Raw genomic sequence first — 144179 nt, 5'->3', positions numbered from 1 at the left:
AAATGAATACTTGAGTTTATATGAACCACCCTTTCGTGATGGTCTGTGTGCTGCCTCAGAGATCACCTGAAAAGAAATACTGCAGCTCTAACTGTAACAGGAAGAAGTGGGAAATTTAAGTCTGTTAATTGGCTCATGTGACCTTACATCTATGGTTTGTTTGTGTGCACCATGAATCATATGATCATAGGGGGCTGGCCTTATTTTTTAAAATGCCATTTTTCTATTTATAATTGCCCAATGGCACATACTACAAAAAAGTATATTATTTACATATTTACACATGAGCTGTTTTATGCAATATCTTTTTATAGAGACCTACATTGTTTGAAGGGTATAGTTTTCCTTTAAGAATAAATACCAGTTTTGGAAATCTTGAGTAGAAGGAGCCAGGGAGACATGTAAACAGATTCAAATTTAGAGACTATATGACACCTCTGTGTCTCTGCTATATGAATTGGATGAAATTGTGCCAAAAGAGTTTGTGAACTTGTGATGAACGAGGGAAGAAAACTCCCATAAGCATGTTCCATTGCCAGTTGGAGGGGAGTCTAATCTAGGTCTTGATGAGGTGACAGCAAATACAGCTGAACCTTCTTCAACCCAAAACCAGAGGGGTAACATAACGCAAGCACACACACATATAAACATACACATATTCCCATTGCTGTGATTCTGCAAGGCCTAGTAAGAAGATAATTCCCTTCACATAAGGTTCTTCCAGTGGGGACTAGCCCCTAGACTTTATTATGCCAAATTAACACACAACATTTCAGGACATGTCCCTTCATCAGATGACACTCAATGATTGAAAATACCAATATTTACTTAAAGGAGAAGGAAAGGCTTCCTAATTGTATTGACTTACCTGAAACTCCAGCCTGTGCTCCTATCAGCAGAAAACTGCACTGGCCCAGGGTTTTACCAGTGAGCACCACGGAGCATTCCACTTCCGTCTTCAAATTTCCCGGGGCAAACGGATTCGCAGTGGAATGAAAAATAGCCGACTTTTAAGTTAAAGTTCGGCTTTACATTCTACTGTGCATGCACAGCCGCGCGAAGAAGGAGGAAGACGGAAGATCGATCCGTGGTGCTCACTGGTATAACCCCAGGTATAACCCCAGGGCCAGTGCAGTTTTCTGCTGATAGGAGCACCGGCCCGGGGGTTTCAGGTAAATCAATACAATCACTTGGGGGTGCCTAACATTTGGCACCCCCAAGTGCTGCAAGCGTTTATTTTTGCACTTGAGTTGAGTATCAACTGACGAAGGGGCATGCCCCAGAAATGTTGTGTGTTCATTTGGCATAATAAGGTCTAGTCCCCATTGGTAGAATGTTGTGTACCGGGAATAATGGAATTATAATAGAATTATTGATAGAATAGCACCAAGGTTAAAGCACTAAGGCCAGGGTCTGCACAGGGCAGTCTTTCTTCAATATCAGATAATTGCCAAGCCCAACAAAAATACTAAAACAGCATGTTGAAAAACCATAGAAAGCAGTAATATTGGCATTTGTGCCAAAAAAAGATACCAATGGGCAGATTTATAAATTTATATGTTCTAGTTAGCCAAAACTGTCAAATTCGACTAGGTAGTTATCCAATTTCGATAAGAGTTTTTTTTTTTAAAAAAAAATTGAATTCGATTTTCAATATTTATCATACTCTGGCCCTATAAAAACTCAAATTTGACTATTCGCCCACCTAAAACCTGCCGAATTGCTGTATAAGTCAATGGGAGAGGTCCAGGTATCAATTCGGTGATGTTTGCATCCATCCTGACATTCGAGTTTTAAAACTCGAATGGTATTCAATTCGAATTCGATTTGAGTTTTCGGGTCGATCCTATTGACCCGACTTTTAAAAATTCGATTTATTGATACATTTTGATTTTATGGAAGTTTTGAAAATACTCACATGAATTCGAAATTCGACCCTTGATAAATGTGCCTCCCCTCTTGCCCTGGAGCAGTAACCATAGCAACCAAACTGCAGATAGCATTTATTCCACCTGTTTAAAAACAAAAATGTTATTGGTCACTATGGGTTTCTGCACCTGAACAAACTAAATGCCTTTTATTACAAATGGGGGCATCTGTTTTGTTGCAATCCCTAAACATCTTGAATGGAAAAAAATGCAAAATGTATGAGTTAAGGAACTGCGTACTCCATACCTCCCAACTGTCCCGTTTTTAGAGGGACAGTCCCTCTTTTGATAGCTCAATCTGCAGTCCCTCATTTGTCCTGGAAAGTCCTGTTTTCTCTGCCAGAAAAAGAAATAAAGTATAGAACTTAATTGGCTTTTGGTAAAAAAAATTGAGACTAGCAATATAAGATAACAGGTCCCTTGGGAGAAGTTAGACTCACAGCTTAAAGGGCAATTCACCTTTATTCGCAAAACTGTAATAACTGAAAAAAAAACACATAAATATGTTCAAACTTTCATAACCTGCCAAATTGTGTAAAATTAACATGGTAATTAGGGGGAAAAGAAGAAATAAAGTTTCTAACGTAATTGGCTTTTGGTAGAGAGCCCAGAACAGCCACAGCAGCAGATAAGATACTTTTTTTAAAACAAATTGAGATAAGCAGATAGGTAATTGTAACAATATAAGATAACAGGTCCGTTGGGAGAAGTTAGACTCACAGCTTAAAGGGCAATTCACCTTTAGTAGCAAAACTGTAATAACTGGGGAAAAAAACACATAAATATGTTCAAACTTTCATAACCTGCCAAATTTTGTAAAATTAACATGGTAATTAGTGGTGTGGCCATAAAGATGGGCATGGCCAAAAAATTGCCGCACTATGCGAGCCAACTTTTTTGTCATTCTTTTTATTTCCAAAATGTTGGGAGGTATGCATACTCCACCGGCAAGAACTTTATCATCAGCTGCCTTTCTTGTGGTTGCTCCTCACTAAGACCCGTCCTCAAACACAGCAGCAAACAATAGCACAAAGGGGCATATACCTATTAAACATGCTTTGTCCTTTTAAAAAACATTTAATGGCAGATGAAAAATATTTGTATGCATTATTTACAAAAGTGCAGATTTTGTGTGATTTTAGAGTGATGCTGAAAACATAAAATTCCTCAAATCCAGAAGAAGAAGCAACAAAGGCATTTGTCTGTTTCCTTTGCAGGTTGTTATTATTTATGCCAGATTTGACCCTGAGGGGAGAGAGAAGGTTAGTGACGTCAGAGAATCGTTCTGCATTAGAGAAGGGATGAAGTGGCAGAGAATGAGGGCAGGTGAGGTTAAACAAATATTTTGCCTTAGAACAAACTGTATGGGTAATGATGGGCAAGCACAGGTATTTCAGGAAGACAAGCTGGTAAAGCCACAATATTGATAGTAAGTATAACTGTAGAAAGCCTGTGTGTTTTCAGACACATTTGTAAGCTAATTAAAACCGAAAAAATCAGACTCTGATCCATTCTGGAATAATGTCTTTGTCAGTGCTGGAAAAATCACTGGTTCAGCCCCATAAAAATGAAATTGTTCAATTTTACAAAAAGACCCTGCCTGGAAACTTCCTGAAAAGTCTTAGCAAACAGCAACATTATGTCTGCAATTTGGTTTAATCATAAAGCAGGCTCTCTTATAAAATGCCCATGTGCTTTTCATTTCTGTATTCCAGTACAAAGTAAATGATATCATTAAAAATCAGCGAGTCCTGCCAGAGATTTATAATGACGGCACAGAGACAAAAAAACTGTTCAGTAATAACATGTGCCCACCAAGCAGCTATATACTGCTGTACTTGTATATACTTATGTACTATATTCTGCTGCACATCTCTTGCACCCCTCTGCTTACAGTATGTCTCTCTCACTGACTCGTGTTTTCATTCAGTTGAATATATTTGGCACTGACATATTTCTGTGGTTTATATCTATGGGCTTATTTATCAAAAATCTCATTTTAGATGCTTCGTCTACTTCAAACAAAATCACAATTTAAAGAGATTCTGCCCCCCTTTAATTCTAAATTACACAGTTCACTCTACAATATAACATTTAATTCCTAACCCAACAAGTGTATTTTTTAAGGTGTAATATTGGTGTGTGGGCAGCCATTTCAAGTCATTTTGCCTGGTCATGTGCTGTCAGAAAGAGCCAGTGCTGCACTATGGAACTGCTTTCTGGCAGGCTGTTGTTTCTCCTACTCAATGTAACTGAATAGGGTCGCAGTGGGACATGGATTTTTACTATTGAGTGCTATTCTTATATCTATCAGGGAGCTGTTATCTGGTTACCCTCCCATTGTTCTTCTGATGGGCTGCTGGGGAGAAGAGAGGGGGTGATATCATTCCAACTTGCAGCGCAGCAGTAAAGAGTGACTAAAGTTTATCAGAGCACAAGTTGCATGACTTGGGGCAGCTGGGAAATTGACAATATATCTAGCCCCATGTCAGATTTCAAATTTAAATATATAAAAAAATCAGTTCTGAAAAATGGATTTCAGTGCAGAAGTCTGCTGGAGCAGCACTATTAACTGATGCGATTTGCAAAAAAACATGTTTTCCCTTTAAAAAAAAATGGAATGTTCGCTTATTTATTAAAAAATTCAAACATAATAAACTCCATTGAATTCCATTGTGGAAAAAATACTCAAATACCTCCAATTTGTGAGTTTTCAAGCTTGAATTTTGCCTTGGACAACTCCCGGTGCTCCTATCAGCAGAAAACTGCACCGACCCGGGGTTATTCCAGTGAGCATCATGGAGCGATCCTCTTCCAGATTCTTTCTTTAAATTTCCCGAGGGAAATGAATGCACAGTTGAATGAAATAGCCGGCTTTTTAGTTAAAGTTCAGCCTTTTGCTCTACTGCGCATGCGCAGCCACTCAAAGAAATAGGAAGACGATAGGAGATCCCTCCGCGGTGCTCACTGGAATAACCCGGGATTTCAGGTAAGTCAATACAATCACTTGGGGGTGCCTAACATGTGACACCCCCAAGTGCAAGAACACTTTCCTTCTCCCTTAAAGTCAATGGGCGTTTTTTTCTTGTGGTAACTATTTGTCCCGGCGACTATTTTGTCCAAATACATTAAAGCCGATGGGCATTTTTCTTATGGCGACTTTTTTTTCTAATTGCATTAAAGTCAAAGAGCATTTTTGTTTCTGCAACATTTTTGTGGAGACCAATTGAAAAGATGCTTAGAATAGACCATTCTATAACATACTAAAAGATAACTTCAAGGTGAACCTCCCCTTTAACCCAGTAGGAGTTCAGTATCCTACTTCTAGAGCCAACGTGTTTAAGGAGAATATTTCTATGTATAATAACTTAAGTCTCACAGCTGGAGTTGCACATCATGAAACTTCGTATAATGTAAATTAAGCTCGCCTTTGTATACTTTTTAGATTCGAAACCGAGCCTTGGCTCCATACATTTGGCATTATACATTTAATGATAACATTTTATAGCTGAGCCATTGGCAGGGTGACAGCAGCAGATGTACAGTTAGTAAGGTTCTCCAGAGAAGGGATTTGAAAATAAATATGTTAGGTCTCGGTTAGTGATGGACGAATTTATTCGTCAGGCGCGAATTCGTGGCGAATTTGTGCGATTCACAGCGGCGAATAAATTCACAAAATGGTCACAAAGATTCACTGGCGTAAAAAAAATGGACGCCGGCGCATTTTCGCCAAAAAACGGACGCTGGCGTAAAAAACGGACACCGATGTCAAAAACTAGACGGCGCGCCGTTTCGAGATTTTTTTTTGCAGTTTCGCGAATTTTCCGGTGAAGTGAAGTGAAAAGCCGCAAATTCACCCATCACTAGTCTCTGTTTCTGATGTTTCCTGAATTGTTTATTGTTGCATTTTTAAAGACAACTAGATAACATTAAAGCCAACCAATCTAGTATCACATGTAATAAATAATCACTCCAATAACATGTTGTTGTTGCTTTTCTTCCTTAGCCTATAGTCACTTAACAATATGCAGTGTATCATGGATAATATAATATTTTAGGAGGTCAGGCTTCAGCTTATAAGGCCATTAATGCATCTCATAAACCTGTTTATTCAATAAACAATTATTATTTGGACAATTCTCATAAAATGTATGCTCTATATTTATGCTACATTAATGGTTCTGTAACATCCCTTAAGATAATATATATATAATATAACCCTAGTATATATGTCCAGCAAAGATCCAGTACAGCATGGGATGGGTCTTCACTATGTGTAAGGAATGAAGGGGAGTGTAGAATCAAAAAAATTTGGACCCCGCGTCCGAAAAGTCGCATGCATTGACTTTAACAGGGCGACGCCCATTGACTTTAACACGGCGTCAAAATTTACGTGGGCATCAATTTTCACGTTTCGCTAATTTTTCGTGAATTTTTCGCCGTTTTCGTCAAAGCAAAACGGGAGAAATTTGCCCATCGCTACTATACATACATAGATTTATCAAGGTTAAAACAATTGGTTTGATATGCGCTTCCGTTTATCAAGGTTAAAACAATTGGTTTGATATGCGCTTCCGTTTATAGAATAAAGTACTTTGCGCATCCAGTGTTTTATTTTATTTTTGCGCAAGATCTATACTACTGTATATAGATTTATCAAGGGTCGAATTTCGAATAAAAATAAACTTCAAAATTCGAATAAAAAAAGATCAACCAAAATTTATTAAAAAAAAGTTTGGTTGAAGTCAAATTTTTAAAGAGACAGTATATAATAAATTCAGATGTTCGAATTTTCAAATTTTTTTCAAATTCGAATCGAATTTGGACTATTCCCTAGAAGAAGTGCACAAAAAATAGCTTGAAATTCTAATTTTTTAAATTCGAATTTTCACTTGATAAATTTGCCCCTAACTATAAATTTTAGTATCACAATATTTTCGGATATTATGTCTATCCAAGCCATTCTTAAAGGAATTAACAGAATCAGCCATCACAACAACACCCAGCAGTGCATTCCACAACCTCACTGACCTCACTGTGATGTACCACCTACACTGCTTCACCTCTGGTGCCGTGATCCATTTTATGGGAAAAAGGTCCCCCAAAAAGGTACCTTAGCAGACTTAAGGTATAGAGATCAAAATTACAGAAAGATCCCTTAGCCGGACAACCCCAGGTCCCAATCATTCTGGATAACAGGACATATACCTGTAGTACACTTTCTCATTTACTTACCTTAACACTGTAAGCAGGGGCGATCCGTGGGCTGCTGCCGTCTGAGGCAGCAACTCCGATGCCGGCTCTTAAAGTTACAGGAGGCGGCTTTTTGCCGCCCCTTGTAACTGGTCATTCCATGCCACCTGAGGCAAGGTGCTCACCTTGCCTCATGGCACGGCCCTGACTGTACGCACTCTATTTCTCTTTAAGGCTCTACATATGCTGTGGATAACTGTTATTAAACTGGTAGACATTACTTTGGATTACTATGCTACCACATGCACAGATCTAGATTTCCTCCCGCAGAGGAATACGTGGGCACAGGACAGGTCTGGTGACAGCTCAAAGGGATTATGTCTCGGGAAAACAATTTTTTTTTTTTTACAAAATGCATCAGTTAATACCTCTCCTGCATTGGAAGCTGTTTTTCAAAAGAGCAAACAGATTTTTTTACATTTAATTTTGAAATCTGGCTAGACATATTGTCAGTTTCCCAGGTGCCCCAGTCATGTGACTTTGCTCTGATAAACTGCAGTCACCTTTTACTGTTGCACTGCAAGTTGGAGTGATATCACCCCCTCCCTTCCCAGCCAGCAGAACAATGGGAAGGTAACCAGACAGCAGCTCCCTAACACCTGCATTGCCAAAAGTCTGCTCAAGTCTGACTTAAAGCAGTTCCATCATGAAGCGCTGGCTCTTTCTGAAAGCACATGACCAAGCAAAATGACCTGAGATGGCGCCTACACACCAATATTACAACTAAATACATTTATTGGTTCAAGAATAAAGTGTTAAATGGTAGAATGGATTATGAGCAATGCACACAGCGTAACTTAGTAATAAACCCTATACCATAAAAATCATGACATAATCCCTTGAAGCTTAATGTTCCCTTTCAGATGAATATTATCTATTCTTGGGGTTCCCTGTCCTTTAACGATAACCTTTCTTCCACTAGTTGCTGCATATTTTTGTATGTTAACAACCTTCTCCTCTTCCCACAATGTTACAGGCACAATTGCTAGAGTACTAAAAAGCATAATGAGACCTAATTTGTTCATTCCTGGGTGCACCTACATGCTCCCAACTCCCCAGTGCTGTCGAATGCAGCTGGTGCAAAGTACAAAAACCCATTGTGCTTCATAACATATTTAACACCGAACTCCTAAAAGCAAGAGGAAGGTCCATAATATGCCGGAAGTTATTGCACGAAGATGGTTTGACTAGCTGACTTGTTCTACAGGAAAGTCAGAGACCAACTGTAAATGCCAAGACCTCACTAGCATTGCCAATGGTGAACTCCAGTTGCGGCTCATTTAGTCCAGAGTTTCTGTCACAGAGCTGGAGCAGTTTCCGTCTAGTAAATAATATTTTGGAAATCAAACCTGGAAGCACTACTATTTATATCATGCTCGGTACAATGGGCTACATTTATGGCCAACATGATATCGCTGACGTTTTCTTTCTAATTACAGTGTAAGCAGCTAACGTAGCTGTTGGAGAGGCTGCTTTAAGGGGTACACATCCAGGGTTTAGCTTGACATTCCCTCTTTTCCTGCTGAAATATCAACAATGACATACGTAATAATTCAGCAACACCTCATCAAATGTCTCCACTTTGCATTCTAATGTATAATGTTTGGGTTTCAGAGCTGAAACACTGCACAGTGGGTTTATTCATATCCAATCACTGTATAAAGTTCTCCTAAGAAAATATATATGAGGTTTTTTTTCCCTTCGGCAGCTATTTATTATTTTATTTAGAATATCTTGTTTACTACACAGTTTATGGCCTGGACTCATTTTGAGATCATTCTCCCAACATGAGTATATAAATTTATGGCACTTTGGGAGCTGAATCTACTCTAACGGAACCAAACAAATGATTTCACACTGCTCTGCAACAACTCTTCGCTGCTCAGATATGGAAGGTGCCAGATGTGTATGGAAATGAACAGCTATCAGAACACACTGACTTTTATTTAATCGTTTTGTTGACTCACATTCAGCCTTTTGTATTTTCAAATGCCAAAAGAACTTCTAATATGCTATGAAACATTGGGTGATTGCCAATTATTAACAAATTACAAATGCTGATTAGATAAGTGCCTAGAGGTCTGATCCACATGTGTGATGCTTAGTACTTAATACATAAAAAGCTGAATTTTTCATTTTTTGCAGGTACAAAATAAAGGAAAGGGAAAATATGCCCTTTAATATTTGTATGATCAAGGCAAGAAGGAAAACATGCAGCCCAGTGGAGCTGGGATACATGTTTAGTTTTACCTAGGGATGCACCCAACGCGGTGCGAATCCCAAATCCCTCACAAAAGTTTCAGCTGCATACCATACCAAAATTAGGGGCAAAAGAGTACCGTGTGCTCAGCGACCAGTTAAAAAAAATGTCTTCCTTTTTTGTGTGCTGAAAAGTCACATGCTTTTTAGGAGTTGGATTTGGTTTGGACAGACACTTGGATTCACCAGAATCTGAATACTGCTGAAAAAGGCTGAATCCTGAACCAAATCCTGGATTTGGTGCATCCCTACTTTTACCTTTTACCTAAATATAGTAATGTTTCAAAAACCCCCACATTTTATTGTCTAACCTTGCAAATGTCAGCCCCACTGTACATAGGCACAGAAGGCAATGTTATATGTTATTAATATGCTTAATGTAATGCTCAATATAAGTTTACATTTCTCTAGAGTAGAATTCCTCATTCTCATATTTACTACCTGAAAATGGATAAGTGAAATATGACCTCCTAATGACATTCAGGCAAAGTAAGAGAGTGAAATTAGTAGTTGGAGAGGTTACCAACAGATGGCCTTCCTAAAATTTGTTTGGAGTGCCCGCACCTCTGACATTCAATAGTTGGAGGTGCTTGATCTATGGTAAATCATACAAGAATAAGGGATCCGCACACTCCTTATTTTCAAAAGTGTATGAATGCTTTTATTTTTGCATTATTATCCGACGTTTCGGATGATCTTTGAAAAAGGTACCCAGGTGGGACCGCATCGTCGGATAATAATGCAAAAATAAAAGCATTCATACACTTTTGAAAATAAGGAGTGTGCGGATCCCTTACTCTTATATGTATATAAGAGCCATGAATATTCCGTAAAATTATATTCTTATAATCGGAGTTTATTGAAATCATTATGTCACAAGACTCTCTGGAACTTGTGTATTATAATAAATAAAGTACCCCTGTTGCAAAATATGAGGATATTAGAAGTCACCTCGGAGCTCATGACCTGTATAAAATGGTCATGGAACTCCTTGGTTACTTATAATATCCTTCTTATATTTTATATTAGGGGGTAGTTTATTCACTATATATATATATATATATCTTCTTTTGGAGGAGGCTAACCCCCCATTAAACTTTATTATCCTCTACCTATGCCTGTAGGGGAAGGAAAATAGTAGATTATTTTTTTGCAGGAACAACTATGGAGGTAAGTAATGCCTTGTGGGAAGGAAGTATTTTCATTGGCCCAGGTGTATAAAGGGCATTTTCTAGTTTTCTAGTCTATAAAATAGAAGGGGGACAGGTAGATATTACTCTTTGGAATCCACATTAGCAGGAGGGTTGCTATGCTAGAGGGCCTGAGACAAGATGGGCCTTAGACAGCACCAGGTTTGTCATTAAAGGATAAGGAAAAAATCATTAGACTATTCGACCATTCGATAGTCGAAGTACTGTCTCTTTAAGGAAAAACTTCGCCCCCTAGTTCGACACCTACAAGCTACCGAACTCAATGTTAGCCTATGGGGAAGGTCCCCATAGGCTTGGCTAATTTTTTTTGGTTGAAGGATAATCCTTTGATCGTTGGATTAAAATCCTTCAAATCGTTCGATTCGAAGGATTTAATCGTTCGATCTAATGATTATTCCTTCAATCGTTCGATCGAAGTATTTGCCCAAGGATTTTCATTCCCCAGTCGAATATCGAGGGTTAATTAACCCTCGATATTCAACCCTTGATGCATTTGCCCCTCAGTGTCAGGTTAGTGATCTCCAGGTGACACCCACCTAGAGTAGGGGCCAGAATAGAAAGGGACCCAGGCTATTCACCCTGGAAAGCATAAACTGAGGGTGTCATACCCTTTGGTGAGACTGTACCTTCTGCTTGTCACCGCATATTACTGTCTACTGGATCTGCTTGCATCATTTGTTCAAGGGTACCACTTAAATAAATTCACTGTTCATAGTTAAGAATCACTGACACAGCACATGAGAGTAATAGTACAGCTAAATCACTCCAATACTTTTAGGGAGGATTAGTTAAGAGAAAAGGTCACATTTAGTGATGGGCGAATTTGCGCTGTTTCACTTCGCCGGAAAATTTGCAAATTTCACGCGAATTTTCGTGGGCGTTTCGCGAATTCACCCATCACTAGTCACATTTAATATATGTTCTACTTATGTGGCAAGAAGTGAAAGCATCTAAAGCCCTTCCATCCCCTTTTGAGACCATTAATTATACTGTAAGCAAGGAAATATGCCATGTTTTACAGGCACTAGCAAGGTAGGTAAGTACCATTAAGTGGAGGGTACAAAGAAAGAGGATTGAAGGAGAAATAATAAAATGAGAGCAGAAAGCCATTGCAGGTTACTAGTACTATTCTCTAAACTAGTTATCTATAAATTGTGTAATTTCCAACATTTTATTTCATTTTATCTCCTGCGCTTCCCTCAAACATTCATCATTTGTAGGAGTCATATTTACCCTTTGTAACTGCTGCTACAAGTCAGGGCAGTGAAAAATAAAAAAGGATAAATTTGCATATTTTAAGGTAACAGAAAATGACCTACAGTATAAGAACAAGCCTGAGGTCTTGGTTTGAGAATAGGCAGAAAGCAGCGTCTAATATGCCCCCTGGTGACCAAAGATAAGTGCTGCACAATCGTATTTAAATAAAAATGTAATTCTTAACATAAGGAGCCAATATTTAGCAGCATGAAACAATAAAAGGATGTATATATAAAGCATACTGTATGTAGCACACACTTAAGCGCACTTTTACTGTGTGAAGTGAGATGTGATAACAGGGCTACCCTACTTGTAAAGTGCCACTGATACACTCGTACCTGAGCAACTCCTGGTATCTTGTGTTCTTCTGTGTAGCAATGGATCCAGTTCCTTTGTAACCTCTCAGAAGCCTTGCAGTTGTCTTCATCTTTGCTGGTTAACCACTCCTGGGAATGGTAACAACGTTCCTGAATTTCCTCCATTTGTGCACAATCTGTCTGACTGTAGATCGTTGGAGTCCTGACTCTTTATAGATAATCTTGTTACCTTTTCCAGCTTTATGGGCATCAACATTCAACAACTCTTTTTCTGAGGTCCTCAGATACCTCCTCTTGTTTGAGCCATGATACACATCTACAAATGTATTGTATGTGTGATCAGGTTTGGATCCCCGTTCTTTAAATAAAACAGGTGCATTCACTCACATCTAGGGTTACCACCTTTTAAAAAAAAACTTACCGGCCAGCAGTGGGGCAGGAACTAAAGGGGCGGGTTGTTCCCGGGGAAAGGGGCAGGGCCGAGGAGTGTGCCATAAAAGGGGCGGAGCCTATGGATTGTGCCGCAAAAGAGGCGGAGCCGAGGGATCGTGCCCAGAAGATGCAGAAAAGGTAAGTTTCCACCGAAGGCCAAGGGCTTTTCTTAAGGGTATTACAAATTACCGGCAACGACATTGCCGGTAAATTTGTAATGCCGGCCTCGGCCTTAGCAGGTGTTTTACCAGCTAGGCCAGGGTAAATACCGTCTGGGTGGCAACCCTACTCAAATCTGATCCCATTGACTGAAAGCACCAAACTCTGATTTCCCCTTCAAATTATAGGATAATCCTTACTTTTTCCACATGCAGATATGTTATCGGATCAGTTTTTTCCCAATAAATACATGACCAAATATAATCATTTTTGTTTCATTTGTTCAACTAGGTTTTCTTCATCTACTTTTAGGACTCACATTCATATAAAAATATAGAAAACTTTCACGCACAACTGTTTATATATTATGATGGGCAGATATTTAAATAAATACATACAGTACATACATAGATTAAAATAGGCAAATCCATTTTAGATAGGCAGATTAAAATGACTGATACTAGAACATTAATTTTCAGTGGTATTTGGGGAATCTTTGTCATTATCAATGGCATACAGAGAGAATGGGACAGAAGAAAAGAGAGAGAAATAGAGAGAAAGGGAAACGTGGAAATACACAGAAGGAATTGCAGTTCTTGGAGTCTCGCTACACTACGGGGCCGATTCACTCACTTTGAGTGAAGGATTCGAAGTAAAAAAAGTTTTTTTTGGGCTACTTCGACCTTCGACTACGACTTCGAATCGAAGGATTCGAAGTAAAAATCGTTCGACTATTCGACCATTCGATAGTCGAAGTACTGTCTCTTTAAAAAAAACTTCGACCCCCTAGTTCGGCAGATAAAAGCTACCGAAGTCAATGTTAGCCTATGGGGAAGATCCCCATAGGCTTGCCTAACTTTTTTTGATCGAAGGATATTCCTTCGATCGTTGGATTTAAATCCTTCGAATCGTTCGATTCGAAGGATTTAATCGTTCGATCGAAGGAATTATCCTTCGATCGTTCGATCGTACTATCTGCGCTAAATCCTTCGACTTCGATATTCGAAGTCGAAGGATTTCAATTCCCAGTCGAATATCGAGGGTTAATTAACCCTCAATATTCGACCCTTAGTGAATCAGCCCCTACATCTCTGTCATTACATAAACTCAGAATTGAGCAGAATGTTCTGTATTATTATAGATGCAGCTTGACAAATTGCACGCTTCAGCAAATATGTGCTTTTCACAAACGTTCCTATAGCTGTTCTCTTGTAAGTTCCCATTTCCGTTTTTGTCATTTCTGCATTATCACAAAAAAAAGTAAAATGTTAAAAATGTAGTTTTAACTGGCACATCTTCAACAAGGAATACTGTTTCTTTCATTCTTTCAACCACAGCAGTTACCTCAAAATGCTTTTCTATTGAAAGGAGGCCATGAAGAAGTGGTCTAAACCGAGAGGGCAAGCTTTGCTTTGGAACAGATCAGGCAGCATCAGGTCATTTCAGAACACAATGTACTAAACAAGAACATTTTATTTTACCATCATTCACATGACAAGAGCTAAGTGGCTCTAACAGGCCAGGAAGCTGCCATGATATTGCTGTCTAACCAGTTTGCCATGACATATTACAATTGATTAGTTCAGTACAGTATATGAGTATGTTCATGAACACATTGTGCTGTAGATTCTGACTCAGCATAGAGCATTTAAGGACATTTGCTCTCACTGTTCTCAGACACGGTGCTACAGTATCAAAATACTATATTCAAAGAATTAATCTCCATCACCTTCATTGTCCTTAGTTGTCCTTATTTCTCCTTATTTCCATTCATCTAAGGGCAGAGGAGACACTCACTGGTAAAATCTTTGGGCCGTGATATGGCAAAGCCACATAAAATCCTCAGGTAAGTGCCTTGTTGTGTTTAGTTACAGTTGAGTTACTTGATCTTGGTGCTCTAGATTAGTGGCTGGAGACCCTATGATGCTCAGAACATGAACAGTCCATGATGCAACTACAAACACAAAAATGCAGGATATCTGCATCTCACTGCAGGAAAATTGTAACACATTTATAGCAGAAATATCAGTATCAGGTTTTATTGCCATCGCTGACAAGTATATACATATACAGAGACTAAGTGCCATCTGGTAGCAAATGCAGTAGGAAGGAAGTCCCTGTCCTGTAGATCTTACAACCAACAATCCATCTTGTATAGTGAAAAGATTGTTTAGGGTGTACCAACTCAATTCACAAAGGTTCATTTACTTTAGGTGGATAAGAATCTCTCTATAGCAGTGATTCCCAACCAGTGGTTCGTGAGCAACCCCTTGGATGCTCGTAGTGGCCTCAAAGCAGGTGCTTATTTTTGAATTACTGGCTTGATGGCAAATTTCGGTTGCACAAAAACCAGGTATACAGCCAATCCACATAGGAGCCACCAAAACTTAAATTTTTTTCATGCTTGTGTTATTCCCTGACACATTTTACATTTGTATATTACAATGCTCACAGGTAAAAATTGGGTTGGGATCCCTGCTCTATAGCTTAACAAATCGGAAGAGCAGGCAGACAGAGATCTCCTAGATTTGTAGGGGTGCCCCACCAAGAGATGCTTGGAACATTGGTGAGGAGATCAGGGTGAAAGCCACTTAGTGTAAGGCGATCCGGGAGACTGGCACGCGCCTTTACCTCTAGGCGCACCAGTTTCCAGATTTTAGCAATTATGTCTGGACGCATGCGCAAAAAGTTTACTGACATGCACAGGCGCATGCGCAATGCGTCATGGCGTTGGCAGATGTGCTGACGTCATATTTTGGGGCCAGATTTGAAAATAAAAGGAGTATTCTGGCACAAACTCACTGCTCAAACTTATTTTTAGTTTACTGGACTTACTAAGTGTATACTTTTGATTATCTTTACTGGTTTTGACCCTTGCCTGTTGTTTGACAACGATTCTTGCCGCCCACCATTGACCTCTGCCAGTTCTGACCAAGCCTATTGACTAACCCGATACCACGTTCCAAGACACTTCAATCGTGAATAGGATCCCTGCCTATTCCCGTAGCAGAAAGTTCTGGGCCCCAAAAGGGCGTTGGTGAAGTTGGGGTAGGCAGGGCTTTCTTGTTCATCTAGAAGTATCCCGGGCAGTACATGGGCTTCTGTATACAGGTCGTAACACTTAGGGTGAGAACTGGGGAGAGTGGCCTTTTGTCCTCTTAGATAAAGCTGAAATCCATTCTTGAAAGGTCAGTAAAGTCAATTAGGTAGATTTTTGTGGTGAATATGTGTTTGCTCTTCTAGATATACATGAAACTATGTCTGAATGACTGATGCACTGATATTGTCCTATAACTGTATTTGTTTGGAAAGCTGTGAAGGGCCCTGGCCAAAGATTGGACCTTTTGGGGGGCCTGGCCAAAGGTTGGAGTTTCAAGGCTTAAAATGAAAAAAGTGTGACAACCACAATTCTACAGTCTAACAACTATCAGTCTTTCCCTTGGTATAAAGAGCTGTATGGTCCTAAAAGTTAAGCTTAGATTGCACAGTTGACACTAAATGGCTGCCTATTTATCACACTATGTAAAACACTGGAGATAGCAACCAGTCAGCAACCAGTCAGCAATTAGATTTCAACAGTCGTCTATAAGTTACAAAAACAAAAGCAAAGATCTGATTTGTTAGTATGGGCAACATCACCGGTGATGTTTTTCTCCAATTACACAGCATGATAAATAGGCCCCTAAGTGCACTTATTTTTTTTCATTAGTTCACGATTTAAAAGGTGGTCATACACTGGCAGATTTTAGCTGCCGATTCAACCCCTTCAGTCCAAATCAGCAGTTTGTCCATGTATGCTGCAATCCAATGATATCTGGCCAATAATCAGGCAGATATTGATCAGTCTAATTTTAAAATCTCATTGGGGTGAGGATGTCATTGACTTGTTGATGTGTTCCTCTCCCCCGGCAACCTGTATTCCCATCACTGTGATCAGATAAACACGATATCGATGGTCATATTGGGGAAAGATCTACTCATTTTGGCAACCTCACCAAAAGACAGGATCTATGAATGTATGGTTAGCTTAAAGGACCAGTAACATAAATTTTTTCTATGAAAAAATTTGTTAGTGTAGAACGATAAAAACCACAAAGACATATTAAACTTCGCTAAGTCTTTATTAAGAAATAACTTACCGAAACTCAGAAAAGGCGATCCAGTGATCCATCATGCGGCACTTGATTTCTCCTCCTTGCTTTCCTTATAGGAGATAGCCAGGGAGGAGAAATCGAGTGCCACATGATGGATCTTCGCCACGTTGCCTTTTCTGAAGAGGAGCGCAAGTGGAGTTTCGGTAAGTTATTTCTTAATAAAGACTTAAAAGATTTAAATTTATATATATTTAGAAAAGGAAATTGGAAGTGCTCAAACTCTCTATCCTTTATTTCAAATGTGAAGCAGCATAAATCCACTTTTTCATACAATCGCTCACCCTGTTACTGGGTGGGTCCAGGTGCAAATGCCCCGGACCATTCCTTTACACAATTGCTTTCACAGGCATTAATTTCAGATTACTCACCGCTCGAAGTCCCTGGCCCGGGTGTAACGCCCTAAACCCGCAGCTTAGGGAGACCCGACAGACAATACACCTCCAACGTAGCGCGCGAATTCACAGACCAGTAATTACACGTTTCGTGTGGTGTCACACGTAGTCATAGACGTTTGGTAGGTGCTCATGTGGAAAGACTCTAAAAAGTAGCGATTTGCTGGAAGTACAGTATCCCCCCGGGTCATATGAACCAATAATTACTTTGTTCCTATGACCCAAACTTACTAGAGGGATAGAGTCCCCAATTCTTATCTGTACAAGTCTGCATGCAAATCATGATGAAACAATGCAAGGCACTGGAGAAGCACAAAATAGAACTGATTTATGCTCATTCCTTGGCCCTGTGTTTTACTAGTACATATGAGATATTTGGAAAAACATGGGTTTTTCAGTTACAAATTTTCGAGAATAAAATTTCTAAGCTGCCATACACACACCATGTTCTTAATTGTTCACCTCTGGTCTGGTTTTTTATACACTGCCAGCTCATTGTCTGGTTGCATTGTCTTGGAAAGAGTTTCTCCTGCCAGTGCATTGGTTTTATAGGCAGATTCTCTCCCACTGTGTTTTTTATATAAGATAGATCTCCAAGACATAAACTCCTTTTTAAGCCTTATTATTTAGTATGTTATAGAATGCTAATTCTAAGCAACTTTTCAGTTGGCCTTCATTATTTGTTTTTTTATAGGTTTTGAATTATGTGCCTTCTTCTTCTGACTCTTTCCAGCTTTCAAATGGGGTCAGTGACCCCATCTAAAAAAAAAAACCAAATACTCTGTAAGGCTACAAATGCAGCCTTACTCATGTTTCTATTCAGCCCCTCTTCTATTCATGTTCCAGTCTCTTATTCAAATCAATGCATGGTTTCTATGGTAATTTGAACCCGAGCAACCAGATTGCAAATTGTGAACTGGAAAGGTGCTAAATAAAAAGCTAAATAACTAAAAGAAACACAAATAATAATAAATGAAAACCAACTGCAAATTGTCTCAAACTGTCACTCTCTACATCCCACTAAAGGGTAGATTTATCAAAGAGTAAAGTTAGAGATCTCCACAGTCCGCAAAGAGAATTACCGCCTCTCTCCTCTCTATGGGATTTTTAATGGTGTATTTATCAAATGGTGAACTTTCACTATCACCCTTTGATAAATACGCCTTTAAAAATCCCATAGAAATGAATGGAGGTAATTCACTCTGCGGACTGTGGACATCTCTAACTTCACTCTTTGATAAATCTACCCCTAAAAGTTTATTTAAAGGTAAACAGCCCCTTTAAGACCACCAATGACCAGCAAAACAAATAAAGTAGAGCCAAAGCATACATTCCCCGATGTGATAGTGGCACCTACAGTATATTGAATGCCTAAAAGGAATAGTCAAATGGGAATATATTTAAAGTAAGTTTAGTTCAATCGAAACACTTATCTGTAAAATATATTTACACACAGCCTCTGATAAATTAGGGTATTTTTTCTGACCACCTAAAGCATACAAATAGATATTTCCCTTGCAGTTTTGCGCAGCTTAATTTCATTGCTGCCGCTCCCATTTACAATTGTACCATTGCTTGGGAAACGTGTGTTCTAGTAAGGAACTGTTAGGACATGCTGGCACGTTTACAATATCTTGTTTTATCACACTTGGCTCGTTCACTCTGGCAGGCTTCCACGGCTTTGTCTGGTTCTGATCACAGAAAACTGGCAAGTAATAAAAAGGTCTCAGCAATCTAAAGCCTTTCAGAATAGATACTGCTGCATTAGTAAACTGCGAACGTTCTGAAACTCAAGGGATTGTATTGTGCAGACTTTTACCTATTTGTTTTAATACAAATGAGAGATAAAATATATGAAACAATTGGGTAGGCTTTCACTATACAGAACTCCTGCAAAATGCATGTATATTTGTTTTGTTTTTTAATTCAAAGATTAATTAAAAGAAAACTTGTGGGCCTCTTTAGTATCAATGGCACTTTCCCTACATCGAGGCTCATTCATTTATGTATGTATAATAGGGATACGTCCTCTATTTTGTTTTTTATAATGCTTTACTGTAGAAGAAACATATTAGCGGTATATATGTGCAACATGTTTTACTGTTTGTATATTACCCACTAGAGTCTGTGACTGCACTTAAAGGGGTGGTTGACCTTTAAGTTAACTTTTAGTGTGCTATAGAATGGCCCATTCTAAGCAACTTTTCAATTGGTCTGCATTATTTCTTTTAATTATTTGCCTTCTTCTTCTGACTCTTTCCATCTTTCAAATGAGGGGGTCACTGACCCCCATCTAAAACATAAATGCTTTGTAGGGCTACACATGTATATAAAAGGAGAAGAGCACACCACTAATTCCATTAAACAGTTATTATACAGATATTGTGCAATGGGAAGAAAGTAAACTAGTACAAAACGCAAGAAGAAAGAACCCATAAGTCTGCACAAGTATCAAATATTAAAAGGCAATCTTTATTAATATAAATAGCATGCCAGTAATTTGTGATACAGACAACTAAAAACATTTAAAACGGAAAAAAACATCCGCTCTTCATCCTAACTTCTGAAAGTACATGACCCTCTATGATCATTGCCCCACTTATATATAAAGTTGTTAAAGGAGAGGCAAACCCTTATTAACAAAAACCCCTACCCCCCCTACACTACATAGACCCCCGCCTGCTCCCCCCAGCCTAGGTGTAATCCCCAGTAATTGCCCCTAAGTCTTTACTTACTTCTCTTTGCATATTCAGCGCAGCGAATGACCGCCATCTTCTTCTCTTCGGTCTTCTTTGTGACGTAAGCGCTGTATCGGCGCAGTTGCAGCAGCCTTCCGGTTTTTGGCAACTGCGCATTCGCCAAAAGTGACGGAGATTGCCAAATCGCCCGAAGAAGACACAAACATTACCAAAGAGCCAGAAGATGGCGCCCGTGAGCTCCGCTACGCTGAATCTGCAAAGAGAGGTAAGTAAAGACTATGGGTCAATTACCGGAGATTACACCTAGGCTGGGGGGGAGCAGAGGGAGTCAATGTAGGGTAGGGGTTTTTATTAATAAGAGTTTGGTTCTCCTTTAAGTTGTTAATGCCCAAGCAGTATCCATAGGGAGGAGGAGGAGATAGTGACATCACTCCACACCTATTTGATACTTGTGTAAAGTTATGGGGTCTCTCTTTTTTTGTGTTTTGTACAAATGAATTGTTATTGCTACTTGTTATTACTCTTCTTTCTTTTCAGGGCCTCTCCTATTCATATTCCAAGCAATGCATGGTTTCTAGGGTCATTTGCGGAAATTACAAACTGGAGAGTTGCTGAATAAAAAGCTAAATAACTAAAAAAAAACACCAATGATACAAAATGAAAACCAACTGCAAATGGTCTTAGAATATCTCTTTCTACATCATACTAAAAGTTAATTTAAAGGTGAACACCCCCTTTAAACCAATAATGAAAAGTGATGCGGACCACATCAGAGCTCACCCGGTAGCTGTGTCCATCCAGACGCTGCCTCATGCGAGACGCGAGACGCGAAACGCGGCACCTCCTCGCCGGTATAGTTCCTTAGCAATGGAGAATCCCGCTTGTAAAGGCGCTGTCCTGGGAATCCATTAAAGGACACGGACTCCTTCTTCCAAAAATCGGCTTTATTGTGCATACACAGTGGTACAATGTAAAGAGCGGTGGGTGTCCTGGACTTACGCGTTTCTTGCCACAGATCTTGGCACTTCCTCAGAGTCCCCCTTTAAACCAAGTTGCCAAGAGCCCAGTGATATGGTAAATGGCCACTCCACAGTGCTGCCCCACTGCTGTTCCCCTCCTGCTCTGTCTGCACCTGGAAGCATGGTTTCCGCTTGGGTGCAGGCAGATGCAGCAAATGTCAGAGCAGAAATGTGACGTTTTGCATGTTGTGCTGAAATCTGCCCGCTGTTGAAAAGGGCAAGGGGAGAAGCTGGGCACCAGATTCTCCATATGCGCAGAATCCACAGTATTAACATGGTTTGGCCCTAGTCTTAGAATCTGCCCTCCTAGCCCAAGTGACAGATCTTTTAGGAATACGGGGAGAGTCAGCTGAATTCTATATCAGCAATAGGGACCTAATAAGGGATATCTACACCACAGGCTTCAAATGTAGACTTTCCTCTTTGGGAAGAACAGGGATCATCAGAAGGGTCATAAAAGAAATAAGGATCGCCTCTGGACTTCAACTTTGGGTCATTAGAGGTATGCATGTGGTCCCCACCAGTATCTTCCTTTGATAGGGGTTCAGCCTTGTCACCCTTATGACTTCCTTGGAGTTTACCATAGTTGTGGCAGGCAGGGAGACACTCTCCAGCAGCCAAATAGAAACACAAGGCCAAGTACCCCAAACACTGTTTATGGATGATGTCCCTGCACAGAAAAGACCCAAGGGGTGGTTCACCTTTCAGTTAACTTCAATTTTTTGCAGAATGGTTAATTCTAAGCAATTTTTCAATTGCCATTCATATATTATTTTATTTTTTTCTTCTAACTCTTCCCTGCTTTCAAAAGGAGGTCACTGATCCTGTCTAAAAATGCTCTGTAAGGCTACAAATTTATAGTTATTGCTACTTTTAGTTATTTATTTTTCTATTCAGGACTCTACTATTCATATCCCAGTCTCTTATTCATATCAAGGCATGGTTACTAGGGTAATTTGGAACCTGCAACCAGGTTGCTGAAACTGCAAACTGGAGAGCTGTTGAATACAATCTAAATAACTCAAAAACCACAAATAATAAAAAATAAAAACCAATTGCAAATTATATTCAAATATCACACTCTACATCATACTTAAAAGTTAACTTAAAGGTGACCAACCCCTTTAAACTGGTTTATTAAGAAGGCCTGATTCCGCAGTAAATATGCCTTAAATACAAAGCTATACATAAATCTCATACCTAAAGTCTCGGTGAATCATTACAAAAAGGATCCATGAAGCACTGTGCTCTCCTTTGTTTTATCCCAAAATGCCTCTGTCAAGTAAAGTCAAGTGATTATTTATTGCCATTTGTACCAGGATAACAGAGGGAGTTTCTTATGCAGCATATTGCAGTAAGACACATCATTTTGCTGGGGGTCTCTGTATTTTTATCCCCATTTGGTCTTATGTTGAAGTGCCTGAAATAGTAAGGACAGAGACACACATGGAGATTTGGGGAGATTAGTCTCCTGGCGACAAATCACCTCTTCTTAGGGCAACTAATCTTCTCGCAATGGCTTCCCGATGGCTAGAATCTAAATCCCAGGAGGAATGGCATGAGATTAGTCGCCCGAAGAAGAGGCGATTTGTCGCCAGCCGACTAAATCTTCCCGAATCTCCAAGTGTGTCTCTGCCCTAAGTGAGTTCAGATAAAGCAATATTATGAACCTAAACATTTGTCACTACAATCCCAATATTGGTATTAGAGATTAGGTCAGTGAGATAATGCATGAATAGCCAAGGTTATTATTTGGATCAGATATGAATTAATACCCTCTATAGAACAGAGATTGGAAAACAGCAGTGGTTATTATCTACCCATTCCACTCGACCCTCGGATTCTATCCCATTGTAAACATTTGCCTAAAACTTCTTGTTTGCTTTCTGAAACAATATATGTCGGAGATGCCGGCTGAAACATGCTTAAAAGATTATTTCTGAGGAAATGGCAGCAGCTGGCGGGATATTAACTTTGGCTTCTGAGATCACAGCCTCACGGACTCGGTGGGTTTTCTGACACAGCTGTGGCTTTCTTTTTTTGATGAATATCTCATTAAGAACACCCTTCGTATTTGTTAAAATCAAGCCTAAATATGACTTGGGTCTTTTTCAATGCTTTCTTCTAGCTACGTCACTTGCTGACTACTAAAAGCAAATAGTCTTTTCTCTGTCCAGGTTCTTAACTGCCTTACCTATCACCCTGCCATTCCTCTGCTGCCCTTATAGAGTCTGACATTGCCCTTTTCACCATATGCAACAATATAATTTCTGGCTATTTTTGTCATTTTTAAGGATTGTGCAGCCATGACCCAGGGTATTGGGTAAATCATTACAATCTTTGGGCGCCCCCTTGGATTGGAGCTTTCCTTCTCCCTTAATACAGAAATAATACACATATATTTGTCCATACAATGGCAACCAATCTCAAAACTATAATATATATAATTGCAGAATATATAAATTGCGCAGAGGAGCTACCTTGCCCCACAGAACAAAAACTGCAGTATATAGTAGATATTTCTCAATTTCACATGCAGAAAATAAGGTATATGGTTCAAGTAAGTCCAGCATGGCCCCTTAGGGCAGAGACACACGCTGCTATTTCGGGAGATTAGTCGCCCATCGACAAATCGCTTTTCTTCAGTCTTCGTTTTCCGAACCCGCCCAAAGTTGCCTCACGAGAAAACTTTGAGCGACTTCGGAAAGCCGAACTGATCCGAGTGCCAGTTCGGGGAGATTAGTCGCCTGAAGAAGCAATTTGTCGCTGGGCAACTAATCTCCCAAAATAGCAGCGTGTGTCTCTGCTTTAAGTGATGAGAGACTGGCCATCAGCTGCTTTTGCGTAAGGTAATAAAAACCCTGACAAACAAGTAAAAATTTGAGTGTACCACTGCTATATAGATTTGTTTAAATTCAGAATGACACAATTAATCAAGAGCAAGAATCAAAATACTGTGGACTTCCTGTGTTGTCTAACAATATATTTCTTTTAAACCAGGTTTGGGCAATACTGTCTGTAGTTTTTCTACAACTCCCATGGAGATCTAGCAGCAGCATAATCATGTGTACTTTTACATATTATAGATCTTTACAAAGTTACATTTAAAATGTCATTTATTTTTAAGGATGAGTGCTGCAAATCAAATGCATTTAATAATAATCATAATAATAATAATAATATACGTTTATTATCCTAAGGTTGCAATTCTGTATGTTGAAAATATGTTTCTTTTTTTAATGGAGAAAATGGGACCATTAGGGCCCTGGCCACCCCAAGGAGCCCTGATAATGTTGTTGTTGTACAGGGCCCCAATAGCACAAACCTTTTTTTCCCATCAATAGCCATTATGTTCAAGATGATAACTCTTCTAAATCCACTGCCTGATGAGTTCAGCCTCCCTTCAAATAATGCAGCCAAGCATCTCCCGATGCCAACACCTTCACATGATTTGAATATAATTAAGCATTTGTGAAAGATTCCCCATCATTATTTCAGGAACTGGAAACTCTCCTGCTGGAAGAATGAAGCAATATTTTCCCCACAAGCTGCCCAGGATTTATGGCTATTCCACAGAGAATACAGGCTGTATTAAGTGTAAATGTTGGGCTAAAAACATACTTATAATAGTTATAAACACATGTTGATGCACACAAGTCACTGGTGCCTCCACCACCTCTAATGTCATAAACAACAAATTTTAGCCTATGAATATGATGACAGAACAGGGAACTGTTTATATCTATCTCTAATTGCCAGTTGTTGGCTAATTAACAGCATCCCTATTTTTAGGGACAAATAAAAATAACTTGCAGATATGGTTTAGGTGATCTGTGCATTCATTAAGGCCATATGTCATTCTACATGGCAATGAGTTTAGAGCAAATATGTCGTGATGGGCGAATCTGTGGTGTTTCGCTTTGCCGAATAATTTGCGAATTTCCAGCGAAACGGCGCTGGCGTCTCGTTTTTGATGCCAAAAAACAGACGCAGGCAAATTTTTGCGCCAGTTTCGCGATTCACGGGAATTCACCGGGAATTCGCCTGTCGAATAAATTCGCCCATCACTACAAATATGTCAAGATAGCATGGTTTGGCATTCTATAAAAATCTAGCACTGCATTTGGTGATGTTATTTAGGATTGCTGATGAGCATAATTCTAAATTTTGACTTTATCTAATCCAAACATAAATTCACTTTAGGGTGTAGTCTACAAAAGAACTCCATGAACCTAACCTAGACCCTCAATACAGTATTATATGTTAAAGGGAGCTTTTTTTTTATTGCAATTTTTTTTTGCACTGACTGTCACACAAATGACCACCTCTTTGAATCACAGTATTGGGATTTTATTGGCACATTAATAGGAATTAGCAGCCTAGTGTCACTGTATAAGACCAGCAAATGTTCTCCTGCCATAACCTAAAATAGGCTGATATCCAGGCCCAGATTTGTGTGAGGTCACAAAAATTCAGGGGCAGCATGCCACCAAGCCACATTCTAGGGAGCACGTGGGGGGGGGAATGGGTGAATAAATTGAGTAAATTGAGTAAATTGAGTGGCAGCATCTCTACTAAAAGCTTATTCTAATATTTATTTGTACTCCGAAGTTGCGCTAGTGTTGGCTAATTTGCATACGGCGGGAAGTTAAAGTTGAATGGACGTATCTGTTGCAGCAAATACATTACACTACACAAGCCCAGGGAAACCTTAATAAAATAAAATAAAGTTGTTATATTGCCCTACACATGAGCCCAGTGTATAGTTTATGTGCCATATGTTAGGAAATGTAGGAGGGAAGCCGGTTACCCCAAAAAAATGTTACACTCTTTTTCAGGCTATCACCCTGAAAAAGGAAGACGCTAGCTTTTTTTTGGGACCTAGAAAAATTTTCAACTATTTTATGAGGAAGTCCTATCTACTCTATTGCACTTCGCCTGGTCTGAGGTGGCGAAGGGAAGTCTGGTGCAAGAGGTAACGTTCAGTAAAATCTGCATCTTAATGAATTTGCGTATTTACGTCCATTCGCCAGAGGGCAAATTCGCCAGGCGTTAGGGAGCGATGTACCGCTAGAGTCTATCGCCTTCAATAGCGAAGGTACACCAGCAACCGTTAGTAAATCGGCGAAGTACCGAAATGACGTCATGCTGGCGAATTTTCGCCCGCGTTAGTGACTTTGCCCTTTAGTAAATTTGTGCCTTAGTCCCTACTTCTGAGCAATTAGTACCCGGGATCTTAATCCCTTTGACTCTACTCGTCAGAGCTTTAGGCTGCTCAACTAATTAACCTGTTGCTATGGTCAAAACTACCCTAGCAACCATGCATTGATTTGAATAAGAGACTGGAATAGGAGAGGCCTGAATAGAAAGATGAGTACTATAAAGTAGCAATAACCATAAATGTGTAGCCTTACAGAACATTTATTATTAGATGGGGTCAGTGATCCCCATTTAAATGCTAGGAGCAGTCAGAAGAAGAAGACAAAGAGTTCTAAAACAACAAAAAAAATAATGAAGACCAATTGAAAAGTTGCTTAGAATTTGTCAATCTATGACATATTAAAAGTTAACTTAAAGGTGAGCCACCCCTTTAAAAAAAGGCACTTTAGCCACCTATGTAAAAATGGAAACAAAAATGAAAATTTAATTTAGCTGCAGACTGATGCACTTTAGTCTGCTGAAAAGAACAGACAGAATTTGATTTTAAGACCTGTCCACACCCACTAGGCCCAATAATTGCACCAGCAAAGGCAGTCAGACCAGCTATAAAACTGCCTCTCCATAGTGATCCACACTAATTGTATCGTTTGTTATTTATATAATTAACAAATTAATCATTTACAGGTACATTAGTCATTACAGTAGTGGAGTTACATATTAATTTCCCTATCACAGTCACACAAAGACAGCCGGGGCCATTTCATTTGAAGCCAATTTACCTCTCCCTTTGCTACTTGACTGTTGAAGGAAACCATATAAAAACCCCATACAAACACACACACTGTTCTACACTATACTAATAAGCATGTAAGTGTGTCTATCATTTCCCTAGAATGGAAGAAGATGTTCGAGTAGAGTTAAGCACAGCTAGATTTACAGAAAAATAAAGTTTAATGATCTCCTGTGGTAGTCTGCTGGCATCTGCTGGTAGTTTAGGTGTGTTGCGAGTGATATGTTTTACTACTGATTTTTATGCAGACACAATGCTGAAATGTGATGGAAATACATAGCGTCATCTTCTCTTCAATAAATAATTTTTTTTCATATTCTCAGTACAATCCCCATTACTACATCTTTACATTTTCCGCTGTTGTATCTAGTTCATTACTTCTACACACCATCATTCATCTATAGTAATTGTCCCTTCTTGCTGCCCATGTCTATTGCCCATAGTCCCTTCTCTGTATATTGGATACATTCCCCACCCCTTATGGTGTATAACACATAAATGCAGTATAAGTATAAAGATATGATGCTCTCATTATTATCATTATATCTCATTATTACCTTAAACAGTAAGATATCCTGCCATATACGTACAAAATCTGCTTCTTTCCATGCTGTAATCAATTAACCTTAATTAGTTTTATCCATTTTGTCTTGCTGTGTATCTGGATTTTATCTCCGCGCCCAGGGGTCGGACAGGGTCAGTGGGAAACTGGGAGAAAACAACCTCAAAGTTAATGAGGAGGAAACAGGTAAACGCTTTACCATGGGTTTGCATGGGGGGTGGGCATCGGGAGGAGTGCCTTGGAGCAGTTACTGTTCTGCTGATAGACAAGGAATAGACAGGAGTTAGTAGGTGTCACACTGCGGAAGAATAAGTTATTTACAAATTAATATATAAATAACAATACTTTTCATGCATTACAAGATGTGTACCTTATGCTCAGATGGGCCCTCAATCATTTTCAGTCTTTTGACTTTTGTCATCTTGGAGGATCAATAGATCTGGAGACATCTCTTTCCTAAACAGTCTCTCTCTCTCTCAAGTGTGAATCTCTGATTCCACATACTATTCTCTTATATCATTAAATTCACAAGTAGATGCTAGTATTTTCAGTTCTGCAACATATGTGAAAAAATTTTCCCCAGGGTCCTGAAAGAATGTTCAGGTATATCTTTCCACAGTTTAATTCTTCTTTGGTTCATAGTATTTATGAAATTCCTGGATTATGTCTCTTAGAGTGGGATTATTATTTGCCAGGCATGGATTTGCGGCAAATTTCCACACTTCGCCACCCACGAATGTTTTCACTTAACTGTTGCAAAAATGCGCTGAAAAAATTTGCTGCGACAAAAATAAATTTGTTGCACGTCAGAATTGTCACGTGCAGAACGATTGGTGTTTGCTGGGTGGCCAGTGTCCGCTAGTGCCTACAAGCCCAGTCCGACCCTGGTGTTGAAGGTTCTTCATAATTACCATTATTATATATCATTATTATATTTTATATATATATATATATATATATATATATATATATATATATATATATATATATATATATATAGGCGACTAACCTACCCCCTAAGGCTGGGATGTGTTCCCATTGGCCCATGTATGGTGATTGTAGTGCCTGTTCCCTAGTCTAAGTGGATGGAGAGTATGGTTCTGTTTATTTGGACTCCACTCCAGGAGGGAATGGATGGGCTAAAGAACCTGACCAAGTAGGCATCAGAAGGAAGTGTAAGCCCTAAGGCAACTTAAGCTTTAGTGAAGTCAGGGACAAAGGATGAGATTCAGACAATGGCAGGTAGCTCCAGTTCTAGAGCACTCTAGATAGACAGGGTAGGCTAGTAAACAGTTTTATGCTCCACCGAGGAAGCTTAGTGGGGTGGTGGTTCCTCAGCTGACAATAGATAGAAGGGACTTCTCAGGGAAATCTTAGTGTAATCACTTGGAGCATCCTTTAAGGATTTTGAAAACACAGAGCAGAAACCTGTGGTGTGAGTAATACCCATTGTCAGCTTGTGTGTATGATGTGATATTGTGACACAAATATTGTTATACAAAGTACCTTAAAATTGTTCTACTGTTCCTGCATAGGAACCACTGAGACCCATGTGGGTTGCTTAAACCCTAAAGAGTCTGGAGACCTCTGCCCTAATGTATGTGTCTGCATGCTTATATCTTCATATAAACTGACTCTAATATCTTCTTTTGGATTTAAGATGTTTATAGAATTTCATTACTGGATTGAACCATAAGTAAGAAAATAATTACCTAAAATGGATTGAACATTAGGCTAGTGTCACATGTGGAATATTATTTTTTAGAAAAGTCAGAACAACAGACAAACCAGCTCTACTAACTGTATCCAAATGCATGAGAATTAACCTGAATATGGCCCAGATGTGCAAGTGTTGCCTGGAAATGCTGGCATATACTGGGGAAATATTAACACGTGCTATAGACATGTGCATATTCCCTTTAACTATAATGGGATGTGACTCACAACATTTTTTTCCATTGCTTTTGGGAAATGTAGTTAATGCCAACAGTTTGAAAAAAACTACCATATGCTTTGGAAAAGGCCTAATTTGTGCTGCGCTCATCATGATTATAATAATATAGACATGTTACAAATCAGATACACGTGCATATTTGTTTATTTTGATATTAAACTGAAAAGATTAAAATTTGGTGCAGAGCACATTCTATTTCTAAAATAAATCTATTTTCTGCATTCCTTGGCACCTGCTACATTGTGTCCATATTACTGTATATGTATTTTATACAGTGATTTTATACAGTGGCTTTGGTTAATAACAAAGCTGTAAATGGGTAGAATGAGCTCATATAAGCTATTTCAGCTGGAAAAAAAACGATTATTTGTTTTCTCTGAGCCGTTATGCTTCCTCTACCATCCCCATTAAAGTCAGCAAGTTGATTCAAACTTTTAAAAGTCCACGTGAAAAGGTGATAAAATTTAAAACATTTACCCATGTGACATTTTACAGTATTTGTACTCACTGCTATCTGGGAAGTACAGTGTTATTTGCCCTTACATAACACTGTATAACTGTAGCTTTTAAAATGGAATGTACATAGTCTGGTCATGTATGTTAGAAGCAAAAGATAGTTGTTATTTTCTCATAGCACTTTTAATAAGGTACTCATGCACACAGATACATACAGTGCTATTATACAGTTTGATGTTGTTGAATAGCCCATGACTTGACTTATTACAATGTAAAAGCAAGCACAATGGTAACTGCAATCCCTGCTCTGGGAAACAACAATGATCAATAGTGATGGGCTAATTTATTCGACAGGGGCGAATTCGGGTCAAATTCCCGCGATTCGCTGCTGGCGAATAAATTCGTGAAAACGCAGCAAAAATTCAGACACCGACGTCTAAAATGAGACGCCGGCGCCATTTTGCAAATTCTTTTTGCAAAACGCCCCAAATTCACCCATCACTAATGATCTACCCTTTGGGAATCACTTTGTGCCCACTACCCACTAGAGTGATTCTGAATTGTGCTGCCTATGGGAGCAAGTATGGAATGAATGCAGAGGCCCTAGTTCTCCAGCTACAGTATATAATATTAAAATTGGAAATAATTGCTAGAGGTACCTGGGGAGCTCTCTAAGAGACAAGAGCAGTGATTAAAAAGTGGGCCTGTACCAAATCAAATCTCACAATGTCTGTACCTTGCAGCTTTATCTGGAACCACAAAAAAAACTCTGGATGTGCTTTGCTGCATTATCAATATTATTTGCAAAAATATAATTAGTTAAATGCTAAAGCTCATTCTTGGTGCAAATGTATCACATTCTTAAAGGGATACTGTCATGGGAAAAAACATTTTTTTCAATATGAATCAGTTAATAGTGCTGCTCCAGTAGAATTCTGCACTGAAATCAATTTTTCAAAAGAGCAAACAGATTTTTTTATATTCAATTTTGAAATCTGACATGGGGCTAGACATATTTTCAATTTCATGTGACTTTGCTCTGATAAAATTCAATCACTCTTTACTGCTGTACTGCAAGTTGGAGTGATATCACCCCCCTCCCTCCCCCCCCCCAGCAGCCAAACAAAAGAACAATGGGAAGGTAACCAGATTACAGCTCCCTAACACAAGATAACAGCTGCCTGGTAGATCTAAGAACAGCACTCAATAGTTAAAAACCCATGTCCCACTGAGACACATTCAGTTACATTGAGAAGGAAAAACAGCAGCCTGTCAGAAAGCATTTCTCTCCTAAAGTGCAGGCACAAGTCACATGACCAGGGGCAGCTGGGAAATTGACAAAATGTCTAGCCCCATGTCAGATTTCAAAACTGAATATAAAAAAATCTGTTTGCTCTTTTGAGAAATGGATTTCAGTGCAGTATTCTGCTGGAGTAGCACTATTAACTGATGCATTTTGAAAAAAACATGTTTTCCGATGACAGGATCCCTTTAAAGGCAAAGTAAAACTCAACAAAGAATTAGGCTAGAAATGCTGCATCTAGGCAAATGTAGTAGCCCAATGATGCTGCTTCCACAGGTCTTTTGCAGTTAAGATCGACTCCTCTGAAAAACATCCCAGTAGCTCATTGTAATGTTGTATACAGCTGGGACTAATAACTTTTGTAGAAAAGGGTTGCTTTAGCGAACATTCTACCCGTATAGCAACTTGTAGTTGAATACTTAAGATTCAAATTCAAATTTTCGAGTTCGATTTTTTGGTCAAAACTCACAAATTGGAATAATCCAAACTCAACTTCTAATTAGAGATTTATCATACCTTGACCCTTCCCAAGTTCATGTAGAAGTCAATGGCAGAGGTCCCGTGACCAATTTGAAGATGTTAATAGCCTTCCTGACATTCTAGTTTTTTTCTGTGGAAAAACTTCCATCGTGTTTAGTCAAATTTGATTCGAATTCGATTCAAGTTTTCAGGTCGGTAATATTCGTTTGAGTTTTAGACGTTCGAGTTTTTTCTGAAATAAAATACTATTTGAGTTTTTGAGTTGATTCTAGGTATGAAAAACTCTATAATTCGACCTTTGATAAACTGAATAAACTGAAGGTTAACGGTATCTTACAGATGAACATAGTAACAGCTTTATTCACATTTAGTCACTAGCACAGCTTCTCCAGTCTCAGTTGTCACACAAGTCCCAATAATTATATCATCAAATACAGAACAATGATTCCCAGGCTGTTTGGCCCTCTCCTGCTGCCTACCGTTTTCTTCCTTTAGCTCAGTTGGCTCTACAACAAACAGGTTTTTGGCATAGGATACAGCTTGCAACAACATTACCTACCTTGTCTCAGCTTCCTATAGACAAGCCCCTTCTTACTCATTGTTGGAGCCTCTATCTCTCATGTTGAGCTCCACAAATCTGGCGTATCCCTAGCTAACCTAACTACTTGCTTCACCTTGGTACATCTATAAGATGACCAACCTCAAACTCCCTGGTGTCATCCACTTTATCTTTCATTAAGTCAGCCAAAGAGATAGTAGCCCACTAGACTCTCCCTTATGTAGCTTCCCTAAGGAAATCTCCTCTTCAATGTCACAGAGGAGAACCTGCTCTAGAATCTCCCTAGCATCGCCACCTGGAGACTGGAATAACAATAGCAAATATTCACATAAAATATAATGCTCTGGGCAATTGTTAGATACCTGAGCTTAGGAACCAACAGATAATATACACAATATTCTATTTATTGTATAAGGTAGATTAATTCATTCAGATTCACAATACATGGAAGCTTAGAATCCAGGGCTGCTGAACCTGCATGCTGGTACAGTACGTCCAGTATATATAATTTAGCATTTCTAGCCATATTCTTTTTTTCAGGTTTTCCTTCTACTTTAATGCCTGTATGGAAGAATGTATCACACTCAGCACATATATAATTGTGCTTCTGTAGAATTTTTAATGGTATCTTTCATTTGGGAATGGATATGTTTCTTTTGTGCAGGGCTGCTGATTCAGAAATTATATTTGGCCCGTTTATATTAATGCGTACCAAAACTAATAAAAGTTATCTAGAAAAAATATTTTGATTTTATAGATAGGAACACACTGAATAATCTTTTTCTAACACAGAGAAAGAAAAAGTATCCTGCACCTGCTAGTAATCCCACCATCACAGTGGAACCGAGAATAGTAGGGGCACGTTTTTTGGCGACACGGAAGGCAGTTGGCAGGACTGCTGAAATCAGTATGTTGTTGACATTCCCTAATACTCGGTTAAATGTCTTTCTTTGCAGGATACGTTCATAATATGCCTCTAAGTTAGGGCGTTTGCCATTGCCCCAGTTTCTTCTTGCAAATCCCAGGAACCTCAGCCGATGTAAAGTCACAGCTAACGAGACATCTGCCAGGCTAAAAAACTGTCCACAGAGCCAAGACTCACTGCCTTCTTCTGCAATGAAAATACACAAGAGCCATGAATATCCTGTAAAATATATCCTTATAATACACAAAAGCCATGAATATCCTATAAATTATACCCTGATGTCATCAGTTATAAACGGTGAGTTCTGATGTCATTTCTATCACATGATTCACTGAAACTTGTGTATTATAATAAATAAAGTACCCCCAGTTGCAAAATATGAGGATATTAGAAATTACCTCAGAGTTCCATGACCTGTATAAAAACACTCAGCCTTCGGCCTCGTGTTTTTATATGGTCATGAAACTTCTCGGTAATTTTATATTTTACAAGAGGGGGTACTTTATTCATTATATATAATACACAAAAGCCATGAATAGCTTGTAAATTATATCCTTATAAATGGTGAGTTCTGATGTCATCAGTTATAAATGGCCTCGTGTTTTTTTTATATGGTCATGAAACTCCTCAGTAATTTATAATATCTTTATATTTTACAAGAGGGGGTACTTTATTCATTATATATAATACACAAAAGCCATGAATATCCTGTAAATTATATCCTTATAAACGGTGAGTTCTGATGTCATCCGTTATAAACGGTGAGTCCTGATGACATTTCTGTCACATGACTCACTGTATTATAATAAACCAGTAAACCCCCGATTCTCTAAAGAATCGTTAATGAAAGAATGGTAACAACAGTGAGGCAGCAAAATGCGATGGGTGCTGATTCACTCGGCATCCCCAGGCAGCAACTGGCGACGCTAATTTGTGGGGATGTAGAGTGAATCTGTGCCTATTGCTTGTTATTACCTATCTGCTATTAGAATTCTTAAATTTTGAGTTTATTGGTAGTAAAGTGTTACTGAAAAATTTCTTTATAAACAACATTTTTTGTGAAAATGTTCTCCTGTCCTTGAATGAGTTCTCCCTGGTGAGCTGTACTTAAAATCTTGACTTTAACATCAGATGAACGCTGCACTCTTGAAAATGCAACATAAAGTTGACCATGACCAAACACAGGCTCAGATAGGTAAATGCCGACTTTATCCAATGTTTGTCCTTGTGATTTGTTGATTGTCATGGCAAATGCAGCCTTAATGGGGAATTGTCGTCGTTTAAGTTTAAAAGGTAATTCCTGGTCAGAACTGGTAAGGTCAATTCTGGGAATCAAAACAGTATCACCGCTATGGGATCCTGTAAGCACTTCTGCCTTGATAACATTTTGTCTCATGGTCTTCACAACCAACCGTGTACCGTTACATAAACCTTGCTTAGTGTTAGGGTAGGGGCACACGGCGCGATTTCGCCGCGATTCTGCGCTGGGCGAGTTGTCGCTGCGTTTTTTAAGCCGAAATAGCTTTGCTAACTTTGGCGCTGGCGTCAATGCAAATCGCGGCGAAATCGCTGCGCTAATTCACACGCGGCGATTCTTTTTCTACTGTCGCCCGGAAACGCTCAGCGAGGCAACTTCGGACGACAATAGAAAACGAATCGCCGCGTGTGAATTAGCGCAGCGATTTCGCCGCGATTTGCATTGACGCCAGCGCCAAAGTTAGCAAAGCTATTTCGGCTTAAAAAACGCAGCGACAACTCGCTTAGCGCAGAATCGCGGCGAAATCGCGCCGTGTGCCCCTACCCTTAAGGTTTCTTAACAGCATGACTATTGTTCCTACTTTGAGTATAAGATTGTGTTGTGGTAATCCAGCATTGTTGATAGTGTTTAAATATTCTAATGGGAAGTTAAGTTTCTCACTTTCGTCTTCAGAATCAATACAGTCAGTACTCAGAAAGACACAGCTTTGTCCAGGAAGTAATGCAATCACTTGGTTGTTTATCATGTCAACATCAATATTTTTTGGAGATAATATAGCCCGTTTTGCTAAAAATGGCCACCCACGCAGGTACGCAACCGGTTCCCCTCCTAGAGTGACGCTAGCGCCGCCATTAGACAAACTTGCAAAGGAGTAGCAAGATGGCCGACGCTTATACAGACTTTAGTGGGCGGATGACAAACTCGCAGAGGAGTAGCAAGATGGCCGACGCTTATACAGACTTTAGTGGGCGGATTTGGCAGTGGGCGGATGACAAAGTCGCAGAGGAGTAGCAAGATGGCCGACGCTTATACAGACTTTCGTGCAGGTACGCAACCGGTTCCCCTCCTAGAGTGACGCTAGCGCCGCCATTAGACAAACTTGCAAAGGAGTAGCAAGATGGCCGATGCTTATACAGACTTTAGTGGGCGGATGACAAACTCGCAGAGGAGTAGCAAGATGGCCGACGCTTATACAGACTTTAGTGGGCGGATTTGGCAGTGGGCGGATGACAAAGTCGCAGAGGAGTAGCAAGATGGCCGACGCTTATACAGACTTTCGTGCAGGTACGCAACCGGTTCCCCTAGTGTGACGGTGAGCGCATCTGCCTCCCTAGATCCTAACCTTCCAGCGGTCGCCGCCTGAGTGAGCAGGAAAGAAGAGGCGGCGGGAGGCAGAAGGAGACGGTGAGCGCATCTGCCTCCCTAGATCCTAACCTTCCAGCGCATCTGCCTCCCCGATCCTAACCTGTTCTGATCCTAACCTTCCAGCACATCTGCTAATCGAAGGCCGCATCTATGTCTTTCGGCTGAAGTTGCGCGCGCATCTCATAGATCCTAACCGAAGTTGCGTGCGCATCTGCCTCCCCTCCACTCGGGACATAGATAGGCCTTCGGTTAGTATATAGGATAATGTACCCCTAGTTGCAAAATATGAGGATACTAGAAGTCACCTTGAAGTTCCATGGCCTTCAACCTCAGGCTTTTATTTGGTCATGAAACTCCTCGGTAAATTATAATATCCTTATATTTTATAATAGGGGGTACTTTATCCACTATATATCCATCAATATGAGCATTACAATGTTTAACATGTAGTAAACACTTTTAGATACTTTTGCTTTCGCAAATACATAAATGTTTAATGTGCTGTGCAATTTGCACCCATAATGAAACTTTAGAATTAAAGGGAAAATATAAATTGTTAATCAGTCTATAAACACCTAATAGCAATGACCACTACTTTACATCAACAGATGCTCCATGAGCCATCCTACATAGGAGATAATCACTGGATCTCTTGTAAGCTGCATACCCTAACAAAGGAGATTGTGGGAGCAGTAGAACATATTATATACAAGGGGTATTACATACAAGGGGTCTGCATGCTTCCAGTTTAAGGTGGAACTCACCTGGTGTTTCTTCATTTCTTCTTTGCAATTCAGTTTCAACCTGATCCAGGACTTTCTCGAGTTCCTCAAGGATTTTCTTCAGGAATTTTATATTATCATGGTCCTGCAATTTTGTCTACAAAGTAAAACACACATGGTCAGAATAATTAGCTCTGGCATGATTTCAGCAGCATTAAGGAGGCAGCTCACATGAGATTGTGAATATAGAAAATCAATTGTCATCTTCTTGCGGAACTTACGCCCACCAAGAGCATATCCTCTAAACCAGAACCCCCAACTAGCAGTTGCAAGAATTCCCCCTAGCAGATGATATAATGTGCCATCCTAAATCATCAAACCGGAGAAGGAAAGTCATATCCCACTTGGGGGTAACAAATGTTAGGCACCCCCTAACATAGGTGCTCCTATCAGCAGAAAACTGAACCTACCCGGGGTTATACCAGTGAGCACCAAAACGCGATCTTCTTCCTGCATCTTCTTTCTTCAAATTTCCCGGGGCAGACGAATGCACAGTAGAACAAAATAGCCAGCTTTTTCATTAAAGTTCGACTTATCGTTCTTACGCGCAGCCGCGAGAAGAAAGAAGAATCTTCTGCACATTGTCATTTTAATATACAGGTATGGGATCCATTATCCAGAAATCCGTTATTCAGAAAGCTCCGTATTATGGGAAGTATGTCTCCCATAGACTACATATTAATGAAATAATTCAAATTTTTAAAATGAATTCCTTTTTCTCTGTAATAATAAAACCTTACCTTGTACTTTACTCAACTAAGATATAATTAATCCTTACTGGAGGCAAAACAAGTATATTGGGTTTATTTTATGTTTAAATTATTTTTTTTAGCAAGATATGGAGCTCCAAATTACAGAAAGATCTGGAAAACCCCCAGGTCCCATACATTGTGGATAACATGTATTCTCACGTAAAAAAAATTATGAGTAAAACATTTTCCCTTACAAAACACACCTTCCACACCAGCAAAGAAAATCCATTTTTTTCCAATTATTCATAACAGGTTCTGCCAGATACTTCAGTAGTTGCATAGGCAAAGTTGCAATTGCTATTGTGTTCGCCGGTCATGAAATCAGGAACATAAGCATAACAAACAGTTTTTTCAGCTCACTGCACCTACTTAAATAAATATCTTTTGATTTTATGGTGCTTATGTACTATAACCGTGTAGTACTAGGCAATGATGAGTGTAAAGTATCTTATTTAACCCTGTGTTGGGGGTATGTTAGTAAAACTTTGAAGTTTTTTTATCTTACACTGATAGGATCAGTTCTCTGCATATATTTAATACACAAACACGATTTTGCAGAGAGGGTAATAGCATGTCCTGCCTGTGCCCCTCTTGCCACACTACTTGATCTAAATTTAAAATACGCCTAGCAATACCTGCACATAATATTGTGCTTGTGTATAATAGAAATTATAGGGACCCATAGGGTTAATGTGCCCCCATGGCTTTAAATTCCTACACTTCCTGATCTCCCTAATTGCTGGGCAGATGCCCATGTAGCTAGTTGTAATTTACATATCTTAATTATTGTCCAAGAGGTGTTGTGACCACATGTCGTCACACTTTGGTATAGTGATTGTGAAGGGGTGGATCTTCCTCTTTGGCTTCTAGTGTCTGACCCAGCTGGATGTTTCCAGGGAGCCTGGGTACAACAAGGCCCAGTAAAGTCAAGTTGCCCTAGAGGGACCAGTACCTCTAAAGAGTAAAGTCGGGGAGAAGGGACCCTGTGAATGAGTCTAGTTAGTGACAGGATTACTATCTGTTATAGACTCTCTAGTAGAGTAAGATAGTGAGGAAAGAGAGAAAGAGTGGCTTTGTGCTCCATCAAGGAGGTGTAGCAGGGAGTGACTTCCCAGGCTTTAAGATTTGCCTACAGTGAAGGGACACAGTGGATAGGGTGTCAGGCTTTAGGTTCTCCTCCCTGACCCCTCCACTGGGTGAGATCCAGACCACGTGTGAGGTATTTCTGCCTGGAGGTATGCTGTATTGTCTGAGCTTGTATGCACTGTAAGTAACACTGTGGATCATTTGTCTCATTTTAGGGTAGATAGCATGGGGTAACAAGATCTGTGAAGAGTGAGGAAGCCCACATTGACAGGGGCCCACAAATTGGATCTTTGCCCAGAGACCACCAAAACGTTAAAACAGCCCTGCACAAAGAGCCTTGAATAGCATAAGAGAGAAATCTGTCTTTGTCTACAAACACACAACATCAGCACAGGCCAAAATGGACCCGACTATTTTAATAGGCACATATTACTCTCCTACAGATACACATGTTAGAGGCCACAGCAAGGAAAAGAGATTTATCTACAGTGTCCAAAGCAAGATAAGTGGAGTATGACTCAGTGACAATGCAAAACGCAATGGAAAAGAATCCTACGATCATTACATACAGTACCATACAGGAGTTTAACACTTACTTTGAGACGTTTCTGTTTGGCTACATATGCGTCTTCAAGATCAGGATTTTCTTGGGCGAGCTTCTTGAGTTCTGATTCAGTGCTACCAATCTGTGCTATAATGGCAAGAGGAAATAAATAAGAGGAGATAAAGCTCTCAATAAAGTTCACAAATCAAAATTTGATTTTGAAATGTTATTTATTACTCAAACCAAACACTCAGAGTAACACAATACATAAAATATTGTTGTAACACTCACATCGAATCTTAAATTCATGTGAAATTCCTATAGATTCGACCAAGCAAAATTTATTTAAAAAAATCATATTTTTAAACTCAGATGAATGGGATTGACCCGAAAACTCGAATAGAATTTGGTTCGAGTTTTTTCTCTGAAAAAAACTTGAATGTCAGGAAGGCTGCAAACAACTCAAAATTGATCCCTGGACCTCTCTCATTGACTTAAACAGCAATTCGGGAAGCAATTTAGTTGGCGGATAGCCAAATGAGTTCTTAAAGGGCAAGACTATGATAAATCTCAAAAATCGAATTAGAATAACTCAAATTGAATTTTAATAACTCCTTAGTCTAATTTGACAGTTTTGACCATAAAAAATTGTGAAAATTCGAATTTCGAATTCAACTTTTCAATTTGACCCTTGATATATTTGCACCTAAGCCTCCTCTAGGCCTGGCACCCATGGCCTGCTCTGAGCCCACTAGGGCTAACTCAAAAGTATGGAATAAACATACCAAGCTCCATACTTTAATAATGGGTGATCATCTCATATATTTTTTATATTTTTATGTTTAGCTGAGCTACATTTTAACCTCTCTCATGTGCATCCATTATTGCTATACCGCTGAGCAGATTCCCAGATGTTTAAGATAACTTTTATTTGGTTATGAATATACTGCCATATACTGTAGTGATTAGCTGATGTTAATCACTATATGTGATTTTTGTACAAAAATGGCTTTATAAAACAAAAAGCTGTACAGAACATGCTGGTTCCAATTAAAAGTGAGGTGAGATGCTACTTCTTTCCCACAAGGAGGCACTGTGTAAGCACATAGTTATGTTAACATTTTATATGTTGTTGAATTCCCTGTTCTTAGCAACGTTTCAAATGGTCTATTTTTTTTTTTTATATATATATATAGTTTTTGAATTATATGCTTTTGTCTTCTGCCGCATTCCAGCTTTAATATAGGGATCACTGACCCTGGCAGATGGAGAATTATTGCTCTGTCAAACTACAGTTTTTTATTATTGCTACTCTGGCCAGACAGGGCAGGAATAAGAATGCTGAAATCCACAGGCAGATTTCATCTCCTGACAGCTAGCAGAATCCTTTTCTCTGTTCACATCCAGAAGGCTTATGTCGGCTGTGAAGCAAACACACTCAGTGGATTCAGCGAAGAAATTCGAGGCTTTGCATTTCAAGCTGAAATCCACTGAGTGTGTTCGCTCTGAAGGTAATACAAGGCTTCCGGATGCGAACAGAAAAGAGGATTCTGCTAGTGGTCAGGGGATGAAATCTGTCTGTGGATTTCAGCAGGCTGATTTCTGCACTGTCTGGCCATAGCCTAATACTTATCTTTCTGTTCATGCTCTCTTCTATTCATCCTCCAGTGTTTAATTAAAACTACTGCCTGGTTGCTAGGGTAAACTGGACCCTAACAAACTGATGGCTGCTGAAATTCCAAAATGAAGAGCTGTTTAACAAAAAGCTAAATAATTCAATAACAACAAAAACAGAAAATTACAGCTAATTGCGAATTGTCTAAAATTATCCCTGTCTTCATCATAAAGTTAATTGAAAAGTGAACAGCCCCTTTAATGTAGGGATTCACAGTTGGTTTATGAAGAAAATTAGTTTAACAAAGTTGGCTTTGATGGAAAGTTAGAAGCTCTCAAAAATATGTATTGCTATTAAAAACTGAAATGCACAGTATATATATATATATATATATATATATATATATATATATATATATATATATATATATATATATATATATATATATATATATATATATAGCTAGACTGATAAATTAAAGCTCGAACCCTTAAAGGAACAGTTCAGTGTAAAAATAAAAACTGGGTAAATAGATAGGCTGTGCAAAATAAAAAATGTTTCTAATATAGTTAGTTAGTCAAAAATGGAATGTATAAAGGCTGGAGTGACTGGTTGTCCAACATAACAAAACAGAACACTACTTCCTGCTTTTCAGCTCTCTAACTCCGAGTTAGTCAGAGATTTTAAAGGAACAGTTCAGTGTAAAAATACAAAACTGGGTAAATAGTATGTGCAAAATAAAAAATGTTTCTAATATAGTTAGTTAGTTAGTCAAATAGTCCCTACTTCCTGCTTTTCAGCGCTCTAACTCTGAGTTAAGGTGGCCATACACGGGCCGATAAAAGCTGCCGACAGACCGTGTCGGCAGCTTATTGGCCCATGTATGGGGCCCCCCGACAGGCTTCACCGATCGAGATCTGGCCGAAAGTCGGGCAGATCTCGATCGGATGGGACAAAAAATCCCGTCGGATCGCGGCCACATCTATTCGTTGATGCGGTCCTAGGGCCCACGATCGGATCAGCCCAATATTGCCCACCTCAAGGTGGGCATATCGGAGGGAGATCCGCTCGTTTGGCGACATCGCCAAACGAGCAGATCTCTCCATGTATGGCCACCTTTAGTCAGAGATTTTAAGGGGGCCCATATGGGACATAACTGACCAGTGAGTTTGTAATTGATCCTTACCATGCAGCTCAGATTCAAAAGCAACAGTTATGACCCATAAGGCTCCCCCTCACATCACTGATTGGTAACCAATTAGTGGAAACCAAGTGAGGAAGGAAGTAATGTTCTGTTCTTTTCTGTTAGACATCCAGTCACTCCAGCCTTTATAGATTACATTTTGGCTAACTAACTATATTAGAAACATTTTTTATTTCTTTTTTGCCCAGTTTTTATTTTACACTGAACAATTCCTTTAAAAGACAAAAAGGCAATTTAGTACTATATATTAAGCTGTATAAAAGAAAGGAAAATAAGTATCAGTAGGTTAATAGATATTATATACTCACTGCGGATTCTAGATGTTGCATAGGCCGGTATCATTGAATCCACTGTCAGCTCTGGATGGAGAATGCAGCCGTGGGTATATGCATCCATTGGCAAGGAATCTAATAGCTCCCTGTAATGCTGAACCCTGGGGTAATACATGCTGCCCTCTTCTGGCATGAGTCGGGGTGTTTTTTCTATAAGGAAAATATTGCAGAGTATTCTGTTTTACAAAGGCTAGAAATTAAAATGAATGTCAAATAAATGCTAATTACTAAGAAGCAAAGTGTAATTCATTTTCATTGGAAATCATCTATTTTTTAAATGTTATGAACTATAGTTTAGATAAGTGAAAATGGAATTAAAACTATTTGTTAACTTCCATTTAACAAACAGCCACTCAAAGTGAGAATTATTTATGGGATTTATTGATTGTTTAAATATATACAGTATATCTACAGTATATATATCCTTAAATAAGAGGTTTGAATGAGATTACCATCGAGAAATGTTTGTTCCAAATAATCGATGATCTGAGTGGCCTCGCAGATAATATTTTCTCCATGAACAAGCACCGGCACTTCTCCCGACGGGTTAAGGCGCATAAACCATGGTTCATTGTGCTCACTCAAGGGGAGACTCACATCGTGCTCTTCACACTTCAGGGATTTTTCTGCTATGACCAAACGTACCTACAAGGAACACGAGTCATGTCATTGCAAAATGTGATCAAAATATGAAGTGTTTTATTTAGTCTCAAAGCAAAGTACCCAGATTAAGTGAGTTCAAGTAGTCTTGGGAAAGTCTAATTTACTTCAGTTGTTAAATAAATTAGAGAGACATTTCTGTTTATTTCTTGGTAGACATTGGCCTGCCTACTGTTGAACAGTCATTTGATTCTAGCTGGGCCTTACCTGAAGTGAGTGAGTGGCCAGTGGTTGTTTTATAGAGCAACTATGCAGTCTGATGATGTAACAGCAATAAAGTAGAAAATATAAGGCAATAAAATGGCCAGGCTACAGAGCTGTGAAGGAGTGCTACCTGCAGTTGTTTTGTACAAGCATTGCTTAAACTATTGGATAGTTGTATGCTAAGGAAATCCAGTTTATATCTTTATTTCATGGATATCAAATGGATCGATGAACGATACCGGCCAGGGCCATAGCTCCTCTTCACTTCCAGCTACTCTTATCATTCAGGCTGTTGGTCTAAAGCAAGGGTACAATAAAAATGTGACCATACCATATATATCTACTTGTAGGATATGCATTTGTTTGGCTCACAGGCCCATCAGTAGAATACCTACAATTCAGATATGCAAATTAAGGATCTAATGAGACGTAGACCACAACGTGTCTGACTGCTGTCAGCTTTCTCCAGTGCTTGTTAAGTGAGCAATAAGGGGAGCGATCTTGCGATATAGCACATGCACCCCAAAAAGTCAGGGATGTAACTTTTCCAACGCAAAGAAAATTTCAGGCACCTGCTGCTATTTGGGGGGGGGGGTGAGTCATGGGTGAACTGTGATTTTGCACCTGTTGCCATTCACCTGCTTCTTCCCCCAGGCACAAAATTGTGAATGACTACGATGGAAGCAGCCGGGATCTGTATATGACCCCTGAAGTTATTCTACTGAACTGAATGAAAAGTCACCTAGAGCAGTTTTAATTTCTACCATAACAATTCCATTGCTCTAATTTTGTGCTACATAGACGGAAACAGATAGGAACACGTGTTTTTTTTCAAAACTAATTAGCTAAATTTAATTCTAATGAACTAAATATTACACATGGTATAAACAAAAGTGTAAATAAAAAAATTCTTATTGTGATGATGGTATTTTAATCAACAAGAAACTGACACTAGAGACAAAGAGAAACCACATTACAAAACTGAAGATCAACGTAGCTTCCTCATCATATCAATAGAATATGGCCTGGCCTGGGCATTTTCACAAACCTGTCTTTGTGTCTGCAGTGCAACTTTCTCTTCTGTCTACATAGAGGCATGGACGAAAGCTGATCCTGTACCAAGTGCAAGTACCAAGCATCAGGCCTAGCCACAGCTAATCTCAATAAGAGGGGAGTGGAGCTGAAGATTAATAATGCTCTCAATGATACACTGTATATAAAATATACATAAAGGGGTTAGGAATAATTCAAAGAACCATATAGCAAATATGAAACCTGTAGAACTTTATACAGAAATAAAGGAGTGAAGCAGCATGCGATTTCAGAACATCAGTGCATTAGTATATTTGTGTATATATATATATATATATATATATATATATATATATATATATATATATATATACCTCTATATATATACCTCTAGCCACAGCTTTAATTTATTAGACTGATCGATTAACACGAGGTACTGTTTTAAAAATTTAACAATGAGCAGCTGCTGCAATGTAAATAATACACAGACATGCACATGCTTTAGATTGTAAGCTCTTGTGAGCAGGGCCCATTTTTAGTTTGTAACCCTTGTTTGTTGTTAAATTATTGTAGAAACCCTGTTTGTTATAAATGCATGTATAGCACTGTGTAACTTGCTGGCTCTTTATAAATAAATGATGATGATCTAGAAATGGTTATTTGTATTCTGTGTTGGCAATGTTTACAGCATCCGTGATGTGTATGGGCCCTTCTCATATGTACAAGTACTCATGATGCCTGCACAGTTCATTCCAGTGTTTTTATGCAACAAAATAATAATAAATAGTGCCATAAAGGGGACAGAAAGAAAGAGGGGAGGGGGGGGGGCTATACACTGGCCCAATAACCACAACCCACAGTCTAAGGCCTTAGAATGATAGAGTGAGCTGTCCAGGTGCTGAAGTCGTTAGCAGCAATGCAGAGCTGCACTCACCTTCTGAGAAGAGAATGAATGAGTCCAATGGTAGAGGATGAGCTTGCTCTCTGAGCTGGCTGTAGCTGGATCGGCAAGATCAGACATGTTTAGCCTTGAAAAGGATGTTCAGTCAAGCACTCTAGTATCCAGGGAGGCTGTCAAAGGCAAGGCTTGTAGGCGGGGCATTGTGCACAAGCAAGCTCAGCCTCAGGGTCCTAATGCATCCGGCAGCCTCGTTGCTGACTAGTAAATGAAGCCATAACTCAAGACCATACACATAAAAGCATTTTTCTTAAACACTTTTTTCAGTTCAATTGTTTTCAGAAATAAAGAAATTGTTCAGAAATAAAAGGCTTTTTCCAAATTACTTTCCATTTTTTATTTTGTTTACTGTTTTTCCAAAATCTAAGTTTATAGTTTAATGTCCCTGTCTCTGGTGTGTCTGGCAGCTCAGTAATTCAGGTGCAACATTGAGTTGATAGATTTCTCTGCAGCATCTCTGGAGTATTAGCAACTATTGTATCAATTCTAACAGCTGCCTGTAATGAAACCCAGGGACAAAGATATGAAATTTATCAACTAAACGTATCAATTTAGAACAGTTTACAGGGTGAAAAATTACACTTTACACTTCAATATTAGAGAAACGGTCACACATAGAAAATAGAACGTAACTGGAAAAGTTTTATTTCTGGTGATTTATCTGAAACCAACTGAACTGAAAAAGTGTTGGAAGGTGAACAACCCCTTTATGCAGGCCATAGACGTGCAGATTTTATTCTTTGTGTGACGAAAGAACGTTTTGTTTCGATGTTACGATCTACAACTAAACATTCAGACAGCAATCGTACGAAAGTTATGTACGACAAATAGTAGTGACAGTGTCCCATTGATATTGTAAGATAGGCAATACATGCAGAGATATTATCGTTAGTCGACAGAAATCTTCTAACCTGTCCAATCAACTAGACGACAGATCGCCATTATTATGACTCTACACATCGTTTGAAAATCGTACAACTATTTCTTTGCGTTAATGGTCAGCTTTAAGTTCTGACTGGCACTTTGCGGTAATTCTTATAATGGATAAAGAAGGCAGAATGGAATCAGTCCGTTGACCTGTAGTGGAACCTGTTGGACAACCAACACAAGTGTAAATACCAGCGGTACATCACTATACGTTCAATAAAACTATATTCATATAATAGAATACAATTTCAGACTAAGTTTCTGCTTGGTTACTTTTATTTGTCTCTTAAGCCTTTTATATTAATATACAAGCCACCATTTGGGAACCTGTCATCTAAAGACTGCAATACCCCCAGCATTAATTATATAAATATACATACTATATATATACATTATCCCTGTTGGAGAGATACTATACCCCAAAACTGTCCTTCTCCGTTGTGTTTCTGATTAGTACTATCTATTGTGTTTTTACTTTCATACAAAAAATTCCATGTAATTCCCTGTTTCACTGACCATATCATAACACAACAAAATAAAATAGATGTTTACATTATTCAGGAAAATAGATGAATCAAACAGTTCCAGGTGGTATTTTTAAACTGCAGTTTAAAAATACTGCCTGGAGCTGTTTGATTCATCTACTTTCCTGAATATTGTACCTTAAGGTATCTTAAGGTGTAACACAGACACCTGAATCTGCAGCCATAAGGAATCAAAAATTGGTGCCTGAACCAAGAACTTGTTTACTATTGATGTTTACATTATCACAATACAGACAGGCAGCTTGCTCACATACAATGATTATTAATACACCTTAAAGGAAAACTATAGTCCCAAAATGAACACTTAAGCAACAGTTTATATTACATTAAGTGGCATATTAAAGAATCTTACCAAACTGGAATATATATTTAAGTAAATATTGCCCTTTTACATCTCTTGCCTTGAACCCACATTTTGTGATGGTCTGTGTGCTGCCTCAGAGATCACCTGACCAGAAATACTGCAACTCTAACTGTAACAGGAAGAAGTGTGGAAGCAAAAGACACAACTCTGTCTGTTAATTGACTCATGTGACCTAACATGTATGGTTTGTTGGTATGTTTGTGTGCCCTTATTTTTTAAAATGGCAATTTTCTATTTATGATTAACCAATGGCACATACTACTAGAAAAGTATATTAATCTGAAAATGGTTTATTTACATGAAGCAGGGTTTTACACATGAGCTGTTTTATGCAATATATTTTTAAAGAGACCTACATTGTTTGGGGGTATAGTTTTCCTACACAGAAGAATCTCCTGAAGCGTATCACCAATAGAATGGATAGAAAGTTTCAAAGCACCTTTACCATATAACAGGGAATGTGAGTGTAGTTACAATTTTGGGTGCAACACAGTAGAAAAGGCAAATCACATGTCATAAACTTATTGCAGCAAATACCCAATGATCCAAATCACCACAAGGAATACATTAAGGGGCCTGTCTATCAGGTGTGCAAAAACACTGAAGACAAACATCACTGGTTATTTTGCCCATTGCAACCAATCAGATCTTTGCTTTTGTTTTCTAACTTTTCCGATCTGCGCTTTTCCTAAAAAGTTTTGTACAGATTTTATAGCCCCATTATTACATATGGGGGCTAGAGAGCAATAGGACTTGAAGCATTCTAATGTATCTGCCAGTACAACCATTCAGGGAGAGAATACTCAATACAGCTCTCATTTTAGCAAACCCTTTTGCAGCTTTGAAAAATCTATTTTTATTTTGGACACAAAAAGCGCACTGCTTGCAAGAAATGGAACGTCTTGGTGACTTCTAATATCTTATTTTTCACTTTTCCTTGTACGCACTTAAAAATGTATCTCTGTGTTTTGCAGCCAAATTACCTGGGTGTCTCTAATAATGGCAGATATTCATAACTAGTAGAGAATAAAATTGAGCTAATAAATAATGCAAGCACTTTGAAGAAATAGTGACTGAGGCTGTTTGACCACTAGACGTCACTCTTTCTACATATATTGTCTTACATTTGCATTGGATAGCTCACAGCTACTGCAAAAATAGGAATTGTCACAAATTGTATATATGAGAAAGTGAGCCCCCTTTTATGTTTGTGCTATATCACATAGGACCACAAACTAACATTTATCAAAATGGCATAATTTGCTGGTTTAGTTTACACAGTTTTTTACCGATTCCTTCTTGTCTTGTTCTGATTTTTTCAGGAGCCTGAGATACTTAATATTCCTGTTATTTATATTCACGGAGGTGGAGGACCCAAAGTGTTAGTGAGAGTGAGAAATACAAAGCTAAGCCAGATATAGTTCTTCAAAACTGACTGGCTGATTTAAAGGCAGCAATGCAAACATGGCAGAGATAGACAAAAAAAAACGTATCTGGGTGCTATAGAGTTTCATCTGTGAGTATTACATAGTTAGAATGAATGATATCAAAATGAACATACTGAACAAATTAAAGGTGCAGTATACATCCTTGTTCAACAAGCGTTCCATGATTAGGGCTCGTGCCGAACATACTTTTTGCCTATTCTTTTTAATCATGAAAAATCTACATTTTATTAAATTAAACAGGGCAAAAAGGGAAACTGAAGCTACTCCATGTTTGGTCCTTGCAAGGTACATAACTACTGTATATTACCAGTGCACAGATAATCTCAAAACAGATTTTAGATGCTGAACTTTCTGATTAAGGAAACCCACTCCGGGAACAATACCTAAACTAACGAGGGGTTTTCTTAATGATTGCTCAAGCCAAAGGGAAATAAAAATCTAGTAAACCATGCAAATTTCCTATTACAAGTGATAGGACAAGTGCAGAATAAATATTCTTAAAATTAATTTTCCTTTTCAGCTTGGAATCCTTATGTTTCTACAATATAGGAGAGGCCAAATTCTGATTGCTCATTTAAAACCTTATTCATGTTTTCTTTTTTTAAGTCCAGCAATAACAGAAACAGCGGCTTAGAGTTGTTCACCTGCAGAACAGCAGCAAACGGGTCTCTAGAAAAGGTCTTGGTTGACAAGTTCTTCATAACTAGAAATATTGGTGCCCAAGCCTAATGTTTTAACCAAAATGGTGCTGAGTATTTTCTACTACATACAAATCAACTTACACTATTTTATCTACATTGTAAGCAATTAAATAAGTCAACTTTTTCACAGTTATTGAGACTAAAACTTTAAACCTATGTAAGTACTGTTTAATGTCTGTTTATATGCTCAATCCACACCTCCATCCTTAGCAAACTAATATCTTCCTATGGGTTTCAGTTCCAATCTATGCTGACAATTCCCAGATATACATATCGTCTCTTAACCTCTCACTATCTCTGCTATTTCATGTCACCAGCTGTCTGTCTGTTTATAATCCAGAGTGCTTTGCCATTACCTAATACTAAAGAGAGTAAAAAGCAAGGCTCCATTTTCACTCCATCCAATGACATATGAATTGCCCACCTAGCATGTCTCTTAATGCTTAATTAAACCGACTCCATGCATTTGTTTAATCTCCAGGGGAAATGTGCCCTTCTTGCAAAACAGTCTTTGTAGCACAACTGATCAGATCCCTTGATGATAGAGAAGGGAAGCATGTCCCATATATGTCCAGCTTGACTGAGTTACTACACAGACCAAACCAAATTGAGTCATCAGCATAGTTTGCCCAGGGGTGACTTCGCCAAATCCCTTGGGGAGGGGGGCATACATGCAAAGACAAAGAATTAATTTGACAATAAAACCCACCAGTCAAATTATACTATGTATGGCCATCTTTCTCCACTCCTGAACTCTGCAGACACAGAGACAGTAGGGCCAATAGAACCACTTTGCACCCAGTCATCATCACACAGTTTTAGGTGGTTACAGCGGCATTGCAAAAATATTGTACATGTAAACCCCCAACAGCCTAGACTCAAAGGTGTCAAAGAGAAGGGAGACATAACCCCTAAAAAACTATTTTAAGGTCAGTATGAAGTACAGTCCACCAAACATTTTCTGTCTTCTTTTTCTACATACAGTTAGTTCATGGGACTAATTGACTGTAGTGTGTGATAAGGACCATACACTGCAATCTCCACTAAGGTAGTGGCTGATGTGAATGATTACCTCTGTGAAGCGCTATAGAATATTCTGCCGTTATATAAATAACCGGATCTAATAATATATTTAGCACAGGTTCCCTTACCTTGTGACCTACTAACAATAAATACAACAACTGTTTCCCACCCAGTCCTAGGGTTCCTGCTTCATACAGTGTTCTCGCCAATAACTGCGACCCAATTTCCTACTACATGTCTTATTACTTGTTTTTACATCACAAAATTTAGTTGTATTTTATTGTATTTATCATATCTTTATATTTACATTATACATTTTTAGCAAGTAGGTGTGTATCCACGACACCTCAACAGTTTAAAACCTAGGCTGGGAGTGACAGCAGTTTAATTTCAGCAGAACAGCTGACATAACTATGCAAGTTTTGAGTTCCAGTAGCAGTCCCCTGTTTCTATCTCCTATGCAGGCTCACTGGCACTTGCAGGGCTAGGTCAAATGTTCTGCTGAAAGCTGGCTGCTATGAGTAGTACATGACTCATACAGCCTGCCTTGCTTTGGAACTGTCTCCAGGCATTTACATAATTTTGTGCATCCCTGTTCAGGAAGCACACCCATATTGTCATATATGTTTAATTAAATATGAATAGGAATTATTCGGATCTATTATTTCAATTTCTAACTCAGTAGACCGTTGAAGGCTGATTAAGGGTTGGTTTCTCTTGCCAATTACAGTTCTTGCAAATGGATCCTAAATATTCGGTATAGTTTATATCAGGGTTGTCAGATTTGTGACCCCATGAACTACAGTTTATAGCAGTCCACAGTGGATTGCTGGCTTGTGTAATTCCCAACCCAACCAGGAGTTGATATGATATGATAATCGCTATCACAGAGCCTGGCATATTCTATGAAATATAAATAAAAAAGGAAATGTTTGGCAACCTGGTTTGTTATAGAGTGTATATATAAAAATGGGAATGTATCAGGTTTGTTACTGGTGATTCTGCCTGTATATATATAGTTTCTGTGACTGTAAATCTACCTACTGATCTCCTATGTTGGCTAAACATAAAATATAGGCCTGCTGCTAAAATACAGGGTAAGGTGCTTGCTTCGTATCTCAGGAGTAAATGAGGCTTGTGCACATTAGGGATTTGCTGTGTATGTCTGTAATACTGAATAGCTGGGAAGCTTAAGCTCAAGATAATATTATTCCAATCTGCACTGTCATGTTGAGCGTGGGCGATCTCAGCACAGGTTTCTCTTTCTATTTTAAGGTTATTTCAGGTACTTCTGCACCATTTATGGCTCTAGGAAAGGGATACTTATTATATTAGTGCGAACATGTGATACCTGATTCTCCCACATTCTGTGCTGATGAGATGTGTTTCAGTAGGGAAACACCTATTTGCAACTGTCAGTAACTCACTGCAGAATTGTTAGTGCAAACCAGCAAACCCTAGGAGCCGGGGTACAACATTTTCACTGAGCCACCTCCCCCAAGTTCATTTGCCAGTACGTATTTCCACACCTACCATCTTCTTAGTTCACAATATCTCTGGTGGGCACCCTTGAAGATGTCAGCCCTGAAGCACCCCATGAGATGTACTATCTGAACTATTCTGAACTATTTCATCTCTTACCTTACATACACTACTGTTATAGGATGAATAGGTCATATTCCAGTTTATTAACAGTTATATAACCTTCGAAACAATCTAATATATCATATTCAACATCCATTTGTTAACAGAAATGAAATAGCAGTCAAACGAGTAACACTTGCTTAGTAACAGTTGCTTAAAGGGATACTGTCATGTGAAAAAATGTTTTATTTCAAAATGCATCGGTTAATAGTGCTGCTGGAGCAAAATTCTGTACTGAAATCCGTTACTCAAAAGAGCAAACAGATTTTTTAATATTTAATTTTGAAATCTGACATGGGTCTAGACATATTGTCAGTTTCCCAGCTGCCCTCAGTCATGTGACTTGTGCTCTGATAAACTGCTGTACTGCAAGTTGGAGTAATATCACCCGCTTCCCTTCTCCCCCCCCCAGCATCCAATGGGAAGATAACAAAATAGCAGCTCCCTGACACAAGATAACAGCTGCCTGGTAGATCTAAGAATAGTTCTCAATGGTAAAATCCAGGTCCCACTGCGACACATTCAGTTATATTGAGTAGGAGAAACAGCCTGCCAGAAAGCAGTTCCATCCTAAAGTGCTGGCTCTTTCTGAAAGCACATGACCAAAATTACCTGAGTTGGCTGCCTACACACCAATATTACAACTAAAAAAAAAATACACTTGCTGATTCAGGAATGAAATTTTATATGGTAGAGTGAATTATATGCAGTCTAAACAATGTAATTTAGAAATAAAAGTGACATCATAAAAATCATGACAGAATCCCTTTAAGTATTCATTTTGGGGCTATAGTTTTCCTTTGGCTTAGTGTGAGGAGGGAACGCTGCTCAGGTGAAAATGGCATTAACTCAAGGCGGTGGAAACAATGTTGGACTTGCGCTGCAATGTATGGGCCAAGTATAAAAAAATTAAACATTAACTTTACTCAGATAACATGTATACACGTGTTTTGCCTACATGGCACATAAATATACCGTAGGTGAATTCTTCCTAATAGGCTTGATATAATGTAAACCCACCCCCCAGCAAATCAGCCTGCTTAGGGTGCATGATTGGCAGGTCCGGACTGGGATTCACAATAGGCCCTGGCATTCCAAGGACATAGAGGCCAAAGCAGCCCCACACCAGCCCAATAAATAGTGACTGTCTATGGCAACTTATAGCAGCCCCTCTGGCATTTGCCAGAACCCAGTCTGGACTGGGCCTGATGATTGGTGCTCTGATGCTAGGTTGCACTTACACACATGGCTGAATGATTCATTATTGGGGCTCTATTTTGGTCAAATAATTGACAGTTTGATGCATAATGTGAAACAGACAAAGCACACTTGGGGCAATAAGAGCTGTTGTGTACATAGTAAAGAAACTTGTTGTTCAGAGTGGGATGATTTCTTTGTCCTGCTGTTTCATAAACACACCATCCACCGTGTATTAGTATTCACAAATGGAGAAAGTTGAAACAGACTGGAACATACAGTAGGCAGTACTTTTGTCTGCAATCCCTTTATTGGTGCTGAATCATTACATGTTTTGGGAATATACCCATTTTTCAATTGATTCTGTTGACATCGAAAAAGGGGTATATTCCCAAAGCATGTCGTAATTCAGCACCAATAAAGGGAGATTGCAAAAGTACTGCCTATGTTCCAGTCTGTTAAAACTTCTTATTGTTGTGTACATAGGTTTGAACTTCCAGGCTAGAAGTGACCAGTCGTTGTATGGCAGCACGTGTGTTTGTTTTTTCACACTATAAGGAATTGAAAAACGTTGTAGAGACCTATTTAACCACAGCATAACATTTCAAACTGGTGAAAACTTGCCCTATGTAGACAATCTCTTTTTATTCCTGAAGGAGGGGTTGTCCATACTTTGGTACAGTTTATTATATTTCTCATAGAGTTTTCTTTTTAATCTCTTTATGTGTGTTGCATTCGTATGCATTTTAGACTGCATGGTATATTTATAGAAGAAATGCTTTTTATTTCACAACCTGTCAAGAGCTGTTTTTTTGGCAGGATGCAAATCTTGCATGGGCCCCAAAGGGCAGTGCTTGAAAGTAAGAATGGGTGAAAGTAGGTATAGGCACGGGACCTGTTATCCAGAATGCTCGGGACCTGGGGTTTTCCAGATAATGGATCTTTCTCGAATTTGGATCTTCATACATTTAGGGGCAGATTCATTAAGGGTCGAATTTCGAAGTTAAAAATACTTCGAAATTCGACCCTCGAATTGAAATCCTTCGACTTCGAATATCGAAGTCGAAGGATTTAGCGCTAATCCTGCGATCGATCGATCGAAGGATTTTTCGTTCGATTCGAAGGATTTTAATCCAACGATCGAAGGAAAATCCTTCGATCAAAAAATCACAGGCAAGCCTATGGGGACCTTCCCCATAGGCTAACATTGACTTCGGTAGGTTTTACCTGCCGAAGTAGAGGGTCGAAGTTTTTTTTAAAGGGGAAGTACTTCGACTATCGAATGGTCGAATAGTCGAACGATTTTTCGTTCGATTTCGTTCGAATTCGAACGAATTTAACCAATTCGATGGTCGAAGTACCAAAAAAATACTTCGAAATTCGAATTTTTTTCATTCGAATCCTTCACTCGAGCTTAGTGAATCGGCCCCTTAGTCTACTAGAAAATCATGTAAACCTTAAATAAACCCAATAGGCTGGCTTTGCTTCCAATAAGGATTAATTATATATTAGTTGGGATCAAGTACAAGCTACTGTTTTTTCATTACAGAGAAAAAGCAAATCATTTTTAAAAATTTGGATTATGGGTCTATGGGAGACGGTCATTCCGTAATTCGGAGCTTTCTGGATAACGGGTTTCCGAATAATGGATCCCATACCTGTATTGTAAATTACGACGGCTGCACAAGTGCAAGAAGATAACCCTAGTCATTTATATTATGTGTAATCCAGTACTATTCCCAGCATGGCCTGACAGACGTCACACTTTATAAAACATGGGTACCACCAAGTGTTTTAACAGAGGCCCTAAAACTGTTGTAATTACTGTAATTTATTATTGATGGAAAATTACTCAGAGTGATCCTCTGAGCACATTTGCAGTTTACATATTTTCTTTTTATTTGCAGTCTTTTTATTTGGTTTCTGAGCAGTTATACCCACTGTCCGACTGGTAATGCCAGGCTTTTGGCTCAACAGGTCACTTTGTATGCACTTTTTAGGCACTCCCTATATAGTCAGTTAACCCTTGCTTAGTCAAAAGCTTGGCATTAGCAATCAAAAAGGTTCACCCCTCATGAGTACAGCCCTGTCGAGCGCAGGTAGTACTGTAATCATGGGGCACATGCAGGTCTCTGCACTCAACTTTGGAGCAAAGAAACCTGCAGTAAGTCAGGAAAGTACAGGACAGGGCACGAGTGTGAAAAATACATGGAACGTGTTTTTTGTAGTTTGCACCTTGCCATGCACTTTGTAAATGACCTATAGAGGTATTATTATGTTGTGTAAAAAGTGGAATGAAACATTACCGTTGATGTTGCCCAGAGCAACCAATCAGCAACTAGATTTCAACCGTTAGAAAACAAAAGCAAAGATCTGATTTATGACTATGAAGATTTTCATTCATCCAGGTCATGGTATATCTAATATAAGTAATAATAAAACAACTGAACTGAAGAAGCTGCTCGGATGAGTAGTGAAACGTCTTTAATAATTACTCAGCAAGTCCAGTTGTTTTATAATTACTTATATTAGACAAAGATCTGATTGGTTGATATGAGCAAAATCAATGTTTCACTCCACTTTTTACACAGCATAATGTAAATTATATAAATGCTCAGAGAATAACTTAATTCAGTCTTTAGATCCATTTTATCAGTGTCAAAGACACATTGAATAAAACAATGAGGTTTAAATAAATAACTTTTGAATTGGCCATCTTCCAGAAATGGGTGGGCCAGCTATAACTTTTACATTGTACCGACCAGAACCATATGTTATAATAAGACTCGTGAGACTCGTGATTTTTATTTCTAAAAACAAAAACACAGTATCAGGAAGCTTTCAGTAATAATGTGATACATCCTCTTATAGCAACATAAAACTGGTAAGAACAAGTTAATTGTTTAAAGGAAGTTAAAAAATGTGGTTATATCAAGATTATAGTATGCCTTCAGATCTTGTATCTGATATCTTGAAAGGGTATGCCCCTCATGTATCGTAAAGAATTATGTGATACGTGCAACAACATGCACAAGGGGTTCTAACAGTCATTACTTTTGGCTGTACAGCCGTAAGTGATACATAGCTGCACCTATACCATTTCCCAATCAACATTATCATCAGCGATATCAAGCTTACTGCCAGAATTTCACAATTTCCCACAATACCTTTTGTCTGTATGCAGCAAATGAGCATTGTTCTGTTTTGCCAACGGGACAAGAATCCAATGAAACTTCCTTGTGACTGTCACAAGGACTGTGCTTCCTGACACTTTTTCTAATATTATGTTAACTGAAAAATGCTTTTAGCAACAGGTACGCTGCCGCCATAAAAAAAAAAAAGCTGGGTGTTCAGTTGGCTCTACACCTGCTGGCATGCATGTTTCTGTTCCAGAAGTGAGAACAAACAATTCTCTTGTTGGAAAAAAAACATATGTCTAATGTTTGCTTTTAAATCAACAGAGGAAACAGCCCATGTTTGCAAATGTAACAGGCATGAGATGTAGTTTACAACTGTCAAAAGTGCCAACGAGCAAATAAAACTGCAGGTTGGCCCCTATCTTTAGAAGTAGGTCAGATGATAAAGATATGAGGATTAGCAAATGCTTTAAGTAATATGTGAATTCAAAATTTCTGTAATACAGCCACTAGTTTGCTTGGTGCTGGAAAGCTTGGAAGTGTCATCAATAAACTAATGCAGGATGCTTACAAGTCATTCAGTTCGAACATGCTGCATAAATACAGATTAAAGCATTTTCTTTTATCTAGTTATTTTCATACTTTTCTGGTTCAAATTCCCTTTATTGTCCAAAATTGGGTGAAAGTAGTGATGGGCAAATTTCTCCTGTTTCGTGAAACTTTTTTTTTACCCTCAAAATCTTGTGTTTCTCAGGTGCAGAAATTTAGTGTGATAATAAATATAGGAAATGTGCAGCAACGTTTCTGTCACTATCTATCTGAAACCTTTCTCTTTGTTTCCCTTAAGAACGGTCACAGATAGTGACCGAAACTTTGGACTTTGAATAAAAGTTTTGCGTCTTTGAAGGAGAAGTAAAGCCTAACAAAAGAAGTTTGCTAGAAATGTTGTACATTATGTTTTGGGTTTCTGTACCAGCCTAAGGCAACCAGAGCCCTTTAGCAGAAAAGATCTGTGTCTCCAAAGATGCCCCAGTAGCTCCCCATCTTCTTTTCTGCTGATTCACTACACATGCTCTGTGCTGCTGTCACATACTGAGCTCAGGGACCAACTCACAATAGCACATAGAATAGAAATGTCACAATGTAAGGCTGATTAGTAATTAATACAAATAATTACTACATGGTGGCACAGAAATCAGTGCAACTAGCATCAGAATTTAATAATTTGTGACGACCCCTAAGCTTAGCTTCTCAACAGCTGCTCAGAGCCCGCTGAGCATGTGAGTGTTGCAGACACTATCCAAGATGGTGACCCCCCTGTGACAAATTTGAAGTCCTGGTTTATAGCTGCTGAAACTTTAGGCTGGTGCAATAAGTTCAGGCACTTTTAGCCATATTCATTTTTAGGGTTCAGTTCTCCTTTCATTTCTAGACTTGGTGCATGCTATACATATTTACCAATGTGAGCAATGTTCTTCTCACTAAAAAGAACAGGATCATTCATAAAGTTTAAATGCATTAGGAACAGGCATGGCACCCAGGCAGTTAAGCAAGGCAGCCATCGCCACCAGTATTTATATAAACCATATTCATAGCATGCCTGCGTGTGACATCTCTTTGCGTAATAATGGCGTAATGCTCAGAGCCAGATATTCTCCAAAATAACGGGGGATTAGCGATTGTATAAATATTTATTGAAAGTGGCTGGGTGTCTCTGGGTAAGCTCTGGAGTCGGAGCAGCATTAGCCAGTGCAGTGAATGTGATGTGTGAGGAATAAGCAGTGTTGTTGCAGCATGACCATATTTACTGATGCTATTCTAGGCTGTACCTTCTCCTCTTCATAACATTCCTCACTTCTTAACTGTCTCTCTTGCCTTAGTTTATCCTTTTAGTGGATCTTCTTTCATTTTCCTCCTCTGTACAAACACCAGTGAGTTGTATCCCGTTTTAGCACAGCTGACTCAAGACGTATGAATTTAGAAACTGATGGGAAAAAAAGTTCCCTTAGGAATGCAAAAAAAAAAGAAACATTTTAGTTGCTTCAGTTTACTAGAATAAATATTAATACATAAAAAATGGTCATATTATAAAAATAATCACAGAAATATATTTAAAGTTATATAGACAAAACATACAGTTCATAAAATTTGCATATCATTGTCATTGATCTTTTAAGTAATATTCAATATTCATGAATAAACTTGACTCTTGACTTAACATACCACCACCAAGCAAAGAAAACTACACACCCAATATATAATTCCAAAAGAAATCTAGTTGAAAATGGAGAAAGTAGAAATTTCATATGTTACAGTAAAGTGCTAATAAAAACAATGCTTTTTGGATAAATCAAAAGTTCAGGTGGCCATATAATGGCCAATCCAGTACAGTATCTGACGAAAACTGCAATCAGGGCAGTGTAGGTGGTACATAAATCGGTCAACTCCAAGTCCTCAGTTTATGGTACCTCCGACTCCTATTTTTTAAAGGAACAGTAATACCAAAAACTGAAAGTGTTAAATACAATCCAAAATAAAATTAAAGTCTTGTTCTTAGAAATAGAATAGCTTCTGCCTTATCCTGATTCATAGAAGCTCTTAAATCTGATTTGACTATATTCAGTGCTTGCATTTAAAGTTATGAGGAGTCGGTGCATTTTTGGACTCCAACTCTGACCACAATGGCCATAAACGGTATTGCCACCTTTCTATTGTTCTATACATTAAGGCTAACAGCCCTGACGACGATCAGAACTGCAGGACACAGTTTTAGTCAATAGCAGTTATTTTTTATGAAACGTTGGCTGCCATGTGTATGGCACAAACACTGCATCAAACTAAGGGGAAAAGCATGAAACTGGTATTTAACCATCTGGGATGGGTAAAGAATGTTAATGCTATAATATATATATATATATATATATATATATATATATATATTATATATATATATATATATATATATATATATATATATATACTGTATATATATATATATATATATATATATATATATATCTTTACTACATTCTTACTACATAAATCTAAAAAATAAATAAAAAATAAAATGAAAAATACAGAAGTAGTGGTTACCTTACGCAATTACCGTCCTTTCAATCCTGCTTGACAAGAAGGACTTGACCCATAAAAAGATTTCTATGATTGAATTAAGTAGCGTTACTGGTAAAGGAGGGGAATTCAGACACTGCATGAGTTAAGGTGCACAGCACAGAAAATTTCTCAGAAGGAGGAATCAGCCAAAATCATACAGGGTTTCAGAGCCCTACAGCAAATTCAACTTAGGACCCCAACACATTGGTAAGTTAATCAATTCTACCAAGATATATTTAAACTGCTAATTAATTAGGGCCTTGGGCTGGGCTCTGCGCTGTCCTGCTCCCCCCCCCCAAACCGCAGGGTCTGTTTCCTCTGTATTTAGGACCCTGGTTTGGGACTTTTCAGAATAAACACAAAGTCATATTTACTAATCGAAGTGGGGTCTGCTTCCTCTATAGCTAATGAAAAAACCCTCCTCCCCAGCCGCTTACTTACCTGTGGCAAGGAAGGGGGATGCAAATCAAGCAGGAAGGGCCGGTCAGGCAGGGAATGGGCAGGGAGTGGGCAGGTCATAGGCGGGACAGGAAGTGGGTGGGAGGATGGAGTAAATTTTTTTGCAGGGGGCCCAGCGCACTCTAGTTATGCCACTGCTTGCATCTATGCACTTTGACCTAATATGCAGTTCATCAAAGCAGGCATAGGGAGAAAGCTGCAAGAAGTATGTATAGACACACTTAACTTTGTGAAAGGAACAGTAACAGAAAAAAATGAAAGGAAGGTCTTAAAGGAATGACAATATAATGTATTCTTGTCCTGCACTGGTAAAATGCAAACAACCTTGTCAGCATTTTTGAGCGTTGCACCAGAGCGTATGAACTAAAGTATACTAAGTATACTAACTAGAGTATGATGAATTAAAGTTCATGACTTGAAAAACCCATCCTGCCTAAAGGATAATGACTTGTCCCAGTGTGCCTACATAAACCTGTCTGGTAGGTCCTTACAAAGACTTCCCCTTGCTTTCCGTTGCATCCTGAGGCCTGATCACCAACACAGCATCACATAATAGATCCTTTATCTTTGGAATGCTACTGAAGGCATTGCTAATGATCTGTCCAAAAATTATAATGCAGTGCAGTGTTTAGGTCAGTGTGACTGGCCCACTAGGATACCAGGCAAACTCCTGGTGGGCCCAGGTGTTAGTGGGCCTCCTGCTTCCACATTTGGCCTATTTTATGGCCATTCCCTATTTCTATGAGAACAAAGATGCTAAATAGAGGTAATAATAGATTACAGTATGTAAAGAAAAGAGACTAAGAGAATACAGTGAGGAGAGGAAGAATAATAGTACTAAAAGTGGGATCCTGGTCTAAAGTTTTTTTGGGGGGCGCCTAGTGTCCCAGTCCGACACTGGTTTAGGTTGTAAATAGTCATGTTTCTACAGACAATGCAGCTTTTTCCAAAGAATTCCAGTGTGGAAGTTGCACCTGCCACTATTGCATCCGATGTATCAAATGAACACAATTGCGAGTGTTTGTTTACACAAATAAGTTGCAGTTAATATTTTCAGAGCAATCATTGTGGCACTGCAGCATTAAAAGGCTATTATTTAGTTTAAAGGGGTTGTTCACCTTCCAAACACTTTTTTCAATCCAGTTGTTTTTAGATTGGTTCCCCAGAAATAAAGACTTTTTTCAATTACTTTCCTTTATTTATTTTTTACATTTTTTCCAAAATCTAAGTTTAAAGGTAAATGTTTGTGTCTCTGGTGTTTGGGTCTGGCAGCTCAGTAATTCAGGTGCAGAGTCTAAACTGTTACAATTTTGCAACATTTAGTTGATCCATTTCTCAGCAGCATCTCTGGAGTATTAGCAACTATTGTATCAAGTCTAACAGCTGCCTGTAATAAAACCCAGAGATTCTGCTCAGCAGGGACAAAGATAAGAAATGTATCAACTAAATGTATCAATTTAGAGCAGTTTACAGGATCGGCGACCCCCCCTCTCCAGAAGGAGAGAAATGACACTTTACACTTCAATATTAGAAAAACTGTCACACATAGAAAATAGAAAGTCATTGGAAAAAGTCGTTATTTCTGGTGATCTATCTGAAACCAACTAGTTGTTTGAAGGTGAACCACCCCTTTAAGCAAATAAGAGATTGTTAATGCCTCCAAAATATGTTTTTAACTGGCAGTATTAATACTTTTAATGGCTAGCCAGCTTCATAGCAAGAAGATACTTCAGATCTCTTGGCAACTGTTGTGTACCTTTCCGTCACTTGGTCTTTATTTATATGTGATTATCAAATGTCTGTTTAATGAGTAGTTGGCAGTGCTAAGAGTCAGTCAATCATCCAAAGGCCAGTGTGTTGAAGGCATGAAGTGAGATTCCTTAAAATGTTATTTGTGCCAGTCTCACTTGTCCTTCAAACTGTACTGCACTGGGTACTGCACTGTGCCTGTTGTATGAGTGACACGTTTTCTAGCACATATCCCATAAACATAGAAATTTTGAAGATCCAGAAAAGGTTTGTTGGTTAAAGCAAACATGCAACACACAAAAAGAGAGCTATGGGTTGTGACCCTTAGAGACCGACGGTACAATCCCTAGCCCAAATGCAGACCACCTGAACTGGTCTGCATTTGGGCTAGGGATTGTACCTTCAGTCTCTACGGGTCACAACCCATAGCTCTCTTTTTGTGTGTTGTATTAATGTAGTTTCAGACCTGCAGGTGTAATAACTTCCAAGTTTTACTTGCTCCATCAAATCATAGATTTTTAAAGCAAACTTGAAAATAGGATGGTGCCATTAATTGGATTAAAGGATAAGTCAACCCCAAAAATATTTTTTTGCCTAATAAAAGAAAACACAGTTCTAAGCAACTTTCCCTTATACATTCATTACAATTTTGTTATGGTTTTTAACTTATTTGTATACTGTATGTATTGCTATTGGAAGCAGTGTTTGTCCCTTTCTAGTATCTGCCTTGATGACTCAGGCTGTTGATACAATGTAAGAAAGGTAGCTGTCTTTTCTGGGGAACTCTGACTGTAGCAACATTGTATCAACAGTCAGAGCCACCAGGACAGACAAACACTGCTTTCAATAGCAATACATATACAAATAACTTAAAAACCATAGAAAATTTGTAATGAATATATAGGGGAAAGTTGCTTAGAATTGTGTTTTCTTTTATTCGGCAAAAAATTATTTTTGGGGTTGACATCCTTTAACTGGCATCACTGGGTCATTGGAACAGATACATCCAACAGATATTTCTGACCATTCTGTATTTCTGCCAGCTTGGTTCCATACATCATATGCTAATTAAGCAAGTATGATATAATTTTACATTTAGAGTGCAGACACACAGAGCTCTAGTAGCAGCTACTTGTCACTGCTACCAAATAGACAATAGTGACAATTGGCTTTGCTATGACATGGCCTGTTTTAACAGAGGCAATTCTCAGTATTGTGAATGGCAGGGTATTTTTGTAGCCACAGCAAATACAGTAGCTGCTACTAGTATCTCTGTGTGTCTTCACCCTTAATATACATTTTAGCAATGCCCAATATACATTCAGGTCCCACAGTTCCCCTATCTGAGTAGTCCCAAATCTTTATAAAATGACATGCTGTTTGTAAAATTAGAATAGAATACAGTCTCTTACTCGCTAGTGTTTCGTCATGCATTCCCAAGGTGGCTCTTTCATGTGCTCCACTGCATAAGAACACACTGCAGCCTATGTTTTGCTAGGTTTGTCCTCACTAAGCCACACGGAGCCACTGAATACAGGTGCAATGCATCAAGTTGCTGCCTGGGCACCCCGTTCAGGTAGGTCTCCTAAAAAAGAAAGAAGTTAACATATACAGGTATGGAATCTGTTATACAGAAACATGTTATTCAGAAAGCTCTGAATTATGGAAAGGCCATCTCCCATAAACTTCATTTTATCCAAATAATACAAATTTTTATAAATAATTTTTTTTCTGTAATAATAAAACAGTACCTTGTACTTGATCCAAACTAAAATATAATTAATCCTGATTGGAAGAAACCCCTGCCTATTGAATTTATTTCACGTTTACATAATTTTCTAGTACACAAGGTATGAAGATTCAAATTACGGAAAGACCCGTTATAAGGAAAACCCCAGGTCCCCAGCATTCTGGACAAGCAATACCTGTACTTCCTTTTGCTTAGTGTGTACAATATTACTAATTTGAACTATTAATTTACGTAAAACATATTTATGTCTAGCAATGGCCTATCTTTCTCTTCAGGTCTTTCTTACCTACCTTCCAACTCACTGCCGTTAGCAACAAGAGAGTGAATTGAATATCAGACTTGGTGTAAGAGTAGGCTTATAATAGAAAATCAATTTTCACAAGGCATTTAACAGCACAGAACATTGTTAGGAAACCTGAAGTCTCAAGGTGTTGTTAAACCATAGATCCTAGAATTCTAGAATTGAATGAGTAGGACTCAGGGTTTACAATTTCAACATTGATGGCGTTTCATTGGCAGAATTAACCTCCTTTCAAGTAACTCCAATATTTATTTTTGTTTTCCAACTAAGTCAAAGGAAGGTAAGGAAGTACCTGAGGATTTTTGATTCAATTTTCATCACAGGTGCTTGTGCAGGGCTCAGTGTCGGACTAGGACAGCGGGACATCAGGAAAAAACATGGCTAGTCCCGGCTTTTATGGGCCCTGCAGACCCAGAGCTGCTGCAAGTGGATGCTGCAGATGCACCCAGTGGCGTAATTATAGAGGAAGCAGACAGGGTCTGTTTCTTCTATAGGGTTCAAATCCCCCTCCCAGCGCTTTCTATGTCTTTTAATTGAGCTACCACACAGCGAGGGAGGGGGTTGCAGAGAGGCAGGAGCACCTATGTGCGCAGCGCTCTCAGAAAATTTTATGGGGGGCCCAGTGCACTCTTGTTATGCCTCTGGATGCACCCCGTCCGTTTGCTTCCATTAATAGGAAGGAAGGCCCACTTCTTCATGCTGGGAGGGGGCCCCTTGAGCTTGCTAGGGGGCCCTTCAGGCTGCAGCACTGGTGGGCCCCAGTACAACACTAGCAGGGCCACATCTGAAGTTGGAGGGACACAGGTGAGTAGGCCCTTATGTACAAGCTACAGTGACACCTGTCACACACACTAATATCCCCTTTTGTTACCTCACGCCCCACACTCAAACAGCTCTAAATGTGGATTGGGGAGTCACCTGCAGGCCCGGACTGGCAATCTGTGGGTTCTAGAAATTGCCAGAGGGGCTGCTATAAGGTGCTATAGAAAGCAGGGCCGGATTTAAATATCGGCACCCCTAGGTCCCCTGCTGCTATTTGTCACCCCTGTCCCCTCCCCTTCATTTGTGCACATGCACAAATGTTCATCATTAGGTCGGAGCACTGGGGATTGGCGTATGGCACAGCTTCCGAACCAAAGTGTGGTTGGGCTTCATGCAGGGTCGGACTGGGGGGTCCGGGGCCCACCGGGACTGGTGTCCAGGGCCCCCCTCTGGCCCCGCTACCTACTTGTTCGGCGAATCCCTGCTCGGCGCATCGCGCATGCGCAAACGGCGCGCATGCGCAAACGGAAACGGCGCTCGGCGCGCATGCGCAAACGGCGCTACTATGCGCCGATTTTTTTTTTATTATTTTTAAAAAACAGTTTGGGAGAGGGGGACTGGCCCGGCGGGGCCCACTAGGGTCGGGGCCCACCGGGTATTTTCCCGGTATCCCGCCGGGCCAGTCCGACACTGGCTTCATGACGCCCACTTAAATCCTGCCACCCTAGGCCCAGGCCTTTCCACAAATCTGGGCCTGATAGGAAGTCAGTATTTAGTGGGCTGGTGGGGGCTATTTGGGCCTGTGTGTAGCTGAAATGCCAGGGCCTATTTTAATTCTCAGACCTGGTCACCAGGCCAGTAAAAATGATTCTTAATGCCAATGTTATGAATAGGGAAGAAAGATGAAAAAACATAGGAATGGCGGTATTTTTTGCTAGAAAATGTGATAACCTTAAACACTGGCCCTAAATAAAGATGGAAATGAATGTGAAGGTGTGATTTACACATTTCTTCGAAATACAGAAAGTTTCAGTTCACGGAGATAAATGGAGAGACCCGTGTTTCCTGTTGTCTCTCGCTTCATGGAGCGGTGGGAATTTGGCGGGAATGTACAACTCATGTGCCCCTCTCATATCAGCACAAGCTGAGCGCTATTGAGGTCGGTAGGAAGATTCCCCACTGCCCTGACACACACACATCCCCCCATGGTGGAGGAGCGACAGGTTGCACATCCCCGGGCACAAGTTTAGTTAAGGCAGCGAAGGGGCGGGCGTTGTGACTGAGAGAAGGGGCGGGGTGATGTGGGCTTGAGGCAGTCCCGGCATTGGTTGGATGTTGGGAGCAGTGAGTGGGTTAGTAGGGGTGTGTGGATGTAGCTCCCTGACTCGGGAGAAGGGGAAGAAGCTGAGGGAAGAGTGGGGGAGAGAGAGCGCATGCCGTCGGCCGATAAAGTGTGCGATCCTCCTCCTCCGCCGCCCACAGCAGGAGAGCTTCGCCTTCCAGACTCTCGTCCTCCCCGGGAGAGTGTCCAGCTGTCAGCACTGATTCAGCCGCCGGGATCCGCTTGTCTGTTCTCCCCTGAATGACGGGCGGACGTTTCGATTTCGACGATGGCGGCACTTACTGTGGCGGCTGGGAGGACGGCAAGGCTCACGGGCACGGCATCTGCACCGGCCCCAAGGGACAAGGGGAGTACTCGGGCTCCTGGTCTCACGGCTTCGAGGTAGTGGGCGCCTACACCTGGCCCAGCGGCAACACCTACCTGGGCTACTGGGCTCAGGGCAAGAGGCACGGGCTGGGTGTGGAGACCAAGGGCAGGTGGATTTACCGAGGAGAATGGTCTCACGGCTTTAAGGGGCGCTATGGGGTCCGGCTGAGCATGAGCACCCCGGCTCGCTACGATGGGACGTGGAGTAACGGACTGCAGGACGGATATGGGGTCGAGACGTACGGGGATGGAGGTGAGTCCGACAAACGTCTGGGGAGAACCTGGAACATGTGGGACAGTGGGAGTCTTCACCCGTCTGTCTATTTCCCATCACCTCTGCCCTTCATTATATTGTCCACTGCCTGTGCCACTGCCCTTACACTTCTTCATTATCCTGACACTGTCTTTGCTCCCTGCCCTTACACTTCTTCATCAGCCTGTTCCCTGCCCATGCTCCTGCCCATCTACTTTATCAGCCTGTTCCCTGCCCATACTCCTGCCCATGTTCCCTGCCCATACTCCTGCCCATCTACTTTATCAGCCTGTTCCCTGCCCATACTCCTGCCCATGTTCCCTGCCCATACTCCTGCCCATCTACTTTATCAGCCTGTGCCACTGCCCTTACACTTCTTCATCAGATTTCCCACTTTGGGTGCTCCCTACCCTTGCAATTCATCAGCCTGCCCTTCTCCCACTTTTCCATCAACCTGAGCCCTTCTCTTCATCATCCAGCCACTGCCCTTCCACTCCTTCATCATTGTGCCCACTGGCCACTGCCATTCACTCCTCTATCAGACTCACTCACTCACTGACTGACTGACACAGGGATCACTTTTGGGAACTAGTCAGTGGCAGGGATCACAATCCTTCACCAGTGGGCTCATTGCCAGTGATTGCATCATACACCCCTGCTGCTTCACTGCTCTACCCACTGGTCAACACACTGCTGACACACCCTCACTTGTACCCCCACAGCACCCACACCAAAATCACCTCACTGAAAGCACTACACCCACTCCCAGTCATCTCAATGCTACACCAGTGCACCCTCTCCCTGTCACCTCACTAATAGACCAGTGTATGACACTTGTAACCTCGCTAATACAACAGTCTACCCACTCCCTGTCACCTCACTAATACACCTCTGTATGACACTCGTAACCTCACTAATACACCAGTCTACCCACTCCCTGTCACCTCACTAATACACCACTGTATGACACTTGTAACTTCACTAATACACCAGTCTACCCACTCCCTGTCACCTCACTAATACACCACTGTATGACACTTGTAACTTCACTAATACACCAGTCTACCCACTCCCTGTCACCTCACTAATACACCACTGTATGACACTTGTAACTTCACTAATACACCAGTCTACCCACTCCCTGTCACCTCACTAATACACCTGTGTATGACACTCTTAACCTCACTAATACACCAGTGTACCCACCCCCTGTCACCTCACTAATACACCAGTGCATGACACTCGTAACATCACTTAATACACCAGTGCACTCTCTCTCTTCTGCACATTTGCACCCACTCCCAGTATTTTACCACTATGCCCACTGACCAGCAACTGGATCCCAATACTTCACCAGTGTACTTGCTGACATCCAAAAGTAACAAAGAGGAAGGCTCAAGCGCTTAAAATTATAATACAAGGTGCTAATCCATAGGAGGCTTCCCCATGAGGGTCTCCAGAAATAACATATAAATAATCAAATAAGGATTGCACACTCAGTTAGCCACAAACAATGATGTATTTATTACTTAAGGACAAAGGGGTTAACAAAAATTACAAAATAATAAGTGAGCCCAATGCGTTACGACCTAGTGGTCTTCCTCAGGGGCACAAAAAAAGCCATTATTTATTTTTTGTGCCCCAGAGGAAGACCATTAGGTCATAACACGTTGGGCTCGCTTATTATTTTGTCATTTTTGTTAACCCCCTTTGTCCTTATGTAATAAATACATTATTGTTTGTGGCTAACTGAGTGTGCAATCCTTTTTTGATTTACTTGCTGACATCCAGCTGCTGCTTCACCAGTAAACCTACAGATATAGACCTTGCTTCTTTATCAGTGGATAGACTTATTACCGTTTCATGGGTTTCCACTGACTGCAATCTCCACAGGGGGTTAATAGTACAGTATATCCACAGACTGGTATCTTACTGCTTACTGTTACCTTGGGATGCCCACACATTGACATTAATCCTTGGTGTTACCTTAGGGCAGGGGTCCCCAACCCTTTGAACCTGTGAGCAACATTCAGAAGTTAAAGGAGTTGGGGAGCAACACTAGCATGAAAAATGTTCTTGGGGTGCCAAATAAGGGCTGTGATTGGCCATTTGGTAGCCCTATGGATTGTCAACCTACATTGAGACTCTGTTTGACAGTACACCTGGTTTTTATACAACTAAAACTTGTCTCCAAGCCTGGAATTCAAAAATAAGCTCCTGCTTTGAGGCCATTTGGAGCAACATCCAAGTGGTTGGAGAGCAACATCTTGCTCATGAGCTACTGGTTGGGGATCACTGCCTTAGGGTGCCACTTTACATCTTCCTGGTGTTACCTACCAAGGCTCACTCTGGTTTACTTTACTAACTGTAATCCTTATATCTATAAAGGGGTTCACCCCGAAACGTTGCACTTCTGCAAAATAAACTCAGCAAGGGCTAGTACCTGCTTGAAAGAACCTTCGTGTGCCAGTGAAATCCTTCTTTGTTATCACAATTGAGGTTGCCGAGGCCTCCTTCACCGTGCACCGGCTTGTCCTGGAGAGCCAGTGCAAGCGTGGTAATCCTGTACTGGCCTCTGGAATAGACCATGCTTTAGAGCAGGAGTGCCCATACTTTACTAATGTGAGGTCTACTTTTAGTGATGTTCCTTTATGGTCTACTTTCATAAAATCATTGTTAGAATTCTGTTCCTTTGAAAATAATATTTATATATTGATTTGATAAAATTATTATTTAAACATCTATTTCTTATGTAACCTTGACATAAAACGTATCTTAATGAAAAGTTTGAAACACAAGGGTGATTTAGACAAGCTGTTTGTTGGCTTCAGATCTACTGATCACCAGCTAAAGATCTACTGGTAGATCCCAATCTTTTGGACACCCCTGCTCTAGAGAGAGCACCACCCAGGAAGCTTACATTTTTATAACTATTTATTCATGGAGTTGAGCTGCATTTCTTGGGAATTATGTATATTTTTTTTTTTTTTTTAAAAAATCTACTTTGAGGAAGTCTGTATTGACACGAGTTTGTGTTTTTGCAAATGCTCATTCACATGAATTCAACTGGCTCGCATATCAATTTGTCTCACTTTGTGCCATGTCTTTGAGGTTTTTTGATCTCACTACACTGAATTTCAGGCTGTATAATGTAGCCATATTACTCCTATGCCAACACAGCATGAAACATATTAGAACAGGTGGAAGTGCATCATGTTTCTGCAACCCACTCATTGTAGGCTTGTTGGATCTTGTGAAGTGGACACAACATAAGCAAATTTATAACTCTGGTGATACAGGAGGAATTTGCGTTCCATGCATGAGATAGTCCTGCACAAATACTGACAAATAAGCAAAACTTCTGTAAATGAGGAAGCTAAGCCATATGACTGGGGTTTTACCTTTATATTGTGGTTCTGGGTTATTGTTGCCTCTGACAGCAAAGGGTGACCTGGAGACACATTTATTATTAATAATAGTCTTTTATTTGTATAGGAGCAACATATTCTCTAGTGCTTTATAGAGAAGTCAATCATTCTCATTAGCTCCTGCCTCACCAGAGCTTACAATCCAAGTTCTTTTCCTCACACTGAATTTTATAAAAAATCAATGAGCCCCAAACTCCAATCCTCTGTTGATAAGCTTAAAAGGGTTGTTCACCTTTGACATAACGTTTAGTAGGATGTAGACCGTGATATTCTAAGACACTTTGCAATTGCTTTCTTTTTTTTAACGGTTTTTGAGTTTACTCCAAGTTACCCTAGCAACCATGCACTGATTTGAGTAAGAGACTGGAATATGAGTTGGAAAGGACCTGAATAGAAAGATGAGTAATCAAAAGTAGCAATAACAATATATTTGTAGCCTTGTTTGCCTTGAGTTTTTTTCAGATAGGGTCAGTGACCCCAATTTAAAAGCTGGAAAGAGTTTGAAGAAGCAGGCAAATAAGTCAAAACAAATTTCAAAAAATAACGGAGACCAATTGAAAAGATGCTTAGAATTAGCTATTCTGTAACATACAAAAAGTTAACTGAAAGATGAACCGACTCTTTAATAGGTCGCTGCATTCTCTGTGATGTGACAGAAACGTGTGTGCAGGAATATCACTCTTAGATGCCATGTTTATTCCTTCACAATTCGATCGTGCTGCCAAGAGCTAAAGTACTGCCACTGTGGGAGAACTGGACCTTATATTAGTAAACCGTGCAAAAAGTAGCTAATTTTTAAAGGGGTTGTTCACCTTTAAATTTTAATATGACATAGAAAGTGATATTCTGAGACAATTTGCAATTGGTTTTCATTTTTTATTATATTTTATTATTTGTGGTTTTTGAATTATTTACTTATTTATTAAGTAGCTCTCTAACGAAACAAGCTGAAATGCCGCTCCTCACCTTTCTAATTGGGTGCACTTGGGCAAGGCTTCATTTACATACTAAACAAGTTAGCCCCAAGCACTCTCAATATATAACCCCCTGAAAAAATATTCTTGCACAACTGAACTGTATACAGTATTGACGGGGTGAGTCAGCTTATGCATGCTTTGTACAAACTTTGTAACTAAAAGTGTCTTTTTTAAGAAAGATACAGTTCAGTTGTGCAAGAATATTTTTTTAGGGGGTTATATGTTGAGAGTGCTGGGGCTAACTTGTTTAGTGTGTATGTATATATATATATTTCATCAAAAATATGTATTTTTATTCAGTACATCAATCCGACATTTCGGCCCACATTTGGGCCTTTTTCAATTTCAAGGATCTTTCTTTGTGGATTTTTTGACCCTGCTCCCACAAAGATTGAAAAAAGTCTGGTTTCCAGACTACAGATTATATATATATATATATATATATATATATATATATATATATATATATATATATATATATATATATATATATATATATATATATATATATATATATATATATATAATATATATATATATATATATATATATATATATATATATATATATAGACAAATACAAGATTCCTCTGCACTCAACCCATTATCAATATATTTAAGACAGAGACATTTTGTGCATACTGCTACTGAAAAATGCCTTACCCTTTAAACAAAACAGGGATTGTTTGTCCATATATTGCAATATATTTAAGCTGGCCAACTACGTCAAAGTCATCCCATATCTGGCCAGTCCTATGCTCAATTTTCATTTGATTCATTAAGAATTCTATGGTTTCATTATACATTTTATAAAAGGGACGAATACGTTTTACTGCAACTTACTAGCTGCTTTCAAAGTAAAACTCCCAAACTTGGCTGCCCTTTTATTAGACACCAGTGGGATCACCTGACTATAGTTGGAGGGGGTGGGAGCTACAACATGGAGCTGGTCACTGCTCTTGTAGAACTATAACAAACAAGGGAAAGTTGTGCTCACCACTAGTTTTTAAAATCATTAGGCGGGGGTGCAATGAGGGTGTGACCACAAAATACATATAGACAAATACAAGATTCCTCTGCACTCAACCCATTATCAATATATTTAAGACAGAGACATTTTGTGCATACTGCTACTGAAAAATGCCTTACCCTTTAAACAAAACAGGGATTGTTTGTCCATATATTGCAATATATTTAAGCTGGCCAACTACGTCAAAGTCATCCCATATCTGGCCAGTCCTATGCTCAATTTTCATTTGATTCATTAAGAATTCTATGGTTTCATTATACATTTATAAAAGGGACGAATACGTTTTACCTGCAACTTACTAGCTGCTTTCAAAGTAAAACTCCCAAACTTGGCTGCCCTTTTATTAGACACCAGTGGGATCACCTGACTATAGTTGGAGGGGGTGGGAGCTACAACATGGAGCTGGTCACTGCTCTTGTAGAACTATAACAAACAAGGGAAAGTTGTGCTCACCACTAGTTTTTAAAATCATTAGGCGGGGGTGCAATGAGGGTGTGACCACAAAATACATATAGACAAATACAAGATTCCTCTGCACTCAACCCATTATCAATATATTTAAGACAGAGACATTTTGTGCATACTGCTACTGAAAAATGCCTTACCCTTTAAACAAAACAGGGATTGTTTGTCCATATATTGCAATATATTTAAGCTGGCCAACTACGTCAAAGTCATCCCATATCTGGCCAGTCCTATGCTCAATTTTCATTTGATTCATTAAGAATTCTATGGTTTCATTATACATTTTATAAAAGGGACGAATACGTTTTACCTGCAACTTACTAGCTGCTTTCAAAGTAAAACTCCCAAACTTGGCTGCCCTTTTATTAGACACCAGTGGGATCACCTGACTATAGTTGGAGGGGGTGGGAGCTACAACATGGAGCTGGTCACTGCTCTTGTAGAACTATAACAAACAAGGGAAAGTTGTGCTCACCACTAGTTTTTAAAATCATTAGGCGGGGGTGCAATGAGGGTGTGACCACAAAATACATATAGACAAATACAAGATTCCTCTGCACTCAACCCATTATCAATATATTTAAGACAGAGACATTTTGTGCATACTGCTACTGAAAAATGCCTTACCCTTTAAACAAAACAGGGATTGTTTGTCCATATATTGCAATATATTTAAATTGAGCATAGGACTGGCCAGATATGGGATGACTTTGACGTAGTTGGCCAGCTTAAATATATTGCAATATATGGACAAACAATCCCTGTTTTGTTTAAAGGGTAAGGCATTTTTCAGTAGCAGTATGCACAAAATGTCTCTGTCTTAAATATATTGATAATGGGTTGAGTGCAGAGGAATCTTGTATTTGTCTATATGTATTTTGTGGTCACACCCTCATTGCACCCCCGCCTAATGATTTTAAAAACTAGTGGTGAGCACAACTTTCCCTTGTTTGTTATAGTTCTACAAGAGCAGTGACCAGCTCCATGTTGTAGCTCCCACCCCCTCCAACTATAGTCAGGTGATCCCACTGGTGTCTAATAAAAGGGCAGCCAAGTTTGGGAGTTTTACTTTGAAAGCAGCTAGTAAGTTGCAGGTAAAACGTATTCGTCCCTTTTATAAAATGTATAATGAAACCATAGAATTCTTAATGAATCAAATGAAAATTGAGCATAGGACTGGCCAGATATGGGATGACTTTGACGTAGTTGGCCAGCTTAAATATATTGCAATATATGGACAAACAATCCCTGTTTTGTTTAAAGGGTAAGGCATTTTTCAGTAGCAGTATGCACAAAATGTCTCTGTCTTAAATATATTGATAATGGGTTGAGTGCAGAGGAATCTTGTATTTGTCTATATGTATTTTGTGGTCACACCCTCATTGCACCCCCGCCTAATGATTTTAAAAACTAGTGGTGAGCACAACTTTCCCTTGTTTGTTATATATATATATATATATATATATATATATATATATATATATATATATATATATATATATATATATATATATATATATATATCTCTATCTATATATATATATATATATATATCTCTATCTATATCCTGAATCAGACGCTTGCACTCTGAACCAGTCTTCCATAAGCGTGGGTGCAGGGTCAAAGTATTTATGTAAAGTTCAAGAGGACCTGCACTTCTTTGTTAGTGAACCAAAAAATGTCTTTATTTTGTGCATAAAGGCCCTAATGTGGGTCGAAACGTTGGATGCACTAGTTTGAAAAATAGACATTTTTTGGTTCACTAACCAAGGAGTGCGGGTCCTCTTGAACTTTACATAAAATAAAGTACCCCCTATTGTAAAATATAAAGATATTATAAGTTACCGAGGAGTTTCATGACCATATAAAAACACAAGGCCGAAGGCCGAGTGTTTTTATACAGGTCAATGAACTCCGAGGTAACTTCTAATATCCTCATATTTTGCAACTGGGGGTAATTTATTTATTATAATACACAAGTTTCAGTGAGTCATGTGACAGAAATGACATCAGAACTCACCGTTTATAACCGATGTCATCAGAACTCACCGTTTATAAGGATATTATTTACAAGATATTCATGGCTTTTGTGTATTATATATACACACACACACACACACACACACACACACACACACACACACACACACACACACACACACACCTTTCTTGCACACTCTGTTAACCTTTGATTGGACTGAAGGGCATTTTTACGGTTGCAGTTGTCCCTGAGGTACCAGGTGTGCCTGTAGTTGCTCTCTGGTCTGTATTTAAGCAGCCCATTTGGTTAGAGTGATTCTTGACGGGGGATGTTATTTGGGGTAAAGGGGAGGTTTGTAGTCTGTTGTCACCACAGAGATTTACCACCACAATCCCCTTGTATTTCCTGGTGACTGCCTTGCTGTGCTACAAAGTTTAGGACTGCATTTTTAAACCATACACATTGATGCAAGACAAGGAGCCAGAGGCGTAACTAGATGTTACTGGGTAGTGATGTGCGGGCTGGGGTTCCGGGCTGAGCTCTTCTCCTGCTCTCCCCGCGACCTAGCACTTTCGGCACCTAAATTTATACTTGCCATGCACCCTTCGTGACGTCACTGTGGTGCGATTCTATAAATAGAGGGGGAGCGCCAGACGGCCGATGTGGGTTGGAAGGTGGGCCGGTCGGGAGCGGGTCGAATTTTAATTTTAGGACCCCCCCAACATATATCAGAGGTTGTCCTGTTTTATCAATAGATGTTGATATTGCTCATTATTTGGGCCTCATGGGGCCCCCTATACCCCCTGCAGTTGCAGGTCTGTGTCCTCTTTAGCTTCTCGCTGGAATAACCCCGGGCCAGTGCAGTTTTTTGTTGATAGAAACACTGGCCCAGGGTTTTAGGTAAGTAAATACAATCACTTGGGGGTACCTAACATTTGGCACCCCCAAGTGCAAGACGACTTTCCTTCTCCTTTAAGCTCAAGTCACATGGCATGGAATTGGCCGAAAAGTCTTCACAACTTTGCCTTCAGAGGGTCCAATTGATTTGAATGGGAAACACTTTGTGCACCAGAATGGGGGACCCGATGTCCATCCCCATGCACTGGTTACACAATTAAATGTTGAAGAGAGTGGGAGAATGTGGGGAGAGCAGTGACTTCTAGGAAGTGCAAAATGGAAACTGAAAGTAATTGTCTGCTCCACCTCTATGCCTAAGGCATTATTTGATTGACAGCTGAGATTTTTAAATGAGTTTACAACAGCTATGAATGCTTTAATAAAAAATATAAATTGAATTTCATGTTTAATTTGAGTAGGACTTTTATTATACAGTTTTTTGTTTCTGGGTGACAGGTCCACTTTAATACTGTATTTGTTCCTATTAATAACATGAATATCAACCATTTGCTCTATTGTATTGGAAGATTTGACCTACGCACCCGTTTATATATCTAAAATCCGGAAAGAGTGCGTTCACCTGTTTGGACGTTATATATATATACACACACACGCACACACACTTTAATTGGTGTGTTGCAGTTACAGAAGTTTCTTTGGTAATGTCTAGTGATTAACAGACAAATATCTAGGTGACCTTCCCAAAGGCACCTATTGATTTCTCTATTCCACATGCTATTCGTTACAGTGCAACATAAGCCTCCATGAATATATATTGAACTTTGACTTACTAATTAGAATTTTTTATTTTAGAAAAGAGCGCCATTAATTTTTTCCTTTTATATATTTAATACAAACCTTACTTGATCCATTTTGTTTGTATATCAAGATTAAAGGGGAAGCATCATTGTTACGAGATCACTTAGCTGGATGATTAAACATCTGTTTTATAAATAGACTTTTTTTCTTTTAAGATATTTCATTACTTATTTGTGAAAGCCTCAACCTAACTTTCCCCTGAGATTTCCCCTGTTCTAATTCCAGCCTGTGTCGGCAATTAAAAATGCACTACTCACAGTGTGGTTGACTTGTTTGCAATAGGGAAAATGTTGGGTTGAGGAAGTACACTAAGGAATTCTTGATATTTCAAAGGTGAATGGCAAATCAAAACCTAGGAGCTGTTGCCACATGTTCAGGATAGTTTTGTCCAGATAACACACAATAAAGCATTTTTTGGAAAAAAAATCTTTCTTTGAGCAGTAACAGGTGATTGCCATCAAAGGTAATGGCAGTCAGCTTGGGTGGTTTCTGATATGTAGTGTGCCATTAGCCACAGTTGCTACCTGAATGAGTCTGTGGAAGTGGGTCTATAGCACACTGGGCAAATTTACAGTATTCTGCCCAATGTTTATCAATGCATGGAATAGTCTCCCCCTCCCATAGAGGTAACTGCCAATTGCCTTATAATACTTGTGCTTGTTGGACAACTGTCAGTTTGTACGTATGTGTACCCGGCCACTAGAATTGCTGCTTGTTAGAAAAATGTAGCAGCATTCAGCTGACAGCAGTGCTCATGTTTTCAGGTCATTGCCATTTTGACTGTATGGGAGGCAAAGAACAATATAAGGTGATTTTCTGCATTGCCAAAAATATGCGGTGGGTAAAACACCAGAAGTCCACCCTGTGTGCTTTAGGATTAAGAGAGAACTAGCTTATTTTAAAAGGATTTTGTCACAGGAAAGCATCTTTTTTTACAAAATGCATCTGTTAATAGTGCTCCTTCGCAAAATCCTTCATTAAAATGTATTTTTCAAAAGAGCGAACAGATTTTTTTATTTTTCTTTTTGAAATCTGACATGGGGCTAGCCATGTCAGTTTCCCAGGTGCCCAAGTCACGTGACTGGCTGGAATGATATCACCCATCTTGCAACCCACACTCCTCAATATGGCCCACTCTTCCATACCTCATGTGAGGCAGAGTAGCCCAGCAAGGCCATTTCTAAGCTTAGTATCTAATAAGCACAGCAGGCACTTTATTATAATAAACCATCAGGGATCCACAATAGGTGTGTTTTGAGAAAAAGTTGAAAAAACAGATTTAGCAACACACTACTTGACATTCTGATGACATTTTTTTTTTGGAGAGTGACCCATTCAAGAGTACGCCAGATGAACTGCTCCATCTGCTAAACTGGAACTGGGGTTTGGGGGCATTATCTCTCCTTCTTTCTGGGAGCTTCTAAATATACCATGTTTCCAACCAGTGTTCATTTATGCTTTAAAGAAATTGTTCAGTGTAAAAATAAAAACTGGGTGGCTGGAATGACTGGATGTCTAACATAACATAACAGAACACTACTTCCTGCTTTTCAGCTCTCTTGGTTTACACTGACTGGTTTCCCTGGTTAACAGGCAGTAACCAATCAAAGACTTGAGTGGGGGCCACATGGGTCATATCTGTTGCTTTTGAATCTGAGCTGAATGCTGAGGATCAATTGCAAACTCACTGAACAGGTATGTACCGTGTGGCCCCCCTTCAAGTCGCTGACTAGCTCAGAGTTAGAGAGCTGAAAAGTAGGAAGTAGTGTTCTGGCTATTATGTTAGACATACAGTCACTCCAGCCTTTATATATTACATTTTTACATGTTTAACAATTCTCCACCTCCCCTCTGATTTTATATTTCTATGTTTTGTTTTTTTTAAATTAACCCTTAAGGGCAGGGGCACACGGGCAGGTTCGGTTAGATTTAGTCGCCTTCTGCCTGCTTAAATGAAAAATTGCCTGAGCCAATGCACTCGCTGCGCTTCGATTTCCGAAGTTTTCTTGTGAGGCAACTTCAGGGGACTTAGGAAAACTCGCCACGAGTGCCATTGCGCTAGCGTTTTCTCATTATAGCAGGTGGAAGGCAGTCTGGGGAGATTGTCGACCAGAAGAAGAGGCGATTAGTTGGCAGGCAACTAAATCTCCCCGAATCTGCCCGTGTGCCCCTGCCCTAAAGGGGTTGTTCACCTTCCAAACACTTTTTTCAATTCAGTTGTTTTTAGATTGTTCCCCACAAATAAAGACTTTTTTCAATTACTTTCCATTATTTATTTTTGACTGTTTTTCCAAAAATCTAAGTTTTAAGTTGCTGGTTCCTGTCTCTGGCATTTGAGCCAGGCAGCTCAGTAATTCTGGTGCAGACTCTGAAGTGTTTGAACAATTTTGCAACATTTAGTTGATACATTTCTCAGCAGCATCTCTGGAGGATTAGCAACTATTGTATCAATTCTAACAGCTGCATGTAATGAAACCCAGGGATTCTGCTCAGCAGGGACAAAGATACAAAATATATCAACTAAACTTATCCATTTAGAACAGTTTACAGGGTCGTTGACCCCCCCCTCCCAGGACTGCTTCAGAAGGTGAAAAATTACACTTCAATATTAGAAAAACAGTGACACATAGAATATAGAAAGTAATTGGAAAAAGTCGTTATTTCTGGTGATCTAACTGAAAACAACTAGTTTTTTGAAGGTGAACAGTCCTTTAAATTGCCCCTGATTCTTAACTACACAGAAAGTATTTAATTTTTGAAATGACCAGAATGCAGTTTTCTGCAGTTTTGCTCTCACATCAGAGGGTATAGCTATTTAATGAATTAGCCTACCTAAAATAGAATTAAAACCTCGTATAAAACACCAGTCCAGCAAATCTTAATATTAATAATATATTTCATTAATATTTTTTCAGATGTCGCCAGCTACCATTATTGTATATTCTCGCCCTTATGAAGTCTTTAGCATTTTAACATTTTCTTTTTGCTGAATAATTCTTCCTCACAGCAGGATGTATTTTAAGCTTTATATTCCCTGTGTGCTCTAAAAGTATGCTCCTGTCAGCTTGGGAAAACTGGGAAATGTTTGTATTTAACACACAAAGTTCCAGCACATTCCACATCACTGTACCATAAAAGGGTGTATACAGTACAGGCAGTCCCCGAGTTACGTACAAGATAGGGTCTGTAGGTTTGTTCTTAAATTGAATTTGTATGTAAATTGAAACATATACAGTTACTTATTAAATGTAACAAGACAGATGTCTGTCTTAACATAGTATTTATTTTTACCTTTCTGTGCTTTACAGTAGACAACACATGCCAGAGGGGATTGGGACAGGAGGTTTATTAAAACTAAATTCTAATAAAAATCAGTATGTTACTGTAATAGCCTCCGTATGTAAGTGTGAGCTGTATAAGGACGGCGTATATAACTCGAGGACTTCCTGTATATCAAACCCATGTATTAAAAACATATACTATTGAGGCCTGAAGTGAAGAGGGCACTGCTCATTTCATAGTACAGGTATGGGATCCGTTATCCGGAAACCGATTGTCCAGAAAGCTCCAAATTATGTGAAGACCATCTCCCATAGAATCCATTTTATGCAAATAATTCAAATTTTTAAAACTGATTTCCAATTTCCTTGTACTTGTTCCCAAACTAAAATATAACTAATCCTTATTGGAAGCAGAATCAGCCTATTGGGTTTATTTAATGTTTACATGATTTTCTATTAGACTTGAAGTATAAAAATCCAAATTTCGGAAAGATCAGTTATCTGGAAAACTCCAGAGCATTCTGATAACAGGTCCCATAACTGTATTAACATTAACCTCTTTATTTATTTTTTTAGTATGTTTAGTTTTAATTTAGTGACTCAATGACAGTTAATAAATAAATATTCAGTTAAGAAATAGTTTCAGATGGTAGCTTCATATTTTTCGCAGTTTTGTTTTTGTGCCAGAGAATGTATAAAAATACAGTAATTAAGTTATTGGAACATGCTACAGAATGTACTGAAATCTTAGCTAGTGACACGCTGTGTAGGAGGAATATCTGAATCTTGTTATGCTTGTTCTGACGCCAAAGGTTGTAAAAGTAGATGCCATGAGCGCTCGCAAATGTAAGAAAACACCATTCTGTTATCTAATAAAAATGTTAGCCTTCGTCGTTGATTTGCTTATGGGATAATGTTTTAAACTAAAAGATCTAAATGCAATACAATTGTTTTCTTATTATTAAGTATAGTTATAGCTGTATAAATGCAGACTGTAGCATTTAATAAAATGTATATGCAGGTATGGGACCTGTTATCCAGAATGCTCGGGACCTGGGGTTTTCTGGATAACGGATCTTATTGTAATTTGGATCTTCATGCCTTAAGTCTACTAGAAAATCATGTAAACATGAAATAAACCCAATAGGCTGGGTTTGCTTCCAATGAGAATTAATTATATCTTAGTTAGGGTCAAGTACAAGCTACTGTTTTATTATTACTGAGAAAAAGGAAACATTTTTAATTATTTGGATAAAATGGAGTCTATCGGAGATGGCCTTCCTGCAATTCAGAGCTTTCTGGATAATTGATCCCATATCTTGTATAATTCAAAATTCAATAAACCTCAAAAATAACTATTCATCCTGGTGCAAAAATTGGTAAATGATGTAATGAGCAGTGTTTTTTACTGTTTATTAAATGCTTACAATAATGTGTATGTGGTCCAAGCATTGAGACTGACCCTACAATTTAAAGAAAAATTCCTTTATAAAAAGGTGTGTGTTTATAAATATTCCTTTGCACACGCCACAGTTCATATTTTCTTGGTATGTCTGAAATAAAATCATGGAACTCCGAGGTAACTTATAATATCCTCATATTTTACAACTGGGGGTACTTTATTATAATACACAAGTTTCAGTGAGTCATGTGACACAAATGACATCAGAACTCACTGTTTATAAGGATATCATTTACAAGATATTCCTGGCTTTTGTGTATTATATCCTTATAATACACAAAAGCCATGAATATCATGTAAATTATAGCCTTAGAAACGGTGAGTAGTGATGTAATTTCTGTCACATGACTCACTAAAATGTGTGTATTATAATAAATAAAGTACCCCCAGTTGTAAAATATGAGGATATTATAAGTTACCTCGGAGTTCCATGACCTGTATAAAAACACTCGGCCTTCGGCCTCGTGTTTTTATATGGTCATGAAACTCCTCGGTAACTTATAATATCCTTATATTTTACAAGAGGGGGTACTTTATTCACTATATAATACACAAAAGCCAAGCATATCTTGTAAATTATATCCTTATAAACGGTGAGTACTGAAGTCGTCCGTTCTAAACGGTGAGTAGTGATGTCATTTCTGTCACATGACTCACTGAAACTTTTGTATTATAATAAATAAAGTACCCCTTGTTGCAAAATATGACAATACTATAAGTTACCTTGGAGTTCCATGACCTGTATAAAAACACTCTGCCTTCTGCCTCGTGTTTCTATATGGTCATGGAACTCCTCGGTAACTTATAATATCCTTATATTTTACAAGAGGGGGTACTTTATTCACTATATAAACCATGCACAGTGATGTAATTTATATCACATGACTTATGAAACATGTGAGAATATCAGTCACAATAAAACTTTGTGTTACCGCACACCTCCTTCCACTTATTCTGCGTAGTGGTGCTGGCCCACCGTTGACCTTGCCAGGTCACCTTACTGCTTTGTAGTTTCGAAAAACGGTCCGCACACACCAATATTGCAGTCGGGGATTGTGCCCGTTTTATTAATGCCACCAACAATAAATATTCATTGTTGGTGGCATTAATAAAAGGGGCACAATCCCCGACTGCAATATTGGTGTGTGCGGACCGTTTTTCGAAACTACAAAGAATATCAGTCACCTCAGAATTCCATGACCTGTATAAAAGCAATCTAGTTCTTCATGGAACTCCTCTGTAACTTAGAATATCCTTATATTTTATAATAGGGTGTACATTGTTTACTACAGTAGAACCCCGGTTTTTTTATGGTTTTCAGGGGACCAAAAAAAAGGTGAAAAGTCAGGAAAATGTATTATGCATATAGAGGAAGGACCACAAAGAAAATGCAAGTCCTATAACCCATCTTACCCATATGCATTGTACATAACGAAGAACCCCACATACAGGTCCTGTGCTCGTGATTCAGAACTGTAGAAGGAAAACACCTTTAGAATTTGAGAACAAGCCGAATTCCGGAACAATGCAGATCTTTTCAGTAGTCAATTCTTGTCAATAGTGCTGGCAGTTATACGAATACAAAACCATTTCTCCTTCATGCAAAAAATAAATGTCATATTTTCCACGCATAGGATTCCTAAGTAGCAGCCACACAAGGGTATCTGGCCTTAAAGGGGATCTAAACCCCAAAATATTAATTGGTATAAGAGTGGAGTGGTCTGAGCACTTTTACACAATTTGCAATCATATTTGCTGTTTATACTGCTAGGTAGGCTTGACTGCACTTTTATTTAAAGGTTTAGAGTGTCAGCAAGTCTGTCTGTACTTCCTGGATTCAGGTATCCCTAGAGTTACTGACTCAGAAGCCTGGTATTGGCAGCCTAGAATGCCCCTGTCATGCATTGGGATATATTTCAATAACTCCAGTGCCACCTCTCTTTCTACTAAGCAAACATGCTTCATGCCGTAACCCCTAATCTTACCCTCTCTTCAACTATAGCCATATGAAATAGTTTGGGAACCCCCTCATAATTCTTTTTTTTTCTTTTTTTTTTTCTCAATAATCTTTATTGAAATTACAACTATTACAAGTTGACTTGCAAACATGTGATTATACACATACAGTCCTTCAGAATATGCATGTCATCAAATATATGTCCACATTACAGAAGAAATAAAACAAAAAATAATATAAAATTACTATAACATACAAACTCCGGTGAAGAGAGAGATCCATCGAAAAATAACAAAAAAAGACAGTGCCCCATCATAAGTCAAGTGTTATTAATTTCTCATGTCACAAAATTGCACTTACACACATGCTTGGATATACAGAAAATTGCCGTACTGAGTCTTGCCTCGCCACTACGGCACTCAATGTTTCGGAGTGCATCATGGGCTGATCCTGATATCTCTTTAGCCCCTCTTAATTCTTTGAGGTTTTGTTTATTATTGGCTGAGCTTTCAAAGTAGCAGCTTCCTTTTAATATATAACATGCCTTATGGAAACAGAAGTATTTCATCAGTGACATAAAGCTTATCGGATTAACAGAAAATATGCATCATAACAAAATTAGTTGAGCCTCCTTTTGCAAATGTAACAGCCTCTAGATGCCTCCTATAGCCTTTGATGAGTGTCTGGATTCTGGATGGTGGTATTTTTGACCATTCGTCCATACAAATCTTTTGAGATTTGCTATGAGGATTCCATGCTGTCACTCTTCAGAGGAGAGTCAAACAGAAGCACCGCTTGCAATTGGCCACCTTAAATACCTTTTCTCATGAATGGACACACCTGCCTATGAAGTTCAAGGCTTAACAAGCTAATCCAACCACTTTGGTGTTGCCAGTAATCCGTATTGGGCAGTTACATGCATTCAGATTAGCAAAATTACAAGGGTACCCACATTTTTTCACAGATGTTTTTTTTGATTTAATTTCATACAACTGAATACTGCTTCACTAAAAATCTTTGTTTAGAAAACACTCCAGTACTCGGATGTTCCTGGGAAATTAAAGACATACCACTTATCTTTTTTGTTAAAAGTGAAGTAAATTATTATGCAGGCTGAGAGGGGTTCCTAAACTTTTTCATATGACTGTATCATGTAACCTCTACCTCTGCTTATCTGGCACCCTCATTTGACCTCTCTCCTCCAGTCCAGCTTGTCTACTGTGTCTGATTAAATCGCTGTGCATGGAAAATGCCTCCTTAGCCTTGAGAAACCAGATAAAAATTCCACCTGACTTTTATTCTTTATAAATCTGCTCTACAATGGGCAGTCTCCCAGAAATGCTTACCTCGCAAGGCAATATTGGGCAACTTCATAAAAATGTATGTTTTCCCATTTTCTTGTCGCCCACAGTAGTGCAGATTTATGACGGGTGACAAATCTCTGTGTGCCATGGCCTTTATCTTCTGGGATGCTAAGCTGCCTTTAATTTTGGCTGATATACACACATTTTCCCGCTTCCCAAAAAAACCTTGCGCACAAAAACCAAAGGATAACTCAGACAGTTTTTTTTTTTCTTACTACCACTGCTATAAACCCCTCTTCAAACAGACTGTCTACCCATGTAACCAAAGCTAGTCACCATGTATCTAATGACCATTGCATGACAAGCCTGAATACCACCCAATCTTTCCATACCTTTCAATAACTGGACATTTTCTGTGTCAAGGAGTTTCTTGCCAAAGCCCTTAATTAACCCAGGCCGTTTGCTTAATCCTCCTGAATCTGTAGCCACATTTCTGTTTACATTTTATTTAAAAAAAACAATCATTTTCTTGTTGTTACTAGTCCTTTATTCTGCAAGTCATTCCCCTCCAATCTTAAAGGAACAGTAACGTCAAAAAGTAAGCGTTTTAAAGTAATGAAAATATAATGCAGTGTTGCCCTGCACTGGTAAAACTGCTGTGTTTGCTTAAGAAACACTACTATGGGGGCAACCATTCAAAGGAGAAAAAGCTCAGGTTACACAGCAGATAGTAAATAAGCTCTGTCTGTCTAATGGTGTTATCTGTTATCCATTAGCTAACCTGTGCCATATAGCAGTTTTTCAATTTCGCCATTGCTCCACAGCAGCTTCTTTACATGAACTATACTAGTGTTTCTGAAGCAAACAGATCAGTTTTACTCGTGCAGGGCAACAGTACATGATATTTTCATTACTTTAAAACACATTTTTTGGTGTTACTGTTCCTTTAACTAATGATGACCCACTTAAATAGTGTTCTGCTAGTGCGCTAGTTTAGACTGTGTTCATTCCCCTGCCATCACCAGATAATGTTGGAGCCTGTGCAGACCTGTTAAATGTTTTTAATAAACTGCTCCATGTGACCCATATCGTTAAGCTGAATAATTTCATGTATATAAATCACAAGAGTGAGCACTAGAAAAATGGAATATGCTATAAAATGCTTTTCTTTAAACCCCTTCCCATGTACAGTAGCTTTGTGCAAGATACCTTCCAGTTTACAGTTGAGCTCTACTAAGCCTTTGGTGCCTGTGCTCTGCCCAGGGCTATATGTTAATGGTGTAAATGTGAATAATGATCCAGGCATTAAGCCTAGGTGAGCTGTAAGTGGTATAGATGCAAATTGTATCATCCTCAAATTTACCACAGTATATGGACTGGCATGTGGGTTAGGGGGAGAAAAAATATACGGTGGAAAAAACATTTTTCTAATACTGTACATTACAATCTAGTGTCTAGTAACCACCCCAAATGTGCCTTTATTTAGAAATATATGTAATACATATTTAGATTTAAATGTGTGTATACATTGTGTCTGGAGTTTTAAGCGATCACCCCTAGCTTAATGCTTAGGTTGCTTCAATAACAATTTAACCTGTTTGTGGTCATTTTGTCACTTAACTTCATTTGTGCATTTGTGGCACTTAATACCTAAACATTATTAGGCATACAATACAGGACTGACTCTTAGCGCATTGCTGGTCATTGTGAATCATTGCAAAATGAATACTTGATTCATTACATCCCTAGCACTTTAGCAAAAATACCCATATGTATTGTCCCACACTTTGTATTTTATCTTAAAGGGATTCTGTCTTGATTTGTATGGTGTAGTTTTTATTTCTAAATTGCACTGTTTACACTGCAAATAATTCACTCTACAATATCAAATTTCTTCCTGAACCAGCAAGTATATATTTTTTATCTGTAATATTGATGTGTAGGTGCCATCTCAGGTCATTTTGCCTGGTCCTGTACTTTCAGAAAGAGCTAGCACTTTAGGATAGAACGTTTTCTGACAGGCTGTTGTTTCTCCTACTCAATGTTACTGAATGTGTCACATTGGGACCTGGATTTTACTACTGAGTGATGTTCTTAGAGCTGCCAGGCAGCTGTTATCTTCTGCTAGGGAGCTGCTATCTGGTTACATTCCCATTATTCTGGCAATTGATGCAAAGATCCGATCACACGAATCAAGGATTTGTACGATTTTCGGACCATGTGTTAAGGGCCACGACATTTTTCAATCGGACAGGTTAAAAGATTTCTGTCGGTTGCCGATAATTTATCTGCATGTATTGCAGATCGTACGATTTTCACTGGGAGACCAGCTTTGTCGGACATAACGATTGCGGTCAGGGGCAGATAACATCGGCTGATCTGTTCTTTTCTACTTCATTTGATCTGAATGGTTAGTGCAAGTCGGGAGATGGGGAAGTCCGATCGTTCAAGGATTCGAGCAATCAGATCTTTGCATCTATGGCCAGCTTTAGGCTGCTGGGTTGGAAAGGGAGGGGGTGATATCACTCCAACTTGTAAAGAGTGACTGAAGTTTATCAGAGCACATGACTGGGGCAGCTGTGAAACTGACAATATGTCTAGCCCCATGTCACATTTCAAAATGAAATGTAAAAAAAATCTGTTTGCTCTTTTGAGAAATGGAATTTCATGCAGAATTCTGCTAGAGCAGCACTATTAACGGATGCGTTTGGAAAAAAAAAATTCCCATGACAGTATCCTTTACTCACTTAAAAGGAAAATGATATGGCTAGAAAAGTAGTCTGGTTAATGTGTTTTCCTGTGTGGGTGGGTGCAAAGCAAAATATTTGGTCGGGTAAAGAGAAGAACGCAACCCACATCCGTCCTCCACCCGCGAGGAGGAGTGCGAGGTCGGCCCAAACCCGCGGTTATTGTGCTGGCCCGCACATCACTAGTCTCTACTCTTCTATATCTATTGTTGTTTAAAAAAAGGAAAACAATGTATGTGAAAACATTAACATTATTTGTTATTTTGCATTCTGCAGGTACATACCAAGGACAATGGATGGGAGGAATGAGACATGGATATGGTGTGCGCCAAAGTGTTCCCTACGGCATGGCTACAGTGATTCATTCACCTTTAAGAACCTCTTTGTCTTCATTACGAAGCGAGCAGAGCAATGGCACTGTGCTACATGATATAGGAGTAGACGGCCCAGTAGGATCACGGGGAGGCTTTGTCTTGAATTTTCACAGTGACTCAGAATCGGTGACTGGTAAGAAAAAGGGCTTGTTCAGAAGAGGGTCACTTCTTGGTAGCATTAAACTAAGAAAATCTGACTCTAAGATCTCCATATCCAGCAAGCGCAGTTCGGTGAGGAGCGATGCCGCAATGAGTAGAATTAGTTCAAGTGATGCCAACTCAACCATTAGCTTTGGAGATGGAGATTGTGATTATTGTCCTGTGGAAGATCACGTTGATGCCACAACAACAGAAACCTACATGGGAGAGTGGAAGAATGACAAACGCACGGGGTTTGGTGTTAGTGAGCGTTCAAATGGCATGAAGTATGAAGGTGAATGGCTAAATAACAGAAGACATGGATATGGATGTACCATATTTCCAGATGGCACAAAAGAGGAAGGAAAATATAAAAACAATGTCTTAGTTCGTGGAATAAGGAAGCAACTTATACCAATAAAGAACACAAAAACAAAGGAGAAAGTTGACAGAGCTATAGAGGGAGCTCAGCGGGCAGCAGCAGTGGCAAGGACAAAAGTAGAAATTGCAGTTTCAAGGTAGGTATCGCTCTAATGCATTTTCAAATTTGGCCGAAAAAAAGATATTCCTGTTGCGTAATGCTGTTCTACCAGTCTGTGGAGCCCTTTGGATAGTGATTTTTTTTAGTGTCCCCTCTTATGCCATGCCAATTTGCAGATCAGCACTTAAACCTGCCCATTAAGCACCTTTTGCAGCCTTAAAGGACATGTAAACCCCGTCTGCACATACACAAATGTAATCGGTGAACAGCCTCTTTGAAATCTTTAGATAACTGCCACTCTGGTTGTTGAAAGATTAACAGCAAGGCTGCAGCATCACCTTAATCACTTTCAATTCCTTCTCCTCCTTTAACCCACTTGGCCCTGTCCCTCAGGAATTTACTTTGGCTGTTGGCTACTGAGCATGCTCAGTTCTTCTCAGCTCAGATTACTAAACACACCCTCCAGTCTAACAGCCACTGAAGAGATAGCAATGCTGTTTCCCATAGAAACTCTGTCTGATCCTATTTTTTTCTCCTAACCACCTCTCCTGAGCTCAGCTTAACTATTACAGTGCTCAACCCCAGCAGAACTTTCAAAGTATGTTGTGCCTGTGTAACCCTGCATTCTGCATTGCATGAACTTTACAGCATACATCTCCTGTTAGCAATGGTCAATGTTACATATGATATGTCAGAGGGAAAATGGCTGCCTGGTAAAAAGCTGTTATTTGTTTTAGGAAATGTGATATGCTGGCAAATGGAGGGGGTACAGTATATGCAGTACAAATGATGTGGCTTTGGTGGGGGAAGATATGCCTAACTTATAAACATGGTAGTAAAATGTAGGCTTTACATGTCCTTTAAGCACATTAAGCTTCTATGATGGAAAGAACTCTTCCATAGGACTGCAGCTCCACTTTGCATTTAAACTGAAGACATTATTGATTTTGATGTAATTTTATATATTACTTCTACAAAGTATTAATAGCTAACAAATATATATTTTTGGTGTTTTCCATCTGTTCACAAGGCTGAGTTTTTCTCAAGGTAGCTATACGTGGAGTGTGGTTGAATGTATTGTCCATTTTTGGCTGTTTTCTTGTTTGTGTCTGCGAATTTAACCTGGTGGGGAAGTCACAAGACTTTCTTCAGATCGATCTACATCCCTACGTTAGATTTAATTTAAGATGTCATTATTTAAAATCCGGTCGACAAATATCTTCTTACAGTATTTCTAAGGTCAGTGTTTTGTTTTTTTTAATTTTTTAAGCGAAAACATGAAACGGGGAGAACTCTCAGGTAAAATGTTGGAATCTGAAAGCTTGAGAAGTCATGTAGTAATCAATGGGAGCTATCCTAGGTAAAATGTATTCAATTTAAGTGTATTCATTTTTTTTTGTCGACCAATTAAACATTAATACAATATGAATTTAAGGCATTCATATATACGCATGAAAAAAATACAATTAGATTTTTTTTATATTTGGATTTTTTTTCTTTTAAATAAGGTGACATTCATGTTTTTTCTGATGCGGGGAAAAAACCCCATAAAATGACACAAATCTGAATTTTTATGACCTAGTACTTTGCAATTCACTGAAGTCACAAGGTTATCATTGCAATTGTACGGTCTAATTCGTGTTTGGCAAAAGTTCACCGATCCAAAAAAATCCATATCTGTCAGGTATATTTAATACCAACAGGCAGATTATTTTGAAAAGTGCTACACTCTACTAGAGCAAATAAGACAAATCTTAATGTGCCTGGTGATGGAGCATTTACGTTCTGTGTAGGGATGTGCTTACTAGAAAATAAGCGCTTGGAGAATGCTCTAAGAATAGTTCTGTAATGACTGAATTTAGGGTATGTGGCTGCCCAAACAAACTTGTGACTTGTATCTGTCTGTGACTGTTACAAGCCTTGTGAGAAATTAAGATGTTTCGATGATGGACAATGCTATTCGGTTTTGCTCATGCTTGAAAAATGTTTAAATACATTTGGAGGAATAATTGTTAAAGGGGTTGTTCACCTTTGAGTTAACTTTTAGTATGATGTAGAAAGTGATATTATGAGAGAATTTGCAACTGGTTTTCATTTTCTATTGTTATGTGGTTATTTTTTTTTTTTTTTTTAAAGTTATTTTAGCTTTGGATTCAGCAGCTCTCCAGTTTACAAGTTCAGCAATCTGGTTGCTATGGTCCAAACTACCCTAGTAACCATGAATTGATTTTAATAAGAGACTGTAATATGAATAGGAGATGACCTGAATAGAAAGATGAGAAATACAATGTAGCAATAACAATACATCTGTAGCTTTACAGAGACTTTGATTTTTAGATGGGTTCAGGGACCCCCATTTCAAAGCTGGAAAGAGTCATAATAAAAAGGCCAAAAATTAAAAAACTATAAAAATAAATAAATAATGAAGACCAATTAAAAAGTTGCTTAGAATTGGCTGTTCTATAACATAGTAAAAGTTAACTTATAGGTGAGCAAGGAAAGGAAAGGACAAGAAAACTTTTGTTTTAGGCTGTTGCTCTAGTGGGGGAAAAATGGCACCACTTTGTGTAGCTTAATAGTATTCACTGTTTTCCAACATTGGATATGAAGAATATGAAATAACATTTCTATTTTTGTGTTGTTCTTTATTACAACAATCTTTATCCGTGTTTTTCACATAATATTAGTTTGATTTATAGTACAGGTAAGGGATCTGGAAGCCTGCTATCCAGAAATCTCCGGATTATGGAGTGGCCGTCTACCAAAGATTTCATACATTTTTTATAATGATTATTTTTTCTCTGTAATCATAAAACAGTACCTTGTACTTGATCCAAACGAAGATATAATTAATCCTCATTGGCAGCAAAATCAGCCTATTGGGTTTATTTAACGTTTAAATAATTTTCTAGTGGACGAGGTATGAATATCCAAATTACGGAAAGATCTGTTCTTCAGAGAACCTCAGGCCCCAAGCATTCTGTATATTGGGCCCATACCTGTATCTTTATTCATATACTTTAAAAGACATGCAGGGGCGCTCTGTCAATGAAGCGAGTTGAGAAATGCGCCTCATGCGACCGTGCCCCCCAAAAATGCTGCTCCTGGTAACTAAGATCCGAATTTCCGTTTGTTCAACCATGGAAATTCAGCTCTTCTAGTGCAGAGAACGCAATTGAGCTCTCTGCACCAGCGACGTGGATGCCCGACCCCCTCCAGCGTTGAAAATGTGATTGCCGTGGGCAGGGGGAACGGCAGAACAAAGGCCGTCTCGAGCGGCAAAATGGCCGGGCTCGCCCCTGCCTCCATCAGCATTTTAACTGAAGTTCCAAAAATTGCTTGTCAGGCAGGGTTGCCTCTAATAGTGCTGAGAATGTGACTCCATCAATACTTGATTTGTGACTGACGGGTAAAGACAAGACCTTCATTCAGAAAGATGCAGTTACTGCAAGTTCTACTACTGATGTTCCTAAACTACAGCAGGCTGCACAGTGGCAAATCATTAATGCTGTTCACAGCACAATTCGTCGATTTGTTCTTGTTAAATTATACAAAGTATTGATTTAACCCGCTCTACATTATTAATGCAACTTATGAAGTGCAGATACGTTAAAACGTTCAATGTTTTTGCTTTGCTGCAGTTTTTTGTGGAAAAATTATTAAACAATCTGTGTAAAATATAAGCTGTTTTCTTCTACCCCCAGCCATATCATCTTTTGAAAGGTGTACCATTTTATTTCTCGTCTGCATTCCTTATTATTATTATTTCACTCTGAATTCCTTCCTTCCTCACTAATGTCAACCCATCTATGGCATAGGCAAAACTGGCATTGCCCAACATGAACTTTCACAAAATGTGCACTTGCCTGAATAGAGTAGAGCAGTGAGTTAGAAGTTCTGAGTGGCCGTCTCTAGAATAATGTAAAGCTCCCATCCTGTACATTAGGGGTCCCCAACCGCCAGGCCGCGGACAGTCTTCAACTGGGCCACCAAACTGGACGCCTGCGCTCCAGAATTGGACGCTGACCCCTCCCCCAGTCCACCGGTCCCCGGGCCGAAAAAGGTTGGGGACCCCTGCTGTACATAATCCATAATATTTGTGTCTATGCAGGATAGTAAAGTTCACTTTTAGTATGTTATAGAATGGCAAATTCTAAGAAACTTCTCAATTGGTTGTCATTTTTATAGTTTTTGCATTACTTTCCTTCTTCTTCTGACTCTTTCTAGCTTTGAAATGGGGATCCCATCTAAAAACAGATGCTCTACAAGGCTGCACATTTATTGTTATTGCTACTTTTTATGACTCCTCTTTCTATTCAGGCCTTCTCGTATTTATATTCCTGTCTCTTATTCAAATCAGTGCATGGTGTCTAGGGTAATTTGGACCCTAGCAACCAGATTGCTGAAATTGCAAACTGGAGAGATACTAAATGAAAAGCAAAATAACTCAAAAACCACAAATAATAAAATATTAAACCCAATTTCAAATTGTCTCAGAATATCAATCTCTACATCATCCTAAAAGTTAACTCAAAGGTGAACAACCCCTTTAACAAAACCAATTGGTTTCTAATTAATTTAGCTACTCTTGAATGGTCACATTTCACTGTGTTCATGCATTCATTCGCTCGTTCATTCACTCCTGAGCAATACAATTGGCCTGCAGAAGTTACTGAAGGTCGCAAGCTGGCCATTTCTTTATTTTCAGCCACATTCCAGCTTGAGTTATTGCAGCTAATTTTAAAGTAATTGTTCAGTATAAACATAAAAACTGGGTAAATAGATAGGCTGTGCAAAATAAAAAATGTTTCTAATATAGTTTCTTAGGCAAAAATGTAATGTATAAAGGCTGGAGTTACTACTGGATGTCTAACATAATAGCCTGAACACTACTTCCTGCTTTGCAGCTCTCTTGGTTTCCACTGATTGTTTTCCAGGCAGTAACCAATCAGTGACTTGAGGGGGGGCACATGGGTTATAACTGTTGCTTTTGAATCTGAGCTGCATGCTGAGGCTCAATTGCAAACTCACAGAACAGTTATGTCCCATGTTGCCCTCATCACTGACTAACTCAGAGTTAGAGAGCTGAAAAGCAGGAAGTAGTGTTCTGGCTATTATGTTAGACATACAGTCACTCCAGCCTTTATACATTATATTTTTGGCTAACTAGCAATAGTAGAAACATTTTTTATTTTGCACAGCCTATTTACCCAGTTTTTATTTGTACACTGAACTGTTCCTTTAATCAAAGTGACAAGCCAAAGTACCCACAAATAGAAAGCTGGCTGATTCAACAGGGTGGTCAAAAAGGCGGTTCCAAGTGAGGCCAGCTTTATTCTTAGAGTTACACAGGTTTATTTATATCCTAACATTATGAATAATATAAAATCAACAGGAAAAAGAAGGGAAGAGGCTCCAACAGGGTCAGCTGAATATTGTTCAATTAGACCTCTGATAGGTTTCTGATTGGATCTTGTGCATGCTTACTGAAAAAAACAATGTATAACTTGTTTGCAACTTGCAATTGCCAAATAAATTGTCATATTGCCATATATGATTTATTGTTCGTAGTTTGAGTGAAAAAAAACTAAGGGTTACAAAAAATCGAAAAAGAGAAAAAAACTAAGCCCACAAAATTAAATAAACTGAACTTTGATTTTACATTTTAGTAATACAGGTATGGGACCTGTTATCCAGAGTGCTTGGGACCTGGGGTTTTCCAGATAATGGATCTTTCCATAATTTGGATCTTCATACCTTAAGTCTACTAAAAAAATAATGTAAACATTAAATAAACCCAATAGGCTGGTTTTGCTTCCAGTTATCCAGAAGGCTCAGAATTATGGAATGGTCGCCTCTCAGACTCCATTTTTTTTCCAAATAATCCAAATTTTTAAAAATGATTTCCTTTTACTGTACTAATAAAACAGTAGCTTGTACTTGATCCAAACTAAGATATAATTAATCCTTGTTGGAAGCAAAACCATTCTACTGGGTTTATTTAATGTTTAAATTATATATATATATGTATATTTAGATATGTATATATGTCATGTCTTGAGAAAGGTCCAGACTGGACCGAAACGTTGACAAATAAACTTCACTTTGCTTGATCTCATTATGAAGTCCTGGAGTGCGTCATTCCTTGGAACACAACTGTAAGGACCAGCACTCCAGTTTTTCTTCAAATAATGTGATTTATTTTGACATGCTTGAAATAAATCACTACATATATATATATATATTGTACAGGGTCAATAAACATATAAAAGTATTCAAAAATCTCTTCTATTGTTTACATAAATTAAAAAAAAAAATTGTACCGCGAGTGCCGGTTAATTTTGATGCTATATGTATATATACAAATAAATACAAATATTGACGTATAAATGAATGTGTGTAAATCTGTGTCCTATTTTTCTGCACTCTTTTAATTAAAACCTAATGGGCACTACTATATTTTCCCTTCCAGTGCAATCATAGATCCATATAAAACTTGCTGTATGTTTTATTATACAATCCAAATTCATTCTTAGTGTTATTGTAGAATCTTCTGGTAATTATAAGTGGTACCTTTGATCTTTAGAAACCTACTTTAAATTGTTTACAGGGGCATGTAGTGAATGATGAGCTCCCCCCCCCTTTTTTTAAGAGATGCATTGTTGCTATGGAAATTGTGCTTTTCATCTCATCAGCTATAACCTGATTTTCCACATCAACTGAATTGCTACGAGCAAGTAATGAGATTTACTCAATGAAAAAGTCTATTGAATATATAGATGGACTGCAGCTCACCGTTTAGTTACTTGGTTTTGGTTATCCTGCGGGGTATCCTGTGTCAATCTCCCAATAGAGTCAATCAAAAGAAATCCAAATGTAGGACAAATCCACAGCAGTTTTCTTTGACTGCAAAATCTTTTATTGGGAATGTGCAGAACACTGCACATTCCCAATAAAAGATTTTACTCAACGAAAAAGGATTTATTTATATATGTATATGTATATATGTGTGTGTATATATGTGTGTGTGTGTGTGTGTGTGTGTGTGTGTATATATATATATATATATATAAATATATATATATATATATATATATATATATATATACACACATACACACACACGTATATGGCACTGTACATATTTTGGGTGGAAATTAACATTTAAGCTACTATCAAAATAAACCATTTCTATTTTACAAAAGATAACTTTTTAAAATAATAGCTTTAAATATATTTGATTTTTTTTTTTCATTTACAAAATAATTGTGGTTTATAGTAGCCACTTTAATAAACTGACTTGTTCCTGAGTCACATGTTTTACGTTATTATCTAGGGAGCTGTGCATAGGATGCGTGTTGGGACCATCATATGTTGTGGGCCTGATTATATAGTGCAGGGTTCCCCAACTTTTTCTACCAGTGAGCCAAATTCAAATGTAAAAAGATTTGGGGAGCAACACAAGCATGAAAAAGTCCCTTGGGGGTAACAAATAAGGGCTGTGATTGGCTATTTGGTATCCCCTATGTGGACTGGCAGTCTACTGGGAGGCTCTTCTTGGCACTATACTTAGGTTTTATGCAATTTAAACTAGGGATGCACCGAATCCAGGATTCGGTTCGGGATTCGGCCAGAATTCGGCCTTTTTCAGCAGGCTTCGGATTTGGCCGAATCCTTCTGCCTGGCCGAACTGAATCCAAATCCTATTTTGCATATGTAAATTAGGGGCGGGTAGGGAAATCATGTGACTTTTCGTCACAAATGAAGATTTTTTTCCACTTTTTTCTTTCCTGACCCTAATTTGGTATTCTATAAAAATGATGCAGATTTAAGTGGCATTGACCATAAACATCCCTTTTATGTAGTCCATGGACCTTCAGGTGGACAGATTATTCATTTAAACATTAAATAAACCCGATAGTCTGGTTTTGCTTCCATTAAGGATTAATTATATCTTAGTTGGGATCAAGTACAAGCTACTGTTTTATTATTACAGAGAAAAAGGAAATAATTTTTAAAAATATGGATTATTTGGATAAAATGGAGTCTATGGGAGACAGCCATTCCGTAATTCGGAGCTTTCTGGATATCGGGTTTTCGGGTAAGGGATCCTATACCTGTATATGAGGGTTCAATATGGTTTGGTATTCGAACCACTGAAAGATTCAGTATAATGAGTTTGGCACATCTCTAATTATAAATGTGTGGGTGAATATCATCTCTGTGTGCAAGTTAATATTTGTCACCTCTAGGCTGAATTCAGATAGATAGATAGATATAGATATAGATATATATATATATATATATATATATATATCTATATAGATATATATATATACAGTAGTATAGGGGCAGTTTAATGGACAATTTAATGCTCAAACAATTCTTGCAAGGCTCCCTAGAGGGTCACTTATATTGTTTGTTTTGTTCAGAATGACAACTTATGCTGACCCAATCAATTTTCCCTTCAGGAATAACGACTTTCTCCAGTATGCTCATTTAATTGCTGGTTGTACAGCTTTGTTTGTTGTGTGTGAGCTTTTCCTTACACCAGTATCATGTGCACGTGTGTGATATACAGCTGGCTTTGTATGTGCTTTTTCGAACTCCAACCTAAGCAAAAAGTGCTGACATCAGTGAAAACCCTTACTTGGGCTCAAGCCTTTTCAGGATGAAGTTCAGGGAAAACAGAATCTTTGAAGGAAACACTGGGGCTTATTTATAAACTTCGCGCCAGGCAGGTTGGTTCGCCCAGTGAATATATTTTCCCTGTGAATGGTTACATTCATAAAGCTGAATAAGAGTGCAAATAGAAATGCATTTTTTTTTCACGCTGCGAATGTCTATAAGAGCTTTTTTAAATATGGAAAAAAATGCAAATTGCGAATATTATGTGCACACTCTGCACTTGAATTACGCCACAACTTTGGTGGCGGAGAAAATATTTGCAAATTGCGAATTTAAGTTACTGTTAACGCTACATAGTATTTGTACCTGGATAGAGAACTGGCTAAACGATAGACTACAAAGAGTGGTGGTAAATGGAACATTTTCTAATTGGACCAGTGTTGTTAGTGGAGTACCACAGGGCTCTGTACTAGATCCCTTGCTTTTCAACTTGTTTATTAATGACCTGGAGGTGGGCATTGAAAGTACTGTTTCTATTTTTGCAGATGATACTAAATTGTGCAGAACTATAGGTTCCATGCAGGATGCTACCACTTTGCAGAGTGATTTGTCTAAACTGGAAAACTGGGCAGCAAACTGGAAAATGAGGTTCAATGTTGATATATGCAAGGTTATGCACTTTGGCAAAAATAATATAAATGCAAGTTATACACTAAATGGCAGTGTGTTGGGAGTTTCCTTAAATGAGAAAGAATCTAGGGGTCTTTGTAGATAACACGTCTAATTCTGGGCAGTGTCATTCTGTGGCTACTAAAGTAAATAAAGTTCTGTCTTGCATAAAAAAGGGCATTAACTCAAGGGATGAAAACATAATTATGCCTCTTTATAGGTCCCTGGTAAGGCCTCATCTGGAGTAGGCAGTGCAGTTTTGGACTCCAGTCCTTAAGAGGGATATAAATGAGCTGGAGAGAGTGCAGAGACGTGCAACTAAACTGGTTAGAGGGATGGAAGACTTAAATTATGAGGGTAGACTGTCAAGGTTGATTACACTTTACAAGTACATTAGAGGACATTATAGACAAATAGCAGGGGACCTTTTTACCCATAAAGTGGATCACAGTACCAGAGGCCACCCCTTTAGACTAGAAGAAAAGAACTTTCATTTGAAGCAACGTAGGGGGTTCTTCACAGTCAGGACAGTGAGGTTGTGGAATGCACTGCCGGGTGATGTTGTGATGCTGATTCAGTTAATGCCTTTAAGAATGGCTTGGATGATTTTTTGGACAGACATAATATCAAAGGCTATAGTTAGCTCTATAGTTAGTATAGGTATGGGTATATAGAATTTAATTAAAAGAAGGGAGGGGTGTGTGTATGGATGCTGGGTTTCATTTGGAGGGGTTGAACTTGATGGACTTTGTCTTTTTTCAACCCAATTTAACTATGTAACTATTTTCTCGAACGACAGCCTCCCACATGGGGCGCACTCACGCAAACACTTGTCTCATTTGTGAGCCATTTGCGGAAATCTATTCACAATGCGAATTCACAAAAAAAAAAAAAAGAAAGATGGGCACAAGGCAATATTTTAGCGTTCAGGAAAAAACATAGGCAATACAACCATTTGCGAATAAATATTCGCTGCACAAACTTTATAAATGACCCCCAACGACAGTTGAGAAGAAGAGATTATTATGGTTGTTGATTGGATTTTGGTTATTGCCTGTTTGTTTCCTTATAATATGGGACCCGTTATCCAGAAAGAATCGAATTATGGAAAGGTTGTCTCCCATAGACTCCATGTTACCCAAATAATCCAAATTTTTAAATATCTTTAAAAATACATTTTAAATATCTTATAAAATATATTTCTCTGTAATAATATAACAGTACCTTGTACTTGATCCAAACTAAGATATAATTAATCCTTATTGGAAGCAAAACAATCTTATTGGGTTTATTTAATGTTTCAATTATTTTCAGTAGGCTTAAATTATAGAGCGCCAAATTACAGTCAAATCCTTTATCCGGAAAAGCCCAGGTGAGCATTCTGAATACCAGGTCCCATACCTGTATAATGTGATACACTGCGATAAATGCTGCTGCTTCTAGATTTCTACTTTGGTATACAGACTGATTTATAAAAGACTGAACTACTAGGATCCTTTTGGATTTCCTATTACAATCTATTTCTTGATTTATCAACATTTACCAACTCACAAACTCCTGAGAGTCCGATATATGTTAAAAAAAAAAATTAGTTTGAGACAAATTATATATATATATAGTGTTCTTGATACTACATGCCACCTTTAGGGCAGAGACACGCACGGCAATTCGAGGAGATTAGTCGCCAGGCAACAAATTTTCTCTTCTTCAGGGCGACTTATCTCCCTGAACTACCTTCCCGCCAGATAGAATGAAAATCGCTTAGTTTTCCGAAGTTGCTTCACGAGGAAACTTCATGCGTCTTCGAAAAATGAAGCACTCTGAGTGACATCCCGGCAGCAATTTTCATTCTAGCCGGCAGGAAGGCAGTTCGAGGAGATAAGTCACCCCGAAGAAGATGGGATTTGTTTCCTGGCGACTAATCTCCCCGAATTGTTGCGTGTGTCTCTGCCCTAAATATTAATTTGCTTCTAAACTCTGAGCAAATTTAGAAATAGTCTGTTTTTCTGTTTCTAGCTGCCTCTTCTTTTAAGTCTGATATTTGTATAATCTTAATTGTATATAAACAGTGTTTTGGTTGTTTGGATAGTGTTGGGGTCCACATTTACTTCAGATGTAAAGTATATTGTCGGTCTACCTAGTGTTTGCAGAATGCATAAACATTTGTATTATATGGGCATGATAGGCTGAGCAAGCCACCTACGATCCTTAAAGGGGTTTACCTTTGAGTTAACCTTTAGTATGATATAGAGAGTGATATTCTGAGACAATTTGCAATTATTATTTTTTTTTATTATTTGTGGTTTTTAAGTCATTTAGCTTTTTATCCAGCAGCTCTCCAGTTTGTGATTTCAGCAGTCTGATTGCTAGGTCCAAATTACCCTAGCAACCATGCATTGATTTGTATAAGAGACTGGAATATGAATAGGAGAGCACCTGACTAGAAAGATTTCTAGATGGGGTCAGTGGCCCCCCATTTGAAAGCTGGAAAGAGTCAAAAGAAGAAGACGGCAAATCGTTGAAAAACTATAAAGAGAAAATGAAGAAAAAAAGGTTTAGAATTAGCCAGTCTATAAAATACTAAAAGGTAACTTCAAGGTGAACTACCCCTTTAATTATAACAATCAACTGCAGCAAAACGAAGCAGAAAAATCTAGCCTTCTAAACAAAATATCTTGTGTTCTAGAGCCCACTTAGAGACATAACAAACAGTCAAATGACACCAGTGTGTGGCTTGCAAGTGAGAGACAGGAGGATTGTCATAGAGGCAAATGAAAACCAAATAAAGGAAATGACTAATCACTTTCTGATTACTTTTTCCAGTACAAACGGAGAACTAATGGCAAATGGGGGCATTAAAAGCCTAAACTATTTTCATTACCACGGTAACAAATGGCTTTTGAAAACTCATCTTATTAAAAATGACCAGTGTACTTATCTAAATATCTTTAGTTTCCATGCCTGGAGCACTGCAAGAAATGCGATGGCTGTGAACCAGATTGTGGTCAACAGCAGAGAAGATTCCCTAGATATGTAGATTGTTTGTGCTAAAATAAAACTTCAGCTAAAAACTGATACATTGCAGCTATTCATTTGTAAAAATTCTCAGGAGGGGGGGGGGGGGTCCTGGTGCAAATTAATGCTTAATGGAGAAGGAAGCCCTAAAAATGAATAGAACAAAAAATGCCATATTTTATATACTGAACTAATTGCACCAGCCTAAATTTTGAGCTTCTCAATAGCTTCTATGATCCAGCAATGATCTTGTCACAGGGGGTTACCATCTTGGAAAGTGCCTGCGACGCGCTGAGAAGCTAAGCTTAGGGGTCGTCACTAATTATCAAGCAGAAAATTAGGTTGGCCTGTAATATAAACTGATGCTACAGGGCTGATTACTAAATTCTGATGCTAGTTGCACTGGTTTCTGTGCTGCCATGTAGTAATTATCTGTATTAATTGCTAATCCGCCTTATATTGTGACATTTCTATTCTATGGGTACTGTATTTTGTGAGTGGGTCCCTAAGCTCAGTAAGTGACAGCAGCACAGAGCATGTGCAGTGAATCTGCAGAATGAGGAGCTACTGGGGCATCTTTGGAGACACAGATCTTGCTAAAGTACTGTGGTTGCCTGGGGTTTGGTACAGAAGCCCAAAACATAATGTACAACATTTCTAGCTACTTGTTTAGTTTAACTTTCCTTGTCCTTTAATAGCTAGGATATGCAAGGAGTTATGTAGTAGTGATCAAAACACTATGGATCATGGTTTCTTCAGTTGACACTGGGAACAGCTGTAAGTAGCCCTGCTCCCATCCTAATTGACTTTAAGCTGGCCATGCACACAAAAATGTCATCTCTTTTATGTGACGTGTACATGTTCATGTTCCATCATCATCATCATCATCATCATGATGATGATGATGATGTTCATGTTCCACCAGTGTTAAAGGAACTGTAATACCAATAAATGAAAGTGGTTTTTAATTAATGAAAAAGTAATGTACTGTTGTGCTGTATTGGTAAAATGGATGTTTATATAGGCAAGCTGCTGTGTATCCATGGGGGTAGCCATTCAAAGCTGGAACAGGAGAAAAGGCACAGGAGACTCAATAGATAACAGATAAGCCTTGTAGTATACAATGGGATTCTTCAAAACATATCTGTGATTCATTGTATATCCTGTGCCTGAATGGCTGCCCCCATAGCGGCACTGCAGCTTGTTTACAGTATATTAACTAAAATAGTTTTTCTGAAGCAAGCACACCCGTTATACCAATGCAGGGCAACAGTACATTATATTATCATTCTATTAATGCATTTTATTTAATGTATTTATGTATTCTAGCAGTGCAGGTGGCCTTTGGGTGAATTCTTTAAAAAAAAAAATGTAGTTTAGTCCATAGCTTTTTCTACTTTCTGGTTACATATAAAAGGAGTCTGGTCTGAGATACACAGAGAAGGTAAAACAGTAGTTTTGAATTTGAAAACTGTACTAACTATTCAAGCAGTATGCCACATTCTGTTTAGCTGATGATGGAAGAATGATTTCTTTCCTCTTGACAAAGCCATGCTTGTGGCGAAACAGCTGTTGAGGTGCGGCGCTGTATCTGGCAATGGGGATCCCCTATGTATGTCTTGCATGGAGCACCATGGTCATATGGACACTCTGTTGACCGGAAAGTGGGGTGAAGTCTCGGTGGCTATCATTGAATACACGGTCTGTATGACATTTTCTACATCTCGTACTGGCTGGACATTGCCAGGCTTGGGGCCTCTAGGTGACATCATTTACAAGCTAGCGAACTGTTGCCTCGTAATACTGCGATTGCTATATCGCTAATCCTGGCCACCCGGGATTCAATTACCTGTGTGCCTGCGTCTCCATTGAGCGCTTTCTGCAAATATACAGATTCCGCCACTAAGAGTATTCACTAACCCCTAATGTGGGGCTCACCTTTAACAAATTGAACGTTCATAAAGAAGCACAGAGTGTGCTCAAACTTATCTTGGACAATCTTTTTGGTCCTCCATGTGACTGGGGACTACAAACTTTGGGATTCATTCCTCACATGACGACTAAGGATTAATTTATGTCTATATAGGTTGCCCACCTTTATTGCATTATATATGTGTTCACATTATACAGTACATTGGTGTAGGCTGACTACTCTGTTCCCCACAGATAGATAAACCAACACTCCATTCATTCTGTTTGCATGCATTTTCCTTACACCTGATTTATACAATCTGTATATGGGGTTAAGTATCCTCAATAGAGGGATCTCTCTTCCCACATGCAGCGCTGCTTGTTTTTAAGTTGTTTTTAACTTGAGTTTTCATGGCATGGTGGTGAATAAATATTGCCTTTTTACTTTTATATGTGATTATTTACAATATTACATTATTGTTTGGGCATTTGGTGAGGGGGTTGAGTCCCAATTAGTGTGTATATAATTCAATTGGTGCGTTTGTGGACACCCCAATCCATTTGGCCCATTATTATTATTATTATTACCATTGGCATATATACCTCGCTTGAGCTTTTTTGTTAATATAGAAGGATTTCTTTCTGATCCAAAAGAATAAGCAAAACCTGTTTCATGGGGAAAATACAGTTTAGCTTTAAAGGGGTGGTTCCTCTTCAAACAACTAGTTGGTTTCAGATAGATCACCAGAAATAAAGACTTTTTCCAATGACTTTCTATTTTCTATGTGTGTCCGTTTTTCTAATATTGAAGTGTAAAGTGTAATTTTTCACCTTGTGAAGCAGCTCTGGGAGGGGGGTCGCCGACCCTTTAAACTGTTCTAAATTGATACATGTAGTTGATGCATTTCTAATCTTTGTCCCTACTGAACAGAATCCCTGAGTTTCATTACAGGCAGCTGTTCGAATTGATACAATAGTTGCTAATACTCAAGAGATGCCACTGAGAAATGTATCAACTCAATGTTGCAAAATTTTAAGAGTTCAGAGTCTGCGCCTGAATTACATTCAACTTTATATAGATTTTGGACAAACAGTAAAAAGTAAATCATGGAAAGTAATTAAAAAGAGTCTTTATTTCTCGGGAACAATATATAAACAACTGAATTGAAAAAAAGTGTCGCCCGAAGTTTCCTCGTGAGGCAACTTCGGTAATCGAAGCTCTGCAAATGCATTGCGGAAGTCGATTTTTCATTTTAGCAGGGGAAAAGCAGTTCGGGGAGATTGTCGCCCCCGACGAAGAAGCAATTAGTCGCCAGGCGACTAAATCTCCCCCCGAATCTGCCCGTGTGCTAAAGCCCTAAAGATAAACTTTCCCTTTAAAAATTGTTGGCTGTTTTTACATTAAAGGAACAGTAACATAAAAAAATGTGTTTTAAAGTAATACAAATATAATGCAGTGTTGCCCTGCACTGGTAAAACTGGTGTGCTTGCTTCAGAAACACTACTATTGTTTATATAAATAAGCTGCTGTGTAGCCATGGGGGTAGCCATCTGTTATCCACTATTTAACCTGTGCCATATAGCCTGATTTCAGTTTCGCCTATTGCTTGGGCTGGTACAGAAGCCCAAAACATAATATACAACATTTCTTTAGTTAGGCTTAAGTTCTCCTTTAAACCAATCTAGATTCACAAAACCTCCACCCATATGTTTATAATGGTTCCGGAGGCATGATGCATTAGGTTATAATTTGCCTTTAAGCAGGCAAATGTCAGTTCAGAGATTGTTTCCTGTTGAAAGCGCGTGTATTTAAGAATGATGTTTTTTTTTTGTTTTGTTTTTTTTGCAGCATATTAAGGAAATATGAGCACAATTAAAGCACTTACTAATTCGTTATGCTGTCAGCTATGCCATTGTTGTATGGTTAGGGAATGATGCAGGCTGTTGTGAAACACAAAATAATAAGCATAATTACAATCGTTTTTTATGTGATACTGTGCTATAAAGCAGCACTTACATACTGTATTATTAGCTAGGAATGCTTGCTTCTCCTTGTTGACATTTAATTTGGCTGATGTTTGCCTTCCATTTCATTTACTTCCAAGTTATTTCTTCTTCATTTAACTGTTCATAAGTAATAAACAGTTTAGAAAAGCAAACCGACCTGGTAAGTACATTATTATCAGTTTTAAGCAAGGTACGGGTGTTGGATCCGTTATCTGGAATTCCCGGTATCCAGAAAGCTCCGTATTACAGACCTTCTTCCATAGACTGCATTTTGTTCTGTAATAATAAAACCGTACCTTGATCCACACTAAGATATAATTAATCCTAATTGGAAGTGCAAAGGGAACTGCTATCTGGTTACCTTTCCATTGTTCTGTTGTTAGGCTGCTGGGGGGGAGGGGGGATATGACTCCAACTTGCAGTACAGCAGTAAAGAGTGACTGAAGTTTATCAGAGCACAAGTCACATGTCTAGCTCCATGTCGGATATCAAAATGAAATTTAAAAAAATCAGTTTGCACTTTTGAAAAAAATGTATTTTATTGCAGAATTCTTGCAGCACTATTAACTGATGCATTTGAAAAAAAAAAAATTCCCATGACAGTATCCCTTTAAAGCTGGCCATAGATTTTTAAAAGATCCGATAGTCATCGTGAGACCACAATTATCTTGAAACGATCGTATGAATTGTCCATCAACTAAAAAGACCATTTCAGGCAATATCGGCAGGAAAACAAAGGGGAGCTGCCTGCTTGTCCCTGCAGACATAGATAGATTGCACTGGGACCGATTAAAGATTTTTTTTCTGACAGATGTCGGCCGAAAAATCGGAAGATGTTCAATCATTCGAAATTCCACTAACTTCACGATAATTTCGAAGGATTGGTCAGACTTCGCTAAAATCGGTCGTTCGGCAAGAGAAATCTTTGCACCTATGGGGACCTGTGATCCCCAACCAGTAGCTCGTGAGCAACATGTTGCTCTCCAACCCCTTGGATGTTGCTCCCAGTAGCCTTAAAGCAGCTGTTTATTTTTGAATTCCAGGCTTGGAGGCAAGTTTTGGTTGTATAAAAACAGGTGCACTGCCAAACAGAGCCTCAATGTAGGTTGACAAACCACATAGGGGCTACAAAATGGCCAATCACAGCCCTTATTTGGCACCTCAAGAACATTTTTCATGCTAGTATTGCTCCCCAACCCCTTTAACTTCTCGATGTTGCTCATGGGTTCAAAAGGTTGGGGATCTCTGCTTTAAGTTATGAAGATCATGGAAAAAAAAATATGGAAAGATCTGTTATCTGGAAAAACCCCAGGTCCAGAGTATTTTGAATAACAGATCCCATACCAGTAATTTTTACAGTAAAAACTGAACACTGCCATTGTGTGGGTTTTCTATTGTATAGTCTGCATCATTTTTATTGAAGGTCAAAAAATCTTTTAATTTCCCTGGTTTCCTTTTTGCAAAACTGTGAGAAACCAGAGTCGTTTCCCTTCTCCAGTTCCCTGATGAGATTCTGACTGTTTCTCTGCTCCTTCTCTGCCATTGCATACTGGAATAGTTGGCCATCTGTTCTCTGTCCTTTCTGCTGCGTGTCCTACCCATCACCATTTGTTATAAGGATTTCATTCCACACTATTTTTGTTCTGAACAAGCTGTAGCCCTAGGATAGCTACAGAAATATCACAGTGATGCCGACAGAGATGTCTCGCATTGTGCCTCTTAACAGCTCACTTTTAAGGGAACGCGTTTTAGTTCTACAGCGTCATTTCTACTATAGTGAGGTCTAATTGTTTTAGATCTACACGGTTTATTAAACCAATTATTTTCAATCCATATATTAAATTGATACTGACACTGAAAAACTGCTCTTCAAAATATTAATGTACATTAAAAGTTACCTATAGATCATGTTGATCGTTTTTCACTATCTTAAGTATCTTACTTGAAGTTCCTAAACCTGACAGTTTTGCCAACCTGACTGTCCCTTTTCTGCTTGTCAGAGTTTCTAATACCAACTAATTACTACTGCACAAATATGGCAATGCCCTTACAGACGAACATGGGAGATCAGATCAGTAATGTAAAAGCATTGGGCAAATACTATTAAAATTAGGGATGCACTAAATCCACTATTTGGGATTCGGCCGAATCCTTCATGAAAGATTCGGCCAAATAAAGCATATGCAAATCAGAATCCTAATTTGCATATTAAAGGGATTCTGACATTTAGGGATTCTAATGTTAATTAGCATATGCAAATTAGGGAAGGGAAAACAAACATGGGGGGGCATTTTTTACTTCCTTGTTTTGTGACAAAAGGTTACACGATTTCCCTCCCCACATATGCAAATTAGGATTCAGATTCGGTTCGGCCAGGCCCGAGGATTTGGCTGAATCCTGGATTCGGCTGAATCCTGGATTCGGTGCATCCCTAATAAAAATGATATATAGCAAGCAAAGACAATGTTGTGATAGATGTAAAAAAAAAAAAGTTTCATTTCTGGTGTCCGTATCTCTTTAAAGGGATAAGGACATTTTAGGGATTATAATGCTCATTTTAACCCCTAAAACCCCACGCCATTGGCAATTTCTGAAATATGTAATTTATAGTGACAGCAGTAAGGCAGCATATGCATGTCCCTCCAAAAAAAAAAACAGTCAAAGGTTAAAAATAGGCTGAGTAAGTGCCTCAACAGGCATGAAACGCGTTAGGCCTCTGTCCACTATGTCCTGATAAATATTTTTGCATTTTTAATTACCTTTCACTGTTTATTGGAGGGACTGTTATTTTTTGGATATGCACCTGTGGACTGCGGTGAACTGTGAGTATACCCCCCTCATATACAAATTTTTGCCTGCTTGCATAATTTATTGCAACCTTTTTGACTGTGCATACACTGTTCTCTAACACCTGTTCTTTTTGTTTTTGTTAGCATATGCATGTCGTTAGGTAGAAATATTGTCAAAACGCTTTGGCATATTTTCAGCTACCAATTATATTATAAAGTGTATAAAAGATTTAAGTACAGCCTTTACACCAACCATACGGTTTTATACTCCCAAACGCCTCCAGAACTGAGCGCTATTGACAATCCCGTTTTTAGTCATTCCACCCATGTTCTCTTCCCATCTGCCATTTTCTCTGGATAATGAGATTTGTCTCTTACAATCACCTTTACTGTGTTTTCAAGTCATTCCGGAGGCATCAATGAAGCTATAGATAAGTCATTAATTGGTAATTACGTATATAATGGGCGATGGTGGTGAGCAGGGTGCAGGTTGCTGTGGCAACAAGGCAAATATGTGGTGCATTCACTTCCTGGGGCCTGTTTTTCATAAGCGGGACAATGTCACAATTTACTGCAGCTATAAATGGCACACTTCACTCGCATCTATAAATGGCAAGAATCTGAAATCATTATTTCTCGGTTTTGACTGGGACATTTTAACTGACTTTTCTGCAGAGTGACTCATAGCTATTTAAGGGTGAGTTGTGACTTCAAAATCATTAGTGGAAACAGGTGCAGAATGTAGTTCACCTTTAAATCAACTTTTAGCATGTTGTAGAATGCAGCTTTTCAATTGGTCTACATTGTTTTAGTTTTTGCATTATTTGCCTTCTTCTTCTGACACTTCTTAGCTTTCAATTGGGGGGTTGCTGACCCCGTCTAAAAACAAATGCTCTGTAAGACTACAAATGTATTATTGCTACTTTTTAGTGTTCCTCTTTCAATTCAGCCCCACTCCTATTTATATTCCAGCCTCTTATTCAAATCAATGCACGGTTGCTAGGGGGATTTGGACCCTGAAATTGCAAACTGCTGAATTAAAAGCTAAATAACTCTTGCAGTAATAATAAAATTAAAACCAATTGAAAATTGTCTCAGAAAATCACTCTCCACGTCATATTAACAGATAACTCAAAGGTGAACAACCCCTTTAAAGGAGAAGGAAACCCAGTCGGCGCAAAAACCCTCCACCCCTCCCGTGTGTTGCCCACCCTCCCTCCTCCCCCCTGGCCTACCTGTCCCGCTGGGCAAATGCCCCTAACTTGTTACTTACCCTTCTGCGCAGGTCCAGTCCACGGAGTTCACAGGCACCATCTTCTTCCACGCGATCTTCTTCCTGCTTTGACCGGCGTTTTGGCGCATGCGCAGTAGGAGCATTTCGCCGGTACGGATCTACTGCGCATGCGCCAAAAGTCACGAAGTTTTCTTCTTTTTTTCTTCAAGACTTTTGGCGCATGCGCAGTAGATCATACCGGCGAAATGCTCCTACTGCGCATGCGCCGGTCAAAGCAGGAAGAAGATCGCGTGGAAGAAGATGGCGTCGGTGAACTCCGTAGACTGGACCTGCGCAGAAGGGTAAGTAACAAGTTAGGGGAATTTGCCCAGCGGGACGGGTAGGCCAGGGGGGAGGAGGGAGGGTGGTCAACACACGAGAGGGGGGGAGGGTTTTTGCGCCGACTAGATTTCCTTCTCCTTTAAGGTTTACTTTACTATATTGTAGAGATGCACCGAATACAGGATTCGGCCTTTTTCAGCAGGATTCGGATTCTGCATATGCAAATTAGGAGCGGGCAGGAAAATTGTCCTCAAAAAATGTTGTCAAAAAACAAGGAAGTAAAAAATGTTTTCCCATTCCCACCCCTAATATATGCATATGCAAATTAGGATTTGGTTCGGTATTCGGCCGAATCTTTCACAAAGGACTCAAGGGCCGAATCCAAAATAGTGGATATGGTGCATCCCTACTATATTCTTTTGGGCAGTTTCAATACAGGTATGGGATCCTTTATCCAAAAACCCGTTATCCAGAAGGCTCCAAATTGCGGAACGGCTCCCATATACTCCATTTTATCCAAATAAAATAATTTCCTTTTTCTATGTAATAATCAAACAGTAGCTTGATTGATCCCAACTAAGATATGATTAATCCTTATCGAAGACAGAACCAGCCTATTGGGTTTATTTAATTATTACATGATTTTCGAGTAGACTTAAGGCTGAAACTACAAGATGCGTCTTCTTGATATCCGACACAGCGAGAGGAAACGGATGCGATGAGACGGATGCGACGAAAATAAGGTAAGTGATAGAAATGTCAGACCTTGTCGTTGCGTGCATCGGACACGACTATCTGATGCGAAGCAACAAGGTCCGACATTTCTATTACTTATCTTATTTTCGTTGCATCCCTTTCCTCTCATCGCGTCGGATCTCAAGAAGACGCATCTTGTAGTTCCAGCCTAAGGTATTAAGATCCAAATTATGGAAAGATCCGTTATCTGGAAGTCCCCAGGCCCCGAGCATTCTGGATAACAGGTCCCATACCTGTACAACAAGTTTTTTTTAATCTGTGTGGTTTCTAAGAGAACATATTCTACATCTGCATTAAAACTGTACTAGCGATCTTAGTCTCTGTTTATTTCTCCTTGCAACGGCATCTAACACACACATCACATTTGTCAAGGATTGATAGCCTTTATTGTCAATTTATATAACATGCACTTGGGCATATGCCTGCTACTCTGATATTTGGGAGTACACTGCCCATTTAGGCCTCATTCAGACTAGTGTCTCTGACCTTACTGCTGTCAATGCTGTCCTGTCTGAATAATAATAATAGAAAGCCAACGGCATGGATATTATTGACTTGCACCCAAAGTCAGTAGAATTGCGTTCTGTTACACTGACCCCTGCAATTTATAGTGACCCCAGCAATTGGATTAATCTGTCCCCAGTCTCCTGTGCTGAATGGAAGTGACTGTCCCTCCATGTCTCGGCAATGCACAAATATGTTTTTATTTAATACTTTCTGCAGATATGCTAAATGATTAGCAGGGCATGTGAGGCGGGGTACTTTTCCTCTCCATTTGTGTGCTGTCAGCTTGCAGGCTGTGCATCAGAAAAGTGGGCTGTCAGCTGTTCACTGTCAGAGAGGATTCCAAGAATCCAGATTGTTTTCAGTTTAACCAGTATAGCTACAACCTAGTATGCAGGCATCCAATATGTCCGTGTGCGTCACTGAAATATTTAGATTGAATAAGTAATGCAATTAAAATATTTAAAGCCCTAAGCAACCATTTATGTACACGGTACAGGAGTACAGGGTTTTATGTCCAGATATGGGTGTCTATAATATGGAACACTATGGCTAAATTCTAATAAAATGTTTTTTTAAGATAAGTTACAGTTATTTTGCCATTAATTGGTTTACTGTGTGAGGGAGAAATAGTAAATGTCCTGGCAAGTGTAGGTTAAAGGAACAGTAATGCTTAACAATTTAAGTGTTTTACAGGGATGACAGTATAATGTATTGGGGCCCTGCACTGATGAAACTGGTGGGTTTGCTTCAGAAACACAATTATAGTTTATATAAACAAGCTCTTGTGTAGCCATGGGGGCAGCCATTCATGCACAAGATACACTGTAGATAACAGATCCATTCTTAAAGGGATACTGTCATGGGAAAAAAAAATTTTTTCAAAATGAATCAGTTAATAGTGCTACACCAGCAGAATTCTGCACTGAAATCCATTTCTCAAAAGAACAAACAGATTTTTTAATATTCAATTTTAAAATCTGACATAGGGCTAGACATTTTGTCAATTTCCCAGCTGCCCCCAATCATGTGACTTGTGCCTGCACTTTAGGAGAGAAATGCTTTCTGGCAGGCTGCTGTTTTTCCTTTTCAATGTAACTGAATGTGTCTCAGTGGGACATGGGTTTTTACTATTGAGTGCTGTTCTTAGATCTACCAGGCAGCTGTTATCTTGTGTTAGGGAGCTGCTATCTGGTTACCTTCCCATTGTTCTTTTGTTTGGCTGCTGGGGGGAAATGGGAGGGGGGTGATATCACTCCAACTTGCAGTACAGCAGTAAAGAGTGATTGAAGTTTATCAGAGCACAAGTCACATGACTTGGGGCAGCTGGGAAATTGACAAAATGTCTAGCCCCATGTCAGATTTCAAAATTGAATATAAAAAAATCTGTTTGCTCTTTTGAGAAATGGATTTCAGTGCAGAATTCTGCTGGAGCAGCACTATTAACTGATTCATTTTGTAAAAAAAATTTTTTCCAATGACAGTATCCCTTTAAGAATCCCATTGTCTACTACATAGCTTATCTTTTATCTGTTGTGTATCCTGTGCATTTTCTCCTCCTTGGCTGCCCCCATGACTACACAGCAGCTTGTTTATATAAACTATTGTAGCTTCTGAAGACAACACACCAGTTTTACCAGTGCAGCGCAACAGTATATTATATTTTCATTACATTAAAACACTTTTCGGTGTTGCTGATCCTTTAAATGGTTTCTCTGAGTTGCATTTTTCTACATATAACAAAGTTATTTTATATAAGTAATCTGTCAGAACCTTCCCAGATATCATACGCCCTGCAAGAGTTGCAGCTGGCTGACTATTCCCCAAAAATATGGTTTGTTGCTTTTCAGTATGCTTCTAGTATTGACTGAACAGAGACTTTCTACAATGTGCAGCTCATGGCCTGAAACCACAAGCTTTACTTTCACCTCTTACTCCACGGCCAGCTCTGATCATTGTCTGACTGTCATGCTTCATTCATTATTGGTAAAAAAAATTCTTGAGCTACTCCAATAAAAGGTCATTTTAAGTTTTTGTGTTTTATTAAAAAAGAAAAAAAAATCTTTAAAACTAATTTCACGTGATGAGTGTTCTTTGATATATCTGGCCTGTTGCCACCTTGTGTGTTTGGTAACAAGTATAAATAGGATACGATTGTCATTTTGCCCTTTTCTGGCCAGGTTCTACCCCATTTCACAGTGACAGGATCAAATGATTGGATCATAGATCATGGGAATGGAGGCCATTGGGGCGAGTACCAAATCAACGAGCTAATGCAGTCCTTACCCCAACAGGATTTTTACCTACCTTATCAATATCTGCCTGATTTTCGAGTGGTTATCAATCAGGTAGGCCCGTTGGATTGCTGCCAACTGGGCCTGAATGGGCAGCTTAAATCTGTAGGTTTATTGCAACCTTGACCTACTACACACAAGGGGCAATATCAGACGTCTTCATCTCTCTCACTCAGATGTACACAAAGCACTACTATATACTCGTATGTCAAAGATCCAGTCCTGTTCCGGTAACTTTTGCAAATACTGGGCAAGGAACGTTATTTTTATGACTGTTTAAAGGAAAACTAAACCCCCCAAACAATGTAGGTCTCTATAAAATATAAAACATAAGCTCATATGTAAAACACTGCTTCATGTAAATAAACCATTTTCATAACAATATACTATTTTAGTAGTATGTGCCATTGGATAATCCTAAATAGAGAATTGGCATTTTAAAAAATAAGGGCCCCCCCCTAGGTTCCTAGGATTCACGGTGCACACAAACAAACCATACTTGTTGGGTCACATGAGCCAATTAACAGACAAAGTTCTGTCTTTTGCTTCCATACTTCTTCCTGTTAGTTAGAGCTGCAGTATTTCTGGTAAGGTGATCTCTGAGGGCAGCACACGGACCGTTATGAAATGATGGCTCAAGGCAAGAGATGTAAAAGGGCAAGATTTACTTAAATATATATATATATATCAATTTGGTAAGACTTTTAATGTGCCACTTGATATGATGTAAACTATCTGTTGCTAAAGTATTCATTTTGGGGGTATAGTTGTGCTTTATTCTTAGAACATACTGTAGATTACTAGACCAGAGGTCCAGCTCTATTGCAATTTTCCCCACATATACTGAGTTTCCTGGTAAACCTGGCTTTTCAGATTACTGTCAAATACCACCCACAGAAGAGTAACAATGTCTCAAACAACTAATAATGTAACAATATTGAGAGAGTAATAACATTTTCTACAGCTAGTGCCTGGATAGGCCTAATGGCAGTTTCCTTTACGCACAGGCTAGACTACTGAAGTATTGGCCTGGCGTCAAGTGGAAATGGAGAGATGGACTCTTTTATTTGAATTTATTACACGACCATTCCACATACTAATGGACTTTAAGCAGACTTTTTATGGACATTCTGCTAAACTGTATGTGTTATCCACATTAATTGATTTAAATGACTTAATTGATACCACTTTGACCTACCCACAATGCATCACATTAGGTGAAAGGTTACAAAATGCTTAAATGTCCACACCCTGTATGTTCCTGCACAGTTGATAAAGGGCCTAGCCCGAAGCATGTTGTGTTCTGCACATTCCCAATAAAAGATTTTGCAGTCAAAGAAAACTGCTGTGGATTTGTCCTGCATTTGGATTTCTTTTGACTCTATTGGGGGATCGACACAGGATACCTCGCAGGATAACCAAAACCAAGCAACTAAAAGGTGAGCTGCAGTCCATCTATATATTCACTAGAGCACCCACAGAAGGTAATTATAAAAGACAATGCTGTAGTGAGTAGGGTTGGAAGGGTGGTCACATGGACAATGTCCAGTGCAATTTTTATTGGATTCCTGGGATTGACTGCTGTGTTTGGCTTCATACAGACTACTGCAAGTTGCTTCCAAGCAAATTCTGGTCTGTTTTCTTGATCCATGGCCTATTGGGTTTGATTTTGTTAGCTCAATCTCTCTAGCCAAAAACAAAAGCCACTCAGAGAGCAGCAAGTTAGTTTAACATAAAAGTGTCTCAACATAAGCTGGACATAAATGGGTATTTTTTACCACTCAAACATAGATCAGGCGGCATTCCAGATAAAATGAATCTATTTTGCAAGGTGTCAAGGAACTACATTGCCTGACGCGTTTTGGGAGAAACTCCCTTAATCGTAGGCTATAGTAACATTTCATTGTCAGGAAGCTGGTGGCTGAGCACCCGGGACCTTTGTGGAGCTCCGCCAACAGGAGGAACATATTGCGAGGGGTGAGTCTGGAGCGGTTATTTTTATTGACTATACATGATTTAGCCACGCATCTACACAGGGCAAATCAGGGGAACGCGGCCCTAGCCGATGGACAGTTCATAATGGAGGCTGTAAAGGCCCATCAGGAGAGTACCGCGTCAACACACCAATGTGGTCCTCTGCCAATAGGATTTCCCTGGTGAGTTCTCAGCAGGGTGTCAGTTGTCAGGCCATTAGAAGAGCCCTATACATGGACCACTGGAGAGTTGCCTTAACACTCCTTTTTCCTGGCATGATAATGTGACTTTTGCTATATTTTCTGTGGCATGCTCATATGAATTTATGACAGAGGTATCCTGCTTGCCTGAATGTTGATAATAGTTCACAATGAAATACCCGTCACAAAATTGCTATATACACTTCCACCCAGAATACAGAACCCAGGGACACACTGTTGTATGTCTTGCACAGCCTTCTGTAAGGAGAGAGCCAAAGATGGAGTTCTTCTTGAGCACACCAAATCTAAAAATAAATCTAAAGATAAAATAGATACACTAGGTCAGTCTTCTTAAAGAATGCTACACACAGACTTCTTAGAAAGAATGCGGCTTGTATGCAATATATACAGATCCTGCTTATGCAAAGAGACAGACGTTCTTAGACTTCTTTCACCCACAAACACACATGTCCTATGTAATTGAACACATGTAATTCAGTAGAATACTATGCACCACTTGGAGTTGAAGTAGGCTATTCATTGGATAGACCCGATTTATTTAAGACTTATTTTCTCTGCCCATTCTGGAGATCATTCATCTGGCCGTCCTGTACTTGCCAGGTCAATCTTCTTGTTTCTACTTCTGCTCTCACAATTATGTATCACCAGCAATGCACTACTACGGTGCCATTTTGATGATTATTACATCAAGTAAATGCAAGTCTTTATTTGAATTGGCAGTCGAATTGCCAATTTATGGTTTTGGCTGTAATTTTTTAAAAAAACTTTGTGCACAAAGCATAACTTTTACACTTCCTTACACTAAGGGTCAGATTTATCAAGAATCGAATAGTAAATTAGAATTTGAATTTTCGAGTTTCAAAATTCACACATTTGATTTTTAATCCCCCTTTTAGAATGTAAATTAGAATGTGAGATTTATCACGCCTCGACGATGGAAACAGTCCTAATTTGAATATTTGTCATCTAAAACCTGGCAAATTCATGTACATGTCAACAGCAGAAAGTCCGTTGAGCCATTTGGAGATGTTCATAGCCTTCTTGACATTAAAAACTCGATTCGTACGGATCAAATACGATTCGAATTTTCGAGACGGAACTATTCAATCGAATATTAGACATTCTAATTTTTACTTAAGTAACCTCCCAGTCGATTGTGAATATATTTGAATTAAAATAAATTCACATGAATATAAAATTCTTCATTATGCCAAACAGAACCACCAGATCATTCTGCCTACCCCTAGTTTTGGCCCTGACCATCCCCTTGGATGTTGCTCCCAGTGGCCTCAAAGCAGGTGATTATTTTTAAATTCCAGGCTTGGAGGCAAGTTGTATAAAAACCAGATGTACTGCCAAACAGAGCTGCCAGTCCACATAGGGGCTACCAAATAGCCAATCACAGCCTTATTTTGCACCACCCAGGAACATTTTTCAGGCTTGGGTCCTTCCCCAACGCTTTTTACATCTGAATGTTGCTGACGGGTAAGTAAAAGGTTGGGGACCCCACTGTTGACCTTTGGGCAGGTAGAATTACTGAGCCGCCGCAACATTTTTAAAGGAGACATAAGATAAATGGAAAAAAACTTAATTTTGTAGGCAATTATAATTAATATATGGTGTTGCTTTTACATGGTGCTAAAATTTAATATTATCTTTAAAAATCACCCCTTTTTTTGAGCTCCCTATAGATGTTCTCTGGTCCCTGCCCATGTTTCAAATGAGGGGTGGGCGTGTCCTACCAGTCCCTGCCAGAAGCACAGCAGGAGGGGGACAGCCAATCACAGCCTTGCAGTCACACAAGCACAGACGGGCTTCAGTTCCCTATCAGGTCCTGCTAGCTGCTGATTAGTTCCTGTGCTGAGTGCCACCGGCTCCCCTGCACAGCCTGGAAATTCAGGGAGCGTGAAGGGAAAGGAGGGATTATTAGGGATTTTGCAGAAATTCAACGAATCAGCCTGAAACACTACTTTTTTAAGCACAATTCTTCTATATCTAAATGAGTATAATGCACTGGTACATTCTTGTTTTTTACACAAAATATTTCCTTCAAAGTTCTAGTTCTTAATTAACCCGCAGTCTACTCCTTCCATAACACCGTTGATTTACTGTATCACAGCTTCAAATCTGTTTTATGCAGTGTGTAGAGATAAAAAGGAACATGTAAAGTGGGTTTGGACATGTTGTGATGAACCCCTATGATAAATAGAATATTTTAGGCAGGTTAATCTTTCCTTAGACTGCTTAGTAGTGTGGTTTTAGACTGACTGGTGCATGATCAGCATGTTGCTGCATGGATAATTTGTGTTCTTTTAGCGCACTGGTGACATCTGTCCTTTTGTTTTTCTTACCAAGGAAACTGCTTATCATTCCCCAGGGCATCTGGCACACTGTGTGTGTTATAGTGGCTTAATCCTTTCTTCAGCACGTGATCTATAGCAAAATGTTCTTGTTTATACCCTTGTACTTCTACTCTCATCACAAATCCACCCCTACCACTCTGCCATTATAATGATTAGTTGATTAAGTAAATGCAATTCTTCAATTGAACTGCCAGTGTTACATAATTCCAGTAGGTACAATAGGAATTACGGTTTTGGCTGTAATCAAAAGAAAAATCTATGTGTATAAAATAAATCATAACATTTATGCTCCTTTGCATTAGATCTAGTGAAAAAAAATTCTTCATTATGCCAAAGAGTACAGGCAGCACAGAGGGGTAAGGGAGGAAAATGTTCCCCCTACTTTTATGCGAACTGCAAGTCTGTGTACATCATTATTGCCCGTTCAGACTGCAAGAAATATTAGGACTGTTTGCAGCCATAGAGGACCCTGCAGGCAATTTTGGAGATTGACTTGGTGTTGAATATCAATTAAATGTCTTCTGTCTCCTCTAAGCCTTACATTGAATTTACTAAAGCCATAGGGGGGGATGTAAGTGTAAAACATCTGCACATTTAGAAAAAAAAAATACCTTTATTCGTGTGTATTGCCTCTTAAACTTTTCCTATGCATCTTATATTGAACATATTTGTGTAAAACTACTTAAAGGAGAAGGCAAGGCAAAGCTTATACACTGTCTCCTTCAGCAGTCCTCATACGATACTCGTGATCGCTATATTTTTTCCCCTGAAAAACGTTTTCTAAGAAAGATATCAATGGTATAAACTCACGAGCTGTTTAGTAGAACACAGCAGCCATCTTACTAAAGGACCTGCTCCTGCCTTCTGCCAGCACTCAATAATGCGCATGTGCCAAAAATTTCCATCCCAAGCAGAATCTCTGGGTTTCATTAGAATTAATACAATAGTTGCTAATACTCAAGATGGAGAACAATCTGAAAACAACTGAACTGAAAAAAGTGTTTGGAAGGTGAACAACCCCTTTAAGGTTTTTGTATTTGTATTCCTATTGTTTATACACTTTGTAGAGAAAATGCACTTTAAAAATGTGTCTCAGGAGAGAACAAGGACTAGTGAGGTAGATTTTTTTTTTCTTTTGCGTGCCATTGTGGAATTTTCTGCAACAGCTCAAGAATGTTGCCAATTGAGCCTTTGTTAATAATACTATGACAACCTTTACTTTTACTATAGTGCTATCTGAATATCCAGGCATATGCTGTAAAACTTTATGGCTTTGCCATTCTTTCTAGATCAGAGGTGGAAAACTGTGGTATAACTAGATATTACAGGGTCCCACAGCAAATCATTTTTCAGGCTCTAGAGGTTGAGCAGTTTTATTAATATTTATTGGAATTGTATATGACAGTGATCCCCAACCAGTAGCTCGCGAGCAACATGTTGCTCTCCAACCCCTTAAATGTTGCTCTCTGTGTCCTCAGAGCAGATGCTTATTTTTGAATTCCAGGCTTGGAAGCAAGTTTTAATTGCATAAAAACTAAGTATAGTACCAAGTAGAGCCTCTTGTAGGCTTCCAGTCCACATAGGGGCAACCAAATGGCCAATCACAGCCCTTATTTGGCACCCCATGGGACTATTTTATGCTTGTGTTGCTCTCCATCTCTTTTTACATTTGAATGTGGCTCACGGGTAAAAAAAGGTTGGGGACCCCTGGTATATGAATTAGGGCCTTATGGGGCCCCTATTCCTCCTGGCCACCCCTGCAGCCGTAGTGTCTGCTTCCTCTGTAGTTACTCCCCTAATGGAAAACACCCCCATAGTTGCTATAATGAGAACCGTTAATTCTTTAAAAAAATGTTGTAATCATCAACTGTGAATTCTAAAACCAGTTGCAGCGTATATCATTTTCTATGGGTAAAACAAGGATACTCACATGTCTGAGCATTGGTATGTTTAAATGTAAATGGCGTTCTGCCACATACAGAACCATCTGACCAATGCAGTCGGCTCTTTCACTGGAGCCTGATTAAGATTCAATTAGTAGCGCTAATAAGGAACATTGTAGTCCTCAAATAATAGGACACAAATATGGAGATAAATATGGATTTATTGGTAGAAAAAAAGGAACTATAGACAAAGTTAATGTAAATCCTTCTTCTAAGCCAATGGTCCCCAACCAACCCCTCGGATGTTGGTCCCACTGGCCTCAAAGCCGGTACTTATTTTTAAATTCCTGGCTTGGAGGTGAGTTGCGGGTGCAAAAAATAGATGTACACAGTGTCGGACTGGCCCACAGGGATACCAGGAAAACTCCCGGTAGGCCCAGGTGTCAGTGGCCCCTCATGCTGCTAAACTTTTGGCATATTTCATGGCCATTTCCTATTTTTATGAGAACAAAGAGGGTAAATAGATGGAATAATTGATTATAGTATAAAGAAAAGAGACTAGGAGAATACAGGTTGATTGAGGAGATGAAGAATATTAGTACTGAGAGTGGGCCCATGGTCTAAGGTTTTATGGGTGGGCCCCTGGTGTAAGGTTTTTGGGTGGCCCCTGGTGTCCCAGTCCGACACTGGATGTACAGTACTGACAGTAGGCTGCCAGTCCACAAACATCCTCTCAAGTAGCCAATCACAGCCCTTTTTCATGCGTGTTGCTCCCCAACTCTTTTTACATTTGAATGTGGCTCATGGGTAAAAAACGGTGTGGGACCCCTGTTCTATGCTGTAGTTGTCTCTTTAATCAACATAGAGTGCCCATTGATGAGTGCTTGTAATAGATACAAAGGTGGTTTGATCATGGATTTGGCCAGCCCTTGCAAGTCTGCTGCTAGCTGTTTTTAAGGGCAGGGGCACACGGGGAGATTTAGTCGCCTGGTGACTAATCGCCTCTTCTGCGGGGCGACAATCTGCGATGAACTGCCTTCTGCCTGCTATAATGAGAAAACGCCAGCGCAATGGCACTCGCAGCGCTTTGATTTCCAAAGTTGCCTCGCGAGGAAACTTCTGATGACTCTGGCAATCGAAGTGCCGCAAGTGCTTTGGCGCAGGCGGTTTTTTCATTTTAGCAGGCGGAAGGCAGTTCGCAGAAGAGGCAATTAGTTGCCAGGCGACTAAATCTCCCAGTTTCTGCCCGTGTGTCCCTGCCCTTAGGGTGCTAAAACTGGGCCTCAACCGACAACCAAGACTGCAATAAGTCATCAGACCTTTGTATGCTTGTGCAAATAATAGTAATTTCTGTGTTTATAATGTATATATTTAATATCTTTTTAGGACAGAGCATGCTCGAGCTAAAGCTAATGCGGCTGATCAGTCGAGCCAAGCTGCACGACAAGAATCCGACATTGCAAGAGCCATAGCAAGAGAGCTTTCTCCAAGCTTCCGCCAGCCAGGTAATGACCGTTCAGCATCACATCTCTGTCCAGACATATAAGACACTTCTGTTGCCCCAATGGGTTTGTCATTGGTAAAGCTACACATATTTTTTCTTACAACACTTCAACACTGTGCAGTGCACTCTCTTTATTGCATCTGCCTGGAACACAGACCAGATCTGTTGTTTTAAAGAGGGGGACACGCATTTCACCTGAATTGCTATAAAATATACATTTGTGAAGAAATGTTTCCTAGTTGTAAGCGAGTGTGGTCCTATAAGGAGGGGGTCCCAGACTGGTGCAGTTTCATACCTTTTCAGACTCTGTACAGATACTGTATCCAGAATGCTTGGGACCTGGGTCTTTCTGGATAACGGATCTTTCTGGGGTTTTTTTTTGTTAAATTGCTTCACGAGTCATTGCTGAGGTTGCCACATTTTCTGGCAAAAGTACTAACCTGACTTTACTTCAAAAAGAATCATTCATATTCATCAGATAAGACCTTCATAATTAGAATAGGAGCTCAGATTGATGTAGTCCATTGTTGTATCTAGGGATGCACCGAATTCACTATTTGGGATTCGTCAAATCCCTGAATCCTATGTGAAAGATTCTGACGAATTCCAAATCCTAATTTGCATATGCAAATGAGTGGAGGGAAAGGTAAGGAAAAAGATTTTACTTCCTTGTTCACGTGATATCCATTCTGCCCCCTAATTTTCATATGCAAATTAGGAGTCGGTTCAGCCAGGCACAAGGATTTGGCCGAAGACGAATCCTACTGATAAAGGTTGAATCATGGATTCAGTGCATCCCTAATTGCATCAGGAATTATGTATGTGTATTAAAGGGGTTGTTCACCTTTGAGTTAACTTTTAGTATGATGTAGAGAGTGATATTCTGAGACAATTTCCAATTGGTTTTAATTTTTATTATTTAAGATTTTTGAGTTATTTAGCTTTTTATTCAGCAGCTCTTCAATTTGTATTTTAAGAGAAGACTGGTAGCTAGGGTCCAAATTACCCTAGCAACCATGCATTGATTTGAATAAGAGACTGGACTATGAATAGGAGATGAGCTGAACAGAAAGATGAGAAATAAAAAGTAGCAATAACAATACATTTGTAGCATTACATTTACTTTTTTTCGAAGGGGTCAGCGACGCCCATTTGAAAGCTCGAAAAAGGCAAATAACTATAAAACTATAAAAAAAAAAATAATGAAAACCAATTGAAAAGTTGCGTAGAGTTTGCCATTGCATAGTATACTAAAAGTTACCTAAAAGGTGAACCACCCCTTTAACAGAATGTGTATAAAAATAGACTTGACTTGTATTTTTTTTTTTTTTTTTAACATTACAAAAATTGAAGGCTTTCTAACATCACTAGTTCTAATGAACAGGGATTCTGGGTCCTAAACCCAGAGCATTGCTCTTGTGTAGTGCTCATATTTCCTATCAAAAAGAGGAAAATTAAAAATGCTTTTAGCCTCATTAGACTTTAGACTTTAAACCATACTACTACTGTCACACAGGGCCCACCTGAGCTGTCAAACCAGGCCCTCCCTCCCCAGGTCCCACAGCAAACCCCACCCCTGGGCCAGCGATCCTCCACAGCCCCCCCGTCCTGGCCGCAAACCGCCTACCCCCCCCTCCAGTGCGTACAGGTGTGGGATCCTTTATCCAGAAACTCGTTATCCAGAAAGCTCCAATTTACGGAAAGGTTGTCTCCCATAGACTCCGTTTTATCAAGATTTTAAAAAATTATTTCCTTTTTCCCTGTAATAATAAAACAGTATCTTGTACTTGATCCTAACTAAGATATAATTGATCCTTATTGGAAGCAAAACCAGCCTATTGGGTTTATTTAAGGTTTACTTGAGGTATGAAGATCCAAATTACAGAAATATCCATTATCTGGTAAAACCCCAGGTCCTGAGAATTCTGGATAACAGGTCCCATACATGTACCTGCTTTTTTCTGTTATTGATCAGGGAGTGGGGAGGTCTGGGAGAGCAGCGGCCTTGTAGAGTAGGTGGCCCAGTCCGACCCTGCAATTACTACCTTTACAGTTCAAGAACATATGCAAATTTATATTGTGGTGACACATACATTTAATATTCACTTTATGCTCACTAAATTATTGAGTTAGACATAATCATGTATAACTGTTCCCCCAGACTTTATCTCACTCCGCATTGAAATACAGTACCTGCTATTCACACTGGGAATTGTAAAGCCAAGTTTGCTCGGTGACCAAGTTGTAGCTACTTGACCAGGGACAGAACAAACAAACATGCTGTAAATGTATATATCCAAGTTATATGTCCCAATGCTTAATTCTTAGTTAAAAGATGTATTACAATAAAAATGTATTACAAATAGGGATGCACCGAATCCTTCTGCCAGGCCGAACCGAATCTGAATACTAATTTGCATATGCAAATTAAGGGCGGGGAGAGAGATTGCATGACTTTTTGTCACAAAACAAGGAAGTAAAAAATGTTTTCCCCTTTCCACCCCTAATTTGCAAATGCAAATTAGGATTTGTTCGGTGTTCAGCCGAATCTTTTGTGAAGGATTCGGGGGTTCGTCCGCGTCCAAAATAGTGGATTCGGTGCATCCCTAATTACAAATCACATTTAAAATGGTACATACTGGCCACACATGGCCTACCTTATGCGTTTCATACCCTCCGGTACATATCTGTCACTTGGAGAGACACCTATGACTAAATACCGGAGGGTATGAAACGCGTAAGGTGGGCCATGTTGGGTCAGTATGTACCATTTTAAATGTGATTTGTAGTAACTTTTCTATTTCTTAACTAAGAATTGAACCTTGGGACATGTATCTTGGATATATACATTTGTGGTATATTGTTGGTGCCTTTGGAACCGGGGCAAGTCCCTTTGGCTCAGACTTAATCCACAAGAATCCGTCGCGTAGACTTCATATTAAGGATAAAAACAGCACAAACAAAGCCTTGTCCCAAAATGAGATCATCGACAAACCAAAAAATGTCCAGCTTCTGAAATTGTGATAGAAATGGGGGCACTATATCAAGCCTACTGTATAATGACTGTAACTAAATACACTCTACTTCTTATACCAGTTCCTGACTTCTTACATTAGTGGACAGCGCTAGAGGCTTTCCTTTATGAACAAGAGTGATGTGGCGGAATACAAGGACTCATTGTGCATTCTATAATGGTCACATAATGTTTCCTTTATGGACAAAAGTGACTTTCGTTTGCCCGCTATAAGCCCCTCTTTCACTGAGCACAAGAATCCAGTGTGCTAGGTGCTGCTCAAAGATGTTGCCGTATAGAAGAATGGCCTGTGATGTTGTTAAGCACGCTCGGAAAGAACAGAAGACTACTCAATGTGATATTGTGTGAAGAGGTTATTAATAACCGTTAATAAAATTTGACAGGACACAAGTTCATGACATGGAATACATGCAGAGATAAGCAACTTAGTCCGGCAGCCTATGAGGACCTCACAAAACTGGATTCCTCCTCTGTGTTACACAATTAGAATAAAAGCGCATTTCAAGCTAAAACGTGTCTAATTTAAAATAGTGCACGATTAGAGTTACATCATGGTTGGTATAAAAACTGATATTAATTAGGGATGCACCGAATCCAGGATCGGTTCTGGATTCGGCCAGGATTCTGCCTTTTTCAGCAGTATTCAGATTCAGCCAAATCCTTGTGCCTGGCCAAACCAAATCCTAATTTGCATATGTAAATTAGGGGCAGGTAGGGAAATCAGGTGACTTTCCGTCACAAAAGATTTTTTTTCCACTTTTCCCTTTCCTGCCCTTAATTTGCATATGCAAATTCGGATTTGTTATTCACCTAAATCTTTCACCAAGAATTCGGGGATTCGGCCGAATCCCAAATAGTGGATTCGGTGCATCCCTAATATTAATATGCAAAACATTGATTAGTATTTTTCTGCACAACTATGGCAGTCCCATGCATCATTCATGTATACTAGCATTTACTTTAGTACAGGTATGGTATCTGTTATCCAGAATGCTCGGGACCTGGGGCTTTCCGGATAATAGATCTTTCCGTAGTTTGAATCTTCATGCCTTAAGTCATGATTATTCGGATAAAATGGAGTCTATGGGAGATGGCCTTTCCGTAATTTGGAGCTTTCTGGATAACGGGTTCCCAGATAACAGATCCCATATCTGTATAATTAATCCTTATTGGAAACAAAATTAGCCAATCTGGATAACCGGTCACATACCTATACCTCAGTTAAGATCAAGTACAAAGTACTGTTTTAAAATTACTGAGAAAAGCAAATCCGTTTTTAAAGATTTGGATTATTTGTATAAAATAGAGACTATGGGAGACAGCTTTTCCATAATTAGGAGCTTTCTGGATAACAGGTGTCTGGATAACAGATCCTGTACCTGTGCCTTTTAAGGGCAGAGACACGCTCAGAGTCGGGGAGATTAGTCTCCTCTTTTTTGGGACGACTAATCTCCCTGAACTGCCTCTCGCCGGCTAGAATGTTAGTTGCCTCACAAGGAAACTTCGGGCTAAGGTACATATTTTTGGTGAACACTAGATAATATATTCAAAGTCACAAGGGTTCTGCATATTGTCTAGCCATGCACCCGAGTCATTATCTAGAATACTTGGGGCCCAGGGTTTTATAGATAATTGATGTTTCTGTAATTTGCATCTTCATATTTTGTCTACTAGAAAATCATATAAAAATTAAATAAACCCAATAGGCTGGTTTTGCTTCCAATAAGGATTAATTATATCTTAGTTTGGATCAAGTGCAATGTACTGTTTTATTATTACATAGAAAAAGGAAATCTTTTCTCTGAATTTGGATTATTTGGAAAAAATGGGAGTCTATGAGAGACAGCTTGTCCGTAATTGGAAGCTTTCTGGATAACGGGTTTCCGGTAGGGATGCACTGAATCCATTTTTTTGGATTTGGCTGAACCAAATGCAAATCCTAATTTGCATATGCAAATTAATGGTGGGAAGGGGAAAACATTTTTTACTTCCTTGTTTTGTGACAAATTCCCCTTCCCTAATTTGCATATGCAAATTATGATTCGGTTCGGCCAGGCAGAAGGATTCGGCCGAATCCGAATCCTGCTGAAAAAGGCTGAATCCTAAACCGAATCCTGGATTCGGTGCATCCCTAGTTTCCGGGTAATGGTTCTCATGCCTGTACTTAGGTTAATGGGTTAGATTGTGTGTACTGTGTAGAGAGGATAACTATGCAAGTTTTGAGGGAAAGAATTGTGGAACCTCTCCCCCTGCCTTGAGTCTGAAGGCGTTTGGATTGCCTTAGATTTGGACTGTGTCGTGTGAGTCCATCCGCAGAAAGCAGACATTTTTGCTTTAACTTTAAAGGTCTAAAAATAGGCAGAAATGTAAATTGTTTAATTATATTCATAAACTGTTAAATTTTTTTTATTAACTGTATATAAACCATGTTGTCCGCCCTTTAATAACGCAGGAACAATTTCACCTCATTCTATGTAACCCATAAACAAATGATGCATTGCTAGTGCAGTTTGTTTGCATGAGCACATTATGTAAAAATTCTGTTTAATCCATGCCGTACTTGGATAAGTGAATCTGTGCTCATGACCGTTTCAATACATTTCACCTATGTCACCCCCAAAGCTTATTTTTAGGCACTTATTCAATTTAGCCATAAAACGCTATAAGGGCAGAGACACACGCTGCTATTTCGGGAGATTAGTCGCCCAGCGAAATAATAGATTCTTCTTTGGGCGACTAATCTCCGAACTGCCTTCCCGTCGGCTAGATTATAAATTACTGGCGGGATGGCACTCTGAGCGCTTCGTTTTCCGAGGTTGCCTCACGAGGAAATTTCGGGTGACTTTGGAAAACAAATCGCTCCGCTTGCCATAGCTCCGGCGATTTACATTCTAGCAGGCGGGAAGGCTTTTCGGGGAGATTAGTCGCCCGAGGAAGAGGCAATCTGTTGCCGGGCGACTAAATCTCCCCAAATCTTCGCGTGTGTTTCTGCGCTAAATGTCTAGTTTTCCATTAAATATGTGTGCCTTTAACAAATGTAGAAGAGAATTCTGTTTCCCAGGAGAGTGTATTACACAGCTGCAGAGAGAGAGAAATAACAGTTCTGTTGTATTTGGCAGCATTGAGTGCAGATGGATGGATGCCAATAGACTACTATAGCTTACACATGTTCATAATGGGTTACACCCAGGATCTCTTATACATAGCTTGATACAGGTATGGGACCTGCTATCCACAACGCTAGTAGAAAATCATGTAAACATTAAATGAACCCAATAGGCTGGTTTTGCCTCCAATATGGATAAATTATATCTTAGTTTGGATCAAGTACAAGGCACTGTTTTATTATTACAGATAAATATTTCATTATAATGGAGTCCATGGGAGACAGGCTTTTCCTAATTCAGAGCTTTCTGAGATACCAGGTGGCCAGTGGCACTTCCCATTTAAAGGGGATCTAAACTCAAAAAATGAAATGATGTAAACTTACTCAGGGTGTTTAAAGGGGTGGTTCTCTTTTAAATTAACTTGTAGTATGTTATAAAATGGGCAATTCTAACCAATTGGTCTTAATTATTTATTTTTTTATAGTTTTTTAATTATTTGCCTTCTTTGACTCTTTCCAGCTTTCAAATGGGGGTCACTCACCCCATCTAAAAACAAATGATCTGTGAAGCTACATATTTATTGTTATTTCTGCTTTTTATTACTTATATTTCTATCCAGGCCTCTCCTATTCATATTTCAGTCGCTTATTCATATCTCTGCATGGTTGCTAGGCTAATTTGGACCCTAGCAACCATATTGTGGAAATTGCAAACTGGAGAGCTGCCAAATAACTCAAAAAACACAAATAATAAAAAATAAAAACCAATTGCAAATTGCCTCAGAATATCACTCTCCACGTCATACTGAAAGTTAACTCAAAGGTGAACAACCCCTTTAAGCAATTATGTAATTGAGATTAATTTTCTAATTTTAGTAGTTGCTAAGTTTTTAGCCGTTTTATACTGGTAGGTAGTCCAGCTCCCTGATGATCAGCCGTGTCCGCAACCCTAAAAGCAAATTGCAAAAGTGCCCAGAGCACCCTGAATATTTTTTTTGGAGTTTAGATCTCCTTTACATGAATTGTATGCAACCCAAGATGCATTGCAGTTAGTGAGTGGATGTGTAGCTGCAATCAAAATGCCTTCTGTGCCATAGATGTCTGTCTTTTTTATGCATTTTACTTTTTCATTTTTTTTATAAGAATTGGGGTAGATGAGGATTACAAAAAGGAATAAAAAGGAGGATGTGTGGAAGTTATCCAATTCTCATATGTGCCAAGACTTAATTGCTAAGCTTTTTCATTTTGCAATCGGACTAGTCCCTGGATCAACTTGTACTATGAGCTATCTCCCATGACCCTGTATTCCCTCACTTGCTAAAAAGCTATCCAACCCCTTCTTAAAGCTATCTAATGTATCAGCCTGTACCACTGATTCAGGGAGAGAATTCCACATCTTCACACCTCTCACTGTAAAAAAACCCCTTCCCAATATTTAGGCGGAACCTCTTTTCTTCTAATCGGAATGGGTGACCTTGTGTCAACTGGAAAGACCTATTGGTAAATAAAGCATTAGAGAGATGATTATATGATCCCCTTATATATTTATACATAGTTATCATATCACCCCTTAAGCGCCTCTTCTCCAGCGTGAACACCCCCCCAATTTGGCCAGTCTTTCCTCATAGCTAAGATTTTCCATACCTTTTACCAGCTTAGTTGCCCTTCTCTGTACCCTCTCTAATACAATAATGTCCTGTTTGAGTGATGGAGACCAAAACTGTACGGCATATTCTAGATGGGGCCTTACCAGTGCTCTATACAGTGGAAGAATGACCCCAAACACTCCAAACACTGTTTTTACATAATGAAAGAGAATGCCATTCTATCCAACCTCCCAACATTTTCATTGGTTTTAAAGTTATTTGTAAATGTGGGAAGGTATAATATGGAAAGGTCCCCTAACTATTTCAATATCTTTATTATTGTCTTTGTATTGTTTCCCCAGGACCGGATTACGTCAAGCAGAAGTTTCAGGAAGGGGTGGAAGTCAAAGAAAACGTTGAAGAAAAAATTCCCCAGAAGCCCGCTCCAAAAGAGTCACCACATTTTTACAGGAAAGGTACGACCCCTCCACGGACACCAGAAGAAAAAAGGAAACCAGCTTCCCCGCCGGCCCCCAAACAATCAGAAGCGAAAAATTATAATTCAGCATCTGCTAACCTAAACAAAAAAAGTTCCTCAGTTGAGCAGCTACCTGTCTCATCCAATAAACCCTTGCCTGTCAAAGCACCCGTCAAAGAAGAGGTCTTCACATCACCTCCACCAAAGTCATCGTTTGCTCCAAATCCAAGCAGCACTGGAAATGGGCAACTGCATGCCGACTACCATGGATACTTGGTAAAAGTAAATCCGTCATTGACTTCAGACGACAAAGAAGATTTAATCCCCGCCAAGTCATCAGCATTAGCGCGTATACCGCCATCTCAGAAGCCGAGCCCCAAGAAGCCAGTGACTAAACCTGAAGCCAAAGAAAGCAAACCTGAGCCAAAAGTTAAGAAAGCAGAACCTGCGGCACCAAAGAATCCAGCCAATAAAGAATCACTATCTCCTGTAGAAAATGAAGTCAACTCGGTAAGCTGTAAACTCCGTCAACTCAAGAAAATGATCACTGAATGAAAACTGTGTGTGTACAGAGCACTTTATTCTTATGTATAATACTGCAAATATTTGCTTGGTATTCCAAAGATTAGAATGCCCTGGCATATACTTCCTGTGAATATCTGAGAAACAAAAAACACAAGACTGAGTGTAATCTTGTTTGCTCACACATTACTTAAATGAGAGCAATGTTTACCCTTTTCAAATGACTAGTGCTGATGTGGCAGTTAGAAATACAGTAGAACCCCTATTTTACATATTTCAGGGAACCAGCAAAAAAGGTGTAAAAACAGGGAAATGTATTATGCATAATATATAGGTGGGACCACAAAACAAAGACGTAAAATGAGGGGAAACGTAAAATCAAGGGATGTAAAATTGAGGTTTCACTGTATAGGCCTCAACTTTGGGTATGGATTTCTCTTGTGATGTAGACCTGTAATAACACTGAGCAGGTATTCCAACCATGTGGCTTTTGACCGTTAAAAGCAGATATTGCTTTTTTGGAATATGTTATTTTCTTACAGTAAAGAGTCTGTGAACCTAAAATGACTTATAGCCTACTTATAATTATAATATGGAGTAAAGGGGGAAAAATACTTCTCCAAGCTCATTCAGTTGGCCTTGTGTAAAAAAGATGTAGAAAGACTCTGCCTCTGACTTGTACACAATTTCCACAACCCTCCCTCACCTTATTCCATGTTCCCAGAAGCTATTATTTTAACAAGGAGTTGGTGACTTTACTAACCGAAGAGGGGTGGGGATATAGTCCCTACAAGTCAGAGATAGACCTCCATGGTTTCCTCTCAATCTGAATTGTGTGTTTATGCACTTGTTTTTTACATAAACCCAACTGAATGAGCTCATCCCAGCATGGGAAGGCATTAGTTAATCTCCCGTTTTCCTGGAATATCAAAGATGATAAACTCACCATGATTGATCTTCAGAGATTTGGCTTTATCGGTTTGGAGAGGAGCAGACCATTATCCAGTTAAGCCACCAACAGGCCAAATCCAAATGATCATAATGGTGCTCAGGGAGTCTTGTTGGTAGTAAACAACATCCATGGGCCTCCGTGATTTGCTTCCAATGACATCTCTCCAATAATCAGCCGTTCTGTTGGGAGGACCCCATACACGAGCCAATAAGCTTCTGACTTGGTCTGGAAGGGCAGCTTTTATCTGCTGTGTAGGGTCACTTTAAGGGTCAGGCCACACAACCGATTCAGGGAGATTAGTCGCCCCAGCGGCAAATCGCCCTTTCTTTGGGGCAACTTCTCTTGAGGCAATTTCGGGCTACGTCAGAAAATGAAGCGCCTCGTGTGCATTGCGACGGGCGATTTTCAATTTAGCCGGCAAAGGGCAGGGGAAGGCAGTTCGGGGAGATTGTTGCCCTGAAGAAGAGGCGATTTGTTTGCTGGGGCGACTAATCTCACCGAATCTGCTCGCGTGGCCTGACCCTAAGAGCCTTAGTGTTCAGTTTATTAATCTATTATGCTGGAATTAAGAAGCAGGAGAGGATTTGCAATTTATAACGATATTCTGCTAATGTTTTGTTCTACTGTCAGCAGTGCATTTTATTTCATAGTTTACTATTTGTTTCCTTTCTTTTCAGAGACCCAATTCTATCATGATTGCCCTAGTCATGCTGTTGAACGTTGGACTAGCCATTCTGTTCGTCCATTTTCTCACTTGAGTGGAAAAGCTGCACAAGAGGTAAATATTTGTTTTCATTAAGCCAGCATCTTGTTAGTCCACTGAAAAAAAAAAAGTCAGAAACATTTTCAAAAAGTCTCTTCAGCACTTGCAAGACAAGTCTAGTTACTGAGGACAGCCCAATAATACACCCTGGATGTTCATTGAACTCTAGTTAGCCAAGCACTCTGCTTAGTCAAGCTTGATGATTTTTACAAATTGGGTGCAGATTTCAAATGCCAACTGAGATTAAAGGGAATATATTCAGTTGGTTTTATGTAAAATGGCACTTAAACATTATTTGAACTTCCTGAATTAAATATAAATGTTTTTTTTTATTTTTGTTCAGATTGACAGAAAAAAGGAGAGATAGACAGCACTCTCCTTCAAGGACAGAGGCCCTCTCCTGTACTCTACTGCCAGAACTCCCAAATATGGCACTACTCCTGGGCGGCTGGTAGTAAAAGCCATGAAACAGCAGGGTTGGCTGCCTCCATGCCAGGCCTTTATATTTCATGCCCGTAACTTTAGGGTGGCAGTTGCCAGCCAGGCGCATACACAGTTGAAGGACCAAACTGGTCCTATGATGTATTTGTCTTTCTCTAATTGTGATGTTCGTTCCCATCGGTGCGGTTACTAATGATCTATTTTGGGCAGTGAATGTACTAATCTAATAATAATGTGCCCTTTTGCATTGCAGTGTCATTCAGATAGCCAGATGTGTTGGCACGCAATTCCCGTCACGTGTCATGAGCTGTTTCTATGGCACAGTTCTAATCCGACAAACTGGGAAAAAGAAGGCTTGGATTTAGAGTTGGGAAGCAAGACCGTTCAAACTTGAATAAAAATATCCGCCAGTGGGGCCTGTTCTGTTCTCTCCGTGATGATTTATGGCTCTTGAGGGTCCCCTGCAAGATAAGGTGGTCGCCATGTTGGAAGACAAAACAAATTGTGCTGAGAGAGCCTCCTCGGAGAAGATGGAGGAGCCACCTGTTGTAGTAGAGTGTGACCGAAGTAGAAAAGTACAGAGCTGCACTTTTTCTTGATGGAAGCTAACAGCTGCCTTACTATTTTGCCGCCTGACGTTTATGGAGTGGAGATAGGAAAGTGACTGCCAGCGGAATGTGGTCAGAGGATTCGGTTGCTGTGGGTGCATTTCCAGCGTTGACTCCAATCTCAGAAGAAATACTTAGCAGCATCACTCACCAGTCTTATTCCATTACCTGCTGCTTTTAACATCTCCTGCAGAGTTACTGGAAGATAGAATTTCATTTGCTTGTGCATGATTATGTTTATTTCTGTGTTTGTTTCAAGCAGATTGATCGCCATAACAGGCCGACCCAAGGGAAAGGATACAGGAAAAATATTCTGCAGAGATTCACAAGAATGTCGCTTACCCCCTACATATCTCTCCATTGCTTTTTTAACGGCTACATCTAGGCTGTGTCTTTTTATCCGTGCGATGTTTGTCGTTTAGACCCTGTTTTGTTTCCTAGGCAGCAGCTTCCCTGGCAACTAAAAATTACATTGAAGTGCACTCAGCTCTAACGTCTCTTTTAGAGACATCCAGTAAGCACTACTTTTATAAGCCACTCAGCTGGTTTTGGTTCTGTTTCAGTATGAGAGCTACAATATATATGTAGGTATTTATATCAAATTCTATTTAGATATTGCAAATCTATGTGTGCCTATGTGTGTGTATACACTCGAAAATAAACACAGGGAATTGTATATATTTATACAACAACATAGATGTGTGTGTGTGTGTGCATACATATTTTTACAGGTAAATATTTGTGTAAATAATGAGACAGACCCATAACGTTCTTCCAAGTTTGTTTGTTTTTTTTTTTTTTTGAAAACTTTTAAATAGAAGGAAACCTCTATTAAATGTTTTGTCTTAAATAGATTTTTTTTTTAAACCCCCTCGTGATTGCATTCATTTTTCAGCCATTGGCGTGGGTTTATATTATTAAAAAGCATGTTTGTAGACTTGCACACGGGGAGGCCCATTTATCAAAGATCGAATTTCAAATTCATGTGAATTTTTTTTTAAATTAGATTATAGTCACAATTCGTCTGGTATGTAAGAATGAATTGAAATTGCTAGTACTGGATCGAATGGCTTTGACGCAAAAATTCTAATTGTATTTGATTTGTACGAATCAAATTTTTATTTTATATTTTAGTTTATTAACATCTCCAAATGGCTCAACAGACCTCTGCCATTGACTTGTACATGAACTCGACAGGTTTTAGGTGGTGAATCTTCTAATTGTTTCCATGGTCGAGGGGTGATAAATCTCACATCCAAATTTACATGTGAATAGGTGGAAAAAAATTATAATGTGTGACTTTTGAAACGCGAAAATTTGGATTCTAATTTACTATTCGACCCTTGATAAATCTGCCTCGTACAGTCTTTTCTGAAAACAAAAAAAATCTATATTTTTCAGAAAAAGCGTTTTTGCGGAGATTTTTTTCTATTTGTTTTTTTTTTTGGGGTGGGGGTCGTTGAATATGTTTTCCATTCTTAAGTAAAGTGCATGGCTTAACGCAAGCACAGTCTTACTGGCATGAGCAAACCTTCACTAGTTTCATTTATCAGCATGGTGTGAATGTTTTAAGACTAAACTAGTTTAAAGCAGGGTGTTCTTTTTGGCCGACGTGTTCTTGAAGTCCTTTGCTTGGAATGGTGAAAAACATTGAAAAAAAAAACAAACCCTGTTGTATACTGTATTTATTATAGAAAATGTGTATAGTTTTAGAATTCAAACAATAAATTGTTTAGAGTTTTATATAGAAATCTATATGACTACTCGTTTGCCTTCTCCAAGTGCTTCTCGGCAGGAAACACCCGATTCCTGCAAGCGTCTCCCATGGGTGCTTCTCCAGAGTCGATGGGGAAACCACACAAATGTTTATAAGTGGGATTTTAGCATGTTAGCACAATTTATATGTAGGATTTATAAAGCTTTTCTAAAAACAAAGCTGAAAACAGAAATTGTGGGTATTTTTCTAATCTGTGCACAGCTGTATTTTACATAAAAAAAAGGTTATTTATAATTGGTTGGAATATTGTACACTACTGTTTTTGGACAGCACCTGAAGACTGCCAATGTAATGTTGTCTATTTAAGTTTCTTGCTGTGAAAGAAGAACCTTATGTACAGATTCCCTTATTTATAATCCTAACCCAAAATGTTTCACTTACAGTTTTTTTTTTAAACCGTATCTGATGAAATAAAAGAGATTCAAACAGTTTTGCTTTCTTAAGTTATCTGTGCTCAGCCTGGGACTCCCGAGAGAACATGGCACCCAGGGTCCACTCTCACGGCAATTAGACTGAGACTGTGCCAATTGGTATAGAGAAGGGATTCCCAACATTTTTTATTCATGAGCAACATTCAGATGTAAAAAGAGTTGGAGAGCAACACAAGCATGTAAAATGTTCCTGGAGCGGGTCGGGTACACATGGATTACAGGCAAAGAAAACAGGTATCCTGCGGGGTGAGGTTTCGGATTTTAAGGTGCGGGTATAGATGCGGGTCTCATCTAAATTTCTTATCTTATGTTATATTGTCTAAATTTTACTCCTTTTAAAATTTTACAAAACTTTTTTCTGTCCCCGCCCACTTTTGAAGAGGTCACTTCAGGTTTGCAGCAACATCACTTCCTGTTTAATGGTAGTCAGCGGGTTGCGCATAAGGGACTTGCGGGTCGGGTAGCAGATCAAAGTGGGTAAATATGCAGGTTACGGTTCGGGTCCGGGTCTTATGAATTGGTTCCATGCAGGACTCTATCTGGGGTGCCAATTAAGGTCTGAGATTGGCTATTTGGTAGCCCCAGTGTGGACTGGAAACTACAGGAGGCTCTGTTTGTCAATACACATGGTTTTTATGCAGCATAACCTCCAAAGCAGCAATTCAAAAATAAGCAACCGCTTTGAAGCCGCTGGGAGAAACATCCAAAGGGTTGGCGAGCAACATGTTCCTCACGAGCCACTGGTTGAGGATCACTGGTATAAAAAGTTTATATGGTTATGGTAAAAATAAGAAAGGGTGCGATGGGAATTGGCCCATCTCAAGGTCTTCTGGCAGTCCACTCCAACCCTTATCCAGTGATGCTCAATGTTCAGCCTCTATCATACTATGGTTTCCACCATCTACAGATTGGCCATCCTTGCACTAAACAGTCTGATATGGTCTATAAATATTGTGTCTGTAAGGGGAACGTAATGCTGTCCTGCTGTCATCATTATCACTATTACTATAACTGTTCGTAAAATTACTGACTTTATTACTGATTAAATCATAATGAGCTGATAGCCCAGTGTCTTGGCTTATGCTTTGGTAGGTTGGTCTTTAGGAATTGTTCAGTGTAAAAATAAAAAACTAGGTAAATAGACTGTGCAAAATAAAAAATGTTTCTAATATAGTTCGTTAGCCAAAAATATAATATATAAAGCGGAGTATCAATTGCAAACTCACCGAAGAGTTATGTCCCATGTGGCCCCCCCTTCTAGTCAGAGTCTGACTAACTCGGAGTTAGAGAGCTGCAAAGCAGGAAGTAGTGTTCTGTTATGTTATGACATCCAGTCACTCCAGCCTTTACATTACATTTTTGCTTAACTAACTATATTAGAAATATGTTTTATTTTGCACAGTCTATCTATTTACCCGGTTCCTTTAAAGGAGAACTAAACCCTTAATTTAAAAAACCACTACATAGTCCCTGCTCCCCCCCCCCCAGGCTAGCTGTTACCCCTAGTAAATGCCCCTAACACTTTACCCCTCTGTGCAGATTCAGGGCATTGGAGTTCACGGGCGCCATCTTCTCTTTGGTAATCTTCAGGAAGAGAACGGCATATCTGCGCATGTACAGTTGGAGCAATCTTCTGTTTCGCGACTGCGCATGCGCCGAAAGTCACAGAGATTGCTGAAGTGCCAGAAGAAGAGCCAAAGATTACCGAAGTGAAGAAGATAATCTTCGTGTTAATTCTCCTTTAACCGTCAACACAAACATACACAGCTCCCTCCACCCGTCCCATAGGTGGCCCTACTTTGACATAATACTGTGGTTTTGTAATAGTAAATGGAATGCATCCTGGGATTTGGCATCAGGCAGATGTCCAGCTGTTGCAGAATCCCAAAAATGTTGCAGAATCCCAAATCGCAGCTGATAAAATACACTGATGGGTGAGGTAGTTCAGCAGCAGCCAAAGAAGCAGTGGTTGCTCCCTGTGATCTCACTGTGTATGAATGTATATTATTCACTAGCAGGTGTCATTAATGTGAATGTACAAGACTTGTGTGTTGATTGGGTAGAGGTGGAAAGTGGACACTGAACAGCTGATGTTCCATTTATTATAGGCATTGATTGGACACGAACATTTTCAGTCCCAGAGAATGAAACATTGCTTCAAAGGCAAAATATTGATTTCCAGCCTATTAGGCTCCGACACTAATTATGCCTGATAGACAACCTCAGATTAACTCATATGGAATTACTGATTCTTGCATGGAACTCTGAAAGATCGGCTCATGATTAAAGGGCAAGTAAATGTTCCCTAGCTAATTTTCTCTATAGCCCCTAGTGTTTCATTTCCCCCTAGACATCTACATTCAGCTATTGCACATCTGGAACTGAAGGGCGGCATAATGGGGTGTTCTAGGCCGCCAACTTGGGCTGCATCTCTTCCATTGCCAGCCTTCGTTTCACTAATCTGTGGGCAATCACGAACTGCAAACCTACCTGTGCTGCTGGCCCAATGCATGTGCCACAGACTGAAACCAAGGATTAGGAATGTAGCCACCAGAGACAGCACCCAATAGCAGTGGACAGCTCTGCAGTTCCCAACTGGGTCATAGAAGATGTCTGGGATGCAGGTGGGTATAACATGCATGGTTTTACTTCCCCTTTAAATGCACCCTCCACAGTTTTGTCTGTGATTTTGAGAAGTAGCTTTAGGGCTCTTACTGACAAGTGGTTGTAGCTGCGCACCCCTGCGTTCCGTTTTTCTGCGTTTCGCCGCAGGGGAGCACAGTAATAGACGCATTAGGTTTTTTTCAATGGGACTGTACTCACACTGGCGCGTGTAGACGACGAACGCAGGAAAAAATGCAGCATGTTGCGTCTCAACCTGTGTTCAGCGCCTAAACGTGCCTGTGTGAGTACAGCCCCATTGGAAAAAATGTAATGCGTCTATTCCTGCGCTCCCTGAACGCAGAAAAACGGAACGCAGGGGAGCGCAGCTACAACCGCTCGTCAGTAAGAGCCCTTAGATGCCCTTTAATTTGAGTATCCTTAAACTTTCAGATCATTAGCCTTTTTGCCAAACACAGAAAGTCCCCAAAGTTTCCAGATAAGAATTGTTGGTTAAAAAAATCGATTTTTTTTTTTCCAGTTCATATGATTTAATATATTTATGTCAGTATAACACCAACCCAGGTGCTTTATTCACCTATAGTGTATAAATATAAACCCCTATAGTAAGTACTTTAAATGCTTCAGGCACCACGTCCTGAATATCTTCAAGGGAAAACGGGTGACAGGGAGATTTGTCACCCGCGATTTTTTCTTACGACTTTCGGCCAGATCTCGATCGGGGAAGCCTGTCGGGGGGGCCCCATACACGGGCCAATAAACTGCCGACTCAGTCTGTCGGCAGCTTTTATCGGCCCGTGTATGGCCACCTTAAGTTGGATATACAGCTATCGATTACAATTGCTGGCAATGGAGAGGCATTTTCGGAAGATTTTTCGACCCTGTCAAGAAAATCGCCACATACCTCCCGAAATCTTCCCGCCGGCCACTGCCCTTAGAAGCTTTTTGTCCATTTATGAAGATGGGGGTTATTATAGGATAAGAGGTCCCTGAATAGATTTTATTTTATATTTTGATTAATCTCCAAGTAGTTGTTAACCCCTTCTAGATGAGCGGCTAGACCCCGAGATGTGTCATTCCACAGACAGGGATATAAAGCCCTTTATATTTAAAATGAACCATTATAGATGTGTAATCAGTCACACACATGCTTGTTTGCACATTATTCTACTTCACCAAGCCCATTGCTTTTATCAGTAAGGTGAGTCCATATTCTCATTTGGGATGTTCTTCAGGCAGCAGATACATAGATGGAGATTAGTGGCCAAGGGAACATCTGCTAATGTTTGGCCAGTGACACCTGGGTGCTCGTCTTTTGGTGGAATAATGGCAGGTTTCTGTTCATAGTTAATGGGGTCGTATTCTGGCCCCCACTGTCATGTACACTTTTAATCAAAATGCTGACAATTGCTTTCCAACATCCATAAAAGGAATGGAAACTTCTCTCTATTTACTGTATTAGTTCAACTCCATAACTCTCTTAGTTATGCGCATGGACTGCTCGCTAGTCTCCTAGGATATTAGGCTTAACATATTATGCCTAGAGTTCAGATACTTTATTCTCAGCCTCCGGCAAAGTTAACAACATCCTAATTTTATCCTGAGTTCTTGTCCATGGTTGATGTCAGGCAGGCAGGCTTTTAAGCGTCTGGTTACTGTAGGAATGGCAAGACTATTTTCTGTATAAGACGAAAGTGTTCTGAAAGGGGATCGGATTTTGAACCCGGTGCCTAAGTGATATAACTAAAAGTGCAGTTATTATCAGAGGAATTCTGCAGCCAAATAAAATGAAGGCATTGTTTCAGCCTATTTATTAAACAGAGGTCAATCCATGTGTAGCCTCTCATCAGCACTGTGTGCCATTTGTATAAAAGCCAATGAAGCCACTGTAGATTTGTTACCCCTAATGTGAATTCACTAAAGGTTTGATACTATGCAGATATATATATATATATATATATATATATATATATATATATATATATATATATATATATATATATATATATATATATATATATATATATATATATATATATGATTATTTCTATTATGTACTAAACAGTATGCCCCAGTCTGCCCCTACTTAACATTCACATTCCATTTTTCATGTTCTTTTTGGTCTATGCTCCATCCCAGACATTTAGAGCAGTGATCCCCAACCCCTTGGATGTTGCTCCCAGTGACCTCAAAGCAGATGCTTTTTTAATTCCTGGCTTGGGGGCAAGTTTTAGTTGCATGAAAAACAAATGTAATGCCAAACAGAGCCTCTTGTAGGCTGTCTGTCCAAATGGCCAATCACAGCCCTTATTTGGCACCCCAGGAACTTTTTTTAGGCTTGTGTTACATTTGAATGTGGCTGAAGGGTAAAAAAAGGTTGGGGACCCCTGATTTAGAGGCAGATTTATTAAGGTTCGAGTTGTTTTTTTCCTCGAAAATTCAAGTTTTCGAGTTGTATTTTTTGGTCATGTTCAGGTCAAAAAAAATAGCTCAAATCCGAAAATACACCACTAAAAACCTGTCGAGATTCTGTAGAAGTCAATGGCAGAGGTCCCTTGAACCATCTGAAGAGGTTAACAGCCTGTTTGATGTTTTTTCAGAGGGTTTTGCCTGAAAACTCAAATCGAGAACTCGATTCGATCAATTTGAGTTTTTATCCGACAAAAACTCGATCAATTCAAGTTGCGGGACTCAAACTCGCAGGGTTGGGTTTTTGCCATTTGAGTTTTTTCTTGAATAAGATGCCATTTGAGTTTTAAAGTCATTCAGGTTCATTCGAGGTAAAAGAAAATCTCAAACACTCGACCTTTGATGAATAACCCCCTAAATTCTGCGCACTCCACTGCACATTCACTAAGGCCAGGAGGTAGAGGATCAAGATACTCAAAGAAGGTAATTAGGGGGTTCTATTTTACATCAAGTTATTACTGAAGCAAGTGGTATAGCAGTCATATGTTATACTAGAGAATATAAATAGTCTTGTATTTGCCCCTATCATATTTGAAAATGAATTGATCTAGAATGTAAATGGGCATGAGGTAGGTGGCACATGATGGTACATTGGTCTCTTGTGCATTCTGCCCAGTAGCAATGTATTAGGGATAGGCCCATGGGTTTCTAATGGACTTATTTTGCTCTCCACTCAAGCTATTCTATTCAAACACTTTTTTTGTCCAGGCTACAGGACCAGTGTCCGACTGGGACACCAGGGGCCCACCCAAAAACCTTTGACTAGGGGCCCACCAATTAATCTTAGACCATGGGCCCACTCTCAGTACTATTATTCTTGCTCTCCTCATTCAACCTCTATTCTCCTAGTCTCTTTTCTTTACATACTATTATCTATTATTCCATCTATTTAGCCAATTTGTTCTCATAAAAATAGTGAATGGCCATGAAATAGGCCAAATGTTTAGCAGCATGAGGGGCCACTGACACCTGGTATCCCAGTGGGCCAGTCCTGTAACAGGACCACCAGTGTCCTTGAACAAAGTATGACCCCATGTACAGATGGTACAAGCACTTCAGTGGGAAAAAAAGTGTGGCCATCTGTGGCAGATGGTTCTATCTGTATCTTCTGGAAGGTGACTTGTAAGTTCTGAAGTCAGCCATCTCCAACTAGCTGCCACAAGAAGCATCACACTTACATCAGAGCATCATGCCCTTACTTTAGAAGTTCGAAAACCGTGGGGCTTGCCCCCCAAGGGGTGTATGTGAGGGCTCCGTCTGAATGTTAGTTAAAGGGCATGTAAAGGCAAAAAAATAAAATACCATTTTTACTTTCTTTAATGAAAAAGAAACCTATCTCCAATATACTTTAATTAAAAAATGTGTACCGTTTTTATAAGAAACCTGACTGTATGCAGTGAAATTCTCCCTTCATTTACTGCTGTGGATAGGAATTGTCAGACGGTCCCTAACTGCTGAGCAGGGAAACAATCATACTTATGAACAGCAGGGGGAGCCCCAGCCTTACTTCCCAGCCATGCAGAACTCAAGCAGCTTTGTTTATGACAATCCCTAAGCAGCCCAGACCACACTGAGCATGTGCACAGTCTTAGTCTTGCAAAAGATGTTTAACAAAGTTACAAGATGGTGACCCCCTGTAGCCAACTTTGAAAGCATAAATTATTTGTTTGATTAGGCTTGTGGTGCAGTAAGTTCATGTTTATATTTAGTATACAAAATACAGCATTTCTAGCCGTATTCTTTTTTAGACTTTACATGCCCTTTAAGAAAAGATTTAGGTTGATCCAAAATGTTGTGTCTATTCCCTGGACATACCTGGCTGATTATAAAACTATATTTTAACTGTCGGAATGTGTATGTTTTTGAAATCCCAGCTGTCGGTGGCACAGCAGGCACAATGATAGGGGTCAACAGAAACTTCTATAGTCTTGTAGCCCATGTCTAGCTAGCTAAATGCCATTTTTGACCTAACCACCCCATGTGAATATATTACACTTTGAAAACGTTGGGTTACCCTGCATTGATATAAGCCGTTCCTTTTAGCATCCTGCATTGACTGCATTAAAGGGTTGTTCACCTTTAAATTAATTTTAGTATGAAGTAGAAAGTGATATTCTGAGACAATAGTTTTTTTATTATTTGTGTTTTTTTTGTTATTTTGCTTGTTATTCGGCAGCTCTCCGGTTTGCAATTTTCACTAATCTGGTTGCTAGGTTCCATATGAACCTAGCAATTTTTACAGAAGAGTTCCTGAATAGAAAAGCAGCAATATAAATAAATGTGTTACAGAGCATTGGTTTATAGATGGGGTCAGTGACCCCCATTTGAAAGCTGAAAAGTGTCAGAAAGAGAAGGCAAATTATGAAAAAGAAAAAATGAAAAGTTGCGGAGAATTAGCCATTTTATAACATACTAAAAGTAAACTTGAAGGTGAACCACCCCTTTAAGACAGAACTGTTCTTCATTGTTGTTTAGTCTACAGCAAATTAAACCAACTGCTCTCCCAGCTGATTAATTTAATGAAAGACACAAAGTTTGTCCAGGTCTACTAACCCATAGCAGCCAGACAGATGATTGTTTTTAAACAGCTGGTTGCCAGGGGTTACTAGACCAGTAGGTCACCTAGCAGATGTACATTGCTATATCACTTTAAAAATACAGAAAAAAAAAACATAAATTGGCTGAAAGAGGATTTACAGCCATTGTGTAGACCAGGGAGCTCAGCATATATATTTATATATCTCCAAGCTTACAAGGACTGAGCCCATTCATTTTCCAGAGCAGGTTAAGACTGTTCTTGGCTCCAGAGTTAGTGCTATTTATAGTATTGCCAGTAACATAATATTTACTTTTGCTTCCACAGAGAATTCTTATTTTAAAATTCCGCCGAGTTATTTACTATAAGGCAGTTATTAATCAAGTGCATAAGCCTCTGTGGCTGGAGATGGTCAGCTTTGTGCTGCTTTATTGGCCTGTGAGTATTCACTCCTGCTATTGATACTAAATAACCTCCAGCTCCCCCTAAATATGCTTGAGACCAGTAAGACTAGATGTACCCATCTAACCTATCATTGTGTAGTGAGCTGCAACTGAGACCTGCAGATAAATGAAATAAAAGATGTAGTGTGTCAAACTTAAGGTGGCCGTACACAGGCAGATTTCTTTGTTGCCAAAAACCAATTTTAACACAGTCGGATAACATCATCCACTTATTGTTACATTTCTGAGATGCTAATAATTGTTTCCTTCTGTCAAAAACGTTTCAACGGTCGATCGGACGGGTTTAATCATTTTCGCTGTGAGAAGATGAAATCATTCAATGGATGGGGCAAATCAGATAATCATCAGCCACCCTGATTCATTTTGTCCCACCAGAGGTTTGTATTAATAGAGCCTGGTTGGGGGATACAATAGTCTGTTTTAAAAAAAAAAAAGCCCCACCAGTGATTGGTCGCCCACACCGGGAGCTCCCTCCCCATTTGGGCTGCCATTTTGCATAGTGTGCATGCGCATAACGATTGACTCTCACAAGCTGAGTTGCAGCACTCGCTCATTATGCACATGTGTCTGGCTCAATATGGCCAACCACTACGGAACGCATTTTAGGACATCATCAGGAGAACACACACTTCTGGGGCAGCACAAGGGGCAGCAAAAAGCCGCCTCTTGTAACTTTAAGAGCCGAACTTCAGGGTTTTAACGCTCAATGCACTGGCGATACTGACCCCTCCGACGCGGATCGGGAGAGGAGGGGGTCGGCATCTGGGCTGCTGCCTCAGGTAGCAGCAGCCCCAGAATCAGCTCTGTCTGTATGCACTCTCGTAAAGAAGAAGTATGCAGACTTGTCTCTTGTTCTACTCACTTATCCAAAGAAACTGCAGTCACACCTCCATGATGCCCACATTTGCTGTTGCAATCTCCCATCCCCTTGCGGCTTATTCCTCAGCCCTCCCTCAGCCCTCATTACAAAAGCCCTCCCTCCTCAGCGCTCCCTCCTCAGCCCTCATTACAACTCCCTCCATCCTCAGCCCTTCCTTCTCAGTCCTCATTACAAAAGCTCTCCGTCCTCAGCTATCAAACTGGATTACGAGCTGAGGTCTGAGCACTGAGGGCTGAGGATGGAGGGCTGAAAGCTGAGGAGCGTGTGTTCTCCTGATGATGCCCTAAAATGCGTTCTGCAAACCACACTGGGAACTCCCTCCTGGTGCAAGCGACCTAGTGCAGGCAATTTTTTTGAAAAGAAAACTACTGTGTCCCCTAACCGGAGTGCAGGCTTTCTGCAGTGGGGTGGGGTAAAAAAATCTGGATGGCCAGAGCCCTTTAAATGAAGACTATAACCCAAACAATGTAAGTCTCTATAAAAAAACATTGCTTACAACAGCTCATATCTAAAACCCTGATTCATGTACAGTAAATAAACCATTTCACAATAATATACTTTTTTTGGTGGTATGTGCCATAGGGTAATCCTAAATAGAAAATCAGCAATTTAAGAGCTAAGGGCCGCCCCCCTGGGATCCTATGAGTCACAATGCACACAAACAAACCATATCTATTAGGTCACGTGAGCCAATTAACGGGAAAAGTTCTATCTTTTGCTTCTACTCTTCTTCTTGTTAAAGCAGTGGCCGTTGGGGAGATTTGTCACTTGCAATTATTTATGAGCGACTGCAGGAGACAAATCTCTTGAAAATGCCTCTCCATTGGAAGAATTGAAATTGCTGGTGGTATGACCAACATATCGCTAATTAGCCCAAAGTTGCCTCTGATTTAGAGATAAGTTGGTCACATTACCAGCAATTTTAAGTATTTCCAATGGAGAGGCATTTTCGGGAGATTTGTCGCCCGCAGTTGTTCATAAATAATTGTTGTCGACAAATCTCCCCGTCAGCCACTACCCTGTTACAGTTAGAGCTGCAGTATTTCTGGTGATGGTTCAAGGCAAAAGATGTAAAAGGGCAATATTTACTTAAATATATATACCAGTTTGGTAAAAAAAAAAATGTAATATGCCAGTTAATATGATATAAACGATCTGTTGCTTAAGTATACATTTTGGGCGTAAAGTTTTCCTTTAAGGTGGTGGAAGTCCACTACGAAATCTTGGACACAGACAGGCTCATTTACTAAAGGTGTGCACATATCATTCTAATTCACAACTTGTTTTTCCCAAAATGCAACATTCCTTCACCAAATGACAGCAACTGCTACTACCGGGCACATCATTTTGCTGAATGTAGTAGAATGATGCACCTGAGAGGAAAGAGGTAGCAGATGACAGTTTTACATCTTTTTATTGCATGCAATTCAACCAGCAAAACGTCTAGGGAACCCTGTACTTACCTTCTGGTCATACCAGTTATTCAATTTCCTCACCAGCACCTGGTTTATAGACAGAGAGGGGCATGAACAGCATCTATGTTCCAATTTGTCTTTGGGGTATATGCTTTCTTATAGTGAGAGCTGATGAAGTGCCCAATAGAGTGAAACGCGTCAGGAGGCAGTAGCTGACATGAGGTAGGCAGACCGGGGGGAGATGCTAAAAAGTTTTTTTTTTTGGGTGAATGAATGTATTCTTATGGATGAATTGCACAAATACATGTTTTAAGTTTGATACTGTGCATGTTCCACAGCAAGTAAATACTGAGCAGAATTGGCCCAAAACAACTTACAAAGAGCACAGAAATGGAGACTATACCTGCCATGGAATGATTAAAAAGGGGGACAGGAGAGATGTGTCTGATTTACTCTTTCAAATTTCTGTACACATTTCTTGTGGTCCTATTTCAAATTAAAAAGGTATGTCACATTGGGATAGCCTATCTGTAACTATATGT

At 39.2% G+C, this 144179-nt stretch overlaps 2 protein-coding genes across 2 annotated transcripts; one reads left to right on the top strand and one right to left on the bottom strand.

The window, feature by feature from the left end:
* Positions 1-32732: 32732 nt before the first annotated feature.
* On the bottom strand, positions 32733-45213 carry gdap1.L (ganglioside induced differentiation associated protein 1 L homeolog). Its single transcript, XM_018268081.2, has 6 exons — positions 45038-45213; positions 42660-42852; positions 42184-42357; positions 39109-39203; positions 36657-36771; positions 32733-33455 (listed from the first exon to the last, which is right to left on the bottom strand). The coding sequence occupies exons 1-6, from the start codon at positions 45122-45124 to the stop codon at positions 33076-33078; spliced, it is 1044 nt and encodes a 347-aa protein (XP_018123570.1). The 5' UTR covers positions 45125-45213; the 3' UTR covers positions 32733-33075.
* Positions 45214-65343: 20130 nt separating this feature from the next.
* On the top strand, positions 65344-133248 carry LOC108719297 (junctophilin-1). Its single transcript, XM_018268080.2, has 6 exons — positions 65344-66140; positions 86764-87517; positions 119436-119554; positions 127642-128267; positions 129909-130009; positions 130689-133248. The coding sequence occupies exons 1-5, from the start codon at positions 65762-65764 to the stop codon at positions 129987-129989; spliced, it is 1959 nt and encodes a 652-aa protein (XP_018123569.1). The 5' UTR covers positions 65344-65761; the 3' UTR covers positions 129990-130009; positions 130689-133248.
* The last annotated feature ends 10931 nt before the right edge of the window (positions 133249-144179 follow it).

The sequence above is a fragment of the Xenopus laevis genome, chromosome 6L (genome assembly GCF_017654675.1).
Source record: "Xenopus laevis strain J_2021 chromosome 6L, Xenopus_laevis_v10.1, whole genome shotgun sequence".
NCBI classification, from domain to species: Eukaryota; Metazoa; Chordata; class Amphibia; order Anura; family Pipidae; genus Xenopus; species Xenopus laevis.
Note: the sequence above shows the minus strand (reverse complement) of the source record. Positions and strands in the feature narration are given on the sequence as shown.

Coding starts and splice junctions, on each gene's coding strand:
- gdap1.L (XM_018268081.2), bottom strand. CDS start 45,124: ATGTCTGATCTTGCCGATCCAGCTACAGCCAGCTCAGAGAGCAAGCTC. Junction 42,358..42,659: donor GGAACAAACATTTCTCGATG/GTAATCTCATTC, acceptor TTTTCCTTATAG/AAAAAACACCCCGACTCATG. Junction 39,204..42,183: donor TGCAACATCTAGAATCCGCA/GTGAGTATATAA, acceptor TTGCCATTATAG/CACAGATTGGTAGCACTGAA.
- LOC108719297 (XM_018268080.2), top strand. CDS start 65,762: ATGACGGGCGGACGTTTCGATTTCGACGATGGCGGCACTTACTGTGGC. Junction 66,141..86,763: donor CGAGACGTACGGGGATGGAG/GTGAGTCCGACA, acceptor TGCATTCTGCAG/GTACATACCAAGGACAATGG. Junction 128,268..129,908: donor TAGAAAATGAAGTCAACTCG/GTAAGCTGTAAA, acceptor CTTTCTTTTCAG/AGACCCAATTCTATCATGAT.